Consider the following 144,179-nt stretch of genomic DNA (forward strand, 5'->3'; position numbering starts at 1 on the left):
CTTAGCCAATAGCAAACAGTTTTCATGACTGATGCTTTATAATATAATTTTAGATCAGGTAAGGTTAAGCCACCTTCTTTTGCACTTTTTTTTCATTAAGCTCCTGGCAATTCTTGACTTTTTATTTCTCCATTTGAATTTACTTACAATTTTATCTAACTCATTAAAGTAATTTTTTGGAATTTTGATTGCTAGGGCACTAAACAAATGGTTTAGTTTTGGTAGAATTGTCATTTTTATTATAATAGCTCTACCTATCCATGAGCAGTTGATATTTGCCCAGTTATTTAAATCTGATTTAATTTGTGTGAGAAGTGTTTTATAATTGTTTTCCAAAAGATTCTGAGTCTGTCTTGATAAATAGGCTCCCAAAAATTTTATATCATCTGACATTAATTTGAATTGGATTTCTCTTTCTAGCTCTTCCTGCTGTATCTTGCTAGACATATATAGAAAAGTTGAGGATTTATGAGGGTTTATTTTATAACCTGCAACTTTGCTAAAATTGCTAATTTTTTCCAGTAGTTTATTTGATGATGTCTTGTGATTCTCTAGGTAGACCATCATGTCATCTGCAAAGAGTGAGAGTTTTGTCTCTTCCTTCCCAATTCTAATTCCTTCAATTTCTTTTTCTTCTCTAATTGCTGATGCTAACATTTCTAATACAATATTGAATAGTAGTGGTGTTAATGGGCACCCTTGTTTCACCCCTGAACTTATTGGGAATGACACCACACTCTCCCCATTGAATATAATGCTTGTTGAAGGTTTCAGATAGATACTACTAATTATTTTAAGGAAAAGTCCATTTATTCCTACACTCTCCAGTGTTTTTAATAGGAATGGATGCTGTATTTTGTCAAAAGCTTTTTCAGCATTATTGATATGACCATATGATTTCTGATAGGTTTATTGTTGATGTAATTTAGTATACTAACAGTTTTCCTAATATTGAACCAACTCTGCATTCCTGGAATAAATCCTACTTGATCATAATGTATTATCCTAGTGATAACTTGTAATCATTTTGCTAAGATTTTATTTAGGATTTTTGCATATATATTCATCAGGGAAATAGGTCTATAATTTTCTTTCTCTGTTTTAACTCTTCCTGGTTTAGGTAACAGCACCATATTGGTTTCATAGAAAGAGTTAGGCAGAGTTCCATCTTTCCCTATTTTTCCAAAGAGTTTATATAGAATTGGAACCAATTGTTCCTTAAATGTTTGGTAGAATTCACTTGTGAATCCATCAGGCCCTGGAGTTTTGTTTTTAGGAGTTCAATAATGGCTTGTTGAATTTCTTTTTCTGACATAGGGTTGTTTAGGTATTTTATCTCTTCTTCATTTAACCTGGGAAACTTATATTTTTGTAAATATTCATCCATTTCACTTAGATTATCAAATTTATTGGCATAGATTTGGGCAAAATAATTTCAAATTATTACTTTAATTTCCCCCTCATTAGTGTTGAGTTCTCATTTTTTTCATTTATGATACTAGCAATTTGGTTTTCTTCTTTTTTTTAATCAAATTGACCAGAGATTTATCAGTTTTATTGTTTTTTTCATAATACCAACTTTTTGGTTTATTTATTAATTCAATGGATTTTTGCTTTCAATTTTATTAATTTCTCCTTTAATTTTAAAAATTACTAATTTGGCATTTAATTGGGGATTTTTGATTTGTTCTTTCTCTAATTTTTTTAGTTGCATGTATAGTTCATTGATTTCCTCTTTCTCCAATTTATTCATGTAAGCATTTAGAGCTATAATATATTCCCTGAGAGTTGCTTTGAATGAATCCCATAGGTTTTGGTATGTTGTTTCATTGTTATCATTATCTAGCATAAAATGGTTAATTCTTTCTATAATTTGCTTTTTGGTCCACTCATTTTTTAAAATGAGTTTATTCAGTTACCAATTTGTTCTGGGTCTATATCTCCTCTTATTGCATTGTGACCTGAGAAAGGTGTATTCACTATTTCTACCTATCTGCAGTTGATCAGTAGGTTTTTATGTCCTAGTACATGGTCAATATTTATATAAGTTCCATTTACTGCAGAGAAAAAGGTATATTCCTTTCTATCCCCATTCAGTTTCCTCCATAATTCTACCATATCTAAATTTTCTAACAATCTATTTACCTCCTTAACTTCTTTCTTATTTATTTTATGGTTTGATTTATCAAGATCTGATAGTGGGAGCTTGAGGTCTCCCACTAGTAGAGTTTTCTTGTCTATGTATTCCTGTAATTCTTTCAACTTCTCCTCTAAGAATTTGGGTGCTGTCCCACTGGGTGCATATATATTCAATATTGAAATGACTTTATTGTCTATGGTACCTTTTAGGAGGATAAATTTTCCTTCCTTATTGATTTTAACGGTATCTATTTTTGCAGCTGCTTTGTCTGAGATAAGGATTGCTATCCCTGCTTTTTTTACTGCAGCTGAAGCAAAATATATTTTACTCCAAACTTTTACCTTTACTCTATATGTATCTCTCTGCTTCAAATGAGTTTCTTGTAAGGAGCATATTGTAGGATTCTGATTTCTAATCCACTCTGCTATTCGCTTATGTTTTAAGGGAGAGTTCATCCCATTCACATTCAAGTTTATGATTACTAATTCTTATTTGCCCTCCGTGCTATCTTCCCTCTGTTTGTATTTTCCCTCTTCCCCCCCTTTATTCATATACCCCAGTATTTTGTTACTGAATACCACCCTGTTCAGTGTGTTTGCCCTCCTATATCACCCCCTCCCCTGTCTTTCCCCTTCCCCTTTTCCATTTTCCCTTCCCTTCCTTTTGTTTTTTCCCTTCCCCCCCCACTCCTCTTCCCTTTCTCTGTCCCCCCTCCCCTTTTCCCCTTTTAATACTTGAAAGGTTAGATATTTTATTAGATAACTGAGTATGTGTAGGTTGACTTTAAGCCAAGTCTGATGAGAAGAAGATTCAGGTGTTTCTCATCTGCTCCCTTCTTCCCCTCTATTACCATAGGTATTTTGTACTTCTTAGTGTAATGAGATTTACTCCATTCACTCCCCTCCCTCCTCCAGTCTCTTCCCTTTCCCCCTTTTTAAGGAGGTAGTGTTTTTCAGATCATTCCATCTAAGTCATAGAAAATTCTGAGTGTCTGTCCCTTCTAGTTCAGTATATTCTATTGAATAGAGTCAAAATTCTTGAGATTTATTAGAGTATTTCTCCCAAGTGGGGTTAAAGCCAATTATATCTCTTTAGATAGCCTTCTCAGGGATAGGTGATGAATGTCCATCATTTCTGGCTAGGTATATTCTCTTTGTTAGAGTTACAATTCTCAAGATTTATAAGAATCTTTTTCCCCCATGCTGGGATATAGCCAGTTTCAACTTACTAGATTGCATTTTTTTTTCCTTTTAGCATTTCCCCCTCTTTTTTTACCTTTTCATGTGTCTCTTGAACTTCCCGTTTGATGTACAAGTTTTCTGTTTAGCTCTGGTCTTTTCATCAGAAATTTTTGGAATTCTTCCATTTCGTTAAATGTCCATCTTTTTCCCCTGGAAGAGAAGGATCAGCTTTGTGGGGAAGTAGATTCTTGGCTGCAATCCAAGCTCCCTTGCTCTTCGGAATATCTTTTTCCAGGCCCTTTGATTCCTTAATGTTGACGCAGTCAGGTCCTGCGTGATCCTTACTGTGGCTCCTTGATATTTAAATTATTTCTTTCTGGCTGCTTGTAGGATTTTCTCTTTTATCTGATAGTTCTGGAATTTGGCCACAACATTCCTTGGTGTTTTCATTTTAGGATCTTTTTCTGGTGGGGATCGATGTACTCTTCCAATAACTACTTTGCCCTCCAGTTCCATGATATCAGGGCAGTTTTCCATCACTAGATCCTGTAATATTCAGTCCAGGATTTTTTCCTCTTCAATGTTTTCAGGAAGTCCTATAATTTTCAGGTTGCCCCTCCTCGATCTATTCTCGAGGTCAATGGTTTTGTGGATGAGGTGTTTTACATTTTCTTCTATTTTTTCTAGTTTTTGATTTTGTTTACCTGACTCTTGCTGTCTCATGGAGTCATTAGTTTCTGTAGACTATTCTTTTTTTGGGGGAGGAGTTTTCTTCATTAAACTTTTGCAACTCCTTTTCCAATTGGTCAATTCTACTTTTGAAAGGGCTTTGCATTGGACTAATTTAGGTTTTGAGAGAATTAATTTTTTTTTTGCATTTGCCCATTTGAGGATATGAGAGATTTATTCCCATTTGTATTGGTCCAATTGATGATGTGAGAGATTTATTCTCCTTTTGTATTTGTCCAATTGTACTTTCTAAGGTTTTGTTTTCTTGTTGCAAGGTATTAATTGTCTCTCCCAAATTTTTAAGCTCTTTCCTTATTTCTTCAAGGAAGTCTTTCTGTGCTGAAGACCAGATCGTATTCTCCTCAGAGCTTCCAGGTCTCTCTGAGTTAGGGTCTTTCCCTTCCAAGAATTTTTCTATGGATCCACCTTTCTGCTGACCCTTCTTCATTTTGCTAAGACCTTGAGTTGGGGAGGGGCTCTTTCACAGGGGCTTGGCATCCCTAAAGGCTTTACTCACTAAGGGCAGTTTCTCTGGCTGGCCACTAGGTGGTGTAGCTTGCTTTCTCTGGAGTGTCTGTGACCTTGATTGAGGTCTTCTCCCTTTGCTTGAAGGGAAGAGTTGGAGCTATTGAATTCTTTTACCTTCAATCAATGGTGGGCTTTACCCTGGCCTGATGTCTTTCACTCTCAATTGTGGGCTGGGCTGGTTCTTCTGCTCACACACCTGGGCCTGAGGCAGAAGTAGTTTGCATTTGTTTGCTCTAGGAGGAGGTCTGAGCTGCAATTGGACTGTTGAGTTCCTCAGACCAGAGGAGCCCAGGGATCGTGTGTCCCCAGCTCTCCTGCACCAGAACTCTCCCCCCAGCCCTGTCTGCAAGCTCCCGGTTGACAGTACCAACACCAATGCCTCTGCTCCCTAGTTGACTCAAGCCCCTGCTGTCTAACCCCACCGCTGCTCCAGCAGGTCCCGCTCTCAGGCTCTCAGACTTCTGGTTCCAATTCAGCTACTAATCTTCCTGATTGGGGTTGATCCTCCCTCTGAGCCCAGACTCACCCGCCCAAATTTGGCCAAAGCTGCTGCTGGAGACAAATCCTGAGGTAGATGTTCTTCTTTTAAGAGGTTTGTTTCATGTGATAGATGGGGAAGAGATCAGGAGACTTCAGAACTGTGCCTGTCTTCTCTCCGCCATCTTGGCCAGAAGTCCCCATGTCTTCTTTAAGAACAAACAACAAACAACAGGGGCGGCTAGGTTTGCACAATGGATAGAGTACTAACCTTGGAGTCAGGAGAACCTGAGTTCAAATGTGACCTCAGACACTTAATAATTACCTAGCCGTGTGGCCTTGGGCAAGCCACTTAACCCCATTGCCTTGAAAAATCTAAAAAAAAAACCCAAACAATAACAAAAAAGAATACAAAATAAACTTCATTAAATGCATCTTAATTATTGATAAACGATTATCTTTTTGTCATGCTTTAAAGAATTAATAATTTGGAAAAAATTGAAGGAATTAGCTTGGCTCTTTGGGGAACTCAAAGAAACAAAGAAGTAGTAATGGCAAATTGGGGATGCTACCATGAATTTGTGAAATATAAACCAACTAAAATAATTCAACTTTATGCAAAATTAAGTTTAGTTGTCGCTAGTCACCACAACTCAAAATTGATTGAATCAAAAATGTTGTGATGGTAGTAAATGAAAGAATCCATTCAGTCCTTGTACGTACAAAGGGAATAACAACTACTTAGACCTCTCTCTCAGGATTATTGAGAAAAACTGACCGTTGAGAATTATTTAACACACCATGGCTCTGTAAAGGATGAGTCCTCAAATCTTGAAGGAATACAAGCGCTATCTCATTTACATGTTCTTTTTCTAATTGGCATGGAATTTTTACCAATTTGAAGAAACATAGATTAAATATTTTAAATTATTATTAAAAACAACTCAAGCAACTTTCAAAACAGAAAAGGCTTGGTATATAGTGTCATAAACTGCTATCATTGACATGAAACTGCCAGAAACAATAAGATAAATGACTTTCCATGAATTGATAAGTTTGAAAGTTCATTAACTAAATTATTGTCTCCTGATTGGTGATGTTTTAAATCCAAGAAGGTTAAGAGAATCTGTTAAAGGAATTTTCTCCTTCTTTTGAATCAGAACATTGTTATCTGTCATGTTATTATTAGAACAAATTTTAAAAATTAGAAAATAATAATAATCATAAGAAATGACTTACCATTGGGAGAAGAGTATGATCAGGTCCTTTTAGGATCTCTTTGTCCATGAGGTGAGATAGAGTATTGTGAACCTGCAGCACTGCCATTTGAGGAATAAGGTCTCTTTCACCCCAAACTGAGAAATGAAATGTTTGAATAGTAAAATGAACGTCATTTAGGATCATTTGGAATTGTATCTTGCAAATGCTTTTTTTTTTTTTTTTTTTTAGGTTTTTGCAAGGCAAATGGGGTTAAGTGGCTTGCCCAAGGCCACACGGCTAGGTAATTATTAAGTGTCTGAGGCTGGATTTGAACCCAGGTACTCCTGACTCCAGGGCCAATGCTCTATCCACTGCGCCACCTAGCCACCCCTGCAAATGCTTTTATTTTGAATCAATTATCCACTGTAAAGGAACTTATGGTGTATAAGTGGAAACAGCAATACACAAGTAAATAGGTCTCTTGAGACTGAATGATTGAACAAAGTATGTCATTCCCAGAATTTCTATCAAGAGATATACTTTTTTTAAGATCAAAAGGTGTGGGGGTGGCTAGGTGGCGCAGTGGATAGAGCACCGGCCCTGGAGTCAGGAGTACCTGGGTTCAAATCCAGCCTCAGACACTTAATAATTACCTAGCCGTGTGGCCTTGGGCAAGTCACTTAACCCCATTTGCCTTAAAAAAAATCATAAATAAATAAATAAATAGATACATAGATAGATAGATAGATAGATAGATAGATAGATAGATAAATAGATAAATAAAAGATCAAGAGGTGTTTTAGTAGGATACACAGGGGATAATCAATTTAAATGAAAAGAGTGAGTTGCTCCATATATCTACTTACTGGCAACTTACATCACAACTACTTGTTCAACTTGAGCAATTTTTAATTAACATTCCATTTAAGTTATATTCACCGGCAGACAATTTGCTGTCTTACGCCCCTCTAATACATGAAAATTTTAAGAATGATAATTTTCAAGCCCTAAATTGTATTTACAGAAATTTTCCTATTTGAGGAAGTTGTTCTTGGGAATTTCCTGCTATTCTAAGTGTCTTGATTCTGCTAAGACTGCTGGTTCATCATTCAAAGGAAATGCCATGTATGCATTCTGAAGACCATCACAGTTAGATGACAGTCCCTGGGAAAGTCAAGAGACTAACCCTGCAAAGGGGAAGGCAAGATTTTCCTGACCTAACTCCATCTTGGTAAATAAGAAATTGGTGACTTTTGATTAAATTATACACATTAATATAGTAAGGGATCATTTTGAATTGTCATTTGGATCACAAATAAAAGACACCATGAAGCTTCACAATTTGTGGGATATTTAGTTCATAAGACACTACTCTAAAACATTCTTTCATCATGATAATATGATTAGTGAGAGATTTAAGAATTTTAAGCCTAAAACAGAAATATTTTCAGTGTAGGTTTAAAAAATGCTCCAATATCTAAAGTTCTCAAATTAGGAAAAGCCAATTTTATTTGGTTTCTTTTTTTTTTAGGTTTTTTTTGGTAAGGCAAACGGGGTTAAGTGGCTTGCCTAAGGCCACACGGCTAGGTAATTATTAAGTGTCAGAGAATGGATTTGAACTCAGGTACTCCTGACTCCAGGGCCAGTGCTTTATCCACTTATGCCACTTAGCCACCCTATTTGGTTTCTTTTAATCACCTGAATGTTGAGCATGTCTTAAAAGTCAAATATATTTTATTGTAAATAATTTATTTAATCTCCCCATCCTGAAATCAACTACTCAATGTGTTCATACATCTCATCCCAGGACTTTTTTGACAATTGAAATTATTTTGACAGCTTTTAAATGAAATCAGTTGTGTATCAAGATCATCATCAATATTTTTTTTTAAGGTTTGGGTTTTTTTTGGCAAGGCAATGGGGTTGAGTGGCTTGCCCAAGGCCACACAGCTAGGTAATTATTAAGTGTCTGAGGCTGGATTTGAGCTCAGGTACTCCTGACTCCAGGGCTGGTGCTCTATCCACTGGGCCACCTAGCTGCCCCATCATCATCATATTTTTTTTCAAAAGTGCTTTGATATAGTTCCCTACCAAAATCTCATCCTCCTTAGAGGAGGGAGAGAAGTTAAAAGAAAATAAGGAGAGTGATCATTTTTCAGTTGATTTTTTAAAAAGTTGTAGCATGATTAGGTCATTTTAAATGACAAATATAAAATTTAGATTCAGAATTTTAATAGCATAAAGGAATTAACTAATTGGAAAGATTTGCTGATAGACCATGCAGTATAAATATGATCTAAAATAGCCAAATGGGATGCTCTAGCTGACAGAACACATACTAGCCTCAGAGATCCCTTCCCCACAAGGTCTTTCTAGATATCTCTAACTTCTTCCACCAGCCTCTAGTCTTCTCACTCTTCTCCCCATAACAAAGTTCCAAAGGAAAGAATCTGGAATTAGAATTCCTTTTCCTGTCCAATCTACTGCTGTGGAGAGGATGAAAGGAAATAGAGAGGAAGGAATGAAGGTGGGGGACACCAGAGTGTCAGGAATGAGGAAGAGGAACTGAAAGACTGAGGAAGAAGGAACTGGGAATTAGAAGGGAAAACAGAGAGGGGCTCCGCAGCTGCCTCCCTATCTGTCTCTGAAACTTCCTCTCTGACTTCTGGAGTCCAGAATGAAGCAATCCTTCTTCCCTTTGCAAGGAAGTATACTCCTTGTGGGGGATGTTGGGGGTGGGGTGAGGCATGGGGACAGGCAATTCATTACCCCAAGACCCAGATTCCTACCTTCAAGTGACCTCTGTTTCTCATCTGTTCTGTCTCAGTCTGGCTCCAGAAACTCTTCAAAGTTCCTAAATTAAACTTCAAAACTATCGTAACAGAAATACAGAAGCAGGCAAAGCTAAGCCCCCTCAAAGACGACCAGGCCTTCTCAGTCCGGGAAGGGATCCCAACTGACAGATGTGCTTATGGGAAGGAATGCATAGGACATAGGGCTTGAAGGGGAATTATTATGAGGGAAGAGTAAGAACCAAATTAGCATGTCCCTCTCATATTCACCTCCCAGCAACCAGAAAAACCAGTTTTCCCATTCACCAGTTCAATAATAACAGAAATGAAGAGACAGGGTAAAATGATGTTTTGACCTAAGGGTCCCTGTATATTGATCAGTGAGAAAGGGGAGGGCCATCCCAGAGCAGCAGCAGCCAAGCACCAGCTGTGAGAAAATTAGGGCGTTATTGGTCTTTGCAATAAGGGGCCCCTTTTAAATCCATTGCAAAGGGGGAATGATCCCAGACTTTCACAAAACTGGGAGAGTTCTCCTAATCCCATTCCAAAGATGACAAACTCAAGAATAGAAGAAACCAGTCCTTAACTGGTCAAGTGTAACCCAGAGATCTTGACCTAATGCAACTGAGCTTGAGCAATACCCCCTGTGACGATTGGAGTTCATCAGCATAGGATTGGGGGTGGGGAATCATATTAGGGGCATGTCATGAGATGGGCAGACCTCTTAGGTTGTAACTCAAACTCTGAGAGCCTATGAAAATCCCAGAGGGAGGGGAAAGAGCTTCTGAAGACTATAAATTACCTGATGTGCCTCACATTAGGTGAGGTACCCGGATCCTGCAGGATTTGTGAATAAAATCTATAATTTCCTCTCATTCTAGCAGATTTTTCTTTCATTTATAGATAACCCAGGTCAGTTGGTCAATGAAAGATCCTGATCCTGGGAAACTTGGAGCAGCAGCCACCACACACCATATACAACACACATACACACATACTCACATAATACACCACACACACACACACACAAACACACAAACAAAAACAGATATAGAAATACTTTTTCAGCTCCCCTTTGTGGGTTCTTTTCCCTTATAGAATCTAAGCTTGTTAAGGGCCAACCCAATCTTTATTTTTGCTTGTTTTTGTGGTGTCAGCAGATAGTATGGTGCATGGCTCAGAATAAACCATTAAAAATGCTGTAGACTGACTCATTGACTTATATGATCTGAGTCTTGCTCCCATCTGGTTTTTCTTCTTTCTTTTTCTTTTTTGTTTTTTGCAAGGCAATGGGGTTAAGTGACTTGCCCAAGGTCACACAGCTAATTATTAAGTGTCTAGGCTGAATTTGAATTCAGGTCCTCCTGACTCCAGGGCTAGTGCTCTATCCACTGAACCACCTAATCACTCCCCCCCATCTGGTTTTAATTTCTTCTTCAGAGTTTTTTATGCTTTTGAAGGCTTTTCATTCTATTGAGAGAAATGCTCTTTAATAACCAGTGATTTGGGGCGATCCAGAGTTTCCCCCTTTTTCAAAAATTCTGATTTTAATAAGTTCAATCTCTTGGAGCACATTACTGATGATAATGCACTAACTTTCTTGTTCAACACCCCACCCAGGTACAGTAGCCCTTGTGTTCTGCTCAGGCTTGGAAAGAGGGGATATTCCTTAAAAAGATTTCCCAAGGATTTCCCAAGACAGAGGTAGTCCATCTGAAAAAAGGGTGACATGATGTTATGTTCAGTCCCTCACCCTCTTAGAAGGGTACTTAAACTGTGAAAGCACCTCCATGATAATCTTTGATCTAATAGAAAGGGCCAGATGACCATCCTTTTATTAATAAACATATTGACCTTATTAATAAAATAATTATATCAAAAATAGAATTAAAATAAACTTTCAATTCTATACTCTCCTCCATGAAAATTAAGGTTGTCCATCCCAATGACTTGATGCTATCTTCTATGAACATTCAGGTCACTGTCCCTCCCCCCCCAAAAAAAATTTCAGTATGTAGCTTATAACTTTATTCTGTCCCATTTGTACACCCTGTCCTATTGGTTTCTCAGCCTTCTCGCTGTAAGAAACTGGATTTGCCCCAGATGTTAGAATTTTATATTTATATTTAGAGCTCTTTGTAGCTCTAAATAAAATAACAAGATATTAGAACTGAAAGGAAACATTGCCATTCAGTCCTATTTTACAGGCAAAAGATTAACTCCCTAAAAGAAAAATAACTCATCCATTCATATTATCTAACTTCAGTAAGCCCCCTTGTTGCTGCACAACAATCTGTTTTACTTTCAAGTTAATTCTTTTTGTGTTTTTGAACAGAGAATCTGTTTTATTGAGAAATAGATACAGAACTGCATATTCTACCACATCTGGAAAAGGTTTAGCTTCTGTATGAGAAAGGCCTGTACCTTTCAGGAGACAATTCCCAGGCAGCTTTCTTCTGTCATTGGCATTCTACAGTGAAACACAAGCTTGGGGCTGGTAGGAAAGAGAGGGGAACTGCCACTTGAAACCAGCCCTCCACAAATCCACAGTGATTATAGTTGATAGAAAAAAAAATTGGAGCAAGGCCCACCTGACCACATGTTTGGGCTTGGGGTGAGAGCTACCTATCCAGACAACAGTGTTGCAAAAGACAAGGACTACCTGCCAAGGCTCAAAGGCTGCCCTGAGACTGAGAGAAGTGAGCCACAATGTCTCATTCTTTCCCCAATCACTCTACCAGCATCAAAAAAAGAAGTGAATTATAGGCAAGAAAGAACAGGGGAAGGGGAGCATCTTAGGAGGGCTTCTGTTCTCAGAGGGTATGAGGTGATGCTGGCACAGAAGAGCAAACTAGTCATTCAGTGGAGGAGGCTACTATTTCTTTGGCTCCAAGGCCACAAGGACAACAGTAGACAAATGACTGTTAAGTCATTTTCTCTTCCTCTGTGGGTATTGGGACAACCAGTGTGAAAGTAAGGGTGTTTTGCCTGTGCTCCCACCAGCATTTGCTAATGACCCTACAAAGAAGGGCAAATGACTCACTGGGCCAGAATGGGAGGGAAAGAAGTACAGAATATAAAGAATAAGCTAAGACACAATGTGAAAACTGAACAGTGAAAATGATCTTGGTGACTGCCTGGGGGCAGGGGGTAAGTTCTGGAAAGGCCAATGTTCCAAGCATCCTGACAGCACTTCTCTTAATGCCAACTATCTTTCTTGCTTTCCTCTTAGATACCCTAGAAAGTTACAGCCTGCTGTTGGGCTCTTCATATTGAAATTGTGGCTTTCATAGAAGCAGGTGCTTAGAGTCATGAGACAGATCACTGCCAGAATCCTTCATAGATATGTCCTCGACAATACTTTCATCATGGGACATATTGGGACTGGAGATGTTTCCATCAGACTCAGAGGAGGATATACCACCAGTAAGAGCTCAGGGTGGAGATTCATAGTTATCTGATGTGTTCTTAGCCTCTTTATCTGGAAAATCAACCACTTAGTTTCTGAGTCAGATGAAAGATTGCCAGGGTGAAGATGATTTTTGTTATTACAAGCATAACTAGCTGTTGATTGTGCTTTCTGTTCTAGTGGAATAGACAGACTTGAGAGGCAAAAGACTTCAAGCTCTGTACTGAGCTAGAATCTTGAGAACTCTGCCTCAGCCCGTATATTCAGAATCTTTGGCTCCAGCAGAACTACTGCCTGCATTCCTTAGATCTAGATATTTGACTTTAGTCAAATTATTTAGTCCCACTGGCACTCAGTTTTTCATCTTCCTTCAAGGTATCATCTCTGGCTGTGGCCCAGTGGTTTTCACCTGGGCAGCAGCAGCAGCAGAGTTATCTCCTTTGGGCTCCAAGGTGGCCTTTTAAATCTTAAATCTTAAAAGCTGTTTCTTACCTTCTGTTCTCTCCTCAAGTTTCTAATATCATGGGGCATATTTCCTCTTGGAAAAGACCTTTCTTCCTAGTTTATGGAAAGTTTTATTGAACTCCTTCTGTTTTCCTGCTCCTCTAATCAAACCTTCTCTCTGTCTTCATTTGTCTTCTCCTTCCCTCAGTCCCAGAGAATGAGTGACTTCTCCTGATTCACGTTAATCCCTTCCATTTGATTCTATCCCTTTTCTATTCTTGGGATTTATTTTTTAAATTCATTTTTAGTGTGAATTAGTTGCTAAATTTTGTTTGTGCAGCCCTATAGGAGGAATGTTGTATAGGAGTCAGACCTTTTTATATTTTAGCCCCTTGAGAAGGAGCCCCAGTCACCATGCCCTAGTTGTGACTCAGCCTATGTGAGAACTACCTGACATCAGGAAAACTTTAGTCCCTTTGACCTTGGGAAGTAAGAATAGACAAGAAAAGGGAGGCTGAGGAGGGCCCCCCCTCCCAGGTAATCTGAAGACTACATCTGGGCAAAGTTGAAGAAGAAAAGCTGCTCATGGGTAAGAGTCAGTCCTGAAGTTTGGACTCTCATCTTTCTTCTTCCATCCACTTTATGTTAATGTATGGGATTTTTGTTACTCAGAATGTGTGAGAATCCATTCTGGCAAAAAGATTTTTCAATAGTGAGGCCAACTCAAATTGGCACAGACACAATAAGAATTGCTAACAATTATCTAGCACCATAGAAATATTTATACATAGCGCCTACTGTGTGCTAACTACTATCTTAAACACTTTTATAATTATCATCTCATTAAAATTTTAAAACAACCTGAGAGGCAGGAGTTGTTATGATGTCCATTTTACAGAAAAGAGCAATAATGATAATAATAATAATGACAATAGTTAATATTTATATAGTTCCTACTATGTGCCAGACAATAAACACTTTCCAATTGTTATTTCACTTGATCATCACAATAATTATGTAGGGTAGGAGTTATTCTTAAGCCCATTTTACAGATGAGGACACTGAGGCAGATAAAGATTAAGGGTCTCACTTTAGGTCACTCAGGTAATAAATGTCTGAATCTGGATCTGAAGTAGGATCTTCCTGCCTCTAGACCTGTGCTTTACCCACTGTTCCTTGAGATAGCCTCAGGTATATCTGCTTGGGTTTCAAGCTTTGGACACCTTAGATAAAACCTTGTAAATAGAAGCTCTTCCTAAGTAAATGGGAGGCCCAAGTAAGCAGAAAGCAGCCTGGATCAATAACTGATGAAGAGTCAGAGGGTCTGGGATTAAATCCTTTCTGCTGCTGATTGCTTCTCTGGACATGAGCAAATGCCTGCACTTCTCTGGGCCTCAATTTACCCTTGGCTTCTGGCTCTAGATCTATGATTGTACAAATGCCTTGTCTTGGAAGGGAATGAGCACTGGGTTTAGAATCAAAGGATCTTCATGTGACCCATGATTCTGACCCTTGGACAAATCCTCACACATCTTCCTGCCTCAGTTTCCCTATCTATAAAATGAGTGGATTAAACAAGACAATTTCTGTAATCCATTTCTATTCTAAATCCCAAAATTCTTTTGTCTATCCTCCAATACTTCAAACACGCAGGAAATAATTTCATGCCACAGTGTGGCCTAGGACCCAGGACCCTGTATTGTATACAGTAGGCACTCAATATGTACTGAATGAAGGAATGAAATCCAGCTTACTTTATGAGCTTTTCGTATGCCTCCAGTACCTAATGTTTTCTCTACCATGCCATCCCACTCACTTAAGAGAAAGGGAGGTAGGATTAAGGGAACAAGCTATTCCAACTAATTTCCATCAGCACCATCAGTGTTCCCTGAAATTTGCCTGCTTTGCCCTAAGGGGGACACAAGACTGGAATACTTTCCCTCTGTACCTCCCCCCTCTTACAATCCCTAATTTAATCCAAGGCTCAGTTCAGTTACCACCTCCTATGGGATCCTCATCCCCCACATCATTCCCAATCTTTCCTCCCTCGATGTATCTTCTCCTTTATCTGGTTTTACATGCATGTTAAATAAGTGGAAACTCATCGAATTTCCTTATAATACTACTTTGTATTACTTTAAATTTATTTTGTAAAAATCTGTATCATTATGAGCTGTCTTTCCCATTAAAATGTAACTTCTTAGAGACAGGGACCTTAGATAGTATCTGGCACATGATAGCTACTTTAAAAAATTCTGGTTGGTTGGTTGGCCAATGAATGGCACACCTGGCTAATCCCAATCCAACCCCCTGATCCTCAGGGTTTATTTCCACAAGTTCCTCTAAGACTTGATGCTCTGGTTAGCAAGGAGGTGATTGAACTCAAATCTGAGTCACTCTCATTCACATGCTGGCTGCCAGTCAGGTCCCAAGGAGAGTTGCCATACTGGCACACCATGTGTTTTGTCTGCTCCCTGAAGAGCTGGATGAGAAGTTGTTCCACTAGTCCAACATGTCTCCATCACTGTCAAATTACCTCCTGGGGGAGAGAAGGAAAGGGAATAGCAAGGGGAAGCTAGCACTGGTTCTAGGATTACCAGGCAGCTAACACATTCTTAAAACATAAACCCCATCCTGTTCTGTCCATGATCATTTGACATCACTAATACCATATAAAAAAGGAAAAGCTCCTGCCTCTGCTGGCAGGTGATCATGGCTGTAGAATCCATTTGGGCAGGAAGGTGACATCAGAGTACAAAGAGTGCCAGATTTGGAATCAGGAAGACTCAACTCCCTAAGTTCAAATCTGGCCTCAAATACTTAGTGTTTGTGTAACCTTGGGCAAGTCACTTCACCCTGTTTACCTCACTTTCTTCATCTTTCAAATGAACACTATCTTTCCCAAGAAAACTCCAGATGAGGTCACTGAGGGTCTGACATGACTGAAATCTTCCTTTCACTGATGTATCTCTCTATCCACTATACCATTCTCTCTGTTTATTAATAAGTACTTGGTGAATCATAAGCTTGATTGTGTGTCAGATCAGGATTGACTTTACCTTTCAAGTAGTCCCCTTGAGAGGCTGGACACATCCATGATTCCTGCTTATGGGATCTTGACTATGGAGCTGTTAGGACTTTGAACATTGTCAGAACCCCTCTTTTGGCAGGTGAAAAACATGTCCAGATAGACCACTGTCCCAAAATGGAATGGGCAGGCTGCTTAGCTGGCGGATTCAGGAGGGTCTTCAAGCAGGGTTTGGGTGTATAGTTGTCAGGCATGTTGTAGAGAGAATTTTTGTTTACGTATGGGTTTGACAGAGGTGTCCTCTCAAGACCTCTATGACCCTCAGGTTCTAGGTGACTTGTTCAATGTCACATGACAGCATGTGGCAAAAATAAGATCTGGTTTGAACAAAATTCTCTCCTGATTTCAAGTCCACACATTTTTCTCTATACCACCCTTCCCATCCTGGCATCAGGCAGTGGTACATGCACTTTGTTTATAGGTGTCCCGTTTATTCATCATAGCCTCACCCTGAGGCTAAAACATCATGACCCAGTCTTCTCTGGGTCTCCCATTTTGTCTCCTGGTCTGAATCCTTAGCGCTTAAGATTTGAACATTATGATTGGTCTTCACCCATAGGGACTGGACCCAGGGTATGTGTGTGAGAGGAATGGGGTGGGATGGAGGATTATCCTACTCACCATTTTCCTCAGATCCATGACCAATCACTAACCTGATCCCCATGAAGTTCAAGACCTTTAGCTGCCATTTGCTGAAGAATTGGGGCTGCAAATTCTCAGCAGGAGACATTGCAGAAGAAACAAGAGCTTATCTAGACCTGGAAGAGATCTCAGAGGCCATGTAGTCCAACTTCTTCCTTTGCAGTTGAGGAAACTGAGACCTAGAAAGTAGAAATGAATCACCTAAGGTCACACAAATATGATGTCACAAATGTCTGAATTCAAATCCAGGTTCTCTGACTAGAAAGTTAGGGGTCTTTCCATTATACGGCATGATAGGCTTATTGTCTCATTCTTTTAAAGTGTCCTTGGCATGAGATGACAGGATTAGAGGGTCAGAGGATTTTTTTCAATTAGTTGATTAGTCAGCGAGCATTTATTAATCGCTTACTGTTTGCTAGAAACTGTGTTAAGTTCCAGGAATGCAAAGAAAGGCAAAAGTAGCCACTATTATCAAGAAACACATGGTCAAATGGAAAAGACTATATGAAAATAACCATGTACAAACAAGATACATGGACAACATAGTATTCCCATTTCGGAGAAGAAACTAAAATTCATAGAAAAGTGTCTGAACATATGAACCCCGATTGTTTTGACCCCCAGTTAGTTCAATGACCTACAGAAGAAGAGTTAGACTAAACTGATGTCATTGATCACCTAATCTGGCCCCCAACCCTCCAATGGAGGACCACAGAATCCCTCAAAGGTCGCAGAATGAGGGCTCAGTGATCATCTAGGGGAGTATTTGTTTACTTCCTTTGACCAAGTCTTCCTTTAAACCTTCCAAGTTCAACAGATTTGTCATCATTTGGTTTTTTTTGGTGTCTGTGTGGAGAAGCCTTAATGTCTATTTTCATGGACATATCTTATCCATATTTGCCAAGGCAGTTTCTCATTCTCATTTGAGGTCAACTTTCTAGGATACTTACTTAAAAAGGTAACAATAAGAATGCTGAATTTGTCCCCTTAGTTTCCTCATCTGGTTTTTCCTAAGTTTTGTGTTAGTAAAATATCTCTCTGACTCTCAGAGCTACTCTAAAATAGAAGGGCTGCCATGGGAAGTGATAGATGAACCCTTCTTTGAAGATAGTTAAAGACAGGGCTACCACTTCTATGGAATGTTCTAGTCCCATTTGAGTGGGGTGAGGATAGACTGGATGGCTACTAAAGGCTGTTTGGAACTCTCAGATTCTGGATTCTTTAAGATAGGAGGGAAAAGAGGCAGGAGTTAGAATTGAGAGGTCCCTTCAATTACTAAATCAAAGATTCAAGATCCTCCATCTTTTCATCTACCAAACACAGATTCAATCAAATGATCTTGGACTAAAGTAGGGCCGGAAATGATGCAATATGGACTTAAAGGTCACCCCCTTTGGGATAGGAAAGACAGGATGCCACCCATTCCCAGTGAATGCCATCTTAGCCACTCCTTGGGGACCACCATTCTGGCATAAGCACTGGAGAACACCTAGAGTCAGGTGTCAAATCATTCTCCAAGCACCATCCTTCTCTGACCCACCATGGAAATGCATTTAAGCAAAAATTATCCCGTGTGAGGTCTCCTACTCTTTGGATTTCCAAGAGCTGATACATTTCCTTCTCTCTATGCTAGAACCATGTGCTCTGGCCTATGCCACTGGAGCAACAGAACCCCAGTTCCATGTGGTCAGATTTATGCTGAGCTAAGCTTTTCTTCTCTCCTCTCCAGGTATCCCTGTCATTTCCTTCTCTTTTCTTTCCTCTAAGTTCATTCCTATGCCTGGGTTGTTTCGGGACTTGTAACTAAGTTCTTTCCTAGGTCTAAGTTGCTTCTGGACTTGTAACTAAGTTCTTTTTTTTTTTTAGTTATTTTTTTTTGCAAGGCAATGGGGTTAAGTGGCTTGCCCAAGGCCACACAACTAGGTCATTATTAAGTGTCTGAGGTCGCATTTGAACTCAGGTCCTCCTGACTCCAAGGCCAGTGCTCTATCCACTGTGCCACCCAGCGGCCCCCCTAAGTTCTTTACTAGGTTTATGTTGCTTCTGGGTTGTGATTAAGTTCTTTCCTAGGCTGGTGTTTATCTAAGTTTCACTCTTGCTCTTTTCTCTCTTTCAATGAAACTATTCACCAAAACCCAGTATTTTGCTGTCTCTCCAGATGAAGTGCTTGTGTTTTCAGGTCTATGTTGACCTTTCTAGGGCTGTGAATAAAGATGTTGATTTGGACAGTAGAAGACCTTGATTATGATGATCCAGTTGGAAAAAGAGGACAATGACCAATGATGAGGTTTAGATCCTGTGAATGAACTCTGGAGGACTATGAGCTGTCCTATGTTCAAGGAGTCTGGCTTAACATCAGGGATGAGCTATACGCATTTTGACAAATCACTTAAACTCTTCCCTCTCAGTTTCCTGTCCTGTAAAATGGGGACAATGGTACTGATTCTCAGAATCGTATGGGGGGGGTGCTAAAAGAGACATGAGACTATGAATTTTTATTATTTAGTGTTTAGAATGTCAGATATAAAGTCAATAAAACTCATCTTCCTTAATTCAAATCTGGCTTAAAATTTAAAAGATGTGCAACCTTGGGCACCTTGATTGCCTCAGTTTCCCCATCTGTAAAATTATATGGAAAAGAAAAAGGCAAGCTATTCCAGTATCTCTGCCAAAAAAATGGGGCAGCTAAGTGGTGCAGTAGATAAGAGTACCAGCCCTGGAGTCAGGAGGACCTGAGTTCAGATGTGGCCTCAGACATTTAATAATTTCCTACCTATGTGACCTTGGGCAAGTCACTTAACCTTCATTACTAAAAATAAAATAATAAAAAATAAAACCAAAAAAACTCAAATGGGTTCATGAATAGTTGGACACAACTCAAGTGACATAACAATAAGCACCAAAATTATTATTTTTGGAAAGTTCATGGAAATTGTCTCATCTTAAGCAGGTTGAGTTATTTTCTCTTTTCTCTTAACAGAAATGCTAGGTCATCCTATTTTCATATTAATAATACAAATTCTGCAAAACAAAGAATGTTTAGGTTGAGTTGCATGAATATAGGAATTATTAGTCATTGTCAGTGGTGGAACAAAAGTCAAAACTGAAAGGGAGATCTGAGGTTCCAATAACTACAGTCTCGAGAAGAGGTAGATTAGAAACCACTTGTAAAGGTGATGATGGCAATGATGAAACCATAGATTTTTTTTTTAGGTTTTTGCAAGGCAAACAGGGTTAAGTGGCTTGCCCAAGGCCACACAGCTAGGTAATTATTAAGTGTCTGAGACCGGATTTGAACCCAGGTACTCCTGACTCCAGGGCTGGTGCTTTATCCACTACACCACCTAGCCACCCCTGTGTTTTGCTTCTCATATCTCATACACAGTTTTCCAGTATCTCAAATATTCCCTGATGGTCCTCTGGATATCCCTCCTCTTAAGAATAATGGAATGAAAATAAATAAAATCTTTAAAATGAAAAAAAAATAACGGGATGAATGGGGCTTCATATCAGTTTGTGGTGGATTTGGTTCTTTTGTTCAGGTTACTTGTAGGGATCCCTTCTCTGTTAAAAATCTCTAACAAAATAGATTTTAATACATGTCTAGTTTGCTAAGACAATAATCAGGTCAGGAAGTGAGAACTAGCTCAATTTTTAATAGCACTAATATAAACATCACTAGACCAGAAAATTTGAAAATTTGGGTTGACAAATTCAAATAACAACTGAACATTGTAAAAATTCTGAAAGCAAATTTTCTATACTTTTATAATTGCATAATTTTGTTGTGCTTCTTAGCTGAATAAACCTGAGCAAGTTATTTCAACCTGGTTGCCTCAGTTTCCTCATATATAGAATGAGCTGGGGAAGGAAATAGCAAGCCACACCAGTTTTTTGCCAAAAAAACTTCCTGTGGGGTCATAATGAGTAGGACACAAGTGAAATGACTGAACAATATGATAATAAGAGTTATTGCTGGATGGTCATGACTCTAATGATATGGTTTGGTTGCTGGTCTTTGCTTCTACATTGAATTAGGTTGTTGTTAAAAATAAAAGACATTTTTGGCTTGGCCATATCCACTCCATCTCCATCTCTATATTCATTTGAATCATATTCATCATGAAACTCCTCACCTATATTCTAGGACACTGTTCTGGCTGAGCTGTCCAGTTTAGTGAGTTCTGTGTCCATCTGAATCTGATCTGGAATCTTATATGTGTGTTCTCCAAACACAAGAGTCCCAAAGTAGGGGATTTTTTAATCTGTGAATATCCCAGAAATGACTGCTTCTTTGCCTATCTTATAAGGTCTACCTTTCTCTTATAGCTCTGTCACTGGTCTATGATTGATTTGTTTTAGCCAAGGGGAAAACTGGAATCTTAGAGGTGGACAGGTGGATGTGAGGGGCAGCAGGACTTTCAGGAGCAGGTAAAAGAAAGCTGACACGAGAAGTTGGATGGGTGCCCAGGGCCTGGGGAATGATGGGTGAATGGGTAGGTCAGAAGTCTAGCTTGAACTCAACTCTAGAACAAGAGATTCCTCTGCTCTCTGAGTAAAAAGGAAAGCCAACAATTGCTCTTCTAACTGACATTAGTATGAACTACCAACCCAATCCCTTCCCAGTTTTCAAGTCCTACAATGTACACTGTCATCTGATGATGTAACCCAGGAAGAAATGTGCAGTTATTGGTGATCACACACTTCCAGATACCCAACTTCTAGAAGGGGATGGGGAGGAGGACAGGGGAAGAGGTGCTTCTCAGAAGTCATGTGAACCAGTTAAGCAACACAGAACCACTGGCATCACAGCAAGGTCCTCAGGAGGAGTCAGCTCCAACCCTGCCTCTTATCTCATAAGCTATGGGGATCTCAGAATCACAGATATATCCTCATACTGCTCTATTAGCAGGACATAACCTGAAGTCCTTCCAGAAACTCCAGACTCTGTTGGAGTTATTTCACTCAGTTCCCTCTAACCTGGACAAAAGGAGCCCATGGGCCAGCATTGCTGCAATTGTCTACGAAGCCTAGTATTATTCTTCAGTTCTATTCCAAGGAATATTGGGGACCACAGGGCACACTATAAAAGCCTGTGTTAGAGAGAAGAGCAGGTAAAGAGAGATGTGGGATGTTGGGAATTGAGTTCATCATCTACTATTTTCTTCTTTTAGCACTTTGTTTTGAAAAATAAACACTCAACTTTGTGGGTACACCACTAGGAGAAATGTTGAATAGGAATCAAGACCCTCTATATTTTAGCCACTTGAGAAGCAACTCTACTTGCCCTGCCCTAGTTGTAACTCAGCCTATGTGAGTCATCTATCATCAAGAAAATTTTAATTCCTTTGACCTCAGGTGATGAGGATGAGCAAGACAAGGGAGGTTGAGGAGGTTCCTCCTGTTACAAATGACTCATAGGTATAAAATCTTAAACTAGAATGATTGAATTAACTTTCGTTAACATTTCTGCAGAAAAGGGCTGTCTCCTAGCAGGGAAAAAACCCTAAATTCTGACAAGGTCCAGTTTTATATACAATTTGAAAAACTTTCTCTTCCCCTCTGAGCCAGTCATTGGTCTGAATAATCAGGGGCACAATCTAATCAATATACCTACCCCATACCACTCTCAAATATATTTTCTCTGTCCCAGTCATACAATGCATCTTATGCTGATGAACTTCAATCCTCACAGGAGTTGTGTGAGTTGCTATATGAACCTCATTGTGCAAACACAGTTGTGTAAGGTCAGAAACCCTTGGTCAACCCAGACTAGTTGAGGTTGATTTCATTCCAATCTTGCATCTGGCTTCTTTGGGTTTGATTGAAAGACCTCTCCAGTACATTGATTGGAGGGATCAATTCCTTTGTTTCCCTTTTTTTCTTACTTTCACAAACCTGCATTTAGGTTGGTGACTTTCCTATACAATAGCCATAGACAGATCCCAGTCTTTGTAATGTTTATTTTTAACTAACAGTGTCCTCTTACATTCTGTGGAAGCCAAACACTCTTGTTGAAGAGCCACTTGAGAAGTTTGGAGAATGTCAGCTATGACTAAAAAGGCTTTCCATGGAACTGTGCTATGATAACACAACTGTATCTATGTGTGACTTCACTTGTGTGATAGCCTTGTACCCGAACATTCTGAATAAGGTTACATCCTGTGCAAGTCTGAGAAACATCATTTACTTGTTTTTTCTTGTATGCTAATGTGGTTTTCTGCTATGAAAAACTGATACTATGAATAAACAGTTCTGCTAATTATCCTAGTCTGCTAGTTAATCCTGGCAATCTGGTTTTTCACCTTTTTTGTTCCATCCTCTTTATGTAAGCCTATGGACAGGATGGACAGATAGTGCCTATGCTACCCAGAATATGTGAAAGTCCATTCTGGCAAAATATTTTTCAATAATGGAGCTAAGCCAAGTTGGCATGGGCACAATAGGAATTATTAAGAGTTATATAGCACCATAAAAATTGTTATAAACAGAACCTACTGAGTGCCAGCTACTATGTTAAGTACTTTTACGATTATTATCTCATTTAATTCTCATTACAACCCTAAGAGATAGAGGCTTTGGTGATTCTCATTTAACAGAAAATAATAATTAACTTTTATATAGTGCCAATTATGTTTCAAGTAGTAAACTTTTTATAATTATTATTTCATTTGATCATAACAACAATTATGTGGGTGTTGTTTTTATATACTCATAACTGGATGATGTTGTTATTCTTATTTTACAGATGAGGAAACTGAGGAAGATAGAGGTAAAGGGTCTCACCTAGAATCACATAACTAATAAGTGTCTAAGTGCCTGAATGTGGATTTGAACTCAAGTCATCTTGACTCCCAGTCATGTGCCTTATCCACTGCTTCATGAGATAGCCCTGGTCTCCATGTTTGGATTTCAGGTTTGGAGACACCACAGATAAAACCTTGTAAGTGGAAACTATCTTTAGTTAAATGACAATCCCAAGTAAACAGAGGAAACAACATGGATTAGTAATGGATTATGAGAGAGTCTGAGTTCAAATTCTGGTTTTGCTTCTGTGTGCTATTGTAGACCTCAAATAAGCAGCTTGACTCCCTGGGCCTCAGCTTAGTCACCTGTTAAATGAAACTTCAAAGGTCCTTTCTGATTCTAGATCTATGACCTTACAAATGCATTGTACTATATGGGAATGACCATTGGGTTTGGAGTCAGAGGACCCTCCTGTGATTTATGAATCTGATCCTCATTAACTGAGATCCTTGGATAACTTTCTTATTTTTAGAAAGATTTTATTTATTTTGAGTTTTGCAATTTTCCCCCTATTCTTGCTTCCCTCCCTCCACCCCCCACAGAAGGCAGTCTATTAGTCTTTACTTTAGTTCCATGTTATACATTGATCTCAGTTGAATGTGATGACAGAGAAATCATATCCTTAAGGAAGAAAAATAAAGTATGAGATAATAAAATTACATAATAAGATAATGGGTTTTTTCCTAATTTGAAGGTAATAGTCTTTGGTCTTTATTCAAAGTCCATAATTCTTTCTCTGGATACAGTTAGTATTTTCCATTGCAAATAACCCAAAATTGTCCCTGGTTGATGCACTGAAGGAATGAGCAAGTCCATCAAGGTTGATTATCACCTCTATGTTGCTGTTAGAGTGTACAGTGTTCTTCTGGCTCTGGTCATCTCGCTCAGCATCATTTCATACAAATCCCTCCAGGCTTCCCTGAATTCCCATCCCTCCTGGTTTCTAATAGAATAATAGTGTTCCATGACATACATATACCAGTTTGTTAAGCCATTCCCCAATTTAAGGATATTCACTTAATTTCCAATTTTTTGCCACCACAAACAGGACTGCTATAAATATTTTTGTACAAGGGATGATTTTACTCTCTTTTCATAATCTCTTCAGGGTATAGACCCAGTAGCAGTATTGTTGAATCAAAGGCTATGCACATTTTTGTTGCCCTTTGGGCATAATCCCAAATGGCTCTCCAGAAAGGTTGGCTGAGTTCACAGTTTCACCAACAATGTATTAGTGTCCCAGATTTCCCAAATCCCTTCCAACATTGATCTTTGTCCTTTCTGGACATATTGGCCAATCTAAGAGGTGTGAGGTGGTATCTCAGAGATGCTTTAATTTGCATTTCTCTAATAAGTAATGATTTGGAGCAATTTTTCACATGACTATGGATTGCTTTGATTTCCTCAGCTGTAAAACACCTTTGCATATCCTTTGACCATTTGTCAATTGGGGAATGGCTTGTTTTTTTGAACATTTGACTCAGATCTCTGTATATTTTAGAAATGAGTCTGTCAGAAATACTAGTTGCAAAAATTGTTTCCCAATTTACTACATTTCTTTTGATCTTGGTTACAGTGTGTTTCTTCTCTGTTCCTTCAAATACCCTGGAAATGATTTTATAACAGCCATTACAGGATGAAGGGATGAAATCCAATTTACTGTATTAACTGATCATATGTCTCTATTATCTGCAAGTTTTCTCCTAGCATGCCAATCCCATTCATCTGTGAAAAAGGGAAGTAGGATTATGGGAACAAGCTGTTTCAAATATTTTCCATCAGCACCATCACTATTCCCTAAAATTTCCCTGCTTTGCCCTGGGAATGACATTAGCCTGGAATACTTTCCCTCTGTACCTCCCCCCTTACAATCCCTAACTTGCTGCAAAGCTCAGCTCAGTCATCACCTCCTGTGAGATCCCCCACATCATTCCTGCTCTTCCCTTCCTCATTATATCTTCTACTTTATCTGGATTTAAATGCAGGAGTGTTGAATAAGTGGAAACTCATCAAATTTTCCTCCCACCACTTTGTATCTCTTTAGATTTATCTTGTAAAAATCTATGGCTGCATGCTGTCTCACCCATTAAAATGTAACTTCTTAAAGACAGGGACCTTAGATAGTGTCTGGCACATGATAGATACTTAAAAAAATTCTTGTTGGTTGTTTAGCCAATTGAGTGGCACAGCTGGCCAGTCTCAATCCAACTCCCTGATCCTCGGGGCTTATTTCCACAAGTTCCTCTAAGACTTGATGCTCTGGTTAGCAAGAAGGTGACTGAACTCATCTGAGTCACTCTCATTCACATGCTGGCTGCCAGTCAGGTCCCAAGGAGAGTTGCCATACTGGCACACTTTATGTGCTCCCTAAAGACCTGGATGAGAAGTTGTTCCACCAGTCCAACATGTCTCCATCTTTGTCAAAGTTCCTACTTGGGGGTGGAAAGGAAAGGGATCTAGCCAAGGGAGTACAGCACTGGTTCTAGGATTACCATGAATGCTAACATATTCTTAAAACAATAAACCCCATCTTATTTCTGTCCATGGCCATTTAACATCACCAAAAATGAACAGAAAAGCATAAAAGATATGGCCACTGCTGACAATGACTTTGAGTCATTTGAGAGTCCAGATGGGTAACTAGGTGGTGATACAGTGCAAAGATCATCAGATCTAAAGTCAGGAAATCTCATCTTTCTGAGTTTAAATATGGTCTCAGATACTTACTAATTGGTTAACCTTGGGTAAGTCATTTCATGCTGTTTGCCTCAGTTTCTTCATCTGTCAAATGAGCTGGAGAAGGAAATGGCAAATTACTCCCGTATCTTTGTCAAGAAAGACCCAAATAGGATCACTGAGAGTCCAACATGACTGAAAAATGACATTTAATCAATATTCTAGGGTAAATTCCATCCTAATCTTAGTTTAGTCATTTATTAGTTGTGGGATTTTGGACAAGATATTTCTCCACTTTGGGTCTCATTTCCACTCTCCCCTACCCTAATGCCAGGCCTTCCTAGCATCTGTTCAGAGAAGCAGGTAACTTAGTAACTGGAGGACCTTGGTGGGCAAATAGCCACACACATCTGAGAAAGAATCTTTTTTTAATTATTTAAGGGAAATGTTTTAATTAATCACTACATATAAAACATCATAACAATTTTCCTTCTGCTCCCAAACCCCCAGTAAAATTTTAGCTCACTATAATGGAAGACAGTGGAATGTAAGAAAACACCAAAAAGGATGCAAGTCATCTGTTTGGAGAGATGCTCATGAATCTTTCTATTCAACAGCTCATGTCTTAAAGCTATTATCTGACTACTTTTTAGGACTGGCCCATCTTGAGGCTTCTTGGCCATAATCTTCCTCCAAGTCTACCCTCATTCCTTGAGGTGCTTATGATAAATACCCAAGTATTTATCTCTACTCCAGCTGACTCTGACCTTTTGGAGGCTCACCTGATTCCCCATATAAACATCCATCAGGGATCCCAGGGTTTCTGCCCACTCAGAACTCTTTGAGACAGCCACACTATCCACTGGGAAAAGCAGTAACTCAAAAGTCATGTCTCCTTTTTGTAGAACCTACAGCCCCCAGTCTGCTTGGTGAGCCACATCTTCAGGCTCCTTCTGTCCCCCAGTCACAGTCTGTAGATGAGGTGCTATGATCTCGATGAAATAGGTGACTCTCAAACTTTCCTGATGAAATGACCAAATTTGAACAGAAAATTAGATCTACAAATACAAGACTGAAGTGAACCATAAAAAGATAAACAGTAAAGGCTAATCACAAGGGACTTAATGATGTTGAATTGCTTATATTTCTGCATGGGAAGATGATACTAGCAGTGCAAATGAACTTTCTCATTTATTAGGGCATTTAGAAGGAGTATATATGGATAAGGTACAGATGGGAATTGAATTTGAAGAAGTAATATATCAAAAAAGTGGAGTTAATGGGGGAGAAAGGAATGTACTGGGAGATAAGGAAAGGAGAGGTAGAATGGGTTGTTATTTCATATAAAAGAGAGAAGAAAAAGCTTTTGTAGTGGAGTGGAAGTGGGGGGGGGTTGCGGCGTGAGTCTTACTCTCCTCAGAATTGGCTCAGAGAGAAGATAAGATATATACTCAATAGGGTACAGAAATATATCATACCCTAGAGGAAAGTAGGAAAGAGATGGGAGAAAGGGAGTAGGGGGATAGATGATAGAAGAGATGGAAGATTATAGGAGGGAGTAGCCAGATACAAAAACACTTTTGAGGAGGGAATAAATGAAAGGAGAGAGAGAATAGAATAAATGGGGGTTGGGGAATAGAATAGAGAGAAATACAGTTGGCAATAGCAATAGTGGGAGGGGGGAAAGTTGAAACAAACTTCTCTGATAAAGAATTCATTTCTCAAGCATAGGGAACTAAGTCAATTTTTTTTTTAGGTTTTTGCAAGGCAAATGGGGTTAAGTGGCTTGCCCAAGGGCATACAACTAGGTAATTATTAAGTGTCTGAGACCGGATTTGAACCCATGTACTCCTGACTCCAAGGCCAGTGCTTTATCCACTATGCCACCTAGCAGCCCCTATCAATTTTTTTTTATATCCACAAGTATTTAATTGCTGAATCAACTGGGAGTGACCACAGATGTACTAATGGCACATCTCCATATAGCTGAATCCTCCAAAGGCATTAAGTTTTAAACATGGCTACAGAAGTACCAGTAGTACATCTCCATAGAGCCGAACTCTCCAAGTACTGCCACTGCCATTCACATATTATAGAACAAATCTGCAATCTTTAAATTCAATAGGTCTTTGATGGGAATCCCAAGGTACAAATGATCTTAAAAACAGGTACTTAGCAAGTCAGAAGATCCTATCTCCAAATGAACCCCCACAATGATGGGATGATCTTTACTCAGAACCTTAGACAATACACTGAAATACCTTTCAACAAGTTAAAGGCAATATTTAATCAAATCATTGTAATTAAGCTACTTATGCATGGAAAAGTCAGAGAATTTAAGTTGGAGTCAATAGAACTGGTCTTTGGACAGGTTGGGGCATAACTCCCCCAAACCCAAGAACACCATATAACAGGTAAAAGTCATATAAAATTATTAAGTAGGCTTTCCCCATAGTTTAGTATAAGCAGCCAGATTTAATTAAAACTTTCTAAGAAGTGGGGCACATGGCCCTTGATTTAAAAAAAAAGTTGCCTAAATCTTTTAAAATAAACAATAAAGTGTGATGGCTTGCTTGTGACTGGAATTATGACCAAAACAGAGAAAACAGATCATTTTTTATTTAAACACAAGCCTACCTAATCTACATAATTACTCTATTAGAATTGCTGAACAAAATTTTTAAACAGCCATTCATGATCAAAATTCTCAGGTTGATGAAACCAATTTAAATAGGTTCATTGTGGTACATGTTTCAAAAAGAAAAGAAATCTCAACTTGAGAGATATCTCTTTTTTTTAAATAAATGAGGCAGCAGATAACTATTCCACATTGGTAGCCTTTCTAAAGTATGTTATCAAGTCAACCCTCTCCCCCTTCTTCTTGATGCCCACAAAGATCATTTTTGTCCTAGGGATGCACTTCTTTGGGTTTTCCAAGTATTTCAACAAAGTATCCTCTCCCCAGGTGATACCATTGTTTTTGTTGGCATCTGTGTAAGAGAAACCGGGAGACTGACTGGTCTTATGGCCGAAGAGTCCATTGAGATTAGGTCCAGTCTTGTGCTTGTCATCCTTTTCAACTGTGTGGCACTAGGCACACTTCTGAACAAATAACTTCTTGCCCTTCTCCATGTCTCCCATTGTGAATTCGGCTCAGCCTGCAGCCCCATGTACTCAACAGCTCATCTCCTTCTGTTCACCTCCCCTCTGCCTGGTGTTTCCTCTAACCATTGTACCTGCTACTATGTAACTGGCATCTGTGCAACCCACCTCACTGACCCTGCCCTCAAGAACTGTCATTTTTTAAAAAAGTAAGAGGCATTCCCCAGTTGATAAAATGATCAAAAGATATGAAGAGTTTTCAGATGAGGTTGTCATTGCTATTGAAATCATATTTTTTTTAAAAATGTCCTAACACAATTAACAGGAGAAATTCATGTTGGAATAATTCTGAGGTATTACTTTATACCTAGTGAATAGGTTAATAGAACAGAAAGAGAAAATGATAATTGTTGGAGGAGATTTAGGGGAAATAATAATACATCAATACACTCTTGGACAAGCTATGAAAGGATTCAAGAACTCTATAGAGCAATTCGGAACTATGCTCAATAGGCTGTAAAACCATGTCTCCTCTTTTGACCTAGCAATCGCATTACCAGGTCTATATTCCAGAAGAGATAAAAACAGGAAGGAAAAGGACCTATACATATAAGGATATTTATAGCAGTTCTTTTCTGCTGGCAAGATATTAGAAACTGAGGGGATATCCATCAGATGGGGAATGGCTGAACAAATTTTAGGTTGTGATTAAGATGAATGCTATTCTAAGAAATGAGGAACATTAAAAATACTTGCATCAAATGCAAAGGGGGTGCACTATATACAAAGTAAGAGCAATGTTCTAGGATGATCAACTGTGAATGACTTACTTTTTCTCAGCAGTGCTGTGAACTCTAAAGGATTTATGATTTTTAAAAAATACTATCTGTTCCAAAGTCAGAGTTAATAATTCCATAGTCTGAATACAGATTGAACCATACTTTTGAAAAATTATTTTTCTTGAAGTTTTCTTGAGGTTTCTCTTTATATGGGGGGCTATGTTTACTTTTACAATTTGATTATTGTGGTAATATTTATCATGACTACATATTTTTAACCTATATCAAATAATTTGCTTTCTCAATGGGGGGGAATTGGGGTGGGGAAAAGGGAGAGAATTTGGAACTCAAGGATTTAAAAGTGAATATTGAATTTTTTGCATGTAACCAGGGAAAAATGAAATAAAATAAAACAAAACATACTTTAAAAAAATTCAGATGTGTTGCTTTAAGGAGACAGCAATTTTTTTCATTAATAGAGGTATTCAAAGAAAGAAAGGATGGCCATTAAGTGGGGATGTCAGGTATTGGATTCCTATTTAGATTAGATAGTTCATGAGTTCCCTTTTATCCCTGAGATTCTGTGTTACCTAGAATCACAAGGTTATCTATATAACTTGAAGGGGCTGACACTATCTAGTCTAACCCCCTCATTTTATATGGGAAGCACAGAAAAGTGAAATTACTCTCTCTCAAGATAACCAAATGGATCCGACTGCTTCGTTCTTGAATAACCTTGAACAAATTCACTTACCCTCTCTAGTCCACATATAAATTGAGAAAGTTGAACCAGATGGTCTTTGTGGTGACCTCTAATTCTAACACCTCTGACTTCTGGCATCACTTTCAATTCTGAGATTCTGTGATTTCTTATGTTTTTTCCTCCCAAGTAGATAGTGTGTCCCTTAGGAACAGAAATGATATCCATTTCCTCAAATGATCATAAGAACATATGCAAGGCAGGCAAATGAGTAAAGGAGTGAAAGGATGAATGCATAAATAGACAAATAGATGAATGAATGAGTGACTGTGTAAATCTATGAATTGGGAGAGAAGAAGGGAATACATATTGTATCTTTCCCCTCAGGCTCTGAAAGGGACTTTACTAGAGGATGCCCAGTGGTGGGGACACATGTATTATGTCAATAACAAAATGGAGAGGGTGGTAGGCACTCTCTATATGAATAATCTTTTGCTGATGAGAGTAAGAGGATGGTAGGTAAACCAGGAAGAGCAAAAACAGTCAAAGAAAATTATAGACCAGTCCACCTAATGAGCATTGATACAAAAATCTTAAATAAAATTTTAGCAGAGATTACAAGTTATTCCTAGGATAATACATCATGATAAGGTAGGATTTATACCTTAGGAAGACAATCAACATAATTGAACATATGAATAGCAAAGCCAACAATAATCATATGAATATCTCCATATAGATTTTGCAAAAAATCTTTGATAGAATACAACACTGTTTCCTCTTAGAAAGTAAAGGAATAAATTGAATTTATCTTAGAATACTAAGGAGTATCTCTCTAAAGCTATTAACAAACATTATCTGTAATGGGGATTAACTTGAAGTACTTTCAATAAGATCAGATATGAAACAAGATATCCATTATCATCACTTCTACTTAATATAATATTAGAAATGTTAACTACAGGGGCAGCTAGGTGGCACAGTGGATAGAGCACCGGCCCTGGAGTCAGGAGTACCTGGGTTCAAATCCAGGCTCAGACACTTAATAATTACCTAGCTGTGTGACCTTGGGCAAGCCACTTAACCCCATTGCCTTGCAAAAATCTAAAAAAAAATGTTAGCTTTAGCAATAAGAGAAGAAAAGGAAATTGAAGGAATTAGAATTGGCAATGAGGAAGCAAAACTTTCCTCTTTGCAGACAATATGATGGTATACTTAGAAAATCAACTAACAATTTACTTGATACAATTAAGCAAATTCAGAAAATAGCAGGATATAAAATAAGCCCACATAAGTCATCTACATTTCTATATCTAAACTACAAAGTCCAAGGGCAAGAGATAGAAAGAGAAATTCCATTTAAAGTAATTATAGACATTACAAAATACTTGGGAAACTACCTCTCAAGATAAACCTGAAACTGTATAAACACAATGACAAAATACTTTTGACACAAATAAAGTCAGATCTAAACAATTGGAAAAACATCAATTTCTCATGGTTAAGTGAGCTTAATATAATAAAAATGAAATTCTACCCAAATTGAATTACATATTCAGGAACATACCAATCAAACTACCAAGAAATTATTTTACAGAACTAGAAAAAATAGTAGCAAAAATCATCTGAAGCAACAAAAGATCAAGAATAACAAAGGAAGTGTTGTTAAAAAAAATTGCAAAGGAAGATGATCAAGCTGGATACCAAATCTAAGGTTATACTATAAAGTGGCAGTCATCAAAACTATTTGGCAAAAATGAGGTATAGATCCATATCTGGCATACTATACCAAAATAAGGCACAGAATTTAGACATCTAGGGTGATGACATAGACCAATTAAGAAGAGATCAAAAAATATTCTCTCAAGGGGTTGCTAGGTGGTGCAGTGGATAGAGCACCAGCCCTGCAGTCTGGTGTACCTGAGTTTAAATCTGGCCTCAGACACTTCATAATTACCTAGCTGTGTGGCCTTGGGCAAGTCACTTAACCCCATTGCCTTACCAAAAAAAAAAACCTAAAAAAAATACTCTGTCAGATCCATGAAAAGGGGAGATATTTATGACCGATCAAGAATATAAATTATGAAATGAATAATTTGACTAAATTAAATAAAAAATTTGCACTAATAAAATCAATGCAGTCAGTATTAGGAGGAAAAGAGAAAACTAGAAAACAATTTTTCACAGCTAGTGATTCTGATAAAGGTCTTATTTCTAAAATATATAGAAACTTGAGTCAAATTTATAAGATTAGAATTCATCCCCCAATGGATAAATGGTTAAAGGATATGAACAGGCAGTTTACAAAGGAAGAAATTAAAACTTTATATAGTCATATGGAAAAAATGCTCCAAATCATTATTGACCAAAGAAATGCAAATTAAAACAAATGTGAGATACCACCTCACAGCTCTCAGATTGGCTATAGTCACAACAAAGGAAAATTATCAATGTTGGAGAAGATATGGGAAGACTGGGACATTAATACACTGGTTGTGGAGTTGTGAACTGATCCAATAATTCTGAGATTTTTTTTAGGTTTTTTCAAGGCAAATGGGGTTAAGTGGCTTGCCCAAGGACACACAGCTAGGTATTTATGAAGTGTCTGAGGCCAGATTTGAACTCAGGTACCCCTGACTCCAGGGCTGGTGCTCTATCCACTGCACCACCTAGCCACCCCTGATCCAATCATTCTGGAGAGCAATCTGGAACTATACCTAAAAAGTAATAAAAGTTATAATACCCATTAACCTAGCAATATCAATACTTGGCCAAAACCCAAAAGAAATCACAAAAAAAATGTGAAGAAGTTCCACATGTTCAAAAACATTTACAACAGCTCTTTTTGTAGTGTCAAAAATGGAAACTGAGGAAATGACCAGCAATTGGAGAACAACTGAACAAGTTGGAAGAATTTGAATGTACACTACTATTCTCACTTTTTAAAACTTCTCTTAGGTTTTCCTTCCTATGTCATGGTTTCCTTTCTTTTCTATTAATTCTAAATCCTCTTACATAAAATAACTTATATGTAAATATGTTAAACACATGTACAACATTTTCTAGATTATTCACTGCTGAGAGTAGCGAGAGTGGTAGAAAAAATGTGTAACTTATAAATGGATGACTGCTGAGAAATTACCATAGCATGTAATTGGAAAATTAAGATAAAACATCAATTTAAAATAAAAACTCATCCCAACCCTGCCACTGACTACCTGGGGGCCTTGGACAAATGAGATAATCTCTGTTTCCTCTTCTGAAAAAAAGCCCCTGAGTTCACTGTCACCTCTCAGATCCTGTGACCTGGTTTCAAACTCTCTCTGAGCCACATATTATCTCTGTGACTTCATAAGGAGCTTAAGGCCTCTGGGACTCCATTTGTTCGCCAGAAAAGCAAAAGGGATGGACTAGAGGGTAGCTTCAGGCTCTAAATCTATGTATCTATGAAAGCCTAAACATGCTTTATTTGGTGGTATTTGTATTGTTAATATTAAAATAAAACAACCCAGCACTTCTGGTAAGAGAAAGTCACTGAACTGACTCGGCCTGCCTAAATGAAGCATTTTCCATGAACTTTCTAAAATAATAATTTTTGTGCTTGTTCAATCAGTTCAGTTGTGTTCAAATCCTTATGGCATGATTTGAGATTTTCTTGACAGAGATACTGAAGTGTTTGCATTTCGTTCTTCAGATAATTTTATAGAAGGGGAAACTGAGGCAAGCAGGGTTAATAAACTGACCTGACTAGGAATGCCTAGCTTGTAAGTGTCTTAAGCCAGATTTGAAGTAAGGAAGATGAGTCTCCTTGTCTTCAGAATGAGCACGCTAGTCACTAAATAATAAAAACTCACAAGCCCATGTTTTTTAACCCCCCCACACACACACACATATACACATCCTGAGAATTTGAAACTCTCAGTATTATTTTCCCCATTTTACAGAAGAGGAAACTGAGAGGGAGAATTTTAAGTGATTTGCCAAAATGCCTTTTAGCACATCCCTGATGCTAGCTAGACCAGACTCCTTCTACCTAGGGTAGCTTATGGTCCTCTGCAGCTTGACCACAGGCACCAAACCTCATCACTGATCATTGTCTTCTTTTTCAGGTGTATCATCTTAGACAATACCTTTTACTCTCTCTGCTGAAATTTGTACTTCTCCTTTCCACCCCTCCTCATTTGGGCCAATGTCCTCCCCTCACACACTGAGAATAAGAAGGACGAGGAGCAGAGGTTAGTTAGAGAATCAGGAGGGTCAGATGGGTGGCAGGGAATGGGGCTGCACTACCACAATTGAAGACTCAAATGAAGAATTCATGCTTCTGACCCCAGAGGTCAAAAAAATCTCAAATCTTTATTCACATACCAGTAAAATTCATCACAAACCTGAAAAACACAAGTAGTTCAGAGATGATATTTTTAAATTTATTTTTATTAAAGATATTATTTGAGTTTTACAATATTCACCCCAATCTTGCTTCCCTCCCCCCACCCCACCCCCATGGAAAGCACTCTGTCACTCTTTACTTTGTTTCCATGTTTTACCTTGATCCAAATTGGGTTTGATGAGAGAGAAATCATATCCTTAAAGATGAGAAGTCTAAGAGGTAACAAGATCAGGCAATAGGATATCTGTTTTTTTCTATATTAAAGGGAATAGTCCTTGCACTTTGTTCAAACTCCAAAGCTCCTTATGGGGATACGGATGGCACTCTTCTTTGCAGACAGCCAAAAATTGTTCCCAATTGCTGCACTGATGGAATGAGCGAGTCCTTCAAGGTTGAACATCACTCCCATGTTGCTGTTAGGGTGTACAGTGTATTTCTGGGTCTGCTCATCTCACTCAGCATGAGTTCATGCAAATCCCTCCATGCTTCCCTGAAATCACATCCCTCCAGGTTTCTAATAGAACAATAGTGTTCCATAATATACATACACCACAGTTTGCTAAGCCATTCCCCAATTGAATAACATTTACTTGATTTCCAATTCTTTGCCACCACAAATAGGGCTGCTATAAATATTTTTGTATAAGTAATGTTTTTACCCTTTTTCATCATCTCTTCAGGGTATAGACCCAGTAGCAGTATTGCTGGGTCAAAGGGAATGCACATTTTTGTTTCCCCTCAAGCATAAGTCCAAATAGCTCTCCAGAAGGACTGGATGAGTTCACAGCTCCACCAACAGTGTAATATTGTCCCAGATTTCCCACAACCCTTCCAACAATGATCATTATCCTTCCTGGTTATAATGGCCAATCTGAGAGGTGTGAGGTGGTACCTCACAGAAGTTTTAATTTGTTTTAATTAAGATTTAATTTGCATTTCTATAATAATTAATTATTTAGAGCATTTTTTCATATGGCTATGGATTACTTTGATCTCCTCATCTGTAAATTGCCTTTGTATATCCTTTGACCATTTGTCAATTGGCAAATGGCTTTTTGTTTTAAAAATATAACTCAGTTCTCTGTATATTTGAGAAATGAGTCCTTTGTCAGAATCATGAGTTGTAAAGATTGTTTCCCAATTTACTACATTTCTTTTGATCTTGGTTACATTGGTTTTATCTGTGAAAAAAGCTTTTTAATTTAATGTAATTGAAATCATCTAATTGGTTTTTGGTGATGTTCTCCAACTCTTCCTTAGTCATAAACTGCTCCCCTTTCCATAGATCTCACAAGTAGAGGAGTCCTTGATCTTCTAATCTGATTATAGTATTGTTTTTTATGTCTATGTCCTGTAACCATTTGGATCTTATCTTGGTAAAAGGTGTTAGGTGTTGGTCTAATCTAAGTTTCTTCCATACTAACTTCCAATTATTCCATCAGTTTTTATCAAAGAGGGATTTTTTATTCCAATGGCCAGACTCTGTGGGTTTATCAAACAGCAGATTACTATAATCATCTCCTGCTTTTACACCTAGTCTATCCCATTGATCCACCACTCTATTTCTTAGCCAATACCAAACAGTTTTGATGACTGATGCTTTATAATATAATTTTAGATCAGGTAGGGCTAAGCCACCTTCTTTTGTACTTTTTTCATTAAGCTCCTGGAAATTCTTGACTTTTTATTTCTCCACATGAATTTACTAACAATTTTTTCTAACTCGTTAAAGTAATTTTTTGGAATTTTGATTGGTAAGGCACTAAACAGATAGTTTAGTTTGGGTAGAATTGTCATTTTTATTATATTAGCTCTACCTATCTATGAGCAGTTGATATTTGCCCAGTTATTTAAATCTGATTTAATTTGTGTGAGAACTGTTTTATAAATTGTTTTCAAAAAAATTCTGAGTCTGTCTTGGAAAATAGACTCCCAAATATTTTATATTGTCTTAGGTTACTTTGAATGGGATTTCTCTTTCTAGCTCTTCCTGCTGTTTCTTGCTAGACATATATAGAGAAGTTGAGGATTTATGAGTGTTTATTTTATAACCTGCAACACTGTTAAAATTGCTAATTGTTTCCAGTATTTTTTTGGATGATTTCTTGGGATTCTCTAGGTAGATCACCATGTCATCTACAAAGAGTGAGAGTTTTGTCTCTTCCTTCCCAATTCTAATTCCTTCAATTTCTTTTTCTTCTCTAATTGCTGATGCTAATATTTCTAATACAGTATCAAATAGTAGTGGTGATAATGGGCACCCTTGTTTCACCCCTGATCTTATTGGGAATGCCTCTAGCCTCTCCCCATTGAATATAATGCTTGTTGATGGTTTCAAATAGATACTGCTCATTATTCTAAGGAACAGTCCATTTATTCCTACACTCTATAGTGTTTTTAATAGGAATGGATGCTGTATTTTGTCAAAACCTTTTTCAGCATCTATTGATATGATCATATGATTTCTGATAGGTTTGCTGTTGATATAAATGAGCATACTAACAGTTTTCCTAATATTGAACCAACGCTGCATTCCTGGAATAAATCCTACTTGATCATAATGTATTATCCTAGTGATGATTTGTTGTAATAATTTTGCTAAGATTTTATTTAGGATTTTTGCATCTATATTCATCAGGGAAATAGGTCTATAATTTTCTTTCTCTGTTTTAACTCTTCCTGGTTTAGATAACAGTACCATATTGGTTTCATAGAAAGAGTTAGGCAGAGTTCCACCTTTCCCTATTTTTCCAAAGAGTTTATATAGAATTGGAACCAATTGTTCCTTAAATGTTTGTTAGAATTCATTTGTGAATCCATCAGGCCCTGGAGATTTTTTTTTAGGGAATTCAATAATGACTTGTTGAATTTCTTTTTCTGAGATAGGGTTGTTTAGATATTTAATCTCTTCTTCATTTAACCTGGGCAACTTATATTTTTGTAAATATTCATCCATTTCACTTAGATTATCAAATTTATTGGCATAGAGTTGGGCAAAATAATTTTGAATTATTACTTTAATTTCCTCCTCATTGGTGGTGAGTTTACTTTTTTCATTTATAATACTAGCAATTTGGTTTTCTTGTTTTTTTAATCAAATTGAACAGAGGTTTATCAATTCTATTGTTTTTTTTCATAATAGCAACTTTTGGTTTTATTTATTAATTCAATAGTTTTTTGGCTTTCAATTTTATTAATTTCTCCTTTAATTTTTAGAATTTCTAATTTGTTATTTAATTGGGGGTTTTTGATTTGTTCTTTCTCTAAGTTTTTTTAGTTGCATGTTTAGTTCATTGATTTCCTCTTTCTTCAATTTATTCATATAAGCATTTAGAGCTATAATATATCCCCTGAGAGTCACTTTGAATGAATCCCATAGGTTTTGGTATGTTGTTTCATTATTATCATTATATAGGATAAAATGCTTAATTCTTTCTACAATTTGTTTTTTGGTACACTCATTTTTAAAATGATATTATTCAGTTTCCAATTTGTTCTGGGTCTATATCTCCTTGGCCCAGTATTGCATATGACTTTTATTGCATTGTGATCTGAGAAAGATGTATTCACTATTTCTGCCTTTCTGCAGTTGATCATTAGGTTTTCATGTGCCAATACTTGGTCAATTTTGTATAAGTTCCATGTACTGCAGAGAAAAAGGTTTATTCCTGTCTATCCCCATTCAGTTTCCTCCATAAGTCTACCATATCTAATTTTTCTAATAATATATTTACCTCCTTAACTTCTTTCTTGTTTATTTCATGATTCCATTTATCTTGATCTGAGAGTAGGAGGTTGAGGTCTCCCACTAGTAAAGTTTTGTTGTCTATGTCTTTCTGCACTTCTTTCAACTTCTCCTCTAAGAATTTGAGTGCTATCCCACTGGGTGCATACATATTCAATATTGAAATGACTTTATTGTCTATGGTACCTTTTAGGAGTATAAAATTTCCTTCCGTATATATTTTAACACTATCTATTTTTGCTGCTGCTTTGTCTGAGATAAGGATTGCTACCCCTGCTTTATTTACTTCAGCTGAAGCAAAATATATATTTGCTCCAACCTTTTACCTTTACTCTATATGTATCTCTCTGCTTCAAATGAGTTTCTTGTAAGCAGCATATTGTAGGATTCTGGTTTTTAATCCACTCTGCTATTTGCTTAAGTTTTAAGGGAGAGTTCATCCCATTCACATTCAAGGTTATGATTTCTATTTCTATATTGCCCTCCATGCTATCTTCCCTCCATTTGCATTTTCCCTCTTCCCCCCCTTTATGCATATTCCCCAGTATTTTGTTTCTGAATACCACCCCTTCAGTGTGTTTGCCCTCCTATATAACACGCTCCCCTTTCTTTCCCCTTTCCCTTTTTCCCTTTTGCCTTCCCTTCCTTTTGTTATTTCCCATTTTCCCCCACTCCCCTCCTCTTTCTCCATCCCCCTCCCCCTTTCCCCTTTTAATACTTGAAAGGTTATATGTTTTATAAGTAAACTGAGTATGTGTAGGTTGACTTTAAGGCAACTCTGATGAGAATATTCAGGTGATTCTCCTCTGCTCCCTTAGTCCCCTCTGTTACCATAGGTTTTTTTTGTACCTCTTAGTGTAATGGATTTACCCTATTCACTCCCCTCCCTCCACCAGTCTCTCTCCTGTCCCCCTTTTTAAGGAGGTAGTGTTTTTTTTAGATAAATCTATCTAAGTCATAGAAAATTCTTAGTGTCTTTCCCTTCTAGTTCAGTATATTTTATTGAATAGAGTCAAAATTCCTGAGAGTTATTAGAGTCTTTCTCCCAAGTGGGGTTAAAGCCAGTTACATCCCATTAGGTAGCAGTCTCATGGATAGGTCATGAATGTCCATCATTTCTGGCTAGGTATATTCTCTCTGTTAGAATTACAATTCTCAAGATTTATGAGAATCTTTTTTTCCCCTCATGCTGGGATATAGCCAGTTTCAACTTACCAGATTTCATTTTTTTTCCCTTTTACTGCCCCCCCTTTTTTTCCCTTTTCATGTGTCTCTTGAACCTCCTGTTTGATGTCAAATTTGCTGTTTAGCTCTGGTCTTTGCATCAGAAATTTTGGGAATTCTTCCATTTTGTTAAATGTCCATCTTTTTTCTCTCGAAGAGAAGGTTCAGCTTTGCAGGAAAGTAGATTCTTGGCTGCATTCCAAGCTCCCCTGCTCTTTGAAATATCTCATTACAGGCCCTTTGATCCCTTAATGTTGATGCAGTCAGGTCCTGTGTGATCCTTACTGTGGCTCCTTGATATTTAAATTGTTTCTTTCTGGCTGCTTGCAGGATTTTCTCTTTTATCTGATAGTTGTGGAGTTTGGCCACAACATTCCTTGGTGTTTTCATTTTAGGACCTTTTCCTGGAGGGGATCTATGTACTCTTTCAGTAACTACTTTGGCCTCTGATTCCATGATATCAGGGCAGTTTTCCATCAGTAGATCCTGTAATATTAAGTCCAGGCTTTTTTTCTCTTCAATATTTTTTCTCTTCAATATTTTCAGGAAGTCCTATAATTGCCCCTCCTCGATCTATTCTCGAAGTCAGTGGTTTTGTTGATGAGTTATTTTACAATTGCTTCTATTTTTTTCTATTTTTTGATTTTGTTTAACTGACTCTTGCTGTGTCATGGAGTCATTAGTTTCTGTAGACTCTACTCTTTTGGGGTCGGGGGGAGTTTTCATCATTAACATTTTGCAATTCCGTTTCCAATTGGTCAATTCTACTTTTGAAAGAGCTTTCCATTTAACCAATTGAGGTTTTGAGAGAATTAATTTCTTTTTGCATTAGCTCATTGGAGGATCTGAGAGAATTATATTCATTTTGTATTGGTCCAATTGATGATCTGAGAGATTTATTCTGATTTTGTAATTGTCCAATTGATGATCTGAGAGATTTATTCTCCTTTTGTATTTGTCCAATTGTACTTTCTAAGGTTTTGTTTTCTTGTTGCAAGGTATTAATTGTCTCTCCCAAATTTTTAAGCTCCTTCCATATTTCTTCAAGGATGTCTTTCTGTGCTGGAGTCCAGATTGTTTTCTCCTCAGAGTTTCCAGGTATCTCTGAGTTAGGGTCTTTCTTTTCCAGGAATTTTTCTATGGATCCACCTTTCCACTGACCCTTCTTCATTTTGCTAAGACCTTGAGTTGGGGAGGGGCTGGTTCACAGGGGCTTCGGATCGCTAAAGGCTTTACTCACTGAGTGCAGTTTCTCTGGCTGGCCAGTAGGAGGTGTTGTTGCTTTTTCTGGAGTGTCTGTGACCTTGGTTGAGGCCTTCTCCCTTTGCTTGAAGGGAGGGGTTGGAGCTATTGAATTCTTTTGCCTTCAAACAATGGTGGGCTATGCCCTGGCCTAAGTTCATTCCTCAGCTTGGCTGGTTCTTCTGTTCACACACCTGGGCCTGAGGCAGAATTAGTTTGCATTTGTTTGTTTGGGAAGAGTCCTCAGTTGTAATGGAGGCATGGACTCAAGAGTTCCTCAGATTCGAGGAGCCCAGAGATGGTGTCCGCAGCTCTCCTGCACCAGAACTTTCCCCGCCAGCCCCATTCCCAAGCTCCAGAGGGACAGCACCAACACCAGTGCCTCTGCTCCCCTGCAGACCCAAGCCCCTGTCGTCTAGCCCCACCACTGATCCAGCTGGTCTGGCTCTTGGGCCCTCGGACTCCTGGCTCCAATTCAGCTGTTGATCTGGCTGATCTGGGGCTGATCCTCCCTCTGAGCCCAGACTCACCCGCCCAAATTTGGCCAAAGCTGCTGCCAGAGACAAATCCTGAAGTAGATGTTCTTTCTCCTGGCTTTTCTTTCTGGGTTTTGTGGGTCAGATTTCTTTTAAGAAGTTTGTTTCGGACTGCCGGCCAAGATGGCAGAGAGAAGACAGGCACAGTTCTAAAGTCTCCTGATCTCTTCCCCATCTATCACATGAAACAAACCTCTTAAAATCTTTCAGCTAATGAAGGAGTAAGGTAAGAGCTCAGAGGAGGAATAAGCAGTGGGGTTTGGAAGGAAGTTTACCATCTTCTGATTTCTTTTTTAATGCAATTTTACTGCAAATTTTTCATTAAATTTTGTTGGTGCAACACTATAGGAGTAATATTGTATGGGAATCAGAGCGCTCTATAGGCTTCATGGACTTCTCTGCCACCTTTGTTTGTTTCTTGAACTCTTCCTGACAAAATTTAGACTTTTATCTTATATCCTATAACAATTCATCCTTCCTGAACTCAGGAGAACGCTGGACTGAACAAAGAGCAGAAAGAGAACTATGTATATACATATATATATATATATATATATATATATATATATATATATATATACATATATATATATATATATATATATATATATATATATATATATATATATATATGTGGAGCACAGATAACCTGTGAAAGCACCTGGGAGCCTCTCCTGGAAAACCTAGACATAGATCTTTTCTGATGGGAATAAGCTTGAGCATCAGAGGATTTGGAAAACTTATGACTGCAGGGCCACATCACAGAGGGAAGCAACATGATTAAACAATTGACTTTGGCCAATACAGAGAAGAGTAAACACACCTGGGATGACTCTGCAAAGTCTGTGTCAAAAACATGAGGAGCCAAACAATCCTTCATCAACACATGTCAAAATGTGTATGGAAACACCCACCAGGAGGTGTTATCTATTATAAAGGCTCCATTGCTATTTTTGAAGTTGATGACAAGAACACGAAAGTCACTGCCTGCTAGCCAAACTCTTCCTGAACCATAAAACACTGTATTATGATGTGGAGCTCTTCCTCTTCTATGTCATGACAGAAGCTGACAACACTGGTTATCATCTGGGTACTTCTCTAAGGGGAAAAAATGCATTCTTTAATTACAGTGTTCACTGCATCCTCACCAGACCACAGTACATGACATAAGGTTATGGAAAGATGCTCACTTTAATTATTTCTTTTCCAATGGAGAAGAAAAGGTTGGCTCGCCAGAACCTCCACTGTCTGATTTGGGCCTCATCAGTTTTTGGAGTAACTGGAAAGAAGGACTGTTTTGATAATTTGCATAATTTTCAAGGTAAAGAAATAAGTCAGGAGACTGTTGTGAACCTTGTGGACACTATTAGTACCCTGAAGGCCCTGCAGATGCTCAAGTCTTGGAAAGTGAAGCCCTTGGTTCTACAGAGACAGGACTTGATCCATGAGTGGATAGCTAAAGAGGCAAGGAGATCCAATACCAATAAGATCATGAATCCTAGCTGTTTGAAATGGACCTTCTCAAAATCACTTAAAGTGACTGTGGATCCCTGAGCCAATGAATCCCATTGGTAAGAAACTCCCTTGGGATCCATCTGTCCATTTCTGTTGCTGTTGTCATTGGCATGTACACTATCTTTTGGGAAGGTCATTCCCTCTTGAGACTATAGTGGCTCCCACTTTTTGTGGGAAGGGGGACATGAGCACTGGCTTCCCATATTGGAAACCTATCATGCGGAATAGGAAGTAGTCTTGTTTTTGACTTGATTCAAGTTTATGGAACTTGGTAATAAGGGAATTTGTTGAGAGAACATCTAACCTTGATAAAAATGCAAACTTTCTAACCATTCCAGATGTCTATAGACAGCATGAATGAGTTATCTTAGAATGCAGTGCGTGGTGTTCCCTTTCACTAGGCGTGTTAAAGGTAAACTCCCACTCTTGGTCTCTTCATCCAATAAATTGTTGTGTGTAAACAGGAAACAACTGTAGGCTGCATGTCAGCTGTGAGGAGGGCCTTGGGATACCACACACCAGGAAAGAAGTTCACTTAGTAAGATTCTCTGGATTGCAGTCTAATCTGCATAATTCATTTCCCATTCTCTTGCTTTGACCCACAATCTCTTAAAAGGATCAGCTCTTGTTGGAATCCCCATCTATGAGTCAAAAAGTGAAATGAGAGCCAGAATGGCTCAGGGCCATGCTTAGGTAGGATTTCAACAAGGATGGAACCCAAGACGAAACTCAAGGAGCTGCTCTCCAAGTTGCCCAAGAAAGAAAAAGATAGAGGCAGAAGTCTCAAGCTACTAAGGAAGGGCAGAATAGGGTCTGCTTATATTCTCCCACGTATTACCTATATGACTTTAGGTAAATTATTTTCCCTCAGCTTCCTCATTTGTCTTCATCTCTATTTCCTATAAATCTATATAGATTTTCCTTTCTTTAAAGCCCATCTGTGTTGTTTCTCTGGAAAGAGTACAATTTTCCAGAGAGCAGAGACTTTTAATTTTGTCATTGTGTACCCACAAGCTCAGGCCATGACCAAGACACCAGAGACCCCTATGCTGTGTGTGTGTGTGAGGTGGACATTTAGTAAAGGAGACAGTCTTTATAATGTGATTAAAATATATCACAAAATCCATAGTTTCATGTGAAAAGTATATTGATTTATTGACAATTTAGAATAAGTAACTAAACACATTCACTTTTTTGAAATACAGTAACTGAAAACACGGAGCCCATACTTAGCTGACATGATTGTCTAAATCTGGATGACTGTTGAAGCCCGGTATAAAAAATTATACTTCAATTTGCAGTCCAAATTCATCTGATTTTCTCTTTCCCTGTGTCTCTGTCTCTGTGTCTCTTTCTGTCTTCATCTATGTCTCTATTTCAATCTGTCTCCTCTGTTTCTGTCTCTCTCTCTCTCTCTCTCTCTCTCTCTCTCTCTCTCTCTCTGTCTCTGTCTGTCTGTCTCCTTTATTATCCTGCCTTCAACCTATCTTTTCATCTACCTCTCCCCTAAAAATGATCCTTTATATATTTAGCATGAATTTGAATTTATTTATTGGTGTGGATATTATATTACCCTGGTAAAATATAATTTCCTTAAAAGCAGAAACTCTGCTTTGGTTTTTTGTTTTTTTGTCTTTTTTATCTCCAATGCCAGTCTTACACCTTTAAAATTTATTTTTGTGATTTCTGGCCAAGATGGCAGAGAGAAGACAGGCACACTTCTAAAATCTCCTGATCTTTCCCCATCTTTAACATGAAAAAACCTCTTAACAGAAATCTGACCCAGAAAACCGAGAAAGAAAAGCCAGGAGAAAAAACATCTACCTCAGTATTTGTCTCCTGCAGCAGCATTAGCTGAATTAGGGTCAGTGAGTTTGGGCTCAGAGGGCAGTTCAGCCCCAGATCAGCCAGATTAGCAGCTGAAGTGGAGCCCGGAGTCTGAGGGCCCGAGAGCTGAACCTGTTTGATAAGCGGTGGGGCTAGACAGAAGGGGCTTGAGTCAACTAGGGAGCAGAGGCACTACTGTTAGTGCTGTCCCTCTGGAGGTTGCCGACAGGGTCAGGGGAGAGCTCTTGCGCAGGAAAGGTGTGGATACCATCCCTGGGCTCCTCTGGTCTGAGGAACTCAGAGTCCAGGCCTCCATTGCTGCCAAGGCCTCTTCCCAGAACAAAAATTTACAGAAGAATTCAGCCTCAGGCCCAGGTGTGTGAGCAGAAGAATCAGCCCAGCTGACAATTGAGATTGAATGACCTCAGGCTAGAGTAAAGCCCACATTGATTGAAGGCAAAAGAATTCAATAGCTCCAACTCCTCCCTTCAAGCAAAGGGAGAAGGCCTCAATCAAGGTCATAGAGACTCCAGAGAAATCAACCACCTCCTACTGCCCAGACAGAGAAATTGGATTCAATGAGTAAAGCCATTAGCAAACCCAAGCCACAGTGAACCAGCTACCCCCAACTCAAGGTCTTAGCAAAATGAAGAAGGGTCAGCGAAAACGTGGATGCATAGAAAAATTCCTGGAAGGGAAAGACCCTAACTCAGAGAGACCTGGAACCTCTAAGGAGAATAAGATCTGGTCTTCAGCACAGAAAGACTTCCTTGAAGAAAAAAGGAAGGAGCTTAAAAAAATCAACTGGAAAATTTGGCAGAGACAATTAATACCTTGCAACAAGAAAACAAATCCTTAGAAAATACAATTGGACAAATACAAAAGGAGAATAATTCTCTCAAAACCTCAATTGGTCAAGGAGTTGCAAAATTGGAATTGGAGTTGCAAATTGGAAAAGGAGTTGCAAAAGGTTAATGAAGAAAACTCCTCCCTAAAAAAAAAGAATGGAGTCTGCAGAAACTAATGACTCCATGAGACAGCAAGAGTCAGTTAAACAAAATCAAAAATAGAAGAAATAGAAGATAATGTAAAATACCTCATCAAAAAAACCACTGACCTTAAGAATAGATTGAAGAGGGGCAACCTGAGAATTATAGGACTTCCTGAACACATTGAAGAGGAAAAAAGCCTGGACTTAATATTACAGGATCTAGTAATGGAAAACTGACCTGATATCATGGAACTGGAGGGCAAAGTAGTTATTGAAAGAGTACATCCATGCCCACCAGAAAAAGATCTTAAAATGAAAACACCAAGGAATGTTGTGGCCAAATTCCAGAACCATCAGATAAAAGAGAAAATTCTACAAGCAGCCAGAAAGAAACAATTTAAATATCAATGAGCCACAGTAAGGATTACACGGGACCTGGCTGCATCAACATTAAGGAATCAAAGGGAATGAAACAAGATATTTCAAAGAGCAAGGGAGCTTGGAATGCAGCCAAGAATGTACTATCCCGAAAAGCTGAGCCTTCTCTTCCAGGGAAAAGATGGACATTTAACGAAATGGAAGATTTCCAACAATACCTGATGAAAAGACCAGGACTAAATAGAAAATTTGGACATCAAACAGGAGGTTCAAGAGACACATGAAAAGGTAAAAAAAAGGGTGGTGGTAACAGGAAAAAAAAACTGCTACCCAGTAAGTTAAAACTGGCTATATCCCAGCATGCGGAAAAAGATTCTCATAAATCTTGAGAATTGTAACTCTGAAAGAGAGAATATACCTAGCCAGAAATGATGGACATACATGATCTATCCATGAGACTGCTAACTAATGGGATATAACTGGCTTTAACCCCACTTGGGAGAAAGACTCTAATAACTCTCAAGAATTTTAAATCTATTAGATAGAATATATTCAACTAGAAGTGACAGATATTCAGAATTTTCTATGATTCAAATAGAATGATCTAAAAAAAACACAACCTCCTTATAAAGGGGGACAGGAAAGAGACGGGAGGAGGGAGGTGATTGAATGTGGGTAAAACTCATTCCACTAAGAGATACAAAATACCTATGGTAATAGAGGAGAAGAACGGAGCAGATGAGAAGCACATGAATCTTCTTCTCTTCAGGCTTGGTTTAGTCAACCTACACATATTCAGTTAACTTATAAAACATCTAACCTTTCAGGTATTAAAAGGGGAAAGGGGGAGGGGGACAGAGAAAGAGAAGGGGAGTAGGGAAAAAAGGGAATCAACAAAAGGAAAGGAAGGGAAAAGGGAAATGGAAAAGGGGAAAGAAAGGGGAGCGGGTGATATAGGAGGGCAAACACACAAAGGGGGTGGTATTCAGAAGCAAAATACTGGAGAATATAGATAAAGTGGGGGGAAGGGGGAAAAATACAAACAGAGGGAAGATAGCACGGAGGGCAATAAATAATTAGTAATCATAATTTTGAATGTGAATGAAATGATCTCTCCATTAAAATGTAAGTGAACAGCAGAGAGGATTAAAAACCAGAAGCCTACAATATGCTGGTTACAAGAAACTCATGTGAAGTAGAGAGATACATATAGAGTAAAGGTAAAAGGTTGGAGCAAAATATATTTTGCTTCAGCTGAAGTAAATAAAGCAGGGGGTAGCAATCCTTATCTCAGACAAAGCAGCAGCAAAAATAGATAGCATTAAAAGAGATAAGGAAGGAAACTATCCTCCTAAAAGGTACCATAGACAATAAAGTTATTTCAATACTGAATATATGCACCCAGTGGGATAGCATCCAAAATCTTAGAGGAGAAGGTGAAAGAACTGCAGGAAGACATAGCAAAACTCTACTAGTAGGAGACCTCAACTTCCCACTCTCAGATCTACATAAATCAAATCATAAAATAAACAAAAAAGAAGTTAAGGAAGTAAATAGATTGTTAGAAAAATTAGATATGGTAGACTTATGGAAGAAACTGAATGGGGATAGAAAGGAATATACCTTTTTCTCGGCAGTACATGGAACTTATACACAAATTAGCCATGTACTAGGACATAAAAACCTAATGAACAACTGCAGAAAGGCAGAAATAGTGAATACATCTTTCTCAGATCACAGTGCAATAAAAGTCATGTGCAATATTGGGCCAAGGAGATATAGACCCAGAACAAATTGGAAACTGAATAACTTCATTTTAAAAAATGAGTGGACCAAAAGAGAAATTATAGAAAGAATTAACCATTTTATCCTAGATAATGATAATAATGAAACAATATACCAAAACCGATGCGATTCATTCAAAGTGGCTCTCAGGGGATATATTATACCTTTAAATGCTTACATGAATAAACTGGAGAAAGAGGAAATCAATGAACAAAACTTTCAACTAAAAAAATTAGAGAAAGAACAAATCAAAAATCCCCAATTAAATTCCAAATTAGAAATTCTAAAAATTAAAGGAGAAATTAATAAAAAGCAAAAGCAAAAAAAAACTATTGAATTAATAAATAAAACCAAAAGTTGGTATTATGAAAGAACCAATAAAATTGATGAACTTCTGGTCAATTTGATTAAAAAAAGAAAGAAGAAAACCAAATTGCTAGTATCATAAATGAAAAACGTGAACTCACCACCAATGAGGAGGAAATTAAAGTAATAATTCAAAATCATTTTGCCCAACTCTATGCCAATAAATTTGATACTCTAAATGAAATGAATAAATATTTAAAAAATATAAGTTGCCCAGGTTAAATGACGAGGAGATTAAATACCTAAACAACCCTATCTCAGAAAAAAAATTCAGCAAGCCATCATTTAACTCCCTAAGAAAAAATCTCCAGGGCCTGGTGGATTCACAAGTGAATTCTACCAAACATTTAAGGAACAATTGGTTCCAATTCTATATAAACTCTTTGGAAAAAATAGGGAAAGATGGAACTCTGCCTAACTCTTTTTATGAAACCAATATGGTTCTGTTACCTAAACAAGGAAGAGTTAAAACAGAGAAAGAAAATTGTAGACCTATTTCCCTGATGAATATAGATGCAAAAATCCTAAATAAAATCTTAGCTAAATGAGTACAACACTAGGATAAAACATTATGATCAAGTAGGATTTATTCCAGGAATGCAGGGTTAGCTCAATATTAGGAAAACTGTTAGTATACTCAATTATATCAACAACAAGCCTATCAGACATTATATGATCATATCAATAGATGCTGAAAAAGCTTTTGACAAAATACAGCATCCATTCCTACTAAAAACACTAGAGGGTGTAGGAATAAATGGACTGTTCCTTAGAATAATGAGCAGTATCTATCTGAAACCATCAACTATCATTATATTCAATGGGGAGAGGCTAGAGGCATTCCCAATAAGATCAGGGGTGAAACAAGGGTGCCCATTATCACCACTACTATTCAATATTGTATTAGAAATGTTAGCTTCAGCAATTAGAGAAGAAAAAGAAATTGAAGGGATTAGAATTAGGAAGGAAGAGACAAAACTCTCACTCTTTGCAGATGACATGATGGTTTACCTAGAGAATCCCAAGAAATCATCCAAAAAAACTAATGGAAACAATTAGCAATTTTAGCAAAATTGCAGGTTATAAAATAAACCCTCAGAAATCCTCAACTTTTCTATATATGTCTAGCAAGATACACCAGGAAGAGCTAGAAAGAGAAATCCCGTTCAAAGTAACTTCAGACAACATAAAATACCTGGGAGTCTATTTGCCAAAACAGACTCAGAATATTTTTGAAAACAAATACAAAACACTTCTCACACAAATTAAATCAAATTTAAATAACTTGGCAAATATCAACTGCTCATGGATAGGTAGAGCTAATACAATTTAATATGATATGATAAGATATGATATAATATAATATAATATGATATGATATGATGATATGATATATGATATGATATGATATGATATGATATGATAAAAATGTAAAAAGTGCAAAAGAAGGTGGCTTAGCCCTACCTGTTCTAAAATTACATTATAAAGCATCAATCATCAAAACTGTTTGGTATTGGCTAAGAAATACAGTGGTGGACCAGTGGAATAGACTAGGTGTAAAAGCAGGAGATGATTATAGTAATCTGCTGTTTGATAAACTCAAAGAGTCCAGCTATTGGGATAAAAACTCCCTCTTTGATAAAAACTGCTGGGATAATTGGAAGTTAATATGGAAGAAACTTAGATTAGACCAACACCTCACACCCTTTACCAAGATAAGATCCAAATGGTTACAGGACTTAGACATAAAAAACAATACTTTAAGCAAATTAGGAGATCAAGGACTAGTTTACCTGTCAGATCTATGGAAAGGGGAACAGTTTATGACCAAGGAAGAGTTGGAGAACATCACCAAAAACCAATTAGATGATTTCAATTACATTAAATTACAAGGCTTTTGCACAGATAAAAGCACTGTAACCCAGATCAAAAGAAATGTAGTAAATTGGGAAACAATCTTTACAACTAATGATTCTGACAAAGGACTCATTTCTAAAATATACAGAGAACTGAGTCATATTTTTAAAACAAAAAAGCCATTCCCCAATTGACAAATGGTCAAAGGATATGAAAAGGCAATTTACAGATGAGGAGATCAAAGTAATCCATAGCCATATGAAAAATTTCTCTAAATCATTAATTACTAGAGAAATGCAAATTAAAGCTGCTCTGAAGTAGCACCTCACACCTCTCAGATTGGCCAATATAACCAGGAAGGATAATGATCATTATTGGAAGGGTTGTGGGAAATCTGGGACACTATTACACTGTTGATGGAGCTATGAACTCATCCAACCTTTCTGGAGAGCTATTTGGAACTATACCCAAAGGGCAACAAAAATGTGCATATCCTTTGACCCAGCAATAGCACTACTGGGTCTATACCCTGAAGGGATGATGAAAAATGGTAAAAACATCACATGTACAAAAATATTTATAGCAGGCCTGTTTGTGGTAGCAAAGAATTGGTAATCAAGTAAATGTCCTTCAATTGGGGAATGGCTTAGCAAACTGTGGTATATGTATGTCATGGACCACTATTGTTTGTGGGTACACAGGCTATTCTAACAGCCATGACACAAATCATCTGGCATGCTGCCCTGAGAGATAAGTGTGAGCTGGAGTCTTTGGGAGCCAGAATCCTTGGGAGCTGGACATTCCGCCCCACTGACCAAGAGCACTAGACACAGCTGTGCCTTATCATCTCCTCCCTAATGTATCCCCCATCCTATAATGCAAGATGCTGCATGTACACCCTGTTTTCATCCCTCCAATTACCTCATTATTCCTTCTTCTACCCTGGAAGACCTAACAGTATATATGTAATAACTAAGCAGTAATAAAATTGAGCTGGAGGCATAAGGCAGTAGTGGCTTGACTCCTTATTCTCAGCTCCTCTCCTGGAGGAAGGTTGCCCCTGTGGGCCCCAAGGAAGCAAGCCACAACAATTTTTCTATTAGAAACCAAGAGGAGTGGGATTTCAGGGAAGCCTGGAGGGATTTGCATGAACTGTTCCTAAGTGAGATGAGCAGAACCAGGAAAACACTATATACCCTTACAGCAACCAAGGGGGTGATGATCAACCTTGAAGGACTTGCTCAAGGACTATTCCCTTTAATTTAGGGGGGAAAACTGATATCTTATTGTCTGATCTTGTTATCTCTTCTACTTTATGTTTCTTCTTTGAGGATATGATTTCTCTCTCATCACACTCAATTCAGATCAATGTACAACATGGAAACAATGCAAAGACTGACAAAGTGCTTTCTGGGGGAGGGAAGTAAGATTGGGGGAAAATTATAAAATTCAAAATAAATAAAATCTTTAATTAAAAAAATTATTTTTGTTCAATTGTGTTTGACTCTTCAAAACTTCATCTGAGGTTTCCATGACAAAGATATTCTAGTGATTTGATATTTTCTTCTCTAGCTCATTTGGCAGATGATGTAACTGAGGCAAACAAAGTTGAGTAGCCCAGGGTCATACAACTAGTGTCTGAAATCAGATTTGAACTTGGTTTTTCCTGTCTCCAGTACCAGGCTCTACCCACTGTGCCAGCCCTAGCTACTCAGATAAAGACATGCATATCAAGAATGCTTAATAAGTTTCTGTTGTATTAAATTGACCCTGTGTCGTAGGAATGTAATTCTGAATAAAGTCTAAATCACAAGCTTTGATTGTTCCTCTACCTTCACTCCCCATCAACCCATTCTTCCTGACTTGTGTTTTCCCTGTTCTCCCATGCCAGTGACTAACAAAGTCAGCCTAGATGGAGTCTAAGATTCCGGATCTATTCTGGCCTCAATTTACTGCATGTCAGAGTAGGGTGGAACCTTAGGGACCAGTTTGACTCTTGGTGCACTCACTATCTCTATGAACTCGGACCAGTCGTTATGTTTCCACATCTATACATAAAGAAATAGGACTAGGTGATCTTTAACTTTCTATTTGAAATTGTCCTCCTAGCTTTCAATCCTATACTTTGAGTTCCCTCCTAGCTCTGATATTTTATGTCCCAGAGTTCTTTTTTAATTCTCACATTCTAAGCACTTGTTTTAACAGTTTGGATTCTTTGGTTCTCTGGCTTCTAGTATGGATTACTACCACCCTAATTTTCATGGTAAAACATAGTAAAGCATCCTAAATTTCAAAGATTGCCTTGATAGCTTCCTGAGTCTAATCTAGGGTTTGTATATATGGCAGTATTTGGGTAGTACTAGGGGAAGAGTTGGGCTGGAGTAGAGGGGCTTCTGCAGGGAAGTATCCTGTCCCTTGTTCTTGATGTTGACTCTTTGATAATTTTAGGTTGCAAGGTTAAAGGGACATGCAGTACAATGAGCAGTGCCCTATGTGTTCCTTGAGATTCTAGGACTTACAAGCAAACCAGAGTGGTCTGAAAGAGTGTCTCCTGTGTAGAGTCTGTGATCCTGGTAAGAAACTTTTCAGGGGTCTTGGGGTCAGCCAGGATCCTGGACCTAACTCAAAACCTGCCCTCTCCTGGGCTCTGATCTGACTTTCCTCTAACATATCTAGTCTAATGCCTCTGTGATGAATAAAAAGAATAGAGGGACATGGTTCCTGGGTAATTTAATCATATTATTAATAATACTATCTCAGTTATGAAAAAAGGATGGTCATTTGGTCATTTATTTTAGATCAAAGACTCCTAATAAACTCACAGTTTATATAACCCTTCAAAAGAGTAGTTATTCCTAAGGGGTGCCAATGAACTCTCATTGGTTAACACAATGGAAGATGGGCTATATTAAAATGAGAATTTTTGTCTATGTGACTTGAGTTATTCAAATCTTGCTCAAGGAAACATCAAATTCCATATCACCTTTCATAATAAAAAGGATACCAAGCTAGACTTGTCTGAACAAACCCAATGAGCAAGAACATACCCATTGGCCCAATTAGAATTTCTTTTACCATCTGATTAGATATTGATCTGAATAGATCTTTAAGACAAATTTCCCACACTGGTGGGTTTCTGGATGAGAAAGCAGAAAAGTAGGAAAACCTTGGACCTGATCCAATAATTGGTTATTAAATATAAGAGAGAGATAGTCATTTATCATAGAAAAGAACGATTAACTGTATTGCCTTTCTTGGGTCTCAGAGTGTAGATTGACCTATCTACATTCCTTCACAAGTCCAGACCCTGCTGCCAGTCTCCAGAGCCAAAAGAATTTGTATTAAGCCAACTTCTATCATATTAAAAACCAATATTGAACACAGCAGAACATTTATATCTGACCATGCCCTGGAAGAAGTCAAATGGCAAAAGAACAATGAACTGTGTGCCCACAAGTGAGACTGAATGCCCCATAGATAATTCCTCCTCTGGTGCCTTGTATCTCTGTGTGTGTGTGTATGTGAGGGAGTGAGAGAGAGAGGTAGCACCCTGGATCAAGTGCATTCACTGGGACGTATTGACACAGTGTTATGTAACTGGAAGCCAATCAGTTAACTCAGTTGTGTTCGTACCTTTACAATCACCTTGAACTCTGCAAAAGCTTTACTTCAGTGGTTATGAAACTAAAAGTAGGAAGCCGCCTCATGTCTGATCAATTCTATCTCCACATTTTTCACCTCTAGCTTCTCTTTTTTTTCCAGACCATCCTTTACATAACTGATCAAATAATCTCCTTAATAGTAAATGCTTAATAATGTTCCAACCCTGTTCTACAACCTTCAGTGCCCTACTCCCATTGCTCATTTTAAAATATAGCTTCCATAACTTGGCATTTAAGGACTTCCACCATCATCTACCTGCCTTTCTGGCCTTGACATCACTTCCTTCCACCCAGTTTTTACATATTAATTTTATAATACATGGATTAAGCAGATACAGATTAATAAAACATAAAACAGGAACTTATTTACTTTATACAATGACTTCTAAAATATTTTCCAATATTAAGGGAGTATAATTAAACCATGGTTCTCTTTTAATTCAGCTTTTACACTTAGCATTTGAATTTTGACTTCAGAAACTTTACAAAAAGGAGAAATGTATGGCATTTTTCCTGTTTGTTCTGATTCTTCTCAAAATGATCAATATGATATAATTATACATGTATAACCTATGTTAGATTACTCACTATCACAGGGAGGAGGGAAAGAGAAATTATAAAAGGAAGTTTGGTGAACAGAAAATGACAATGTGAGCTGTCCCAAATTAAGACAGGAGACTTTACAAAACAGTGGGTTCCTCCTCCTTTTAATTTTCAAATGGAAGGTAGAAGACCACACATGGGGCAGTTATATGGCCGCACGGCTAGGTAATCATTAAGTGTCTGAGACTGGATTTGAACCCAGGTACTCCTGACTTCAGGGCCAGTGCTTTATCCACTGCACCACCTAGCCACCCTGTATCCAACTCCTCATGAGTTTAGAAAGTGTTTGAGGCTGGATTTGACCTCATGAAGATGATCTTCCTGATTCCAAACCTGGTGGTCAATGCACCATGGAGGGTACCATCTTGCTCTCCTGACCCAAGACTTGGGTTTTATTTACTAGACTGCAGTGTCCTGATTGATTCTATCCTATGAGGACATCAGATGTCATCTCACGAAAACTTGATCCCCAGAAATTAGGGAGTATGAGCTCAGTGAAAGACATTTTCTTTAGCTAACAAGTTAGCAGAAAGGAGAAAATTAAAGAAAACAATGAAGACTGATACACAGCAACAGAAATCTTCTCAGAAGAACCAGCCCCTTTCTAGAAATTCAAGGAGGAAGCCATATGATTGACTTATTGCCTATCAAGTAACATGAAAACATCTTAACCTTCGAAACCCTCTAGCTCCCACCCCTTCTTTACCCATGTTAACCCCATATCAGACCTTTCATTATTCCCCAGATCCACATTTATGAATTTCAGTCTCAGTGACTAATTTTTTCCCATGCAATTAAATTGCCGGTCCAAGCAGCTAGAGGTCAAAGGGCCAATTCACAATAGAGTCTGCAGAATTGTTGGGTAATCTGTGGGGAGAGATTCCAGGATCCCAAACAGTTAGAGGCCGAAGGGCCAAGCCCAAGGGGTTAGAGGCCAAAGGGCAAAGTAGAAATGTCTTGAAGTGCTAGCTGAGAGCTCTGGGGTATAAACAAAGTAAATAAATCATCCTAGGAGTAATTCCAAGAGACAGCATTAGGCTATAAAAATGGGAGGGTCAAATTCAAAGCGTAGCAGCTGTATTAAATTATTGCGATCCCTCCCTGAAGTGCTGGGAGATAGTCCCTTGGGACTTCAACTTTAGTAATTGGAATAAGGAACTAAAATATCAGGGAAAAGTGCAGAAAATAATAAAATGCTGTTAACTTTTTATCTTCCCTAATTTTTCACTGATTCTGTGTTGCTAGAAAGCTTTCTCCTCCCCTCCCTCCCCCACACTTGCCTGGTCTTTTTTTGTTGTTATCTCTTGACCTTGGGAGAGAAACAGGAGCAAAAAGGGAATTCCCTTCCCTTCAGGAATTACCAGGGGATTTTTGAAATGTCAGCAGGAAAGTGCTACTCCACTAGGGTGAGACTGGAGCACAGTCAGCACAGTGCAGACCCAACAAACAAATCAGGAGTAGACCTCAGGCTTCACTGAAACAGCACCAACAACTGTGTCCAGATCAATCAGTCTATTGACAATAAGGGGGTAGAAGGAGTTTACAGGGGTCTCTTTGCTATCCCTATGTGGCTTTGACCATATTTACATCTGGTTCAGTTTGGAGTCCCAGTCCAAGGAATTGAACAAATGAAAAAGGAAATACAAAAGATCAATGAAGAAAATAATTCCTTAATATATAGAATGGAGTAAAGGAAAGTTGATGACTGTGAAAAATCAAGAAACAATGAAATAGAACCAAAAGAATGGAAAACCAGAAGAAAATGTGAAATATCTCATTGGAAAAAAGCAATTGAACTGGAAAACAGATCCAGGAGATGTAATTTTAAAATTACTGGACTACTTGAAAACTATGACTAAAAAAAAAGTCTAGACATAATTTTTCAAGAAATTATCAAAGAAAACTACCCTGATATTCTAGAAACAGAGGATAAAATAGAAATCAAAAGAATGCACCAATCACTTCCTGAAAGAGGATCCCAAAATGAAAATGCCAGAAATATTATAGTCAATTTCAGAGCTTTCAGGTTAAGGAAAAAGTACTGCAAGAAATCAGATAGACACGATTGAATTATCAGAGTCTAAGTCAAGATAATACAAGATTTAGCAGGAAAGATTTACATTAAGGGATTATAGGACTTGGAATATGATATCCTAGAAGACAAAAGAGTTTGAATTATATCCAAGAAACAACTACCCAGCAAAATTGAACTTACTATTTAGGGGAAAAGATGGATATTCAATGAAACAGGGAAATTTTTAAACTTTTCTGATGAAACGACCAGACCTGAACAGAAAATTTGATTGACAAATATAAGACACAAGTGAACCGTAAAAAGGTAAACAGGAAAGACAAACATAAGGACTTAATGATGTCAAACTGCTTATATTCCTACATAGGAAGATGATACTGACAACTCAAATGAAATTTTTCATTTATAAGGAGAGTTAGAACAAAATATATAAACAAGGCAAGAGTAGAAGTTGAATTTGAAGGATAACATATTTAAAAAGATGGAGTTAATGGATGAAATAAAAATGTTCTGAGGGAAAGGGGGAGGACGAATGGAGTAAGTTATTTTACATAAAAGATGCAAGAAAAAGACTTGCAGTGGAGTGGAAGAGAGGGAAGTAGAGGGAGAGTTAGTAAATCTTACTCTCATCATAATTGATTCATAAAGGCCATAACACACACTCAATTGGGTTTAGAAATATATCTTACCCAAGGAAAGGGAAGTAGAAAAGGAGAGGAATAGGAGAAAGAGGGTGGGGGTAGGTGATAGAAAATACAGAAGATGGTAGGAGGGGGTAACCAGATACAAAACAGTTTTGAGGAGGGAATGAGTGAAAGGAGAGAGAATAGCGGAAATAGAATGGAGGGAAATAGAGTTAGTGATAGCAACTGTGGGGAAAAAAACAATTTGAAATTAGTTTCTCTGATAATGGCCTCATCTTTCAAACATAGAGAAGAAAGTCAAATTTTACAAAAATAAGAACCATTTCTTGATTGATAAATGATCAAAAGATATAAACAGTTTTCACATGAGGCTATCAGTGGTTTCTATTTAAATCATTTTTTTGAAATTGTCCTAACTCACTATTGATAGGAGAAATGTGGGTCAGATTGGCTAATAGGACACAAAGAGAAAAATGACAGCTGTGGGAGGGAATGTAGGAAAAAATGAAAAATTACTGCACTGTTGGAGGAATTATGATTCCACAATTCTGTAGAACAATTTGGAGCTATGCCCAAAGGGCTATAAAACCATGGATACCCTTTGACCTAGCAATACCTCTAACAACTCTATATTCTGGAAGAGATGAAAAACCAGAAGGAAAAGGACCTTTTTTGTATAAGAATATTTATAGAATCTCTTTTCAGATGGCAAGGAACTGGAAGTTGAAGGGATACCCATCAGTTGAGGAATGGCTAAACAAACTGTGATATGTGATTAGGTCAAAATGCTATTCTAAGAAATGATGAATAGGATTCTCTCATTAAAAAAATTTGCATGAACAAATGCAATGGGAAATGTTATATATTAAAAATAACAGCAATGTTGTGGGATGATCCGTTGTAAATGACTTAACTTTTCTCAGCAATGCTGGGATGAAGAGATCTATTAAGGACTTAAGATAAAGAATACAATTCAACCCAAAGGCAGAGCTCATGGTGTCTGAATAGTTTGAAGCATACATTTTGAAAGTTATTTTTTTGAGGTTTCTCTTTTTTGGAGGAGTGGGTTTGTTTACTTTTACAACATCAATATTGTGTTAATGTTTTTCATGACTACATATATAAATCTATATTATATATATATAAAATCTACATTATATATATATATAATCTATATTAAATAACTTGCTTTTTCCAATTTCTCTGATGGACTTATGATAATGAAAGCTATCTATCCCAAAGACAGAGCTGATGGTGTCTGAAGAGATTGAAGCATACATTTTTTTCTTACTTTAGTTTTCTCACGGTCTCTCTTTCTTCATGTAGGGAAATACTTACTTTTACAGCCTGACTAATATAGTATTTTTCATGGTTATACATTTTTTAAGAATTAGAAAATTATTTATTTTGAGTTTTACAAATTTTCCCCCATTCTTGCTTTCCTACCCCCCCCACAGAAGGCATTCTGTTAGTCTTTACATTGGTTCCATGTTATACATTGATCTCAGCTGAATGTGATGACAAAGAAATCATATCCTTAAGGAAGAAAAATAAAGTATGAAATAGTAAAATTACTTAATAATGTAATGGGTTTTTTCCCTAATTTGACAGTATTAGTCTTTGGTCTTTGTTCAAAGTCCATACTTCTTTCTCTGGATACAGATGGTATTCTCCATTGCAGATGGCCCAAAATTGTCCCTGGTTATTGCACTGAAGGGATGAGCAAATCCATCAAGTTTGATCATCACCCCCATGTTGCTGTCAGGGTGTATAATGTTTTGTTTTTAAGGAAAGAAGTCTCCTATTTAATGGAAAGATGAATTTAGAAATCACTGGCCAAGTTGATGCATTAAGGGATTGTCATCACAGATCAAAGGAATATGGAAAGGATATTCTCAAGTTCCCAGGCAGCAACATTAGGAGAAAATTGTCAGATCAATCAAATCAACTGATCAGTCCATAAGTTTGGGAAAAGCCACTAGCCCTTCTTTGTATGACATAAGTTGAAATGCAAAGATGAGTGTCAGGAATCTGAGTAGGTATATTTTCGGACATAAAATGAAAGAATAAATAGAATTACAGAAGCTTCCATCTAGGGTGCAGTGGATGGATCCCTGGACTCAGAGTCAAAATGATCTGGGCTCATTAAACCTCTGTCATTCTAGATGTGTCTTTGGGCAATCCATCAATGAGCATGCACTTATTAAGTATCTACTGTATACCAGGTTCTGTGGGAGATTCTAAAGCTACAAGTACAAAGAATAAACAAACCTCTCCTCTCAAGAATCTCATATTCCAACAGGAGACACAAAGAGTATCTTTTCACCAGTTTGCTGCTCAGTCCTGAAGTTTCCCCTGCTCCCCTCTCCATTCTCTTTTTTTCTTGTAAATGTAGAACTTTTGCTTTTTTCTTTTTTTATATGTTGCTCTTTTTTATTAAAGGTTTTATTTGAGTTTTACAATCCCCCCCCCATCTTACTTCCCTCCTCACCCCCACCCCACCACGGAAAGCAATCTGTCAGTCTTTATTTTGTTTCCATGTTGAACTTTGACCCAAATTGAATGTGATGAGAGAGAAATTATATCCTTAAGGAAGAAACAAAAGGTATAAGAGATAACAAGATGGGTTTTTTTCCCTTAAATTAAAGGGAATAGTCCTTGAACTTTATTCAAACTCCATGGCTCTTTATCTGGATACAGATGGCATTCTCCTTTGCAGACAGCCCATAATTGTCCCTGATTGTTGCACTGATGGAATGAGCAAGGCCATCAAGGTTGATCATCACCCCCATGTTGCTGTTAGGGTGTACACTGTTTTTCTGGTTCTGCTCATCTCACTCAGCATCAGTTCATGCAAATCCTTCCTGACTTCCCTGAATCCGCATCCCTCCTGGTTTCTAATAGAACAATAGTGCTCCATGACATACATATAACACAGTTTGCTAAGCCATTCCCCAATTGAAGGATGTTTACTGGATTTCCAATTCTTTACCACCACAAACAGGCCTGCTATAAATATTTTTGTACATGTGATGTTTTTACCATTTTTCATCATCCCTTCAGAGTATAGACCCAGTAGTGGTATTTCTGGGTCAAAGGGTCACATTTTTGTTGCCCTTTGGGAGTAATTCCAAATTTCTCTCCAGAAAGGTTGGATGAGTTCACAGCTCCACCAACAGGGTAATAATGTCCCAGATTTCCCACAAGGCTTCCAACAATGATCATTATCCTTTCTGGTCATATTGGCCAATCTGAGAGGTGTGAGAGAGGAATCTCTGAGGTACCTCAGAGAAGCTTTAATTTGCATTTCTCTAATAATTAATGATTTAGAGCAATTTTTCATATGGCTATGGATTGCGTTGATCTCCTCATCTGTAAATTGCCTTTGCATATCCTTTGACCATTTGTCAATCGGGGAATGGCTTTTTGTTTTTAAAATATGACTCAGTTCTCTGTATATTTTAGAAATGAGTCCTTTGTCAGAATCATTAGTTGTAAAGATTGCTTCCCAATTTACTACATTTCTTTTGATCTTGGTTACAGTGGTTTTATCTGTGCAAAAGCTTTTTAATTTAATGTAATAGAAATCATCTAGTTTGTTTTTAGTGATGTTCTCCATCTCTTCCTTAGTCATAAACTGCTTCCCTTTCCATAGATCTGACAGGTAAACTAGACCTTGATTTTCTCTCCATTCTTTTAAGATTGCTTAGATTCCAACTTCTTTCCCATTGTAGTCTGTCTGTTGTATTTCCTGTTAGAATGTGAACTGTTTGAGAGCAAGGATTGAGGGATCTTGAATCACTGAATTCAGCTTGTTCTCTGTCAGATTTTATTGTTGTTCAGTCATTTTCAGTTGTGTCTGACTCTTTGCGATCCCATTTGTGATTTTTTTTGGCAAAGATACTGAAGTGATTTGTCAGTTCCTTCTCTAGTACATTTTACAGATAAGAAAACTAAGACAAACAGGATAAAGTGACTTGCTCAGGATCATAATTTAGTTAGTGTCTGAGGTTGGATTTGAACTCAAGTCTTCCTGACTCCAAGTCTGGTACTCTCTCTATTGCTCCCCTAGCTCCCACCTAATGGTCCTAGACCTCAGGTTTTTTCATTGTAAAATGAATAGATCTATAACTGAATAACTTCTCAGCCCCTTCTGGCTTAAAACTTTGAGACTAAATCCACAATGAGATCCCATGAAACTCAGAGACAGAAGTGACTTGTTTAAGGTCCCACAGTTTCTGACCATTTGTATAATATATTCACTATTCAAATTTCCTACCATTTAAGAATATCACTCCACTCTGAGTCATGCTCTGAAGCACAGGTCAAGTAGACTCTCAGTTTACTCAACAGTCATTAGCTGAGCCCAAATCTAGAGATTTGGTCATAGTTCCCCTTATCCAATCCATCCTCCTTTACCATACTCTATTCCTTCTAGTCTCATACTCAGCAGAGAACTTGTGTATTATCAAACTGTGTAACCAACAATGGAAAAATCCAAAGCAATCAGGCCTACCCCTATTTCTAAACTTGACATTACCAAAATAATGACTTTTGATATCTAGGACCTTTTCAAGTTTCTGTGAATTTCATGGGAGCAAAGACTTGTATCAACCAATGAAAAAATTGTTAAACACATACAACGCATCAGAAACTAGACTGAGATATAAAGATGGGGGGGAGAGAGAGAGAGAGTCCTTATCTTTGAGGATCTCTCATTCTGATGTGTTCTCTTTCCTCCCTCCAGAATAGAATCTTGTATTTATCATATATATATATATATGTATATATATATATATAATATATGTATATATATATATATACATATACATACATATACACAGGTTGCTTCTCCATGGTTACAGTGAATTACATCCCCTTCCAGGAGGCTCTTTGAAAACAAGACCTGATTTGCTGTTGTACAGTGTCCATACAGGAAGAACTTATGAATTTTTATTGAAGTGAACTCAACTTTGTATTCACCTTGGCTCCTGAGTACAGAGCTCTGCATAGAGCAGATGATTGATAAATGATTCTGAGAGAAATTCTGTAGCTATATTGAGTGGTTGTATGTATGTATATGAGACTGATTCAGTGCTTGATACATACTAGGTGCTTAATAAATGCTCCTCAAGTTGACTTGATATGAGTAGCAAAGATTTAAGTGAATATTTTTTGGCATATAGTGAATGCTGAATAAATGTTATTTCTATGTACCACCCAATCTATTCTTCTATCTGTGTTCCCAGCTATTATTTATCCTTCCATCTATCTTCTTATTTTATTTTTTTTGTTTAGATTTTTAAGTTCTAAATTATCTCCTTTCTTTCTTCACCCTGCACTAGAGGACTTATAAATATAGATGTAAAACCACACTATGTATATTTCTATTCATGAGTTCTTTCTTTGGTGGTGGATGGCAACTTCCTTCATGAGTCCTTTTTTGATCATTTTTCTTTTTTGTCATCTTAACTAATCTGATACCACCTGCTCTTTTCCAAGGAAATTACTGCCAGAGCAGGAAGAGGAAGTTGGAGCCAGAGGTCATTTTGTTTGTTTCAAAGAGAGATGGGCTACCAGTCTAGCATTATAAATATCTACTCCCTTAAATAGTTTTAGTCTAGGGGATTTGACCAAGTTCAATCTAATTTCTTATTATTTTGTTTTTGGAAGGGAAGGGATACACAAGTTCTCTATCCAAATCCTGACCCCAAATACCAATTCCATAATGAACATACATCATAAAAAGCAAAGAAACCTACTTCTCAAAATTGTAGTGAAAGGGAGTTCAGGAGAATATATACCAGATAATAGAGAGGAAGTGAGATAAACAGTTCAATCAAGAGAGAGTTCTGGATCTCACCCAAAAGAAAACTCCCAAGTCTCTAGTGGAGTGATGGCAGCTACTGTCTTCCAGAGTCTTTTCCTTGATCAACCAAAATTGAGATTTGCCTCTTCCATCTTTCTTCCTGAAGCTGTAAGTCAGATGAAATTTAATGCTAGAAGAGTCCTGCAAGAAGACTTGAGCCTTAAGAAGTCCTGAAAAGGGATGATCAAGGTGGAATTCTCCTGATAACTCTGTCCAGTCAGCTCCTGCAGTGCAGGGCATTCATATCCACCAATAAGATCAACTTAACAATGGGCAATGGATCAGGACCAATACATCACCAATAACTTTCACTGGCATAGTACTTTCTAGGTATTGTCTCATTTAATCCTCATAACCACAGTGGGTGGTTATGGGTGTGGGTGTTATTTTTGTCATCATCTCATAGATGAGGAAATATAGATTAAATTCCTTACTCAAGATCGCACAGCTAAGAGTTATCTGAAGTAAGGTTTGAACTCTCAAGTCCAGACTCTAGGTCCAGGGCTCTGTCCACTGGTGCTTACTGAACCACCAAGTGATCTCTCATTCTGTGATCTTTTCAAACTGATTTTCTGAGCCCATTTGTAAAATATTGATTCCATTAAATTTCCTGGGAGTCAGGCCTTGACTTTTTTTTTAAACCCAACAACTTTTATTTATTTATTTATATTGACTTTTTGGTTTTAAAAAGGCAATGGGTTTAAGTGACTTGCCCAAGGTCACTTAGGTCAGATTTGAACTCAGGTCCTCCTGACTCCCATGCTCAGTGATCGTGCTCTATCCACTGTACCACCTAGCTGCCCTAGCCTTCATTAGTAAACTTTTTCTCACCTTATCAGTGCCCTAGTCAACCACCTAAGGCTTTCAGTTCCTGGCAAGCTGTTAATCTGCATTTTTCACCAGGGAATTTCCCCACCCTGATGAACTTATAGTTCTGGGTTTCTCGAAAACAAAACAAACATTTTCTCATGGCTCCAATTTTTCTAAATCTTTTTTGAATGCTGACCCCGGTCACACTGGCTTTCTAACCAATCCAAGGTAATATGTCCCCCTGCTCATTTTTTTGTTCTATGAGTTTGAGAGGTGTATACCTTTGTCTTTATCTACTTCTCTCCCACTGTTTAGATTCTCTGCCTCCCTGTAAGTGACTTTGGCTGCTGAAGAGCATGACTAATTACAAATGGGAAAAAGTTGGATCACACAGTTTTGCTGGACTGATGGGAATGAATTCATGTTCAATGACATGTCTTCCTAGTTTTACTGCCCAGGGTCAATTTGAAGAAAAGTCAGGCATTGACCCCACTGATAGAGAATTATAAAAAAGAAGTAAAAAAAAGAGAGAGAGAAAGAATGAGAAATTCATTCTTTTTGAAATTTAAGTGAAAGAGAATCTGTTTTCTAAATATCCTAGCAAAGGGAAATATTTAGCAGTCACCCACAATCTAGTATGAATTAATTGTTTAACATAATTCCTCCCAGGAAGACAACTGAAGATAGGGGAATCATCAGAAGAGAACAGAAAGATAGAGAGGTCATTTGAAATCCTAGGGAACTGCAGATGAGGACAAGACTAACTAAGGGTTTTCACAGAGAGGTATAGGGTAGTCAGGAAGAAACACCTGGTTATGAAACTACTCTTACTCCTATGGTTAAGAGTCAGGAAAGTGTAGGAACATTTAAGGAGCTGGCAGGATCCAAAAAAATTGAAAATTTTAAAAAAATTTTTAAAGAAAGAAACAAGTATTTCAGATACCACATTTTAGGAAGGATGTTGGTAAGTAAGGAAGGTGGTTGGGATGGTGATAGGCCTCAAATTCCTGCCAAATGAGAAGTGAATGAAAGATCTGAAAGAATGTTTAAGCTGGAGAAGGGAAGGAGCAAAAGAGATAGCTAACTTCAGGTTGTTCCTTAGAAGATTGGTTTTGTTCTGTTCAATCCCAGAGGATGGAACCTGCATGAAGTCACAAAGAGAGACAACCATTATTAGACTTAAAAGTCTGAAGTTTTCTAAGCATTCAAGCTCTTGTCAGGTAGAAAGGAAGAAGCTGGTTCTGTTTCCTTGCTCCCTAAACCTTGGACAGTCCCCATCCTCTTCTCTACTCCCAAGAGAAGGGATTTAGCTCTCAAGGTCTCATATCTCTCTGAGCTCTGGATTACTCGCTTGAACTCTCTGATTTACTGGTGAGAGTTATTCTCTTCATCAGTGACTGCTTTGGGGAGGAAAGAGGGATTTAGATTATATTAGACCATGGACAGGAAATGGATGCTTCTTTAGGTTGTTTTTTCTCTTTGTGAAAAAACTGGAGATCATTTTCTATTAAAGTACAAGAGAGTATAGTGTAGAGGGTGGGAGACTGTGGTTTGAATGCCTTACAAATGAAGGGGTTGGTCTTTCTGAGAAATAACTGTTGTAGGGACAGCTGGGTGGCACAGTGGATAGAGTATCAGCCCTGGAATCAGGAGGACCTGAGTACAAATTTGACTTCAGATACATAGTACTTACTTAACTGTGTGAACTTGGGCAAGTCACTTAACCCCATTGCCTTGGAAAAGAAAAAAAAAGAATTCATGGTTGCTGGTTTCAGATCAGTTGCATTGTCCAGGATGCATGTGATACCCTTGTCCAGCAGGGATTTAACAGAATGGGTTAGCAGAACCTAACACTAGGGCTGTTGGGGGCATACTGTCTATGTTTGGGTATGTTTGTGCCAGATAATTATGGCTTAACTAAATAAACATGAATGATTTTTCCATCTCTAAATGGAGTCTCTTCTTGTCCTAATACCCAACTGGTGAGACAGGAGTTCACTGGTTATCTATCTGGAGGGAGAGGGGAGACAAGGGGAAGAAAGGGAAGAGAGGGACAGTCTCAGGGTTCTAAAATCCCCAAATCCTGGAAACAGATCTTTCAGGGCTCAATCACTTGACCTGATGGATTAATGATTGTCCATCATGTTTCACCCTAGGGAAGCAGGGCAGAGTTTGAAGACTTCTTTTGTCTCTGGTTTTCCTTCTTATTATCTGAAGAAGCTGAGTTATTTGGGAATGATCTCACCTAGATCACTGATGGCTTTATTTAATCCAATGGGATTTAATCCAATCCAGATTAGGGCTAGTGAGACCACAGTGATACACCATATCATCTCCTGAGCAGAAGGAGGAATAATCATAGAGATCCAGGGCATCTTGCTTTGAAAGCAGCCTCATTAAATAGCATACTGAAATGTAACAGTTTTAACTGTGTTCCTCTAGTGTGGATGGTGAAAGTGAGAGGTCAAGATTTCAATTTAAATTCTGCTTCTGGCATATATTGTGTGATTCTGGGCAAGTCACTTAACGTCTAAAAACTGAGCATCACTTTTGATATGGTAAGTTGCAAAGTAGATACTATTTTATTCACTGGACATGCTCCTATACATCCTAAAGATGTGTCTCTCAAGTAACTTTTTAGACATTTCCCTTTGAATCCTAATAGCTAAGCCTTTTACTTCCATCAGCTTCCCTTGATCCCCTATCACCTTGCTCCCCTGTACCAACAAGGTGGAAATTGGACTTGAAGTCAGGAAGACCTAAGTTTCAATCTGATCTCAGTTTTACTAGATGCAGTGAAGCTGGAAAAAATCATTTAACCTTTGCCTCAGTATCTTCAGTAAAATGAGAAGAAGAATGTCTACATCCCAGGGTTATTATAAGCATCAAATGAGATAATATAAAAAGCTCTCTGTAGTCCATATACATGACATAATAACTTATTTTTATACCAGTCTTTGGTCCTGCCCTGAATAAGTAGAATTGACATTCTTTTACATTGCCTAAGTATAGGAGCATGGGAAAGCACACCCCCACTTCCATTTGCATCACCCCTACCCTTCTCCCAAGCCTAAAAGATCAACATCAGAACTGCCTTCCTTTGCCTTCTCTATGGTTATTGTTTCAAATTCAAATGCCCTGGATGGGTGAACCCATTAATTTCTTAGAATCATGGAATAAAAGATATAGAGCCTGAGGCAATCTCCATGATCATATAGTTGAATTCCTTTATTTTACAGAGACAGAGAGGCTTCCCCATGATCCCACAGCTGGCAAATAGTTGATGGGGTATTTGAACTCAGGTCTCTGATACTAGATTTAATAATAATTTCCCACATGCCCCAGAATGCCTTTCTGCTATTAACTTCTATCCGAGTATGAAATTCCCTCTAGAGTAGATTTGGGAGAGGCACCCCACTTAAAAAACAACCTTTTATAATTGAAGTATTCCTTCAAACTAGGATGCTTTCAATTGGGGGCACCTAAAGTATTAAGGAATGACCAGAAGTAGGGTGGCATAATATGTAGGTGGCTAGACTTGGGGTCAGGAAAATGAGTTGTTGGGGGGCTTTTTTTAGATTTTCTTTGCAAGGCAAATAGGGTTAAGTAGCTTGCCCAAGGACATATAGCTAGGTAATTATTAAGTGTCCGAGGTCTGATTTGAACTCAGATCCTCCTGATTGCAGGGCCAGTACTCTATGCACTGTGCCACCTAGCCACCCAGGAAAATCCAAGTTTTGACACACACATTGACTGCATGACCAATCACATTTTCTCATCTCCTAGAATCAACACACATTCCACAGTCAAATAGTTCTAGCTCTAATAAAGAATTGTCATCTAGTAAAAATGCATCCAGATTTAGAAGCTGACTGGGTGGTGGGGGAAATCCTAGAGACAGCTATGGTTCTTTTAAGTGAGGAAATCACAAAACTCCTGACTCAGAAGGGGAAGAAAAGGCAACAATTTTAATTCACAGATTATTACAACAAATTACAAGTTAATTTGCAGAATTCTTTATCAAAGTAAAGAAAGTGAGTTTCCAAGAAAATAGTAGGTTTAAACAAAGAAAAAACTGGCTCCAAAAGAACATCAAGGACAGTTAAGAATGGGAAAGAGGAGGGAAGAAGAAAAGGAATACAGTTGTAAGTAAACAGCCAGACTGATCAGAGAAGGTGAGAACTCATAAAGGGAGTGTAGTCCACTTCCTATGCAGGGGGGAGTTAGGGAAGGGGTTAGGATGAGGAGTGGTTTAATGATTGAGATAAGGTTGTATTCCTGTGCATGTCTAAGGGAAGCAAGGTATTAATTTTAAATTCTCAAACTAAGGTTAAGACTTAACTGAAGACATCAGTGTGGCAGGGAATTAGGGTCTTGGTTAACACAGGTAGCCTTGAGCATTTGATGAAAATAATTTGGAGAAAGTAGTTTAGACAGGATTATATAGAGAACTAATACAGAGTCAATAGAGGGAAGGTTCATCAGTTTCAGAAGATTAACTATTTTAACAGAATGTCTGTTTGCTAGGTACATTCATTTTTTTAAAGAAGTTTGCTGGTATTACAATATTTGTCTCTTAATACAGGAAAAGGGGGGGATTACATTATTCCTTTCTGCCCAGTGTTCCCCTAATTCAGAAAGAGTCCTGACTCTGGCATTAGAGGAATTAGGTTTGAATCCTGGTTGTGCCATTAAACTATCAATTTGACATTCTTCTCCCTCGACTTCAGTTTCCTCATCTGTTAAACTAAGATAATGTCTAAATTTCTAAATCCTAGAATCTTCAGTTTAGACCCTCTCCCACATAGCAGCTCCTAAGATGGGGATCATCAATTGAAAACTAAAAGAGACCACAGATTGTTTAGTTCAATCCCCTTCATTTATGCACATTTCATAGAAGGGAGAAAGAGGAGAGGGAGATAGATACAGAGAGAGAGACCGACAGAAACAGACAGAAGAAGAAAAAGAGAGACCCATAGACATCTAGAAAGACATAGAGACAAAAGGAGAGAGTCAAAGAGAGAGACAATGAGACCAAGAAATAATAGGGACAAAAAGACAGAAATTGATACAGAGATAAACAGAGAAAGACAATGAGACAGACAGAAAGAGAAAATGTAACTTGTTAAATGCTTACTATGTGTCAAGTTCTGGTAAGTAGTGAAGACAAAAATCCAGGAAAAACCAGTTCTTGCTTTCATGGAGATTCCATTCTGTTCAGGGAAGACAGAACGTAAAAGGTAACTAACTCAATAGATGTCTCCTTTAACCTTCTCTCGACTGAATATGATGAACATGGCAACACTTTTTCATGATTAAGCATGTATAACCTATATCTAATTGTTACTGTCACAAAAAGAGAGGAGGTGGAAACGGACAAATTTTTTAATTTAAAATTTTAAAAAAAAACGAACTTTTAAAATTTTCTCTCCATGTAACTTGGAGGGGGGGGGCAAAATAAGTTTAAGGGGGAAGAAAGGACATTATTGATTGGTCCAAATAGGCAATCTCAAAGAGAAAGGCAGTTTGATATGTAGATCTGTAAGTAAGCCAATATAATTTAAGCAACCCAAAAACTATTATTGGTGGGGTGGTCCCAAAATAGGCACTGGATAGAACTGAAATGTCCTTATTACCATCCTCCTTCCCTGAAGAACCTCTGAGGTAGCCTAGGCTCTATAGTCAACTTTTGTAGCTAGACTTTAATATGTAAATTCAATATTAATCAATCAATATTAATAAAGGGAAAATAATAAACATTTTCTCCAGGCCATACTCCTCCTCCATTCTACTCTCTGTTTTCCCTGATCTTTTGTTCTATTTCATCTCAATCTTTTTCTCTCCCTTTATTATCTCAACTTTTCCAGGGAGCTGGTTCCTTTCTTTCTAGAAAATGTAAACATATATATGAATATATACATATGTATTATATAATACATACATGCATATATACACACATGTTGTTTCTCCTATTACACTGTTAACTCCTTCAAGGTGGGGGCTCTTTTTTTTATCTCAGCACTTAGCAAAATGTCTGCCCCCCTATAGATACTTAATAAATGTCTTTTATTAATGAATATCTTTTTTATTACATAAATATTGTATTTGTTTTCCAATTACATGTATGGTAGCTTCTACCAATCATTTTTTGCAAGGTTTTGAGTTTTACAGTTTTTTTCTCCCTCCTTCCCTTCCTCTCCCCCCCAACAGAAGAGAGTCTTTACATTTGCATCCATAATATGCATAGATCAAAATTGAATGTATTATGAGAGAAAAAAACAGATCCGAAAGGAAAAAAAGAAAGCATTAGGGATAGTAAAATTGCATAATGCATAAGATAACTTTTAGAAATTTAAGATAATAATCTTTGGTCTTCATTTAAACTCCACAGTTCCTTCTCTAGATAGAGATGGCATTGAATGTCTTTTATACCTATCATCTGCCTTAGCCTCCCTTCACTAATGGTGAAGAAATTGGGCTGGAAATGAGAAGACTGAAATGTAGAACACAATTCGAAAAGTTTTGACTAGTATCGGACTTTAGTGATTTCTAGTCTAATCTCTCATTTTACAATGTTATTTTAGTTTCTTTTTTTCAGTTACATGATTGTTTTCAACATTTATCTTTATATAGAGTTTTGACTTCCATATTTATTTCCCTCCCTCCTTTTCCCCCCTCCATCCCCATAACATCAAGCAGTCTGATATGTTATACATGAATAATCATGTTTGACATATTCCCATATTAGTCATGTTGTAAAAGAAAAATCAAAAATAAAGGGGGAAAATGAGAGAAGAAAAAAATACATAAAACAAGATTTAAAAAGTGAAAATAGTATACTTCAACTTGCATTCAGATTCCAAGGATTTTTCCTTTGGATGTGGATGGCATTTTCCATCACAAGTCTTTTAGAATTGTTCTTGATCACTGAACTACTGAGAGATGTTAAGTCCATCACAATGGACAATCCCACAATATTGCTGATGATGTGTACAATGTTCTCCTGGTTCTGCTCATTCATTCAGCAGCAGTTCATGTAAGTCTTTCTAGGTTTTTCTGAAGTCCACCCACTCATGACCTCTTCTTTTTTTAAATTAGCATTTTATTTTCCCCAGTTATATATAAAAGCAATTTTTAACATTTATTTTGAAATTCTCTCACAATTATTCTCTTCCTACTCCCTAAACCCATTGAGAAAGCTAGTAATTCAAAATTATTTATACATGTGTAATCAAGCAAAGCATTTCTATAATAGTCATGTTATGGAAGAAATGATTAATTTAAAGAAATGCAAGATAAATAAAGTAAAAAAAGTATGCTTCAATCTATATGGATAGCATTTTTTTATTCTAATTCCTTTGGAGTTGTCTTGGATGATCGTAGTGCTGAGAACAACTGTCATTCACAGCTGATCATGCTACTGTTGTGGGACTGATCACATCCTACAATACTGGTGTTACTTTCTACACAGTACATCATACTTTATATCAGTTCGTGTAAGTGTTTTTGGATTTTTCTGAGAGCATCCTTCTCATGATTTCCCACAGAAGAAGAATAATCTACCACAGTTACATGCCACAATCATTTCCTCAGCCATTTCCCATTTTTTTTTACTTCAGAATTATTTTAATTTGCTTTTCTCTAGTCAATGGTGAGTTAGAACATTTTTTTAAAATATGGCTATAGATATCATTGATACCTCATTTGAAGATTGCTCATATCTTTTGGTCATTTGTCAATCGAGGTATTACTCTTGTTTATAAATTTGGCTCAGTTCTTTATATTTGGAAAATGAGGTCTTTATCAGAGAAATTGTTTCAATATTTTCCCACAGTTACTATTATTACTCTTACTATTATAGTTACAGAGTATTTCTCTCAACACTATTCCCTGCTGATTCCATTTAGTCTATTGTCTCTCCTTCCACTCTGTCCCTCTTCAAAAGTGCTTTTTTTCTGATTAGGCCCTCCCCAATCAGCTCTCCCTTCTATCACTCTCCCCGCCTTTTTCTTATCCTCTTCCCCTTCTATTTTCCTGTAGGGTACAACAGAATTCTATAGTTACCTAAGTGTGTGTATTATTCCTTCTTTGAGTCAATTCTGTTAAGTGTAAGTTTCACTCACTCCTCATTCATCTCCTTCCACTTTTACTCTATAGTAAAAGTTTTTTCTTGCCTCTTTTATGTGAAAAAATTTACCCCATTCTAACTCCCACTTTCCTTTTCTCCTAATAATGTATTACTCTCTTATCCCTTAATTTTATTTTCATAAATATATTATCCTTTCATATTCAATTCCCCCCTGTGCCCATTCTATATATACTCTTTCTAATTGCCCTAATAAATGAAGAAGTTTATATGAGTAATTTGTATCACTTTCCCATTGAGGAATATAAAAAGCTCATCATCGTTGAGTCTCCCATGATTTTACTTTCTTATTTTTCTTTTTATGTTTCACTTGAGTCTCATATTTGAAGATTAGATTCTCTGATTGCTCTGGTGTTTTCATCAGGTAAGTTTTACTTGATTGTCCATCTTTTCCCCTGAAAGGTTATGCTCAGTTTTCCTGGATGGTTCAGTCTTGGTTGTAATTCAAGTTGTTTTGTCTCCCAGAATATCATATTCTAAGAGTCATGATCCTTAATGTAGATCCTGATACATTTGTGACTCCATGATAATCGAATTATTTCTTTCTGACTGCTTGCAAAACTTTCTCCTTGACCTGGAAATTCTGAAATTTGGCTATAGTATTCCTGGGAGTATTCATTTAGGGATGTGTTGCAAGAGATGTTTGGTGTATTCTTTCCATTTCTATTTTACGCTCTGGTTTCCTTGAAAGTCTTGGGGAAGATTTTGTCTAAACATTTTTGAGAACAATTTAGAACTATGTCCAAATGATTAAAAAACTGTGCATACCCTTTCATGTAGTAATACTACTACTACATCTGTATTCCAAAGAGATCATAAAAGAGGGAAAAGTCCACATGTTCAAAAATATTTATAGCAGCTTTTTTTTTGAGCTGGCAAAAAATTGGAAATTCTTTTAGCAGGTGAGGAAAGTCAAACCCAAATGAAGCAAAGAGACTTGTCCAAGATCAACAATTTAACATGCATGAAGTATCTACTATAGAGGATATCATGCAGATAACTTCATCTGCAACATGGCAGCAGTATTACCATTGGTGTCCCAAGTTCAAATCTCTTTCTCCCTCTTCCACTCAGCTTCCAAAGTGATTTTCTTAAGCTGCAAATCTGAATATGTCATACCCAAACCATAAGCTCCTCTGGTTACCTGTTATCTTCAGGACTAATTATTAAGTCCCTTTTTTACTTTTAAAGCCCTTTATCACTTGACCCCTATATCTTTACTCCCTACCCTGACTACTTCCTTTCATCTACACTGGCCTAATTCTTGTTTCTCCCAGCAAATACTCTAGTTCCTATCTCTGGATCTTTGAACTAGAATACTTTTCTTCTTCATAACTGACTTCCAGCTTCCCTAATTTCCTTCAGAAGGAGGTTCAGTGAAACAGACTACTGGACCTGGAATGAGGAAGACTTTACTAGTAGTGCAAGCTGGGACAAGTCACTAATCCTCTGTCTGCCTCAGTTTCCTCAAATGCAAAATGTGACAATAATATCACCTATCTATCAAAATTGTTGTGAGGATAAAATAAGGTGATATCTTAAAATACTATACAAAATGCTAGTTACTATTACTCAAGTTTCCACTCAGATTTTACCTTCTGCAGGAGGCCTTTCCTAATTTCCCTTTCTACAAGCACCCCAGTTTCTTCTTTCTGAGGTCTTCCCTTTGCTATACTTATTTGAGTTGTTAATCATTTGTTTAAGTTGTATCCAACTGTTCATAATCCCATTTGGTGATTTCTTGGCAAAATTACTGGAGTTGTTTGCAATTTCCTTGAGGTCAACAGAGTTAAGTGTCTTGCCCAGAGTCACACAGCTATGAAGTGTCTGAGGGGCAGATTTGAATTTGGGAAGATGTGTCTTCTTGGCCCCAAACACAGTGTTTCATACATTCTGCCACCTAGCTGCCATATTACTTCTAGCTTTTATGTAATTAGTTACTTCTATTTCCTCTTTTCTGTGATTGATATTTGTGAGGAATGTGTGTGTATGTGTGGGGGGGGGTCCTATTTTCCACAAGAATGTGAAGGGAAGGGGTGGTTAGGTGGTGCAATGAATAGAGCACCAGCCTTGGAGTCAGGAGTACCTGGGTTCAAATCTGCTCTCAGACACTTAATAATTACCTAGCTGTGTGGCCTTGAGCGAGCCACTTAACACCATTGCCTTGAAAATCTTAAAAAAAAAAAAAGAATGTGAAGGGAAGTTGTTATTTTGCATCACAATGACTGGGGTCCTCCTGTATGGATGCCTATGGGCAGGTATGTGAGTGTAAGACAAAAGAATTAGCCCCAACCTGATCAAAACCTGATATTAGATCAGGTCTGCCTTTTCTAGTTCTGAGTTGACTGAGGGTCCCGGTTATTCTCCTTTGGGCCTGCTCACTCTTCTGTGCTCATTAGTATAATAAGCAGGATGAGGAAAAACTATGAAGTGAATGTATCAATTAGATTGTGACGCTGGCCAATGATTGGCACAAAGGGGGAAGAACAAGCCTTGTAAACTGCATAGAACACCCTGTATTGCTATGATTTAGGGGTCCTTTTCCCTACGAGAGGTGGTCTGTCTTTCCAAAGATGTATCAATAAAAAATATTTTAATCACTCTGGACGAAGTATTTATTATGACAAACCACTGATAACATTATTGTTGTTTGTCTTTCAATCTCAAAGATGACTAATACCATTAGGAGGGTGATGTCTTGACTTGCAAGTGAATTGGATTTAAGTGAGGGCAGAGCTATGCCTCACATCAACCTTACTCTCTTCTTGAGGGTTGGTAGATAAGATACAGGTCAAGAGAACTGCCAATGGCCACAGACATAGTAGGAAACCTTGGCCTTTTTAAGCTAAGGTCTTTCCTAGGTCCCAGATTGTCTGAGGTGATGCCTATTCTATTATAATGTGGGTTTAGGGCAGACCTTCTCTTGGTGTTGCTGTTGTTGCATTTCTACTGCTTAAAATATTTATATCTTAACATATAATAAACATATTTATGTGTTATGTTTAACATAACTTATTTTTTCAAAGAAAACCACGATATCAGGAAGGTGATGTCATGACAAGCACATGAATTGTATTTGAGTGAGGGGAATGCTGTGCTAAGTCACCAGTCTTACATTCTCCTCCAGGGCCATCTGGGTCTAGTGGCCAGACATGAACCAGGATGGCACAGTGTATAGAGAGCACTGGCCTTGGAATCAGGAGGATGAGAGTTTAAATCTCAACTTCTGTCACTTGCTAGCTGTGTGACCTTGGGCAAATTACTTAAACCTGATTGTCAAACATCCAGGGTCATTCATCTTGACACATAGTAAGTGCTTAATACATGAATTTTGACTAACTGAATGAGTGAATGAATAGTAGGAAGATAAAAATGAAGAGTTTAAAGTGAGCAGAGAGGAGAGTACATGTAACATTTTCAGAGATAGATAGAATGCCAGGTCAAGAGGGTGAAGGGAGGAAAGAAGGAAATCACTCATTATGACAGGAACATCCTCAGGAAGGGGATCTAAGCTGAGATTAGATCAGCGGGATCTAAGAGGAAGAGAAAGGATTTTGAAGGACCAAAATGAAGACAGAATAGTAAATTCTATCCAGAGGGATGACTTGCACAGCTTCTCCTGAGGAAAGGAGTGATATGACTGGACCTGTGAATTAGGAAGATTTAAACCCAAATCTTCTAATGTCAGTGTTCTTTCCATTTATACCATACCAGGTCTGTGACCCTGTCTCCCAGAACTTCATTAGACCACCTTTATACAAATTGTTATATCCTCAGTTAATATTAACATCCTGGAAAATTGGGAGGAATGGATTTCTGGCATCCCTTACCTCCTGAATCTTTAAGAAATCATCAGAAAATACTCAGTCAGGTGAACTGGACATGGCCAGTCCTTAGTTACACCTATAATGGTTTTGAACTTTTAACTTCCTCAGCCTTAGTCTCCCCTTGTAACTGATTTTCCTCCTGTGGTATACTCTCCCCTCTACTTTTCAAGCACCCAGTGTCCCAGACTTCCAATACCAACATTTCCATCAAAACTGCTCACAAGGGGTGGCTAGATGGTGCAGTGGATAGAGCACCGGCCCTGGAATCAGAAGTCTCTGAGTTCAAATATGGCCTCAGATACTTCCTGGCTGTGTGCCCTTGGGCAAGTCACTTAACTCCATTAGCTTTGCAAAAGAAAAAAGTGCTATATCCAGTATGCCTCCTCATTGTTCCTCAAAGCACTGATTTTCTAGGGTCAGAGAGCAGGGGCCTGAAAGGAGAAATAGCTAGCTTGGTGATTCAGTGGGTGAAGCACTCAGCCTCAAAACCAAAAGGACTGAATTCACATTCAGCCTCAGAAATTTACCAGTGACCAGATAGCCCTGGGCATGTCTATATGCCTCAATATCCTCATCTGTAAAATGGGGATAATAATAGTTGATTTTTTTCAGGGTTGTTTTGAGGACCAAATGAGATAATATTCATAATACACATAGTACCTAACACATTATTGTTCAGTTTTTCACTTGTGGATGACACTTCATGATCCCATTTGGGCCAAGTCATTTCCTTCTGCAAGAAGACAAGTAATTTAAGGCAAACAGGGGGAAGTGACTTGTCCAGGGTCACATAGTCAGTGACTGAGGCCAGATAGGAACTGAAGTCCTTCTGACTTCAGATCCAGAGCTGTATGCACTATGGTACCACCTAGTTACTCCTTTGAAAAGATAATAAGAATTTAATAATTTCCCCCATTCCTCATCTAGGGTAATAAGGAGCTGAGATTCTGAGTCTAATGACTCCAAATTTGAGATCCTTTCTACACAATCATCTGGCCAGAGTCTATATCAGTGTGATTCTGGTGTGTAGATCAGGCATTAGAGTCTGGCATGGTCAGAACAGTGGCAGAATTCAAATAAATTACCAACTGGTTCTCTGCCCTAATGATCGCTTTGAGTTTACAAAAAGAAATAGCAAAAGGTAGTTTAATATTTCATTCATTTAATACTCAAGTAAAAATAATAAAAAGGTACACAAAACTGGACTATATTATATTACACAAAGTAAGTAAATGTATCTTTTGGGGACTAAAGTAGCCACATGACCACAGCAAGCAGTGCTGGAACATATGCAAAACCAAAACTTATTCTACCTATTCTAATTATTTGTTTTCTACTTCCATGGCTTTCAAAATGGGCAATAAGACAAGCCTTGAAACCTCTATTTCTATTGCTTCATTGTGTACCAGATTCCTATTGGTTTCAACATTCAGGGAACACCAGAGTACTCATAATATCTTGGGGGAATTTGGGGTGTAACACTAAGTGGAAACAAATAATAATTTGTCATACCCTGGTTGTTTGACAGTTTTTTTCTTTAGATTATATGTTTCTTTATTGAAGTAACAAAAGGAAGGGAATTAAAATGTAGCATTTTATCAAGGGTATAAGGAGTTTTTAAAAAAATAATTAATAAATATTACAAGCATAGTTCTATCCTTTCTTTTTTTACTACCCATGGACAGAATGAACATTACTAAGGGTGCTTAGAAAAATGCTGTTGCGGGGCGGCTAGGTGGCGTAGTGGATAAAGCACCGGCCTTGGAGTCAGGAGTACCTGAGTTCAAATCCGGTCTCAGACACTTAATAATTACCTAGCTGTGCAGCTTTGGGCAAGCCACTTAACTCCATTGCCTTGCAAAAAACCTAAAAAAAAGAAAAAAGAAAAATGCTGTTGCGGGGCGGCTAGGTGGCGCAGTGGATAAAGCACCGGCCTTGGAGTCAGGAGTACCTGAGTTCAAATCCGGTCTCAGACACTTAATAATTACCTAGCTGTGCAGCTTTGGGCAAGCCACTTAACCCCATTTGCCTTGCAAAAAACCTAAAAAAAAGAAAAAAGAAAAATGCTGTTGCACAGATGAATGTTAAAAAAGAGCAAGAAATGTAAATTTATGATTTCCACATTGGGTGGCAGAACCTTAGAGAGAACCCTGATTACAAGTGTGATTTTAACAACTGGTTCTAAGGCCTATATCCAAAAGACATCCAAAAAGAAGGGAAAATTACCCATTTGTACAAAAATATTTATAGTAGCTCTTTATTTGGTGGCTAAGAATTGGATATTGAAGGACTACCCATCAATTGAGAAATGGCTAAATAAGCTGCAGCATATGATTAAATGGAATATTATTGTATTATACAAATAACAAACAGCAAGATTTCAGAAAAACATGGAAAGACTTACTTGAATTTGTTCATAGCAAAGTGAACAGAACCAGGAGAACGATGTACATAGTAATAGCAATATTTTTTCGATGAGGAATTGTGAATGATTTGCCTATTCTCAGCAGTACAAAGATCTGAGACAATTCCAAGGCCTAATGATGAAGTATGCCATCCACCTCTAAAGAAAGAAGTGATATTGATTGAATATAGCCTGAAATATTCCATTTTTCACTTTCTTTCTTACTTTTTTATTTGTCTTCTTGTACAAAATAACTAACATGAAAATATATTGCATAATTGCCCATGTGTAATTATTTCTGATTGCTTCATAGCTCAGGAAAGGGGCAGAGAAAGGAGAGGTAAAATTTAGAAGTCAAAACTTTAAATAAAAATGCTTTTAAAATTGGGAAGGAAATCACAAAATAAAATAAGAGAGCCTTTAGTTCTAGGAGTAGCCACATCTAGCAGTGACTGATCAAAGCAAAAAAATCCATTAGATTTTATTAACTGTTTGTTAGTTTATCAAAAATTTATATCAGAAGGTTATTCCAGAAACAGCTCTTCTCTTCATGCTCATTGATTTCCTTAAAAAAAAAAAAGAAAGAACAGAAAAAGAACTTCTTTTGGACTAATTGCTTTATATGTTAATATTTCCATATTAATATTTCTTTTCTTTAGCTGAACTTAGAGGATATGTTCTTTGAGAATACATTGTAGAACCTTAAGTTCAATGTACAGAAAGGCCTAAACAAACTGAGAGAGAAAAGAAACATGAATATGGAGGTACAGTACCAACTGGAAGAGGGAGCCCTCTTGAGTAAACATGATTAGCAATAATAAAAACAATATCTTTAGCACAGTAAGGATTGCAACATAACTCACAAATATCTCATAACAACTATGAGAGGTAGGTGCTGTTATCCCCATTTTATCGATAAGAAAACTGATGTCCACAAGTGTTAAGAGATGTGCCCAAGGACACAGAGCTAGTAATATTCTAGACAATAGTTGAACTCAGGTCTTCTTGACTTCAGGCCCAGCACTCTATCCACCGGACCATCTTGCTGTCTAAGCACTCTGATTTACCACATTAAATCATTCAACCATTTCTTCTTTGAGGAAGATGGGGATATGTGACCTGCCCAGGGGTCACAAGGCTAATAATTTGAATTCAGGTTCTACTGATACTAAGGCCAGTGCACTATCTATTCTACCATCTTCATCAAGGATTTGCATCTTTTCCACAAGTCCCTTTTCCTTGCCTTTTAAAAAATAATTTGTCTTTTTTCTTCACTAATCAGGATTATCATGATGAAAGGCAATGTGGAATAGTGGAAAGAACCATGAATTTATATGGTCTGAGGACCTGAGTTCAAATTCTATTCTTCTGTTTTATCTATGTGACCTTCAGAAAATCACTTCTGTCAGGATTCAGTTTCTACACTTTACGTGAATATAAAATATATAATCTACTACTTACTTGACTCTGTGACCTTGAAAAAGTCATATGCCTTTTCTCATCCTCAGTTTCCTCAGATGCAAAGTAGGAAAGGAGGTGAACTAAGTAAACTCTGTGACCTCTTCCATCTCTAAGTCATTGATTCTTTTAAATTCTCAGTCAAAAAAGGCTTCCTTGGCATTTTAACCCAGGTCTTAAAAGATATATAAGTGAGTGGAGATGAAGTTCCTTCCAACATTGAGATTCTTTGGGTGCACTCCAGGTAAGGAGGGTAACTAGTTAGACTATATAGAGCGAGATGAGAGAAGACAAGTCAGTCGTGAGGAATAGCAGTCTAACTTTAATATGGAGCACATTTAGAACAGAAAAATCCTTAGAAGCCATCTTATCAAACCCCTATATTTCATAGATGAGGAAACTGAGACTCAGAGAAAGGTCACAGGTTAATAAATAGCAAAGCTGGGATAAAAACCCCACATTCTTTCCATTGAACTATGCTGTCCTTTCGTATACTTTTTGAATTATCAATATTATTACAAAGATATGAATTTAAAGTCAAGTAAGTTGTATTCAAATCATCCCAACCCTGCCACTGACTAACCATGTGATGTTGGGCAAATTACTTAACCTATGTCTCTTTCCTCTTCTGAAAAAATTACTTCTGAAGTCCTTGCAGGCCCAGATCCTATGTCCTGGATTCAAACTCTGCCTGCCTCAGTCACTTAAAGCCTATTTAACCTCAGATAAGAGACAGACTCTCTGGGTCTCAGTTCTTCCCCAGTAAAATGGCCCAGTTCTTCACCAGTAAAAGGAAAGGTTGAGACTAGTTGGTGTTTTTGAGTTCCAAGTCTATGCCCCTATAATAACCTCAGCATGTCTTATTTTGTAGTGTCCATATTAGTAATATTAAAATAAAATGGCATAGCAGTTGTGGTGAGAGAAAGAACAAAGAAAATGATCAGTCTGACAAGTGAAGGCATTTTCATAAACCTTTCATCGTAATAATTTTTGTTCAGTCATTTCAGTCATATCCAGTTCTCCATGACCACATTTGGAGTTTCATTGACAAAGATCTTAGAGTGGTTTGCCATTTCCTTCTTCAGATCATTATAGAGAGGGGGGACCTGAGGCAAACACAGTGAAGTGACCTGCCCAGGGTCACAGAGCTAGATGGTGTCTGAGGCTGAATTTGAACTCATAAAAATGAATTTTCTTGACTTCAGGTTTGGTGCTTTAAGCACTAAAGTGCCACCTAGTTACTTTAAAATAATCATATTAATATGCAAAGACCCACAGGACCATATCTCTTTTAGCCCCACACCAGAACATGGAGAGTTGGATGCTATAATTATCCCCATTTTACAAAAGAGGAAATTGAGAGGGGAGAGTTTAAGTGATTTCCCAAAGTGCCCCCAGCCCTAGGCCAGACTCTCACTATGTGGGTCAGCTTATAGTCCTCTAGAGCTTGGCCCAGGCATCAAACCTAATCACTGGTCACAGTCTTCTTTTTCAGCAAGATCATTGGGGCACCCAGAATCAAAGTCTTTTACTTTCCAAATCAAAACCAGATTGGTAAGTGCCCTCTCCTGAAATCTGTCCCTCTCATTCCTACTGAAGCCCCTTCAGATGGGGGCCAATACTCTTCCCTCTTACCCTACGAGTGACAAAAAGAGGGCTAGAGGCTTCTAGATGGACAGTTGTCTGGGGTTATTTGATCCAATCTATATTTTCTAGTTGAGGATATGGAGAACCCCAAATCTTTGATTTAGGATTGGAAGGGAACTCAGAGGTGTCACTATAATTCAACCTTTACCCTCCACTAACAGTTGGAGGATCAGAAAAGTTATAATAGATGGTTGAGTTCAGCCTTGAAAGAAGTTAGGGTTCTATCAGGTAGAGGTGAAAGAGGAGTATATTCATTTGGGCAAAGAGAGGGAGTTAGTACATGGAATATCAATTAGCTCCTGGGGCTAAGACTATGCAATTATAGAAGGTGTGGCTATGAAGCCATAAGAGGTATTTGGATTACAAGTTCAAATTGTCAAAGGGCTTTTGGTTAGAGGCCAGTTAGGGCTTACCAAATCTCACTATTGATGTTGATGTGTCATATGAGAATCTTTTATTGCATTTGCAATAAGAGTGAAATCAAAATCCATGTGCGTTGGCACATTCCTCTAGAATGCTTAGTACCTACATTAAATGGCATTTAAATGGAATCTCAGTGGCCCTAAAGGTGGTTTTCTTGGGTAAGATAACTGAAATGGTTTGCCATTTCTTTCTTCAGTTTATTTAACAGATGGGGAAATTGAGGCAAAGAGGATGAAGTGACTTGTCTAGGGTCACACAGGTAGAATACTTATTTGAGGACGGATTTGAATTTAGGAAGATGAATGTTCTTGAATGTAGACCTGGTGCTCTGTACACTGTGGTGCCACCAAACTGCCCATAGGGATTCTCAGATGACCCAGAGTCACAATCACCTGTCAGCAGGGGCAGTAGCTTTTTTGCTTTGCCATTCAGTGTTGGTGATGTTAAATGACCACAGAGACAGAACACAGGTTGTAACTTAGGCATGTGTTGACTTCTCTGGTGATCTCAAAACCAGCTCTGTCTTCCTCTAGCTAGTTCCATTTCCTCCTTGGCATATTGTTATGATAATTCTACTTGGTACCTAGCCAGCAGCCAGCATGTGGGTGTGACTCGGGTCTGATTTTAGTCACCTCTTTAGCTACCCAAAGCATCAGGTTCTAGAGAAACCTGGGTAAATAAAAGCCTGGGCTTCAGGGGGTTGGGATGGGACTGGCCAGCTGCACCATTCAATTGATCAATCAACAAGAATTTTTAAAGCACCTACTATGTGCCAGTCCCTCTCTTAGGTCCTTAAGCAGTTACATTTTATTGGGAGGAGTCAGGATGCATGGATACATAAGATAAATCAAAAGAAATACAAAGGAGTACTAGAGGGAAAAATCAACAAGTTTCTAATTCAACACCAAGTCTGCTCATAAAACTGGATAAAGGAGATGGTACTTTGAAGAAGGAAAAAGCAGGAATGAGGATCCCACAGAAAGTGATGACTTAAGTCGTGGGCCAAGCTAGGAACTGTATGAGGGAAAGGAAAATATACCAAGTATGAGTTACCACCAGGGCAAAGTTGGCAGATTTTCATCTCCTAACCCCCTCTCTTTGCCCAAATGAATACACTCCTCTTTCACTTCTACATGATGGTGCCGATGGGAGTAGTTTAAGACATCTTGTTCCCATAATCCTATTTCCCTTTCTCACACCCAGAGGTGAGGGTGATGGGCATGCTAGGAGTAAACATTGCAGATAATGGAGGCATATACACAGCAAGCTTATAAGATAAACTGGATTTCCTTCCTTTATTCAGAGCCTATTTGAGTACTGCTGTCACAATACAGGGCCCTATATCAGTCCATGCTATGAAATTATTTCTAGGTTGTTTGAAGAACTAGAAGATAGAAAGAAGAATCTTGGGATTTAGAACAGAAATGGAATGCAGAAATTATCTAGTCTAATCCCCTGATTTTACAGATAGGGAAACTGAGGTAAAAAGAGGTACAGTGATTTGTCCAAGATCTCAGCTAATAAGGATCAGAGTCATAAATCAAATTCTAAATTCAGAGCTCATTCCCCTACAGGAAAAAGTATTAAAGGACCTTTGATGTCTCATATAATAATGATTTATTTGGGGGGGGGGGGTTGTTTGTTTTTTAGTTTTTTGCAAGGCATTGGGGTTAAGTGACTTGCCCAAGGCCACACAGCTAGGTAATTATTAAGTGTCTGAGGTTGGATTTGAACTCAGGTCCTCCTGACTCCAGGGCTGGTGCTCTATCCACTGCACCACCTAACCACTCCCGATGATTTACTTTTTAAAAACCTGCAAGCTGAGAAATGTTTCCCTTTGTTTTTGTAAGGTGTCTTTAGGGGCTCATTTGGAGGTAGACATTCTTTCCTTCTTATAGTAATACCAAGAAGCTGCCCCCAGGCTCTGCTGAGCTCTGGTCTGATGAAGGGGGAACAATAAATAGATCCCTGACTTTGAAGACAAGAAGCAGTTGGGTTCATATTCCCCTTCTAGTCATTCCCAACTTTGTGACAGTGGACCAGTCACTTAACCTCTTTGGACCTCAATATCCTCATCTCTAAAAAAGAAAATTGCTTTGGGGGATATCTAATTCTAGAGCTAGGATTTTACCTTGCCTGTAGGTGACATCTCAAAAAGAAAAGTCCCTTTGAATCAACCCAGAATGATATCTGGGTTGATCTGAAACCTCCTTGGAGATTTATATAACATATTTTTTTATCATTGCTGACTGGAGTTTTCAGAATATAATTATTGAGAATCACTGATTCAGAACTAGTGGGAACCTCAGAGACCAACTAGTTCAAAGATCTCAAACATGCCACCCACAATACTCTCAAGTGTAGCCTGAAATAGATAAAAAATATAAATGGGAAATATGTATTAAAATAAGTAAAAAATACAACATCATTGCTCAGTTGCGGCTGAATTTTCTTGACTCCTTGGACTATACTGTCTATGAGTATTCCTAGCAAAGATACTAGAGGGGTTCACCAATTTTTTCCCCCAGTGGGAAAAAAGATACAATAGAATTTAGATAACGTAAATATGTGGTTTTCTAAGACAATAAGCCACCATAGGGATGTAACATTTATATACAATTTAGTAGTTCCATGTCTATTTGTTTGACCCTAGTTATCTAGTCTGACTCCTTTATTTGACAAATGTGGAACTTGAAGCCCCAGGAAGTGAAATGATTTATCCAAAGCCCTGAGATCATAGTTCTATGACTGGGAAGAAATCTCATCCATCCAATTCTCTAATTTTTCAGATGAAGAAAGAGAGGTTTAGAGGCTCACCCAAGATGATAGAGCTAGGAATTATTAGAAACAGGATTTGAACCCAGGACCTCTGACCCAGAAACAGTGCACTTTCCATTTTATTGCACCACCACCCCTATAGGACCAAAATAAAATCATAGGTTATGCCCCAACCTCTATTGAATAAGATGAAGATGTTGAGATATTTTAGGAAAATTCCCTCAGGATTCTTTAAGCTAAGGCAAGATATCTTTGGATTTCCAAAGTGACATCATTCTATGGCAGGCACAGAGGTAGGTGGTAGAAAATACATTTAGAAACGATGGCTCGGGTATGAAAAACAAGGAATTTTGTGGATAACTCAGAAGACTTTGTCCTATGGATAATGAACTTTTTCTCCCAGGAGAGCACTGAAAAGAGCTAAATTCACATTCTAGGAATGGAAAAATTTAAAGAAAATTAAAATGACTATACTGAAATAAGAAATGAGTGGTAATTGAAGTGGGGGGGTCATAAATGTTCAATTAGAATAACTGAACAGTGTCAAAAACAACATTAAATTGGAAAAAATGTAGAATGACTGAACCATGGGGATTATGAAGTGAAGCAATTAAACTAATTGTTATAAATGGCTCATGAATACTTAGTCCAGAATGAGTAAAATGGTTTTTATTAAGGTATCTTAGCAAAATGGCACACCTCCCTCATGGTGGGAGAGAGGGGCAGGGAAATCCCAAAATACAAGGTCTTTTATGAACTTTGAAAGGTTTTGTTCCTGCCCCTTCATGACAACCATAGGTGGGGTCAAAAAGCTAATTTATACATTAGTTCTTACCCATTTCTCCTGCCCTGTTCATTATACTAATGAGCAAGAACAGCTACATCTCCTTGAGCATTCAGAAAGAAGGTCAAAACTAGGTTAATTTAAAAACAGGTGGGGCAGTTTTCCATCAAATGGAGGCTAAATCTTTTATCTTAAATCAATACCTGCCCATAGGCAACAATATAGGCAGACCCTAGTCTTTGTAATGTAAACTTGCAATCCTCCCTTCACATTCTTGTGGAACCCAAACACCCACCTTTTCCCCATATAACATATCAGTATAGGTTGCAAATATTTAGCATTTACAAATTCATCATTATAGAATGAATGATTCCTTGCAAAGGCCCACATATAACTTTAATCAATGAAAGGGATTAAACAACATAATTGTCCCCATAACATATAGTCATCATGATGCCGGGAAAAGATGAAGAAAATTATGAATGCAGAAATTGGGTGGGATTGACTACCACCTACTCTTGAGATGTAAATTGACTTGAAGTAGAGAATTATGATTGTAACAGAAACAATTTGTAATCTTAAAGACTGCTCCAATTAGGTGGCGATCTCCATTACCATTTATTCATTGTTTAATGTAAAATTTGTATCCTAATCTCCTTAGGCTTTACCCAATTCCTGGTCTAGTAAGAGAGAAGGAGTTCACCTTTTACCCTGTGGATGAGAGGCAATATATAAAAACCCAGCAGCGGACTTCCGGCCAAGATGGCGGAGAGAAGACAGGCACAGTTCTAAAGTCTCCTGATCTCTTCCCCATCTATCACATGAAACAAACCTCTTCAAAGAAATCCAAACCAGGAAAACCAGAAAGAAAAGCCAGGAGAGGAAAATCTAGCTCAGGATTTGTCTCCCGCAGCAGCCTTGGCTGAGTACCGGCAGGTGAATCTGACCTCCCAGGGAAGATCAGCCAGACCAACAGCGGAATCGGAACCGGGAGTCTGAGGGCCCGAGAGCCAGACCTGCTGGATCAGTGGTGGGGCTGGATGAAGGGGGCTTGGGTCCGCGGGGAAGCAGAGGCACTGGTGTTGGTGCTGTCCCCCTGGAGCTTGGGGAAGGGGCTGTGGGGAGAGGTCTGGTGCAGGACAGCTGCAGACACCATCCCTGGGCGACTCAGGTCTGAGAAACTCTGAGCCCAGGCCTCCATTGAACTGAGGCCTCCTCCCAAACAAATGCAAATTATTTCTGCCTCAGGCCCAGGTGTGTGAGCAAAAGAACCAGCCCAGCTGAGGAAGCACCTCAGGCCAGGGTAAAGCCCACCATTGATTGAAGGCAAAAGAATTCAATAGCTCCAATTCCCTCCCTCCAGCAAAGGGAGAAGGCCTCACAGCCAAGGTCACAGACACCCCAGAGAGGGCAAGCAGCACCTCCTACTGGACAGCCAGAGAAACTGTACTCAGTAAAGCCTTTAGAGATCCCAAGCCCAGGTGAACCAGCCCCACCCAACTCAAGGTCTTAGCATAATGAAGAAGGGTCAGCAGAAAGGTGTATCCATAGAAAAATTCCTGGAAGGGAAAGACCCCAACTCAGAGAGACCTGGAACATCTGAGGAGAATACAAGCTGGTCTCCAGCACAGAAAGACTTCCTTGAAGAAATAAGGAAGGAGGTTAAAAATCAACTGGAAAATTTGGGGGAGACAATTGATACCTTGCAACAAGAAAACAAAATCTTAGAAAGTACAATTGGACAAACACAAAAGGAGAATAAATCTCTCAGATCATCAATTGGACAATTACAAAATGAGAATAATTCTCTCAGATCCTCAAATGAGCAAATGCAAAAAGAAATTAATTCTCTCAAAACCTCAATTGGTCAAATGGAAAGCTCTTTCAAAAGTAGAATCGACCAATTGGAAAAGGTTAATGAAGAAAACTCCTCCCCCAAAAAAATAATGGAGTCTGCAGAAACTAATGACTCCACGAGACAGCAAGAGTCAGTTAAACAAAATCAAAAAATAGAAAAAATAGAAGCAAATGTGAAATACCTCATCAACAAAACCACTGACCTCAAGAATAGATCGAGGAGGGGAAACCTGAAAATTACAGGACTTCCTGAAAACATCGAAGAGAAAAAAAGCCTGGACTTAATATTACAGGATCTAGTGATGGAAAACTGCCCTGACATCATGGAATCGGGGGGGTGGGGGGGGGGGGGGGGGGGGGGGGGCAAAGTAGTTATTGAAAGAGTACATCGATCCCCACCAGAAAAAGATCCTAAAAGGAAAACACCAAGGAATGTTGTGTCCAAACTCCAGAACTATCAGATAAAAGAGAAAATCCTGCAAGCAGCCAGAAAGAAACAATTTAAATATCAAGGAGCCACAGTAAGGATCACACAGGACCTGGCTGCATCAACTTTAAGGGATCGAAGGGCCTGGAACAAGATATTCCGAAGAGCAAGGGAGCTTGGATTGCAGCCAAGAATCTACTTTCCTGCAAAGCTGAGCCTTCTCTTCCAGGGAAAAAGATGGACATTTAACGAAATGGAAGAATTCTGAAAATTTCTGATGAAAAGACCAGAGCTAAACAGAAAATTTGGATATCAAACAGGAGGTTCAAGAGACACATGAAAAGGTAAAAAAACAAAGGGTGGGGGGTGGTAAAAGGAAAAAAATGCAATCCAGCAAGTTGAAACTGGCTATGTCCCAGCATGGGGGGAGGGGGGTAGAGACTCTCATAAATCCTGAGAATCCTGAGAAATGTAACTCTAACAGAGAGAATATACCTAGCCAAAAATGCTGGACATCCATGACCTATCCATGAGACTGATATCTAATGGGATGTAACTGGCTTTAACTCCATTGGGGAGAAAGACTCTAATAACTCTCAGGAATTTGGACTCTATTCAACATAATATACTGAACTAGAAGGGACAGACACTCAGAATTTTCTATGACTTAGATAGAATGATCTAAAAATAAAATACACTACCTCCCTAAAAAGGGGGACAGGAAAGAGACAGGAGGAGGGAGGGGATTGAATGGGACAAATCTCATTACACTAAGAGGTACAAAAAACCTATGGTAATAGAGGGGAAGAAGGGAGTAGAGGAGAAACACCTGAATCTTCTTCTCATCAGACTTGGCTTAAAGTCAACCTACACATACTCAGTTAACTTATAAAACATCTAACCTTTCAAGAAGTAAAAGGGGAAAAGGGGAGGGGGGACAGAGAAAGGGAGTGGAGGAAATAAGGGGAAATAACAAAAGGAAGGGAAGGGAACAGGGAAAGGGGAAAGAAAGGGGAGGGAGTGATATAGGAGAGCAAACACACTGAAGAGAGTGGTATTCAAAAACAAAATACTGGGGAATATGGATAAAAGGGGGGGAATACAAACAGAGGGAAGATAGCACAGAGGGCAATAAAGAATTAGTAATCATAACCTTGAATGTGAATGGGATGAACTCTCCCTTAAAACGTAAGCAAATAGCCGTGGATTAAAAACCAGAATCCTACAATATACTGCTTACAAGAAACTCATTTGAAGCAGAGAGATACATATAGAGTAAAGGTAAAAGGTTGGAGCAAAATATATTTTGCTTCAGCTGAAGTAAAAAAAGCAGGGGTAGCAATACTTATCTCAGACAAAGCAGCAGCAAAAATAGATAGCATTAAAAGAGATAAGGAAGGAAATTTTATCCTCCTAAAAGGTACCATAGACAACAAAGTCATTTCAATATCGAATATATATGCACCCAGTGGGACAGCACCCAAATTCTTAGAGGAGAAGCTGAAAGAATTACAGGAAGACATAGACAGCAAAACTCTACTAGTAGGAGACCTTAACCTCCTGCTATCAGATCTAGATAAATCAAATAATAAAACAAACAAGAAAGAAATTAGGGAGGTAAATAGATTGTTAGAAAAATTAGATATGGTAGGCTTATGGAGGAAACTGAATGGGGATAGGAAGGAATATACCTTTTTCTCTGCAGTACATGGAACTTATACAAAAATTGACCATGTACTAGGACATAAAAACCTAATGATCAACTGCAGAAAGGCAGAAATAGTGAAGACATCTTTCTCAGATCACAATGCAATAAAAGTCATATGCAATACTGGGCCAAGGAGATATAGACCCAGAGCAAATTGGAAACTGATAACCTTATCTTAAAAAATGAGTGGACCAAAAAACAAATTATAGAAAGAATTAACCATTTTATCCTAGATAATGATAATAATGAAACAACATACCAAAACCTATGGGATTCATTCAAAGCAACTCTCAGGGGATATATTATAGCTCTAAATGCTTATATGAATAAATTGGAGAAAGAGGAAATCAAAAATCCCCAATCAAATACCAAATTAGAAATTTTAAAAATCAAAGGAGAAATTAATAAAATTGAAAGCAAAAAAAACCTGTTGAATTAATAAATAAAACCAAAAGTTGGTATTATGAAAAAACCAATAAAATTGATAAACCTCTGGTCAATTTGATTAAAAAAAGAAAGAAGAAAACCAAATTGCTAGTATTATAAATGAAAAGGATGAACTCACCACCAATGAGGAGGAAATTAAAGTAATAATTCAAAATTATTTTGCCCAACTTTATGCCAATAAATTTGATAATCTAAGTGAAATGGATGAATATTTACAAAAATATAAGTTGCCCAGGTTAAATGAAGAAGAGATTAAATACCTGAACAACCCTATCTCAGAAAAAGAAATTCAACAAGCCATTAGTGAACTCCCTAAAAAAAAATCTCCAGGGCCTGATGGATTCACAAGTGAATTCTACCAAACATTTAAGGAACAATTGGTTCCAATCCTATATAAACTCTTTGGAAAAATAGGGAAAGATGGAACTCTGCCTAACTCTTTCTATGAAACCAATATGGTATTGCTACCTAAACCAGGAAGAGTTAAAACAGAGAAAGAAAATTATAGACCTATTTCGCTCATGAATATAGATGCAAAAATCCTAAATAAAATCTTAGCAAAACGATTACAACAAGTCATCACTAGGATAATACATTATGATCAAGTAGGATTTATTCCAGGAATGCAGGGTTGGTTCAATATTAGGAAAACTGTTAGTATACTCAATTATATCAATAACAAACCTATCAGAAACCATATGATCATATCAATAGATGCTGAAAAAGCTTTTGACAAAATACAGCATCCATTCCTATTAAAAACACTAGAGAGTGTAGGAATAAATGGACTGTTCCTTAAAATAATTAGCAGTATCTATCTGAAACCATCAACAAGCATTATACTCAATGGGGAGAGGCTAGAGGCATTCCCAATAAGATCAGGGGTTAAACAAGGGTGCCCATTATCACCACTACTATTCAATATTGTATTAGAAATGTTAGCATCAGCAATTAGAGAAGAAAAAGAAATTAAAGGAATTAGAATTGGGAAGGAAGAGACAAAACTCTCACTATTCACAGATGACATGATGGTCTACCTAGAGAATCCCAAGAAATCATCTAAAAAACTACTGGAAACAATTAGCAATTTTAGCAAAGTTGCAGGTTATAAAATAAACCCCCATAAATCCTCAACTTTCCTATATATGACTAGCAAGAAACAGCAGGAAGAGCTAGAAAGAGAAATTCCATTCAAAGTAACCTCAGACAGTGTAAAATACTTGGGAGTCTATTTGCCAAGACAGACTCAGAATCTTTTTAAAAACAATTATAAAACACTTCTCACACAAATTAAATCAGATTTAAATAACTGGGCAAATATCAACTGCTCATGTATAGGTAGAGCTAATATAATAAAAATGACAATTCTACCAAAACTAAACTATCTGTTTAGTGCCCTACCAATCAAAATTCCAAAAAATTAATGAGCTAGAAAAAATTGTAAGTAAATTCATATGGAGAAATAAAAAGTCAAGAATTGCTAGGAGCTTAATGAAAAAAATGCAAACAAAGGTGGCTTAGCACCACCTGATCTAAAATTATATTATAAATCATCAGTCATCAAAACTGTTTGGTATTGGCTAAGAAATAGAGTGGTGGACCAGTGGAATAGACTAGGTGTAAAAGCAGGAGAGGATTATAGTGATCTGCCACTGGGATAAAAACTCCCTTTTTGATAAAAAATTGCTGGGATAATTGGAAGTTAGTATGGAAGAAACTTAGATTAGACCAACACCTCACACCCTTTACCAAGATAAGATCCAAATGGTTACAGGACATAGACATAAAAAAAAATACTATAAGCAAATTAGAAGATCAAGGACTTGTCTACCTGTCAGATCTATGGAAAGGGGAACAGTTTATGACTAAGGAAGAGTTGGAGAACATCACTAAAAACCAATTAGATGATTTCAATTACATTAAATTAAAAGGTTTTTGCACAGGTAAAACCAATGTAATCAAAATCAAAAGAAAAGTAGTAAAAAATTGGGAAACAATCTTTACAACTAATAATTCTGACAAAGGACTCATTTCTAAAATATACAGAGAACTGAGTCATATTTTTAAAACAAAAAGCCATTCCCCAATTGACAAATGGTCAAAGGATATGCAAAAGCAATTTACAGATGAGGAGATCAAAGCAATCCATAGCTATATGAAAAAATGCTCTAAATCATTAACTATTAGAGAAATGCAAATTAAAGCTTCACTGAGGTACCACCAGGAAGGATAAAGATCATTGTTGGAAGGGATGTGGGAAATCTGGGACACTATCACACTGTTGGTGGAACTGTGAACTCATCCAACCCTTCTGGAGAGCTATTTGGAACTATGCCCAAAGGGCAACAAAAATGTGCATACCCTTTGACCCAGCAATACCACTACTGGGTCTATACCCTGAAGAGATGAGGAAAAAGGGTAAAAACATTACTTGTACAAAAATATTTATAGCAGCCCTGTTTGTGGTGGCAAAGAATTGGAAATCCAGTAAATGTCCTTCAATTGGGGAATGGTTTAGCAAACTGTGGTATATGTATGACATGGAATACTGTTTTGTTCTAGTAGAAACCAGGAAGGACGGGATTTCAGGGAAACCTGGAGGGATTTGCATGAACTGATGCTGAGTGAGATGAGCAGAACCAGAAAAACACTGTACACACTAACAGCAACATGGGAGTGATGTTCAACCTTGAAAGACTTGCTCATTCCATCAGCACAACAATTGGGAACAATTTTTGGCTGCCTGCAAAGAAGAGTACCATCTGTATCCAGATAAGGAGCTGTGGAGTTTGAACAAAGTACATGGACTTTAATTCGGAAAAAAAAAAAAAAACCCAGATGTCTTATGGTTTGATCTGGTTACCTCTGAGAATTCTGTTCTCTTTAAGGATATGATTTCTCTCTCATCACACCCAATTTGGATCGAGGTACAACATGGAAACAAAGTAAAGACTGACAGAGTGCTACCTGTGGGGTGGGGGTGGGGGGAGGGAAGCAAGATTGGGGGAAACTGTAAAACTCAAATAATATCTTTAATAAAAATTTAAAAAAAATAAAATAAAATAAATAAAAACCCAGCAGCTACAGAAAGTTTTAGATGAAGGGCTGTTAGTGACATCATGTCACCCTAGGATAGAATGACTACTTCTTACCCATACAACCTCCATCTTTAAACAGTCTATTTAAAGAACATATGCTCCACCCAAGCCTGAAGAGAACACAACAGCTACTCCACCTGGGTGGGGTCTTGAACAAGAAAGTTATTCCTGTTTCCTAATCTGCATTGCCTTTCTGGACTCTACCCTTTTTCTGGATTCCCATTACCTCATCCACATTTTGCCCCTTTCCCACCCTACATTAGATTGTAGATACTGTACTTAGAATGGAAAAGTCAGAGTTGACATTTCAGATCATACTTCCCAATGGACAAGGCTATTTCAATGATAAAGGACCTCCTCCATCATGGTGGGTCTAGCCCTCTGACTGGACCCCCTCTCTTCTTCACACTTAGCATAGGGTCTAAATTTAGAGAAATAACAATAAATGTATTGTTTACCTAATATCTTGGTATGTTTGGCCCAAATTAAGATATAATTTGAAAGTTAACATATATTTATTACATTAAACCAAAATTTCAGTGAGGACCCCAACATATTTTCTTTGTCAAAAGGGGATATGAAAATTGGAGATCACCTGGTACTGCCTCTGGATCAAGCGAGGGAAGGATTCCATGCTGTTGCTGATGCTATTCTTGTTTTTGCTGTTGTTGTTTGTCTTAGTTCTAGAGGAGGATATAATGTTTTGACTTACAAATAAATTGGATTTTAGTCAGCTAGAGCTCCCACTCTCTCATTCCCTTCAGAATCATCTGGATCCAGTGATGACCAGAGATAGCAATGAGAGACCTAGATCTAGGTTTTCCCCCAGGTCTCAGTTGTGCGAAACCTGTTCTCTAGTTAAGGTAAGGTAAAAATGAGACAAAGAATCATCTCTTTTACAAAATCAAAAAAAAAAAAAATCAATCTGGGAGGGGAAGACCCTCAAGCCAAAACAGAAAAGGTTGCTATTTATGCTCACTGAGACATCTGGGTCTACACAGTGACTGAATGAAGCTTTGTCTGGGAAGCTTTTTAGCCAATCAAAGAGAACCAGAGTGACTTCTGTTTAAGATGGTTCTTAAGAAAGAAATCTAGCCTGCAAATTTAAAGATATCTTGTGAGGTTTCAGCAATCAAAATTGACATTTTTTTTGATAATGTAACATATTAGGAAAGGATATATTAATCTATATGAACAGAGGAAGAGGAAGGAAGGAAGGAAGGAAGGAAGGAAGGAAGGAAGGAAGGAAGGAAGGAAGGAAGGAAGGAAGGAGGAAGGGAGGGAAGGAAGGAAGGAAGGAAGTGAGTGGAATATTCCTTCCTAAGAGTTGACATTCCTAGTGAAGTCCTCTTAGGGTTAAAAATCATTAAAATAAAGACACACTATTACTCTTAGACTATTCTTAGAAGAGAGAGAGAGACCTTGCATTCTCAGTCAGACACCCTCCCAATTCTGCTAGGGAATGAAACAGTGGACTATTTCCAGAAAAACCTTGCATTGATTCTGTTAGGGAGGGAAATAGTTGAGAACTTCCAGAGAAGAGACCTTGCAGTATTAGTTAGCCACCCATTTGATAACAGACTGTGAGAATAGCAGCCTGCCTTCTCTTATTTGATAAGTACTAAACTGAGAAGATAATACAGTTCCTTAGAATACCTTGCATATTCAGACATTAATTCATTTAACAGAAGGTCATTAGAAATCTTCTGATACCCTCACCACCTGGATGGTCAGGTAATATTTTATGAAAAATTTTTATATTCTCTTTGTTTTTGGGTAGATTTTTCATGTAAAAATTGTAACTCTGAAAACCTTAACAATCAGGTTGGAAGAGAGTGGGGCTGGGGGGGTGGGGAATCATACTAGACCATATAATCTTGCATGACTGTCACCTTGGGGCAACTCCTTGATCTTCTCTACCTTTGTGAGACTTGGAGTGTGCCCTTTTGGGGGGGGGGGGGTTGCAAGGCAAATGGGGTTAAGTGGCTTGCCCAAGGCCACACAACTAGGTAATTATTAAGTGTCTGAGATCGGATTTGAACCCAGGTACTCCTGACTCCAAAGCCGGTGCTTTATCTACTATGCCACCTAGCTGCCCTGTGTGCCCTTTTCTTGAGAAAACCCAAAATAAACTTTCTTTTTTTTTGCTCAGAGGAGTCTCTATATCTTTTTAAGTGGATTCTTATCCCACACAGAAGGAAGAAAAGAAGGCAGGGAGGAAGTGAATCTGGGTCCAGGGATCAGATATGGAAGCAGTGGAAGGCCTGTTAAGTAGTCATAGCTTTTGATATATACACATACATAGATATACAGTATATTACATATATATGCATGCATATTCATACAGACAAATGAAAGAAAAACAGTCCCTACCTCCAAGGAACATGGTGTTTTTAGACTGGGAACAAAGAAATGTCCCTGTTGAAAAAATGAAGCATTTCCATCTTCAAAGTTTTCATCTAGTTAGATGCTCCCCGATTCTCTTCCTATCCCTCCACCTTCTTCTCACCCCCAGCCCTAATAATGGATCTGACAAGACCGCTTCTTGTCTTTATATCCATCTTTTTTGTTGTTGTTGTTTAGTCATGTCTGACCTTTTTGACCTCATTTGGGATTTTCTTGACAGAGATCCTAAGATGGTTTGCCATTTCTTCCTTCTACTCATTTTACAGATGAGGGAACTGAGGCCAACATGGTTAAGTGTCTTGTCCAAGGTCACACAGCTAATAAGAGTCTAAAGCTGAATTTGGACTCATATCTTCCTGACTCCTGATTCTAGCAAGTCCAACTCCTTTTCTCAATTTTCATTAAGTAATTCTTTTCAGTATGGGATAACCTGGCAATCAGTGAGAACCAAAATGATTTGGGTTTAAGGCATGGTCCTTAAAAAGAAATCCAGGTTATGCCCAAAAGGCAATAAAAGCTTGCATATTCTCTGATCCATCAATGCCACTATTGGGTCTGTATCTTGAAGAGGTCATGAAAAAGGGAAAAAATCCCACAGGTACAAAAATATTCATAGTAACTCTGCTTGTATCGCCTCAATTTCCAATTCTTTGCTACTACAAACAGAGCTGCTATGATCAAATGTGGAATGACTTAACAAAATGTAGTATATGCATGTGATAGAATACAATTTTCTATAAGAAATCATGAGGGACAGGACTTCAGAAAAGCCTGGAAAGACTTACATGAACTGATGCTGAGTGAGATGAGCAGAACCAGAAGAACATTATACACAATAACAGCAATATGGAGCAATGATCAACACTGATGGTCTTGCTCACTACATCAGTGCAATTGATGCAGGGGAAAGATGAAGAGAATTGTGAATGTAAGAAAGAAAATTGGGTGAAGATGTAAATTGTATAAGACCTTACTCTTGAGATGTAAATTGAGTAGAAGTAGAGAATTATAATTTTTTTCCTTAGAAAGATTTTATTTATTTTGAGTTTTACAACTTTCTCCTCCTCCCACCCCCCACAGAAGAGAGTCTGCTAGTCCTTAAATTGTTTCCGTGGTATACATTGATCTAAATTGAATGTGATGAGAGAGAAATTATATCCTTAAGGCAAAAAAATAAAGTATAAATGATAGCAAAATTACATAATGAGTTAACGGGGGTTTTTTTTAATTAAAAGTAATAGTCTTTGGTCTTTGGTCAAACCCATAATTCTTTCTCTGGATACAGATTGTAGAGAAATATAATTGTAATAGAAACAACTGTAATCTTAAAAGCTGCTTGGATGGAGACCCCCCCATTCTTGATGTACCATTGATTCATTGTTTAATGTAAAATTTGTATCCTAATCTCCTTAAGCTTGACCCTCTACCTAATTCCAGATCCAGTATAGGGAAAGGGAGTTTACCTATTGCCCTCTGGATGAGAGGCAAGACATAAAAACCTGGGTTGGACCCTGGCTCAGGGTCAGAATCTTCTCTACCAACCTGTGCAACCTGTGACCCAGCCAACACTGCTTGGCTGTTCTTCTCTCTCTTCTCTCTCTCTCTCTCTCTCTCTCTCTCTCTCTCTCTCTCTCTCTCTATATATATATATATATATATATATATATATATATATATATATATCTGTCTCTCTCCCTAGCCCTTCTTATGTCTTATAACCTTTTTAATAAATTTTTGCTTTATTTCCATCCTTGCTTTCCAGAGTCTGAATAATGATTCCTCATAGGCAGAACCAAACTCAAGTAGACAGCGACTACGCAATGATCAGGGGCAATTTTAGGGGATCCGTGATAGAAAATACCATCCATATCCATGAAGGAACAGTAGAGTTTTTAAAAAAGACCAAATCTTATCTTCAGTTTTTAAAAGTTGTCTTATGTATTACATAATTTTGCTATCTCTAATGTTTTCTCTCTTCCTTTTGGATCTCTCTCTCATAACACATTCAATTTTGATCTATGCATATCGTGGGTGCAAATATAAAGACTATATCAGATTGCCTACTGATGGGGGGGGTGGGGGAGGAAGGGAGGGGAAAAAATAATTGTAAAACTCAAAACCTTGTAAAAAATGATTGGTAGAAATTATCATTGTATGTAATTGAAAAACAAATAAGATATTTATATTTTAAAAAAAGAAATCCGGGTTGGAAATCCCAAATTATCTTAAAAAGTTTCAGAAAGGGAAAAGAAGGAAAGGGAGGGAAGTGAAGAGACAGAGAAAGAAAGGAAGGAAAATGAAGAAGCATTTCTAGTGTTCCTCCTCCTACTACAATAAAAGTATGTATGTATATATAGAAGTCTGTATGTGTGTATGTGTGTGTGTCTGTGTGTGTGTGTGTATGTGTGTGTGTGTGTGTGTGTGTGTGTGTGTGTGTGTGTAGGAAAGGAATACAATGGGAAATGAAAGTGATGTAAAATAAACAAGGCTATTAATATATACTCTCTACTTGAAAATATTAAAATTACATATTATTAGATTAAATAGATCTGTTAGTCATAAGGAGAACAAACCTTGTCTGAGTTCACTGCTTCACAAGCTAGATTTGATGCTTGGGGGTAGGGTGAGGCTTGGCTGGCACTGCTAAAAGTGGTAAGGTCTGGCAGCTTAGCCAGTGTTGAACTGGGGTCCTAGTGGTGTTGTCTGAAGTATCCTGACATCCGATGGGGTATTTCTGTAACTGTTTCCCACCTATCCTAAGTCAGGGTTGAGGGCATTGGCCTCAGAATTCATGATCAGGTTGGTTGAGGTGGAACTTACTGCTGCATCTTGGGATACTTCTTGTTCTGGACTTCACTGTCCTTTTTCTACCCCAATGAGCCAGACCTTTCATGAAGATCTTCCAAGTTTCTTGGGTTAAAGGTGCATGTCACCCTGTCTTTATCCTGGTTCTTCTATTCAGGGATTTGTTGTATGGAACTATTTTATGGTTTTTGAGAAATAAATATGGGAGAGATAAAGGGATTTATTTACTACTTATTCTCCCATCTTAGTGCCTGAATGTGCATTCTTTTATACTGATATTTGTCAGTAGTGGCCACCCCCTGGACTGAGAAGGGTTGTTCATTTTTGAGGGTGGTCTTCATTTTACATGCGTATGTATTTGTCTAGTTAACTAATAGTTTTTCCTTATATTTTAGTGTCTTAGAAAATTGGGAACTAGGGACAGCCAGTCTGAGATTCACAGAGATAAGAAACAAAAGTTGCTTAATGGTAGGAATCTGGATCTGGGGGCAACTGGTCAGGGAATACTTAAGTAATATTTAAGAAAATAATTTTATCAAAAATATAATTGGACAAATGTAAAGAAATGAACAGCTCCTTTAAAAATAGAATTGACATAATGGAAAAGGAGATGTAAAAGCAAACTTAACAAATAGACTGGGTCTAGTGGAAGCTAATGACTCCATGAGTTACCAAGAATCTCTTAAACAAAATTAAAAGAATGAAAAAAAAATAGAAGAAAATGTAAAATACCTCATTGGTAAAACAGCTGACCTGTAAAATAAATCCAGGAGAGATAATTTAAGAATTATTAATTACTAAAAGGCATGATCTAAAAAAGAGCATGGATAGCAATTCAGGAAAACATTGAATAGAACTTCTATAATAGACTGGATTAGAAGACAAAATAGTCATTGAAAAAATTCATCAATCATCTCCTGAATGAATGAAAGTACCAAGGAACATTGTAGCCAAAATCCAGAATTATCGGATGAAGGAGAAAATCCTGCAAGCAGATAGAAAGAAGTAATTCAAATATTGAGGAGTCACATTCAGGATTAAACAGGACCTGGTTGTATCAACATTAAAGGATTGAAGGGAGGGCAAGAGAGCTTGGATAACAAACAAAGATCAACTGTCCGGTGAAATTGAACATATTCTTGCAGGTGAAAAGATGGACATTTAAGGAAATAGGTCTTTCAAACTTTCCTGATGAAAAGACCAGAACTGAACAGAAAATTTGATCTTACAACAGAAAATTCAAGAGATACATGAAAAGGTAAACAGGGAAAAAGAAAATGACTGCTTGCTATTGAATAGAATTAAACTAGTTACTTCCCTACATATAAGAAAGATTCTCATAACTTTTGAAAATTTAACTCTTTTAGAGGGAGTATATTTAGGCTGAAGGTATGGACTTGAGATGATTTTGATGGTATGACTAAATTTTTAAGCCATTTTTAAAAAGGGGGAGGATTGTAAGGAGATGGGAGGAAGGGGTTGGCAAAGCTGGATAAATTGTATCACATGAAGATGTTCAGAGGACCTATTACAGTAAAGGGAATGAAGGGAGGTGGTGAGAATTGCTTAAATCTTATTCTCATTGAATTTGGCTCAAAGAGGGAATAACACACACAGTCAGTTGGGTTTAGAAGTTTATCTTATTCCTCAGATATAAATTAAAGAGGAAGTCATATTCCCCACTAAAAGGAAGAGGTCACGTAGGAGCCACCTTCCTCTGGAGTGAAAAACCTTGAGTTAACATCAGTCCATCTATTAGGGCCTCCTCAGAGAACTGCAAGAATTGTGAGGACAGGCTGCTTCCCAGGATCAAGAGCTGAGAAGGAGGGAAACAACCCCTCAGAGGAGTTTGCCAAGGAGCTTTTCTAGCAGTGGCTGCCCACCTTGGTCCAGGTGTCATTTTGCATTTTGTGGAAGGAGAACTGAAAAGCTTCCTCAGACGATGCATAGTCCTCCTTGAAGTTTGTCAGGAGGACTTCCAAGAAAAGCCCCAAATGAGATCACAAAGAATTGAACAGCAACAACAAAAGTGATCCAAGCATTGGGATAAAGACTGGAGACCAAAAAAAAATCAGAGATGGTTGGTCCCTGTTCTCCAAAGGTGTGCAAAGAAGAAAGAATAGAGATTGAGCTCTCTGGAGCTTCTGCTGCCAGATCTTCCTGCTGCCCTGATTCCATTTCTGAGAACCTCAGTGTTGTCCAACAAGGCCCAGGAATCACTTGCTGTCTCTTGGTTTCATCAAGTTAACATGTCCAGGACGATGTGGAGGGGAAGCCAAGAGGCCCCTGACCAGCAGAGATAGGTCAGATAAGCTGGAGCCTGAATAATTCATTGCCTCTTCCTCCATAATTTAAAGGGAGCAGACGTCAATGTAGGTTTTGCTTATGATGATTTACAGGACTGAGAGCATCCTAGCTCTAGAATTACAGGAAACCTCTGAGATCCTCTAGCAAAACTCTCCTGTTTTACAGATGAGGACTTTGAGACCCAGAGAAGTTAGGTAATTGTTCTACTGTCACAGAGCTAGAGGGCATATGTAAAACCAAGGCCTTCTTTCCTTCGAAGCCAGAATTCTACCTTCTGTGCACCCTTCATCAGAACAGAACTCAGCAGAACCTGCGGAAGTCTTTCTTGTACCACTATAAGAAGGAGTGTTCACCTCCAAATGAACCTCTTTCTCAGTGTACATTTTATTTTTTAAGTAAACAATTGTCTCCAGCACCTTATTAGTAAGTTTTTCTTTGACCTTTCTCTTAGAATAATGCACATTTTTTCTGATAAGCCTCAGAGGGTTCCAAAATTTGACAGGACTCAGGACCATAGCTTGGTCTAATCAAACCGAGGGAGAGGAAGACTTGGAGCTGACCAGGAGTAGGCCAAGGAGCCAAGGGACTAGGGGGCCAGAATCTAGCTTGTAAATCAGAAAATAACAGGAGTGGGGCCCTCCTTGTGGCTCAAGTATCTGTTTTATCCAGTATCTTATTTTCATATTTTCAAATATAAACAATATATTCTTGATCTTGTTTCTTTTTTACATTACCTTCATTTTCCATTATATTCCTCTTTCTCACATTCTTTCTGCACACACACACACACACACACACACACACACACACACACACACACACCCATTTGCCTTGCATAAAACCTAAAAAAGATTTAAAAAAGAGGGAATTAGGGAAGAAAATAGGGAAAGGCTCCCAGGTGACTCCTTGATCTTCCTCTGCTTCCTCCTCCCTGACTTCCTGGAGATGAGGCTGCAGCATTCTCTCCTCTCTCTCCTGGAAGGTGTGTCCCCTTTGGGGGGGGGGGGGGGGATTGGTTTTTTTTTTTCTTCAGTAGTTTTTCTTGGTTTTGTCTCCAAAGAATACCATACTCCTTGGAGGCAGTAACTGTCTTTCTTTCATATGGGTATATTTATAGATATATGTATGTGTGTTTTATGTAAGTATGTGTTTTCATATACACATATCTATCTTAAGCAATTAATCAGAAGCTATGACTAATTAACAAAACAAAACTAGCCAGCTTCAATAAAATTAATAGATCCATGCCAAAAAAGACAACAAGCAACTGAACTATATACAACAATTAACAAACATCTCTATAATATGAATAGAACCTAAAACATAATCAAAGGAATATAATCACAAATGAAAAGTAATCTCAATATGTTGCAATTCCCAGGTACAACATTAAAAATATATAATCATGGGCAAGGCCTACTTCATGAAGGAATACCTCACATTATCCACTAGAGACATATGTGGAGTTCCCTATAACATGATTTAGTCTAGTGGTTGGTCGAATTGATCTAGTACTCCTGTCGTTGACTGATCTCTCTGCTCCTAGACTAACACTAGTGGTTGATGGGAGCTAACCATAAAAACCAATCTATCCTTCAATCCACACCTGGGATGGCAATCAGTCCAGCTTGACTGCCAATGTATTCAAGCTCTGTGGGTTGAATCTCTACCCTGTAACTTTCTGAAAGCAGTTTTGGGTATGAAAGGAGTTGGCTTATTTGACAGATGAGGAGACTGAGGGCCAGGAGACAGAATGGTCAAGGAACCTCAGGATCACATGAACAATAGAGGCAAAGTTGTGTTTTGGACCCAGTCCTCTCACACCAGATCCAATCATATTCCCATGTGAAGGGAGAGGCAGCTAGAATTGAGAGAGAATCAGAAATTTCTCATATTTCCATAGTAGTAGCCAGAAGCAATAGTGGTTCTGGGTCTCTAGGTTGTAGGTTCACCTTGAGTTTCCATGTATTGTCCAGGGCTGCAGATTCGATGAGCCACACACATCTCAGTCATCAACTTTCATGTCCACATAGAAAAACCCAAAGGAACAGCTGCACACAGTATTGGAGGTAGATGAACATTCTCATCTGGTCACGAAGCCAAATTCTGAAAGAAAAACCAAGAGGAAGAAGGAGACATAAAGTCAGCTGGTCAATCAACATTTATTTAGGCCCTACTGTATCCGGGGCACATGTTATAAAGAAAGGCAAAAGACCCTGCTTTCAATGAACTCAGTCTAATGAGAGTGACAGTGTAGACAAGTACCTTTGCAAGATAAATTAACGATGACCAGTAGAGCAAAGGGACTAGACTTTAGAGGAAATGGCATTCACTTGTTGTAGCTATAATTTGAAGGAAGTCAGGAGTTGGAGGTGAGGACAGAGAGAATCCTAAGCATGGGATACCCAGGGGAATTGTCTAACTAGGATAAACAAGTCCAGAGTATGTGAGGAATTAGGGTCAGGTGTAAGGGGAGGGTGTCAGGTAAAATAGAACTGGAAAGACAGGAGAGGGCTAAGTTAGGAAAGGTTTAGAAATTTTAATTTTGATCCTAGACTGAATAGGGAACCACTGAAGTTCATTGAGTAAGATGTTGACATGTTCAACTGAATAAGGGATTAATTAGATGGGCGAAATTTGAGAGAGGCAGATTCCTCCCTCCAACATCTGTTGCAATAATTCGAAATGGTGGGGGTGGGGAGGTTGCACCAGGGAGGATGCAGTGTCAGAGGAGAGGAGAAGGCAATTCAAAAGATGCTGCAAAGGTGAACTCACAAGCCTTGTCCATAAGTTGGACACAGAATGTGTCACAGATAGTGAAGACTCCAGGATGAACTCCATGGGCTCTGGTGACAGCCCATTCCACAGGACCATACATCATTTGTATTGGTTTCTCTCCCCACCTGGACTAGAAGATGCTTCAGTACAGCCACAAAAATAGCAGAAACTGATAATTGTGACTCATTGGCAAACACAAATCCCTTCTGTATACTTCCAACCGGTGGTCATTCAGCCTCTACTGGGAAAGCTCTAGTGAGGGGAGCCCCCTGAGTAGCCAAGTTCTGGGCTCTGAGTTCAGATGAAGCCCCAAATCTTTGTGGTTCAGGGTCACTCTAACACTATGAGGGACAGATAAGGTCCCTTCATATCTTGAAAAAAAGGAATATTTTTCTCTACGCAAGGAAAATCCCAGATCTTTTTGCCTCCAAAAAGAAAGAAAAGAAAGAAAGTACAAGACCTATGCTTTGATTGGACTACAAAGACAAAGATGGGACAGTTCCTGCCCTCAGGGAGCCCACCTTCTACCTTTGCAGCCTCATACATCACTTTTCTTTAATGAAGGCAGAGTCATTCTGACCTTTCTGTATATCCCTGGTAGCACAGTGCTAATGATTTTCTACCCCTTCTCCTTCCTTCCTTCCTTCCTTCCTTCCTTCCTTCCTTCCTTCCTTCCTTCCTTCCTTCCTTCCTTCCTCCCTTCCTCCCTTCCTTCTTTTCTTTCTTCTGTCCTTTCTTTCCTTCCTCTCTCTTTTCTTCCTTCCTGTCTCAGCACTTAACCTAGTGTGGGACCTACAGTTGATCCTTAACAAATGCTTGGTGATGGACTTGGTTTTCATTTCCTCTTCAGAAGGAGGCAGTTGACCTAGATCCTAGGATGCAGGACTAGAAAGAGTTTTGTATCTCCCTAAATCCAACCTCTTTCTTTTATTATTAAGGACACTGAAGTTCACAGAAGTAACCTGCCCACAGCCTCAGAAGCAGAAAAAGATCAAAGTAAGATGACCTCTAAATGCCTTCTCAGCAGGATCCTAAGAATTCTACTTTTTTGAGGAAGTAGATTCAAGGGATCCTGGGTTGAGTGTGTGCTGGGGACTAAGGGTAGGAAAAGAAGGTAAGTTGGAGAGGTGGGCTGGACAGAGATGCTCCCCAAGCAGGATTGTCTCTGAGGTGAATAAAATTGAGTTCTGAGAATATATGATAGTAAATGGTTTCCCAAGGCCATTCTCAAAGTTTGAGGAAGCTGTTCTAATAAAGCCAACAGAAGCAAGTGCTCCTGGTACATATACTGTCATACTATTCCTAGGTTACCTGCCCCAGGCAAGAGGAAACACAGTACAGAGACATGTGGCTTCCTGTGAGAGGCAGCAAGGCAGCGAGACTGAATTTCTCTCCCGTCCATCCCTGACCCAGCCCTCAAAAGGCTGAGGACTCCTGGAGGATTTTGATTTCTTCTCCAAAGTCTGAATCACTACAGACTTCCAGAGACTGAGGGCCACGCTGAAGGTCAGGAGAATCTCTTCAGGAAGAATGCAGGTGTAAAGAAAAGGAGTATCACAGGATGAAAGAAGGAAAGGAGCTGCTGTGGTTAGCAACAAGAAGTTGGAGAGGAAGTATGTTGTCTGTTATACTTCTGGGAGTGGGAGACTGACACCACTTTCACAGACTCATATTTCTCTGAGATGGAAGCTAACAGCCTCCTATGCCTACCTATGCCAAAGATTTTGCCTCAACTCTGAGTTCATCACAATCCCAGGTAAGTCTAACAGCCCCTCCAGGAGAGAAAGAGCCGTTATCTGTACCCACTTTATAGATATAACCCCTGGGGAACAGATTTGGGGAAAGGATTTTCCTAAGGTCACACAGAGTTAAGGAGAGATGGCAAGAAGAAAGAGGAAGGGGAAAGAGAAGAAGTCTTCATTATTGTCTCCCCACCTTGTGTTGAGCAGTATGGTCAGTGCTGTACAAATATTGTTTCATTTGATCCTTCCAGAAACCTTGAGAAAATGATGTTATTGTCCCCATTTTGCAGTTGAGGCAGACTGAGGGTGAGTGATGTCCCAGCTCATAACTTTAGAAGTGCATGAAGTCACACGTGAATTCAGGATTTCCTGACTCCAGACCCTGTACTCTGTTTACTGGACTACTAAGTTCCTGGGGTCCAAATCTCTTAGTCAAATGCACAGAGAATAGATTTAGACCTCAAAGAATCTGATATATTATTGCCTCTAATCCTCCTCCTTCTGTGGCTACAGGTCAGGAAGGTGTAGATAGGCACATTCAAGAATCTGGTAGGGGTCTAGAGACTAGTTCAATCTCTTTCTCTGAGGACCAACTCTGCTGACAAATGCTTTCAGAATCCAAGACATTTTATGTTCTTTGTTCTGAGCTCCCTTCCAGCTTGGATAGTCTTGGATGGCGTGAATCAACCTGTTTTTTTCTGGTGGGAAATACCATATTCTAGAAGCTTGGGAACTGGTCCCAGTCCCTCAAGCTATAAATAGGCAAACTGAATTCCAAATGTTTAACATGACTTGTCCAAAGTCACATGCAAAAAAAAGCCTGGGTCTCCCAGCTGCCAGTACAGCACTCTTCCTGAACTATTCAAAGTTTTTATCTAATCCAACCCCACAAAGGGAGAAAATCAGATCATTTCTAGAATACAATGAGATAAGAAGGAGATGTGATTCTCCCACAAGAGTCCAGGAGAGGGCCAAGATGGTGGCATAGAAGCAGAAATTACCAGAAACTCTTCTCCAGAACACTCCAAATGGCTTAAAATTAAGACTCCAATCTAATTCTACAGTGGCAGAACCCACAGAAAGACTTGAGTGAAATGCTTTTCCAACTCAAGACAACTTGGAAAATCCATGGGCAGAATTTGTTCCATTGGGACTGGAAGGGGCTACAATACAACCAGGCCTCTCAGTGCCATAATGTATGAGCTCCAGTCTTCCAGGAATAGCTCACCAAGAGCCCGAGTAACTGGGAGTACCTGCCTCCATGGCAGCAGGAACTGTTTCTAGACCTAGGGAGTAGTCAACCTTGATTAAGGACTAACTTGCACATAATACTATATTTTTATATTAGTACTCAGAGTATCAAATAATTTGCAAGTTCTGCTTTTCCCTCAAATTTTCAATATTTTATCTTTATAAGGTGAGTGGAATAAAGTCTGAGATTTCTTTAGTAGAATATTATAGATTAGAGAATAGTTAACTATGTGTCCCTCCTCCTTTGACAAAGCAACTTCTGGGATATTGCTGAAGAGTCAAATGACCCCACCTTATCTGTTGAAGTCCTGGGTCTGAAGAGATAATCTGGTTTTGGTTTGAATTTTATGCTCTTTTCCCTGGATTAGTTTGCTAGTCTAGATTGTAAGACCACATTCCTCATTAATGAGGGTGGGGGGAGTGGGAATCCAGTTAGGATAAATGTGATTCTTGGGCCTTTTGCTTTTGCCTCAATCTCTGTAATTGATTGTGGCCCATTCCTGGAGAAGCAAATAAAGCTTTCTTTTCATACCCTGAGAGATCTCTGAAATTTATTTAAGTGGCAATTGTCCCACACATAAGGTAAATTTTATTTTAATTTTATCTTTTCTTTAATCTAAGCACTCTTCCTCATTTAGGGATTTTTTTTGGCTTTCCAAAGTTATAGGGAAAATGTCAAAATAAGAAAAACTTAGGAAATATTATAGGTGAATTTAGAATAAAAATTCTTGTGAGAAATAATTTCACAACTCAAAATTTAAAGAAGAAACACATTTGCTAAATCTGAAGAAGTTTCATCTAGCTGAAGTCTGGAGTATCAGTTACTTTCAAAAGCTATTGTTCAAAACCACCTTGGTATGGCTACCATCACCCTTAATATCATGAAAGCAATTAAGAATATTTCTCTCCTAGGGGCAGCTAGGTGACGTAGGTGGCATAGTGGATAAAGCACTGGTCTTGGAGTCAGGAGTACCTGGGTTCAAATCTGGTCTCAGACACTTAATAATTACCTAGCTGTGTGGCCTTGGGCAAGCCACTTAACCCCATTTGCCTTGCAAAAAAAAAAACAAATAAAGAAAAAAAAGACTATTTCTGTCCTATTAAAGAGTTACAGAGTTCTACCACTAGCTTGTTGCATGCCTGCCGGCTACTCATAACTAATACCTGTCTCACATGAATGTTGAAGAGGGGAGGCCGGAGACAAAGATGACACATTTTCCATTTATTTTACAGAATGGAAAAGTTTAAATATCTTGTTAGTCGCTGGTTTACTCCCAATTCACAATTCTCCAAGGAGCAAATTAAACAAATGCCTTCAGGCTTGAAAATAGCAGATGTTCTAACACAATGCTCCAGGAAGTGCCAACACATAACAAAACATAAGGAACATAAGAAGATCGAGAGAGCCAACCCAGAAAATTAGGCCAAGGGTGTACCTGGGCAAGAGGAATGCTAGGCCATTCCCAGTCATGCAATGACATCTCTGTGACCCTCAACAATCTCTCTTTCATTAGCCCCCCACTCTCTACAATTGAAATCACAGTGTCCTGCTCCTTTAGCCATAATGCTACCAGCCATATTACCCTTTTCCCTTTTTTCCTTCTTATGTAAACTAAACTATTCCCTATGTTTTCAGAGTTTAGGAAATAAGGGTCCCTGTCCTAAAGAGTCGCATGATTCACTCTCCTTCAACCTTTATGAGAAGCTTCTGGAGATCTAGTTGCAAACTTGTTGTATAGGCTCAGAAGTCTAAGAGATCCCCTCTCTGAAGATCCCCTCCTAAGAGATCCCCTCTCTGAAGCCTTCAATTAGATGCACACATACATAAATTCCCTGGAAGCAGGTTCCCTCCCTAGCTCACTGCTTCTTTGGAGGACATTGGGTACCAAGTAAAAATGGCATCCTGACAGTGTGCCCTGGGCAAACCTCCTAAATTCCTAGAATTCTTGGCAGTTCTAAGATTAGAGATTGTAGAGGGATCTCTCTCTCTACTACCGACTACTTTTTTTTTGTCACCTTCTTTATTTGTAGATTCAAATGGAAGACCAAACAATTTTTGACAATTTCCTGACTCAAAAATCAAACCAAACAAGAAAAAAAAATGCTTCCATGAGAATTTCTTTATGCAAAAAAGAGAAAAGAAATTTACTAAAGAAAAAGCCATACATAGTATTTAGAGTATTAATAATATAATCTTAACATTAGAAGTATATTGGGCAACTAGGTGGTGCAGTGGATAGAGCACTTCCCTGGAATCAGGAGTACCTGAGTTCAAATCTGACCTCAGACACTTAATAATTACCTAGCTGTGTGGCCTTGGGCAAGCCACTTAACCCCATTGCCTTGCAAAAAAAAACTAAAGAAAAAATTAGAAAAATATATATACATACACAAATGTGTATAATCTATACATACATATGTTTATATGAATAATCTGGGAACCCCAATAAATATCAAGTACATTTTAGGCACACATGGAAAAAAATACATCTGCCCAAACTTTAAGAGTCCTGACTGACTCATTTTTGCCTTTCCATGCTGAAAAAAGCAAATTTTTATACAAAAGATATGTCACCAGTGACATATGAACCTAGCTTATATTACTGCTGCCTAGTTTTCCTGATGCTACTGCTCTATTACCCCTATCTCTCACATAAGAAAAGAATTTGGGGGTGGCTAGGTGGCACAGTGGATAGAGCAACAGCCCAGGGGTACCTGAGTTCAAATCCGACCTCAGACACTTAATAATTACCTTAACTGTGTGGCCTTGGGCAAGCCACTCAACCCCATTGCCTTGCAAATAAAAAAAAAAATGATAATATGAGACAAAAGACCTTTTTTAACTAAAAACTGTATAAACAGACAGAATAAGAAACACAACTAGAATTTATGAAGATTTATCTATACAAAATAGTCACTTTTTCTTATAAAGATACCATTTATTATCTCACAAAATATTTTCTTCATGAATAATTGTTTTAAAATTGCAATATTTTAAAACTGATAAACCCCACATTCGATTTTGATTAGGGGAAAAAAAAAACCTCTTAAAAAAATACCTTGGTATGTATTGAGCTGATTTTTAAAAATCCTCTAAAAATAATTTCAGGAGCTTGTAAACATTTCTTTCTATTAAAGCACAGTAGAACAAGTAATGCATATCAGCTGCATAATGAATCAGCACATGATTCACTAAGATCCATTTAGGGGGACCGCCCCGTGTCCGCGGCCTGGCGCTGGGAGCCTTTGGCCGCCTGCCTCCCGGCCCGCGCCCCTGGGATTCTGCCCCTTCCTCCTCCTCCCGCTCCGGGCCGGCCGCGGGGCGCCGCTGTCCGGCGACTCTGTCCAGCTCTCCTCCCGGGCCGCTCCCCAGTGCCGGAGCCGGCGCCGTGAGGAAGCACCTGCCCTACATCTGCCGGGGAGAGGTAGTGAGGGGCTTGGGCAGGGGCTCCAAGCAGCTGGGCATCCCCGCAGCTAACTTCCCTGAGCAAGTGGTGGCTAATATTCCATGTGATTTATCTCCTGGAATTTACTACGGTCGGGCCTCTGTAGGAAATGGAGATGTCCATAAAATGGTTTTAAGCATAGGATGGAACCCACACTACAAGAATACTAAAAAATCTATGGAAACTCACATGATACATACCTTCAAAGACGATTTCTATGGGGAAATGCATAGTATAGTCATCACTGGCTACATCAGACCAGAGAAAAACTTTTAGTTCACTTGATGCCTTTATTTCAGCAATTCAGAATGATATTGAAGAAGCTAAGAGACAATTGGATTTCCCAGAACATTTGAAACTCAAAGAAGATAATTTCTTCCATGTGCCAGAAAGCAAAAGTCATTTTATTTACATGCATTTTTCCCTTGTATTCCACTACTGTTTTATCATTGCTGCAGCCTTGTATTTGGTTACCATAAGAAAATTTTCTTAATAGCTGTGAATTAATTTATACAATACAAAGTAGTTGCGATTTTATGCTTAAATTAATGATGTTACATTAAACCCATCATGAAGTAATACCAAAAAGGTTCATTTAAAAATTAAGATTTTTTAATATATAGAACTATACAGAAGCTTCATGAAACACCACAATTAAAGCCGAAAGCATAATAGGATCTTCGAGTTTTTTTATGATGAAAATATATGTATATAAGTAAACACTAATTGTAAGTCATTTGCTGACAATAAGAGATTGTTCTAGTGGCTAGGGATACGGTATAATGTTTCTGATTTCCAGCTGATGCTTCTAGACCTAGATGCCACGGAGAAGTAAAATGTGTATTGTGTAAAGCCTTGGCAATCTAATACTCTGAAAGGAAGAAATGGTAGAATTTGTGTTTGAATGTGTAGTAAATATTTTGGTAAACTTGTGATTTTTTTTGAAACTTCATTTTATTTGAAATTATTTATTAAAAAAGAAATTTCTTATTAGGGTCAAATTAATGCATTGTTTTCCATTTTATATTTATTTTCATGCCCTGAATTTTTAGGGGTTTTGAATTTGGAAAAAAATTTCAGAACCATCCAGATCTTTCAAATTTCCACTTTTTTCCTGTTCTTTCATCATAAATGATAGTTTGTATTCGAAACTTTCAACCTTCTCTTGCTCCTTATAAACTTGTTTCTTTCTATTCATAATATTCTTTCGCATTTATGATTTTTATGTATAATTTGTGTAGTATACAGTCCTTTCTACTACCATTAACTCTGAATGAAAATAGATGTGCAAAGGTCATTGGATTCCACTTTAGAAAAGCAAAAATTTAAACCTCAAACCTCAGTTTTTAAAGTAACTCATTAAATGGGGAGATGGGGAAAAAGTCAGAAAAGCAGTTGGATAGAAAAAGTCAAAGTTAAGTTAATTTTTCCCAGAGGGAAACATTTGAAGGGCCAATTAAATTACAGAATATATTTTTAAAGTTATTTAATTTATTTTATTTGTAATTGTGTATGTTAAACGTGTAAGTCCTGCTGTAGTTGTGTAAATGCCAGTCTGACTGATACTTATAACTTGAAAAAAATTTTAGATGGTTTACAGGTTTAAAACTTAAGAAAAATATTATTACAAGTATTTTCTTTTAGGAAAATGTACTTGGAAATAGTTTGCTTTTGGCCCTCAAATAACAGATTAGTTCTAGTTTATAGATCAAAATAGAAAAGAGTTTAGAAGAGTTCTTAGCCATCCCTAAATCTCTTCCATTAACTTGTTTTAAAGGGAACTTCATTGTGTAGTGCCTTAAAAGATCAAACTGTTCAGGAGTAGACATTCTAAGAGTGTTAAAAAAAAAAAAAAGAAAAATTTCAGGCTGACTAAACAATGATATTCCTTGAGGAAAATTTGCTGTTTTGAAAAAGGGCAAAAACCTAAAGACTGGATGACTCACTTAAATTGTTTGTTTACTTTGTAAAGGACTTGTTTTGACCAAGCAGTTCATGGGATTGCTTTTTTCCCCATTTTAACATTTAACAACATTTAATCAGCAACCTCATAATTTGTCTAATGACAAAATATTAGTGACTTTGCAAATTAAAGATTAAAAGCAAATATTAAAAAACATGAATGCATGTTGTGCTTTTTATTATTGGAATAACTTGGAATGAACAGTACTCAAATCACTTCTTTTGCTGTTAAAGCATTTTGTCAACTAGTGTTTTGTTAGGTGTCAGCCATTTGATGTTTGAACTTTTAGGCATTATAAAACATTGACAATTTAATGTAGTATGAAAAATTGTTACTTGGAGGAGGGTTGATTTTGGATAATTTAATGTTTTTAGAAATTAAAATAAAACTTAATTCATTGTTAAAAAAAAAAAAAGATCCGTTTAGGGAAAGTTGCCATACCCAAAAAAGCAAAATCAATAGCCTTTTTTAAAAACCCTCAAATATTTATACTGTTCTGTACAGTTTACTAAAAGGTTTTCATATGAAATGATTGGAATACTTCTTTGAAAATGTCATTTTTAGGGCGGAGCCAAGATGCCCACAAGAAGGGATCCAGTCTTAGGAGCTCTCTAATAAAATTCATCAGCTAAGGACTCTAACTAAACTTTTGAGAGACAGAACCCACAAAGGGACCCAGTGAGGCAGTTCTCCTACTCAAGGTAACCTGGAAAAGAGCAGAAAGGCTCTGCTCCCCGGGGTCGGAGAGGCGGCCCGCCGGAGGGGTGGCCCACCAGAGCCAAAGAACCTCAGCCTCCCAGAGGCAGCCCCAGGGCACTGGGGGTCTCAGCTCACAGCAGCGGGGGAGTCTCCTGAGCTGCACCCCGAGGAACACCGGGCACAAAGTGGGGGAGCAGCAGGGGACCTCTGCCCGAGGGAGCACGTGGAGCCCAGCCCTCAGGGCACACAGCAAGCAGCAGCACCTTTCCCCAGCCCTGATCCAGGAAACAGAAGCAGACAGAGCTGGTAAGCAGGAGCCCCCAGGGCATGAGCCCATGTAGCTGAGGGAGGGGAGTGAAGAGAGACTGCCTAGCTCTGTCCTCTGCCCCTGAAACAGGACTCTGGAGCTCTGACCACATTCAGATCCTGACCACAGTCTAAGCCCCCCCATAGAACAGCAGCCCCCCCCCCACATCAGCCCCTTGGCAGAGGGGGGCGCTTATGGTCATTCACAGACCAGGAGGGAGGACAGAACCTCACACACTGAGACCCTTGTGGGAGTGTCCCAAAAGCTCAAGAAACACCCCAAACCAGGCCCAGGCTGGGAAAATGAGCAAGCAGAGAAACAAAAAGAAGACTATTGAGAAATATTTTGCAAATGAGCCCAAGAAGGACCAAAATACTCAGTCTGAAGATGACAAAGCACAAGCTCCTGCATCTAAAGACTCCAAGAAAAACAGAAATTGGGCTCAGGCTATGATAGAGCTCAAAAAAGCCTTTGAAAATCAAATGAGGGAGTTGGAAGAAAAACTGGGAAAAGAAAGGAGAGAGATGCAGGAAAAACATGAAAATGAAGTTCAGCAGCTTAGTCAAGGAAATCCAAAAAAATGCTGAAGAAAATAGCATGCTAAAAACCAGCTTAGGTCAAATGGATAAAACAGTTCAAAAAGTTATTGAGGAGAAGAATGCTTTAAAAAGCAAAATTGGCCAGATGGAAAAAGAGATAAGAAAACTCTCTGAGGAGAAGAAATCCTTCAGACAAAGAATAAAATTCAGGGAGATTGATGAATTTAACAGAAATCAGGAATCAATACTTCAAAACCAAAAAAATGAAAAATTAGAAGAAAATGTGAAATATCTCATTGAAAAAACAACTGATATGGAAAACAGACTTAGGAAAGATAATTTAAAAATTATTGGAATACTTGAAAGTCATGATCAGGAAAAGAGCCTTGACATCATTTTCAAAGAATTACTACAGGAAAATTGCCCTGATATTCTAGAAGCAGAGGGCAAAATAGAAATGGAGAGAATCCACCGATCCCCCCAAGAAAGAGATCCCAAAAAACCAACCCCTAGGAATATTATAGCCAAGTTCCAGAACTCCCAAGTCAAAGAGAAAATATTACAAGCAGCCAGAAGGACACAGTTCAAATATTGTGGAGCTGCAGTCAGAATCACACAGAACTTAGCAGCAGGTACATTGGAAGCTCGTAGGGCTTGGAATACAATATAACGGAAGGCAAGAGAGCTTAGAATGCAGCCAAGAATGAACTACCCAGCAAGGCTGAATGTCCTCTTCCAGGGAAAAAGATGGACTTTCAATGAACCAGGGGAATTTCAAAGGTTCCTTTTGGAATGGCCAGAGCTGAACAGAAGGTTTGATCTTCAGATACAGGACTCAAGTGAAGCATGGAGATTGGAGGAGAGGGGGGAAATATGAAGGACTTAATGAGGATGAACTGCATGTATTCCTGCATAGAAAAATGACACTGATAATACTCATATGAACCTTCTCAGTTAATAGAGCAGGTAGAGAGAGCTTTTATAGTTGAAGCACAGGAGAAAGCTGAATTCAAAGATAAAATATGGTGTAAAAATAGAGTCAATAGAAAAAAAGGGAAATGGAATGGGAGAAAGAAAAAGGAGAGGGGGAATAGTCCAAGATATTTCACATAAGATTTTTTTTTTATTACAATGAGCTATTGCAATGATATGGAAGGGGGGAGGCAAGGGGGAATGAGGGAAACTTTGCTCTCATCAGAGATGGCTAGGAGAGGAAACAGCAAATATACTCAATGGGGTATAGACATCTGGAGTAAGAAGGAGGGGGGAGCAGGGGGAAGGGGTGGGGATGTGAATAAAGGAGGAGAGGATGGACCATGGGGAGAGAGTGGCCAGATATAACACTTTTTCTTTCTTACTTCTTGCAAGGGGCTGGGAATGGAAGGCCTGCCCAGGACCACAGGGCCAGGTGGATTCTGGGCCTAAGGGGTGGTATGGGTGCTCAGGGCTTCTTGGCCCTGGGACCAGGGATCTGTCTGCTGCGCCACTCAGCTACCTTACAGCAGAGTCATAGTGAAAGGAGAGAGAAAATAGAGTACATGGTAGTGGAGAAATAAGAAAGGAGGGAGTTGCGATCAGCAATGGCAACAGTGGAAAAATATGGAAATAACTTTTGTGATGGACTTATCATGAAGAATGAGATCCACCCACGACAGAGTTGTTGGTGTTGGAACAAAGACTCAAGCACATTTTTTGTTATGATTATTTGGGGGAGGGTGCAGGGCAAGTAGGGCTGGATGGCCTGCCTGGGGCCACATAGCAGGGTGATCTTTGGGTGTCTGGGGCCGGATTTGGACCCAGGTGCTCCTGGCTCAAGGGCCAATGCTCTGTCTGTCACCCAGCCACCCCTACTATTATTACTATTTTATTTTATTTGGGGTCTTTTTTTTTCTTTCTTTTTTTTTTTTTGGTTTTTGCAGGGCAGTGGGGATCGGGTGGCTTGCATGTCACACGACTGGGTGATTGTTGGGTTTACGAGGCTGGATGTGGACTTGGGTGCTCGTGGCTCCAGGGCTGTTGCTTCATCCATTGCGCCACCTGGCCATACCTACAATTATTACTATTATTATTTTTTTATTTTAATTTTTTTCCTCTCCCCTTTACTTTTTTTTTTTTGCGCAAACAAGTCTATCTATATTCATGGGGGAGGAGGGGTATTTTGTTTACTTGTAAAGAATATTTTATTAATGTAAAAAAAAAATTTGTAAAAAATGAGATTAAAAAAATAAATTAAAAAGTTGCTAAAAAATGTTATTTTCAGTTCATGTGGCTTGGACATCTTGAAAGATTTATACATAAATGTATTAAAAACATTTGGGCGTTTTTTGCTAACCTCTTACAAATAAATTTTTTTTAAAAATATCATTTTAGAGACTTCACAGTTTAGCAAAGTACACATAATTTATACATTTTACAAAGCATTTTAGTTTAGAATATTGCCAAACAAAAATATTTACATAATTGAAAAGGACATAACTTGGTAAGTAATGAAAATGTATCTCATTAAAATGTTGTTTAGCACCCTCCCCCCATCAAACTTCCATTAATGAATTGTCTCAGTAGCAAACTTTGTTGATAACTGCTATATAGGAAGTTCAAACTGTCAAAAATTCATGTTCTGTTCAGGTACCAATGTTATATTAATTCCAATAGAGATTCCAGTTGGGCCAGGAGTTTGCTTGAAGTCTTATTTTCATTAGTTACTATCACCAGCATTTTGTAAATAAAATCTTTAGTCTTTATGTTGCAACTCCTAGTTTTAAGTTTCATTTTTGACCTTTTGAGTTTATAAAATTCTATAAAAAAAGAAAATACATTTAATTTTCAAGTAAGTCCATAAAATTTATCTTCTTTTTGGAAACTTTTGGGGAGTAGAGATCTTTTAAAGTTTTTAATTCTTCTATTAAAGTTTTATTTTGATTTTCCAGACATGTAACATATTCTTTTTTTCTTTCTATGGCATCTTTGAGCAGCTTCTCTAATTTTCATCAATGTTATTTCTCTTTTTTATCTGTGGATCATTTCTTTTGGTTGTCTGAGATATTATAGGGACTGGAGATGTCATCATTACAGTCTGTGGAAGGTTAGTATTTGCTGGTGCAGCACGCATCTGATAAGTCTGATGCAGTCTGTCCAACCACTTGTTTCTGGGGACAAGTATCTGCTGTCCATCAGATGTCTGTGCATACTAAAGAACTGGTTTTTGTTGAGTATTGCCTGCATTTGTCATTGTAATGCTTGCAGAAGCCTGTACTCCATCTGTGTTTGGACTGGCTAGCTGTCATGTTCCATGTGAGGCAATAGCAATGTGTTGTCCAATGCTAGTGTGGTAGATAGGAGTTGGGACAGACATAGATGTAACTACTGAAACTCCAGGGTTTTTCCTCCATCTCCCTTCCTATCTCTGGTTGTCTTCTGAAGAAAGATCATTCCCTTTTTTTTTTTTTTTTTTTTGGTAAGCTGGGTGTCCTGCTAAAATCCCCTAGCTTTCTGTGAAAAGCCTATGTCATCCAATGGATCCTGAGAATCTTCACTATGACCAGGATGATACCTGCACTTTCTGTACTTGTGGGGGATGGATTACTGAAGATGAAAGGGCAGTCTGGAGGACCCCCTGACTCTGTCCTCGTTCCCCAGAAAGATGTACAACTGTCATTGGTGCAGCAACTCTTAGTGACATCCATGCTTTACCTATTGAGTAATAGGAGAGATAGGAACACCCTGTACTGTTGTACCTGGTTGTGATGCTGTCTCTGAGCTGTTACTTTTGTAGGAAACTTCCATGATCCACTGAGGCCACTTGGGTTCCCTGGGTGGGAACGTCCCTACCCCAGAGAATCAAGTTCCAAGCTGCAGGCCCGGGCTGGCCGGCTCCTCCTCCTCACCCTTGCCTCCCTGGCAGCCTCCCTCTAGACAAGACCAGGCGGCATGGATGCTAGGGACCACTCCCCACAGCAGCATAGTCTACTCAGGCCTGAGGCTGGGGGAGCCAGGGGATTTCAGGCCTCTTCAAGAAATGATCTAAGACTTCAGCATCTACAAAATAAGTCCACTCTCATCTACATGATATAGCTATACCATAACCTTATTGAATGGCTTAGAGATCATTTGATTACTGGGGATTGACCCTGAAAGCAAAAGGAAGTTTGGGGGTTTTTTTTAAGGCAAATTATTTGTGAATTGTCAGTCATATTAAAACCAGTTATTATTTCAAACCGAAATGATACTTTTTTTTAAAGACAAAAAATATAATTGAGAGAACAAAAAAAAAACCCAGTTTTCAGTATCATAAATGAATTAGGGCTTTGTAAAGATCTGTTGATCATCCTGTAAGTGTAAATCTAAACTAAAGAACCCAAAGGGTTTGCTCCAGGTGACTGTACCATGTACTGCTGGTCAGATTCACTAGCCTCAGCGATCCCTTCTTTTGTTTTTTTGTTTTTGTTTTTGTTTTTACAGCTAGGTAATAATAAGTGTCTGAGATCAGATTTGATCTCAGGTCCCCCTGACTCCAGGGCCAGTGCTCTATCCACTGCACCACCTAGCAGCCCCCAGGAATCCCTTCTTGTTCTTTCCCTACCACATAGTCTCTTACATATGTTTCTAATTTCCTCTAGTTTTCTCTCCCTCTAGCCACCACTAAATCCCAGAGGAACGAGTTGGATAAGACCCAAGATTTCTTCAGTAGAATATTACAGACTAGAAATAGTTGAACTATGTGTTATGTCTCTTCTGCCCCTCCTCCCCTGACAAGCAACTTCTGGGGTATCATGACCAAAATGTAGAGTCAACTGACCCCTGTCTTATTTGTTAAAGTCTGGATTCCAGGGTAATCCTGTCTCTGTTTGAATTATATGCTTTTTTCCTTTAGATTAGTTTATGTGTTTAGACAACATTCCTCACTAATGAGGATGGGTTAGTGACAGGGGATTGCATTGGGATATGTGACCCTTAGGGTCTTTTGTCTCTTTGCCTCATTCTCCATCTTTAAGTCTGAGTGCCCTACTTCTAGAGAATCAAATAAAGCTTTTTCCTCTTCATACCTTGAGAAATCTCCAGAATTTATGTAAGTGATTACATTCATCCCACACAGGAAGGAATTTGTACTTCAGATTTCTTTTGTGTCCACTCTAGGGGTGTGGAAAGGGTGAGAAGCATCTGGGAGGGAGAAATGAGGGAGGGAGGCACAGGTTATCAGGGAACAAGGAAGAGGAGAATGGAAGGGAAAGACTGGGCAAGGGGATGAGGAGGAAGGGAGTGAGAAAAGAGTCTATGGGAATTAGGGAATGGAGGTTACAGCAGTCCCTCCTCCGTCTCCTAGAATGTGTGCTCCTTTTTGGGGGGAGGGGATGAGGGTAGGGAGACAGAGGGCAGGCAGTCTCTGTCTAACTTTCCCAGGACCAGATTCCTGCTGGATACAGAGGCTACTCTTTCCATCTCTATGGAACTCCATCTGGCCTTCACTTGCTCCAGAATGCCATCCCTTTCTGCTCTTTGAGCAAGATATTTAAAGATTCCAAAGGGCAACTAATTGCCAGTTAACTAGGCAAATATGTAGGCAGGCAAAATGAAGTCCTCTCAAGAATGAATAATTCTTCCCAGCACAGAAAGTAGTGAAAACTGTAAAATATGCATGTGATAAGAATGAATTTGTGAAGGAGTACACAAGCTGTTGATAATTGAAAACTTTAAAATATGCCCAACTTCTTTAGTCCAGTGAGAGGATGAGTGAAAGGGTATCAAGGTGGTACCAAGTCTGGAGTCAGGAAGCAGTCTCTGATGCCATGGTGTTATTTGAGAATGAAGGACAAACATCAGGCTCAGATATTCACTCACTATGAGACCCTGGAGAAATCATTTTACATTGCTTGCCTCAGTTCTAATACCTGTACCTACAGTGTATAGGATTATATGAACATATGTTTGCATATTTATCTGTGTCTGTATTTGTGCATATGTCTGTGTTAGCTTTATATGTATAAAGCTAACATGCTGTTATCAGTGGCTCATCATTATAAATACTTAGTCCAAACTGATTAAAATGGCTTTTATTAATAATCCTTACAAAGGACCACCTCTCTTAAAAAAAAAGGAAGCCCCAAATTACAACAATGCTGGGTCTTATATGCAGTTTGAAAGGTTTGTTCCTCCCCCTTGTGCCAATCATTGACCAGAGTCATAATCTAATTAATACATTCATCCTCATGTTTCCTCACCCTGCTCATGATACTAATTATCACAGAGGAGTGAACAGTGATATGCATGAACCTCTCTGGAGCAGAAGAGAATTCCTCCTTGAGGAGAAGAACTCAGACCCTTTGTCAACTCCTAACTCCTTGCAAAGTTATTTCATTAATCACCTTTCTTTTTGTTTAACTCTCCCCTCCCAGTAAACAGACTGGCATCTTTTGGCTTACACAAAGACCAGACATCCTGGCTTTTGTGATGTATTGTCCTCACAGATATCTGTGAGATTCTGGCAATATCTTCTTTCAGTCTTGAAAACAAAACCAACTGAACCAAACCAACCAACCAACCAACACTATTCATTCTCACACAATCCAAAGTTATAACTAAATAACAAAGAAAACTTAGCTGGCTACAATGATATCTATAGGCCAAGTATAAAGCACAATGGAGCTATAATGCACAACCCTTGCTATAGAACAAATATAATCAAAAGATCAAATAATATACATAAGTTGCAAGGAAATTAAGGTTAAGTGAATTGGCCATGGTCACACAGCTGGTGTCAGTTGTCTGATTCAAACTTTGGTCCTCCTGACTCCAAGGCCAGTGCTCCATCCATTATGCCACCTGTTATAGGCACTGCGCTAATTCCTGGGACTCAGAGACAATGAAATGATCCCTGACCTATAGGAGCAATTTGAACCCTTATCTATTCTTTTTTCTTCTTGTTGTTGTTTTGTCACTTAGTCACATCTGTCTCTTTGTGATCCCATTTGAGATTTGCTTTGTAAATATATTGAAGTGGTTTGTCATTTCCTTATCCAGTTCCTTTTACAGATGAGGAAACTGGGGCAATCAGGGTTAAGTGACTAGCCCAGGATCACACAATTTGTATGTATCTGAGACTACATTTGAACTCAGGTCTTTTGACTTTAGGGCAGACACTCTATTTACTATGCCACCTCACTGCCATAGGCATGTACTAATCTTTCAAGATAAAGGCCCACTTCCTCAAGGCAAAGTGATTAACAGATAGTGGAAATCTTATTACCTCCTATTGGATAATTATCCTCCTTCATCTCAATGTCATAACATATATATTTGGCATATATCATTTTTCTCTGCCTGTCTTATCACTCCTTTTAGACTATAAACTCCAGGAAGGCAGGAATCCCATCTTAGTAATCAATGACTAGTTAATCCTTGTGTTCTTCCTCTTTCCCTTCCTCTTTCCTTCCCTCCCTCCTTTTCCTTCCTTATATCCTTCCCTCCTTTCCTTTTTGATTCATTAAGGAGAATTTCTAGTGCTTTCTAGAAAAACATATGTCTAAGCAAGTGAGTGGGAAATTAAATGTGCAGTTTAATAAGGGTGTGGCTATCCCAGGTCTGACAAACAGTCTGCCAACTGTTCATTCAGATGCTGGAGGGAATTCAGGAGGAACTGCTGACTCTAAGTCCATTCCAAAGACTTTCCTGATGTCGTCTTTCCTTTTATCTCAAACTCTTCTCCCTGTGGAAGTCAGACTAGGAGAAGAGAAAATGAGAAAGTCCAGCAGGGTACCTATGCTGAGGTCTCCTCTCTTCAAGAAAAGATACTTAAGTTAATTGATAGTAATGGGTAAGAAAGCATTCAAGGATCATAGGATCACAGACCTAGGGATGGATCACAGATACTCCAAATCCCTCTATTGACAGATTAAGAAGCCAAGTCCCATGCAATTTTGGTGAATTATTCAAGGTCACAATGCTTATAGCCCCAGAGGTGGGGCTTGAATCCAGAATCTTTGACTCCAGAGTCAAGACTCTTTCTCCTATATGACACTATCCTGTGGGGAGAAAGAAGCCTTGATCTATTATAATTGAGTAGATTGAATATGTCCACTTGACCTTTGGTAAGCTCTCATGTGCAAGGAAAATCAAAACAGCATGGTATCATGGGAAGATTGGCTGGGTTTGTACCCAAACAAACTGGATTTGAATCCCAGCTCTGCTACTGACTTTGGTTCTCAGTTTGCTCATCTGTAAAAGGAGGGGATTGGAGTAGATGATCTCTGAGTTCCCTTACAACTTGAGAATTATAATCTTGTCACATTAGTAATTTTTTTTATCAGGATCGGAAGCTCATTGTTATTTGTTCTTCATTCTCAACAAAGACCATGACATCAGGGAGGTGATGACTGGAAATGCAAGTGATTTGGATTTGAGTGAGGTGGGTGCTGTGCTAAGTCACCAAGCTTCACTTTCTCCTCGGGATCCATCTGGATCCATTGGTCAAATATACATCAGGATGACTAGGGATGGCCCTGGATATGAGACAATCCGGGTTAACTTACTTGCCCAAGGTGACACAGCTAATAAGTGATAAGTGTCTGAAAGTACATTTGAACTCATGTCCTCCTAACTCCAGGGTTTGTACTGTATCACCGAGCTGCATCTTGCATCATAAGCACTTGATCAGCCTCATCTACTCAGTTGGTGCTTCCCTTAGCTCCCTCTTCACCTTCACCTTCATCTCCTTGAAGCAAACTTCTATGCTATGGTCTAGCACCATCCTGCCAGATCTTCTGGCTGCAAGTTCAGTGATCTCTCTAATCATGAAAGCCTTCCCCAAAGCACAAAATCACAAAATACAACATCCCAACCAACTCATACCTTCCTGAGGATTCTTGCCATTTACAAGTAGAGGGATGGGTCAAAGTAGGTCAGGGTCGGGGCAGGGTGGGTCAGGGTTGGGGCATGTGGGTACACAGGCTATTGTAACAGCCATGACACAAATCATCTCCAAGTAAACCGCCACCTGGACAGTCTCAGGAGCTGGCAAGCCGCCCTTAGAGATAAAGGTGTGCTGGAGTCTTTGGGAGCTGGACATTCTGCCCCACTGACCAAGGGCACTAGACACAGCTGTGCCTTATCATCTCCTCCCTAACTTACCCCCCCTATCCTGTAATGCAAGACACTGCAAGTACACACCGCTTGTAACCCCCCAATTACCTCATTATTCTTTGTTCTACCCCGGAAGACATAACAGTATATATGTCATAGCTAAGCAATAATAAAATTGAGCTGGAGGCAGTGGCTTGACTCCTTATTCTCAGCTCACCTCCTGGAGGGAGGTCACCACTGTGGGCCCCAAGGAAGCAAGCCCCAACAGGGGCAGGATGGGATAAGGGTGGGGCAGAGCAGGGGAGTAAAGAAGAATCTGGGCTGTCCTTTTCCAGTTCCATCAGCTCCTCAGTAGGCAGGTGCTACTACTACAATAAGAACAAGCATGTAGAAAAATAGAAAATGTGTGTGGGAAGTCTTGAAGGGGAGTTACTATGGGAACCAAAAGTGATGAAATAATAAACAGATCAAAAATATGCCTTTTTGTTTGAAAATATGAAAATTCGTGTATTAAATTAAACATCATTGAGCTACAAGGAGAGTACCCCTTGTCTGAGTTCACAAGCTAGATGCTCTGCTTAGGGCATGGAGGAGGCTAGGGTTGTTGGCCAAGGGAATGAGTAGTTTTGGAAAAAAAAATCAGGGTGCTTGGAATTCTGAGCTTTCATATCTCCAGGGTTGCTAACCCTGTATATATACATATATATATATATATATATATATATATATATATATATATATGTAATATTTGTTTCATAAGCCTGCAAAGGTCATAGGTTAAGATTTTATTTTTCTGAGGGAAAGAGAGAAAGGAAAACAGCCATAAGACATGGCTGGGTTTAAACTCTAATGAATGAGTCTGGCTTGGAGGATATTATAGGCCAAACTTTTAGTACCTTGCCCACTTCCTGTGAGGTAGAGTCAGGGAAAAGGGGCTAAAAGGGCACCTTACCCCCCTCTATGAGACTGGAGTCAAGTACCCACTGTGGAAGACTGACATGCAGGAAACTGGAGGAGGGATGAGGAGGCAAATTTACATTTAACAACCAAGTTACATTGAACAACTAGGCCCATGCTGCTGTGTGAGCTCCCAGAAAACATCAGACAGGCATAGCCTATATTTTCCTAATATCAAAAACAACACAAATATTTCTCCTTCAATAGGGTGGCCAGAGTGGGCTGGAAGCTTGCCCCAATTGAGCTGGAAGCTTGCCCCAATTGAGCTGGGGCCCTACCAGTGTGTGGTGTGGCTGTGGTTTCTGTGATTTCCTCTGACTGCTCTGAAGCACCGCCACCCTCTCCATGCCCCCAGGGTCCTTCCCCTTGAATTTTGTGATGGTGGAGAGGGAGAAGACCAGAGACTGGTGGAGGAAGGTAGAGACCTTTCAGAAGAGTTAGCTATTGTGTACAAGGGAGTGAAGGAGAAGTGAGACTATGGAGTCTGGTCACCAGATACAAAGGAAGCATTCCCTTCGCAGTTTTGACTTCACTCTTCACTAAAGAGTTTATCAACAAATCTTTCCAAAGTCCTAGTTCCTTCATGCTTTCTATGTTTGCGTTGTGCTTTTTAAAAATTTTCTCATTTGTATTTTAAGATATTTCTGTCTTTAAAGAACAAGTCATATTTCCGTTTGCAATAATAACTGATTTAGGGGCGGAGCCAAGATGACTACATGAAGGCATCAAGTCTTAGGAGCTCTCTGATAAAAACTCATAAACTAAGGACTCTAACTAAACTTTCGAGAGACAGAACCCACAAAGGGACCAGTGAGGCAGTTCTCCTACTCAAGGTAACCTGGAAAAGAGCAGAAAGGATCTGCTCCCCAGGCCGGAGGGGTGGCCCACCAGAGGGGTGGCCCACCAGAGCCAAAGAACTTCAGCCTCCCGGAGGCAGCCCCAGGACACTGGGAGCCTCAGCTCACAGCAGCAGGGGAGTCTCCTAAGCTGCACCCCGGGGAGCACCAGCACAAAGTGGGGGAACAGCAGGGTACCTCTGCCAGAGCAAGCACATGGAGCCCAGCCCTCAGGACACATAGCCAGCAGCCTGGTCTTTTGGCAGCCTAGACCCAGAAACAGAAGCAGGTGGAGCCAGTAAGCAGGAGCCCCCAGGGCATGAGCCCATTGAGCTGAGGGAGGGGAGTGAAGAGAGAGAGAGAGACTGCAGAGCTCTGTCCTCTGCCCCTGGAACAGGACTCTGGAGCTCTGACCACATTCAGATCCTGATCCCAGTCTAGGCCCCCCCATAGAACAGCAAGCCCCCCCCCACCTCAGCCCCATGGCAGAGGGGGGGCGCTTATGGTCATTCACAGACTGGAGGGAGGACAGAACCTCACACACTGAGACCCTTGTGGGAGTGTCCCAAAAGCTCAGGAAGCACCCCAAAAAAACAGGCTTAGGCTGGGACAATGAACAAACAAAGAAACAAGAGGAAGACCATTGAGAAATATTTTGCAAATGAGCCCAAGAAGGATCAAAATACTCAATCTGAAGATGACGAAGCACAAGCTCCTGCATCTAAAGACTCCAAGAAAAACAGAAATTGGGCTCAGGCTATGATAGAGCTCAAAAAAGACTGAAAATCAAATGAGGGAGTTAGAAGAAAAACTGGGAAAAGAAAGAAGAGAGATGCAGGAAAAACATGAAAATGAAGTCAGCAGCTTAGTCAAGGAAATCCAAAAAAATGCTGAAGAAAATAGCATGCTAAAAACCAGCTTAGGTCAAATGGATAAAACAGTTCAAAAAGTTATTGAGGAGAAGAATGCTTTAAAAAGCAAAATTGACCAGATGGAAAAAGAGATAAGAAAACTCTCTGAGGAGAATAAATCCTTCAGACAAAGAATAGAATTCAGGGAGATTGATGAATTTAACAGAAATCAGGAATCAATACTTCAAAACCAAAAACAAATGAAAAATTAGAAGAAAATGTGAAATATCTCATTGAAAAAACAACTGATATGGAAAACAGACTTAGGAAAGATAATTTAAAAATTATTGGAATACCTGAAAGTCATGATCAGAAAAAGAGCCTTGACATCATTTTCAAAGAATTACTACAGGAAAATTGCCCTGATATTCTAGAAGTATAGGGCAAAATAGAAATGGAGAGAATCCACCGATCCCCCTGAGAAAGAGATCCCAAAAACCAACATCCAGGAATATTATAGCCAAGTTCCAGAACTCCCAAGTCAAACAGAAACTATTACAAGCATCCATAAGGACACAGTTCAAATATTGTGGAGCTGTAGTCAGAATCACACAGAACTTAGCAGCAGGTACATTGGAAGCTCGTAGGGCTTGGAATACAATATACCGGAAGGCAAAAGAGCTTAGAATGCAGCCAAGAATGAACTACCCAGCAAGACTGAATGTCCTCTTCCAGGGAAAAAGATGGACTTTCAATGAACCAGGGGAATTTCAAAGGTTCCTTTTGGAATGGCCAGAGCTGAACAGAAGGTTTGATCTTCAGATACAGGACTCAGGTGAAGCATGGAGATTGGAGGAGAGGGGGGAAATATGAGGGACTTAATGAGGATGAACTGCATGTATAGAAAAATGATACTGATAATATTCATAGGAACCATCTCAGTTAATAGAGCAGGTAGAGGGAGCTTTTATAGTTGAAGCACAGGAGAAAGCTGAATTTGAAGATAAAATATGGTGTAAAAATGGAGTCAATAAGAAAAAAAGGGAAATGGAATGGGAGAAAGAAAAAGGAGAGGGGGAATGGTCCAAGCTATTTCACATAATAAGATTTTTTTTTTATTACAATGAGCTATTGCAATGATATGGAAGGGGGGAGGCAAGGGGGAATAAGGGAACCTTTGCTCTCATCAGAGATGGCTAGGAGAGGAAACAGCAAATATACTCAATGGGGTATAGACAACTGGAGTAAGAAGGAGGGGGGAGCAGGGGGAAGAGGTGGGGATGTGAATAAAGGAGGAGAGGATGGACCATGGGGGGACAGTGGTCAGATATAACACATTTTCTTTTTTTACTTCTTGCAAGGGGCTGGGATTGGATGGCCTGCTCAGGACCATAGGGCCAGGTGGATTCTGGGCCTAAGGGGTGGTATGGGGGCTCAGGGCTTCTTGGCCCCAGGACCAGGGATCTGTCTGCTGCGCCACTCAGCAACCCTACATCAGAATCATAGTGAAAGCAGAGAGAAAATATAGTACATGGTAGCGGAGAAATAAGAAAGGAGGGAGTTGCGATCAGCAATAGCAACGTTGGAAAAATATGGAAGTAACTTTTGTGATGGACTTATCATAAAGAATGTGATCCACTCACGACAGAGTTGATGGTGTTGGAACAACGACTGAAACACATTTTTTGTTATTATTACTTGGGGGAGGGTGCAGGGCAAGTGGGGCTGGGTAGCCTGCCTGGGGCCACATAGCAGGGTGATCATTGGGTGTCTGGGGCCAGATTTGGACCCAGGTGCTCCTGGCTCAAGGGCCAATGCTCTGTCTGCCACCCAGCCACCCTTACTATTATTACTATTTTATTTTATTTTGGGTCTTTTTTTTTCTTCTTTTAGGTTTTTTCAGGGCAGTGGGGATCAGGTGGCTTACATGTCACATGGCTGGGTGATTATTGGGTTTACGAGGCTGGATATGGACTCGGGTGCTCGTGGCTCCAGGGCTGTTGCTTCATCCATTGCACCACCTGGCCATACCTACAATTATTACTATTATTTTTTTAATTTTAATTTTTTTTCTCCCCCCTTTACTTTTTTGCCCAAGCAAGTCTATCTATATTCATGGGGGGAGGGGTATTTTGTTTACTTGTAAACAAGTATATTTTATTAATGTACACATTTGTTTAAAACATTAAAAAACATTTGTACAAAATGAGTATAAAAAATAAATTTAAAAAAATAACTGATTTAAATATATCAACAATTCACAAATAATGTATCTTAGAAAACATCATTCTTTTGCCTTCAGGATCAATCCTTTGTATTCAAAGGCACTCCTAAACTGTTAATGAGTGTGAATCTCTGCACAGCTGTTTGGTAAATTGTGTAGGTAGAGGTGTGCCTTATTTTGTTAGATGATGAGAATGTAGGCAAATTGGCTTGAAGAAAGCTGCACAATATTTTCTTATGTGAGAAATAGATATATAGAGAGTAATAGCTTCAGAAAAATAAGTGTCATCAATGACTCATCATAAATATTTTGTCTAAATATGTGGCTTTTATTGATACATCTCTTAAGGAAAGAAGGCCCCGAATCATGGCAATACTGAGTCATATATGCAGTTTGAAAGGCTTGTTCCTCCCCTGTCATACCAGTCAATGGCCAGGGTCACAATCTGATGAGCACAGAGGAGTGAACAGTAACCTCCTTGAGCAAGTGCAAAGTATATTTGTCAACCCCTAACTCCTTGCAAAGTTATTCCATTAATCACCTTTCTTTTTATCTACCTCTCCCCTCCCAGTGAAAAAACTGGCATCTTTGGCTTACACAAAGACTAGACATCCTGGTTTTTGTGATGGGTTATCCTAACAGACATCTGTGAGATTCTGGCAATATCCTCTTTCAGTCTTGTGGAAACAAAACACTTGATGCTTTCCCCACGCAAGGAAGCACTAAAACAATCTAGATTGCTAAGTTACTGCGGTATGACTGGTAATTGCTTTTTTCAGGGTGAAAAATGATAGAACAAGTAATTCAAGATTCTTAAGGGTTTTGCATTTTTTTCTATGTGTGCCTAAATATTTACTTAATATTGATTGTTGTTCCAAGATTATTCATAGTTTATGTTAATATATTTTATTATATTTATATATTATTAGTGCTTGTTAACTATAATTTTCTTTAGGTTAAAAGTAAAATAACATAAAGTTAGTTTTATTCATGAAGTTTCATTCTTTAGGATCTTATGGAACACATGGGTAGATGGTATCATTAAAAATACCAACCAAGAGCTTAATGAGGAAACAATATTTATAGAAATCTCACAAAGTATGACTAAAGCTACATAAAGGTGTTATTGATTGCTTTATGATTCTCTTAACCTATCCATCAGATCTGTTTGTTCTATGTCAGAACTGACAAAAATTCAATTAACACAAGGGCTACTGTAACCTCTTCTGACTTGATATTGCATGTTGTTATCAGATATAATATGGACATATAATACTGTAGGATTTCTCTCCAAAATATCATAAGTAGAGGCAGCTAGGTGGTGCAGTGGATAGAGCACGGGCCCTGCAGTCAGGAGTACCTGAGTTCAAATCCAGCCTCAGACACTTAATTACCTAGCTGTGTGGCCTTGGGCAAGCCACTTAACCCCATTGCTTTGCAAAAACTAAATATTAATATTAATAATAATAGTAAACAAAATATTATAAGTATAAGAATTTATTCAGTCTGTTATAGAGATAACCAGACCAGTTTCCTGATTGTTCACACAACTTTGAAAGCCCTAACTTGCAGATGCAATTAGAGGGGGACTAGGGTCTTTCACACAGACAGAGCCAGTCTTCAGTTTTATGACTAAAGAAACATATATAACTTGAGGAGGTCAGAGGCTAACATTCAGACTTGTAAATCCCTAGTAGGGGCTGACAAAATTAATTTTTGATCAAAAGTATAGAATTACATAGTATCAGACTTAGACATTTCCCCATTTTGATCAAAGAAATTCTAACCATAGCAATAAAATAAAGATTTAGGGAGATTGGATAGAGAATGACGCATCCTTGGGAACTTGTTTGGTCAAGAGATATGAGTAGGCATTGTCAGGTCCATAACAGTACATAAGGTAGGTAATACAATTACAATGTCAAAAGAAAAATTACAGTGAACAAAAGGGGGCTTCATCTCACTCAGTTTAAGCCATACTGTGGTCCTATCAAATTTTGGAGGCATTTGAGACATATCAGAAAAATGTCATTGAAAAATTCAGCAAAAAAGACAGAAATATGTGTATATGCTAGAGGTAATTGTTTACTTAAAAATTATGTAAACTGAGACATGTAGAGTTTTTCCCCCTCTGTATTTGTAGCATATTTAAGAGGCTCATTTGGAGATGAACAATCTTTCTTCTTTATACTGGTACCAAGGAGCCACCCCAGGTTCTGCTGAGCTCTGGTCTCATGAACTGGCACAGTAGTCAGATACTTGGTTTGAATGCAAAGGGCATCTAGGTTCAGGTTCTGATTCTGGCCCTTCCCATCAGTGTGACAATGGACAATTTATTATGAAAATTTCATTCTATCTGACTCCAGGCCTCTCTCTCCTACACCCTACCCTAGCTTTCCCAGGTTCCTGCTTTTTAAAATTACAGACTGATCAGGCTATCTCTTTTAGAGATTAAATCACAGGATCTGAGGTCTAGAGATCAAAGAGGATCTTAGAGGCCTTCAGGTCCAATCTCCTCATTTTACAGATGGAGAAAATGAAACCAAGAAAGTTAAGTGACTTGTCCAAGGTCACCCAGTTAGTAAATTCCTGAGACAGGATTCTATCTTGAATCTTGTAGTTCTTATTCCTATATTTTGTCCAGTATAGCATGTTGTTGTACAACCCCTGCATTTTACAGAGGGAAACTGAGGCCCCAAGAGAAGAAATGGCTAAACCAAGTTTATTTAGCCAGTGAGTGATAAGGTCAAGATTAGGATCCAGTTTTTCCTGATAATCTGGACCATGCTCTCTCCTTTGTTCTTATTATCTCCTTTTCTTCCCCAAGATATTCAGCTTCATCATTTCTTCTCTTACTTTATGCTCAGATGAACTGAAATGAATGAAGGGATAGTATGAGGTGGATGATGACTGCTGCCACCCTTGCGATCCAGGAAAAATCATCACGCATTTATTATATCCCAACTGAGTGTCAAGTGGACAGTGAGGTGGTATATATGGTAAATAAACCCGGGTCTGGAATAAAGTCTGAGAATTTCTTCCTACAGAACAGATCACTCTCTTACTCTGGTAAGTGTTTGTTTGTTCCAGTTTCTCTTTCTTCCTTCATGTTCCCAATTGGCTTCCAAAACCCACAGAATCTCAGAGTTTAGAGTGAGCATGGGGGGGGGGGGCAGGTAGCCCAGTCTCTTTAACAACATAGAAATTTCTTGTTGAATACTAACTGCCTTATATTCTTGTTCTTGGACAGGATGAATTTATTCAGCCTGTAGCATTTTATGGTGTTTCTTTTGCTTGCAGATTCTAGAATTAAACTTCAATGGGTTTGATGCAGGACTATATGAATAGGAAGGAGACAATTGGGTGATCTTGGAGGTAAAAGAGGGAAAAGGCAAAAGTACCCCCACATATACACACATCTAAAATTTCTTCTGTCTTCTCCAATGTTTTCAGAATCAAGTGGGGCACAGGACACAGTCAGCAAATATTGATGTTGGAGGTACTTGTCAACTTTTTCTAGAACACATTCAACTCATCATAATCCCCTATTCCTGTCATGTGCTTTTACCATCACTTGGCACTTGAAGTCATCCTCAATTCTTCTTTCTCCCACATCCTCTCAGCCCCATAGCCAACAAATCAGTTGCCAGATCCTGCCTATTTTATCTCTACATTGTTTCACCTTCATATTGATCACAAATTGATGACTTTCATCTTCTCATTGATGACAAAGTGATCTCACACAGTCTTTCCTAGTTCAGTCCATTCTTAGTTTTCAACTAGCCAAGAATCTCTGAATTGGTCTCCCTATTTCCAGTTTCTCTTTACTCCAATCTCCTCATAGTTGTCAATTTTATTTATTTTTAATTTAAAAAAAGATTTTAATATTTTATTTTTCTTCAATTAAACAAATTTTTAACATTCATTTTTATAGTTTTGAGTTTCAGATTCTCTTCCCACTCATATCAATAAGGAAGTCATTTGATTTATACATATGTAGTTATACAGAGCATATTTCCATGTTGTAAAAAACTAGCCCCCCCAATTTTTTTTGGCAAGGCAATGGGGTTAAGTGGCTTGCCCAAGGCCACACAGTTAGGAAATTAAGTGTCTGAGGCTGGATTTGAACTCAGGTACTCCTGACTCCAAGGCCAGTACTCTATCCACTGTGCCACCTAGCCGCCCCACCAAAAAAATTTTTTAAAAGGAAAAGAAAAGAAAGTAGAGTTGTCTTGGATCATTGTAGAGCCAAATATGTCATTATACTCTTAACTGATCACCTTACAATATCACTGTTACTGTGTACAATGTTCTCCTGGTTCTGCTCATTTCATTTGCATCAGTTCATTTAAGTCTTTCTAATTATTTCTGATGGTATTATGTACACAATTTGTTATAATAATATCACAACTTGTTCAAGCATTTTCCAATCAATGAATATCCCCCCATTTTCTGATTCTTATCCACAAGAGAAGAGCTACTATAAATATTTCTGTACATACAGACCCCTTTTCTTTTTTAGTAGTTGCATTTAGCCATTTGCACACAGTTTCAGATTCATGTACCATATGATTGAATCAGTTCACAATTCTACCAACAATGCACTAGTGTCTCAATTTCCCCACATCCTCTCCAAGATTTGTCATTTTCCTTTTCTGTCCCATTAGCCAGTCTAATAGGTGGAGGGCAGTACCTCAAAACTGTTTTAATTTGCATTCAAACAACAGTGATTTAAAGTATTTTTATACCATTATAGATAGTTTTAATTACTTCATCTATTGTGAAGTTCATATCTTTTATTCATTTAACAACTGGGGGACAGTTCATATTTCTAATAATTGGACTCAGTTTTCAATGTATTTGAGAAATAAGGCCTTTTTCAGAGAAACTTGTATTAAAAATATTTTTATAGCTACAACTACTATTTTTCCTTCATCCTATTTTCCCTCTGTTTATTCTCATCCTGCCCCTTCTCAAAAGTGTTTTGTTTCAATCACCTTTCTCAATCCACCTTCTATTGTATCAGCATCATGCTTCTCCTATTTTTTCCTTCCCCTCCTACTTTCCTGTAGGGTATGATAGATGTTTATATCCAATTCTGTATATGCATCTGTATGGGTGTGTGTGTGTGTGTGTGTTTATATATATTATTCTCTCTCTTAGCCAATTCCCATGAGAGTAATGTTCAAGCATTCTCTAACTACCCCTCCTTCCTCTCCACTATAAAAACTCTTTTTTGTCTCTTTTATGTGAGACAATTCACACCTACCTCTTTCTTCCTAGCTCTCCCAGATTATTCCTCTTTCTCATCCCTTAATTTTATTTTTTTAATCATCCTATTGTATTCAACTCAGACCTGTGCACTCTGCCTATTTATATACATGTTCTGAATGCCCTAATATAGAGAAAGTTCATCTAAGTTACAAGTATCATCTTCCTATGTAGGAATGTAAACAGTTTAACTTTATTTAATCCCTTATCACTTTCCTTTCCTGTTTGCCTTTTTATATTTCTCTTGACTCTTGTATTAGAAAGATAATTTTTCTATTCAGTTCTGATTTTTTTCATCAGGAATGCTGGAAAACCCCATATTTCATATTTTCCATCTGAATAATTATATTCAGGTTTTTTGGGAGGAGGGGGTAATTATTTTTGGTTGTAATCCTAGCTCCTTTGCCCTCCATAATATTCTATCCCAAACCTCCTGATCCTTTAATGTAAAAACTGCTAAATCTTGTGTTATCCTGACTGTGCCTCCATGTTCCTTCAATTGTTTCTTTCTGAGGGCTTGTAATATTTTCTCCTTGATCTGGGAAGTCTGGAATTTAACTATAATATTCTTAGGTGTTTTCATTTTGGGATTGCTTTCAAGAGATAATTGATGGGTTCTTTAATTTCTATTTTGTCCTCTGAGAGCAATTTTCCTTGAAAATTTATTCAAAGATGACCTTTAGGGTCTTTTTTTGTTCATGTGTTCATTATCCAATCATTTTTGAATTATCTCTCCTGTATCTATTTTCCAGATCAGTTGTTTTTCAGGTAAGATATTTCACATTGTCTTCTATTTTTTTGGTTTTGTTTTATTGTTCCTTTAATTCTCATAAAGCTATTAGTTTCTGCTTGCTCAATTCTAATTTTTAAGGAATTATTTCTTTCAATGAGCTTTTGTACATCTTTTTTTCCATTTGGCCAATTCTTAATTTGTAAAGAGTTCTTCTCTTCAGTGAATTTTTATATTTCATTTTTTCATTAGGTCAATTCTCCTTTTCAAAGCATAACTGCTATGGGAATCTCTTGACCTTACTTGATTTCACTTCTTCCCATATCAACAAAGCACCAAAGAACATCAACACCAGGCAAGCACAACAGAATTTGATTTCTGGCAACAGAATTCAACAGCATGATATATTTAAACTTCTTTCTCAATGTACTAATCATCAGTATGATATTTCTTTTCAGACCTTACAGTTTTGGCTTGTAAGCTAGTCATCGGTCAGATACTGTTATAGCATTAATACTAGATTATACCATCTTGCTACTTCTGGTCTATTCTGCTCCACTGTTAAAGCTAGATCAGCCTCACTCCTATCATTCACTAGCTGCCTCAGCAGTGTACATTTACTATGTGAACAAGAAGCAGCTTGGAAAAGTGAATAGAGAGCTGGTCTTAGAACCAGGAACCTGTGGGTTCAATTATCCTATATCTGGCACACACACACCTTCTGATTCCCTGGAGTTAGACTTCAGTGGACCCCAGAACCACAAAGCTTTCCAAGGTACAGGTCCTGACAGTTTAATAAAAGCAGAGGTCCTGGCAGCTAGATAGCAAGCCAGCATGTAGGACTCCAACCCCAAACAAAGTCTGAATCCTGAAAACACTGGGGTAAAAGACGGGACACAAACCACTGTTAAATCAGAACCTGGACATAAAGGAAGGAAAAAAAATCCTCTGCAAAGGCAAGTCCTGTATTTTATAGGGCATATCTTGGCCAATAATAAGCAAGGGATCAGACCCAAGACCCAGCATACTAAAAACTTGGATCTATATTCCCTCTATCCCAGGAGCAGAACTAAAACAACAAAGAACAAAAAAAGCTAAAAGAGTGCTCACTATAGAAAACTACTTTATAGACAAAGATGACAGCAATGCCATGCCTGAAGAAGAAAGCAGTGAAAAATCATTCACAGGGAAAGTATCAAAACAGTCTATAAATTGAACCCAAATACAAAAAAGCATCAAAGAGCTTAAGAAAGAATTTCAAAATCAAAGAAGAGAGGAAGAAGAAAAATGAAAAAAATAAATGAAAGTCATGCAGGAAAATTATAAAAAGTTGACCAAAGGAATCCACTCCATTAAAAGTAAAAATAACCAACTGGAAAAGGAAACACAGAAGATAATTGAAGAAAATAAAACCCTAAAAAGTAGAATTGAACAAATAGAAACCAATGAATCTACAAGACTACAAGATTCCATCAAACAAAAGGAAAAGATTGAGAAAATTGAAGAAAATGTAAAGTACCTTTTAGGGAAAATGAATGACCTGGAAAATAGATCCAAGAGAGACAATATACAAATCATCAGACTACCAGAAAACCTGGACCAAGAAAACAACCTGGAAAATATCATGCAGGAAATTATAAGGGAAAACTGTCCAAAACTACTAGAACACAATAACAATATAACCATTGAAAGAATCCACATAACTCCTCCAGAAAGAAACTCCAGGATAAAAACTCCAAAGGCTGTAATAGCTAAATTCCAGAAGCCTCAAAAAAAAGGAGAGAATATTGCAAGAAGCTAAAAGAAAGCAATTCAGTTATAAAGGAAACACAATCAGACTCTACAGAAGCTATCAGCCTCAATACTGAAGGGTTGGAAGAACTGGAATAGCATATTTCACAGAGCAAAGGACCTGGGATTACGATCTAGAATGCACTACCCTGCAAAATTCAGCATCCCCTGTCAGGGAAAAAGATGGATGTTCAACAAAAATAGGACTTCTAGAATTTCCTGACACAAAGACTAGAATTGAACAGACAATTCAATCACCAAATACATAACTGAAGAATTACATAAAAAATGCTAAATAAAAAGGGAAATAAGAAATAAAACAAAATAAACCAAACAAATGTTGGTCAAGACCATCAAATTGTATACAACCCTAAAAGGGCAGATATAATGATTCTAATTCTTTAGAACTTTACTTCTCTTAGGATAATTAAAGGGTAGACTATAGCTGAAGAGAATGAACCTAAAGGATATGGGTATAATTGGATCTTATCTCTCAGTTGAAGAGTTCCAAGATAATACCACCATGTTTGAGACAAAAATCCCTGAAGAAAACCAGGGATGTTAACTGTAAACTTAACTGTCTCATTATCCTTTAACTAAATTAATCACAAGGTGCTTAGCACCTTGTCTAATGAGGGTATCATAAACTGCAAGGATCTGAGTCACTGACTCTGTACCCTACATCATTTGTAAAGTTCTCAGGTGAGACCTCCCCAGAGCCTCTCAGTACTTAGAGCTCTTTAAGATTCTGACAAGTAATTAGATTAGGGTTTGATTTAACTGGGGTTCACTTAACAAGGTGTTAAATGCCCTGAGTGAGGAGGGAAAGAAGTAAAATGTAAAGAAAATAGGCCTAGGGAGGAGGGGCATAAATACTTCAAGAGATGATATGGTTTTAGATGATACTTTGGTTCCTGAGGAGGACTGTGTGTGTACTTGAACAATACTTGAAAAGGGGGTAAGGTAAAAAATTATTATAATTTGATGCAATTTGATTCAATGCTGCTTATCAAGCAATCAGGTAAACAATATGTGATGATATCTTGATAACAATAGGAGCTTATCAAGCAATTAAATATTCAAATTGTAATTGATAATACCTGATTAATAATTTTAGAGCAATAAATAACACCTCAGGAAGAGACACAGAGATTTCTAATTTTAGAGGAAAAGAAGGGAGAATGTGAATGATGAGTAAATTCTATTCAATAGATTTAGCCCAGAGAGGGAATAAAATACATTCCCACTTGGGTTTAGAAATTGAACAATCTATAGGGAAGGCAGGGACTGAGAAAGGGAAAAATGGGGGGGGGAAGGACTGAAAAAAGGGAAGGAAATGTATAAGTGAAAATAAACTGAAATTTAAATTTTTAAAAGAAAAATCAAGGGGGAAAGGTAGTAAAATTTTGGTGAGGAGGAATAAGAGAAGGAAAGACAAAAATATGAATGGAGAAAGATAGCATGGAGGGAAATACAGAATTAGTAATCTTAACTGTAAGTGTGAATGGGATGAACTATCTCATAAAATGGAAATGGATAGCAGAATGGATTAAAAAACCAAAATCCTACAATATGTTATTTACAAGAAACACATTTGAAGCACAAAGATACACACAGGAAAAAGGGAAAAGGTTGAGCAAAATATATTATGCCTCAGCTGAAGTAAAAAATCTGGGATAGTGATCCTAATCTCAAAGAAAAAAACAAAAATCAATCTCATTTAAAAGGGATAAGGTGGGGGGCGGGGACGGCTAGGTGGCGAAGTGGATAAAGCACTAGCCCTAGAGTCAGGAGTACCTGGGTTCAAATCCATTCTCAGACACTGCATTACCTAGTTGTGTAGCCTTGGGCAAGCCACTTAACCCCATTTGCCTTGCAAAAATCTAAAAAAAAAGGGATAAGGAAGGAAATAACATCTTCTTAAAAGGCACCATTCGTAATAAATACATAACATTACTAAACATGAATGTATCTAGTGATATAGCATCCAAATTCCTAGATGAAAAGCTGAGTGAATTACAAGGAGACATACCCAGTAAAACTTTAAAATGGGAGACCTCAATCTGCCTCTTTCAGAACAAGATAAATCTAAACAAAATAAACAAGAAGGAAGTCAAGAAGGTGAATGAAATCTTAGAAAACTTAGATATAACAGACCTCTGGAGAAAACTTAATGGGGATAGAAAAGAATATATCTTTTTCTTGGCAGTGCATGGAACCTTCACCAAAATTAACCATGTTCAAGAACACAAAAACCTCATAATCAAATGCAGAAAGGCAGAAATAATAAATACACACCTCTCAGGACAGGATGCAATAAAAATTAAATGTCTTAAAGGGTGAGGGAAAGATAAACCAAGAACTAATTGGAAATTAAAAACTTTGTCTTAAATAATGGGTGGATCAAACAGAAAATAATAGAAATAATCAATAATTATATCCAAGAAAATGATAATAATGAGATATCATACCCAAATTTAGGGGATGTAGCTAACCCACTTTTGAAGGGAAACTTTATATCTCAAAATGCCTATATGAATAAAATAGAGAAAGAACAGATCAATGAATTGGGTATTCAGCTAAAAAGGCTAGAAAAAGAACAAATTAAACAGCCCCAATTAAACACCAGATTAGAAATTCTGAAAATCAAAGGAGAATAAAATTGAAAGGAAGAGAACCATTGATCTCATAAATAAAACTCAGTTAGTTTTAGGAAAAAGCCAATAAAATAGACAAACCTTTGGTTAATCTGATTTAAAAAAAAAAGAAAAAACTAACCAAATTACCAGCATCAAAAGCGAAAGGAGTGAACTAACCGCCAATGAGAAGGAAATCAAAGAAATAATTTGAAGCTACTTTACTAAACTGTATGTCAATAAATTGGACAATTTGAGTAAAATGGATGAATATTTACAAAAATGCAAACTGCCCAGATTAACAGAAGAGAAAATAAATTACTTATACAGCCCCATTTCATTAAAAGAAATGGAAGAAACCATTAATAAACTCCCTAAGAAAATGTCTCCAGGACCAGATGGATTTACAAGTGAATTCTACCAAATGTTTAAGGAAAAATTAATTCTTATTCTACATAAACTATTTTTACAAATAAGAGAGGAAGGAGTTCTGCTAAACTCCTTTTATGACATCAACATGGTGCCCATACCTAAACCAAGAAGAACTAAAATAGACAAAGAAAATTATAGACCAATCTCCCTAATGTTTATTGATGCAAAAATCTTAAATAAAATTTTAGCAATTATACTACATCAAGTTATTACCAGGAAAATCCACCCCGATCAGGTTGAATTTATACCTGGCAGGTAAGGATGGTTCAACATTAGAAAAACACACAACATAATTAAACATATCAATAGTAAAACCTATAGAAATCATATGATTATCTCAATAGATGCCAAAAAAGCCTTTGATAAAGTATAACATTCATTCCTAATAAAAACACTTGATACTTTAGGAATAAAGGGAGCTTTCCTTAAAATAATAAAGAGTATCTATCTAAAATCGTCAACAAATACTATATGTAATGGGAATAAACAGAGCATTTCCAATATAATCAGTGGTGCAACAAGGATGCTCATTATCACCATTACTATTCAATATAGTATTAGAAATGCTAGCAGTAGCAATAAGAGAAGAAAAAGAAACTGAAGGAATCAGAATTGGCAATGAGGAAGCAAAACTTTCACTCTTTGGAGATGATATGATGGTATACCTAGAGAACCCAAGAAAATAATTTTTAAAACTCCTTAAACAATTAACATATTTAGCAAAGTAGCAGGATATAAAATAAACCCATATAAATCATCAGCATTTCTACATATTTGAACAGCAAAACCCAAGAACAAGAGATAGAAAGAGAAATTCCATTTAATATAACTGTAGACAACAATAAATACTTGAGAATCTACCTCTCAAGACAAACCCAGAAACTGTATGAGCAAAATTATAAAGTACTCCTCACTGAAATAAAGTCATATCTAAGTAATTGGAAAAAATGTCAAATGCTCATAATTAGGTTAAGCTAATATAATAAAAATGACAATTCTATCCAAATTAAATTACTTACTCAGTGCCATACCAATCAAACTACCAAATAACTACTCTACTGAGCTAGAAAAAATAGTAACAAAATTCATCTGGAGCAACAGAAGGGCAAGAATTGCAAGGGTACTGATGGGGGAAAAAATGTAAAAGAAGGTGGTCTAGCACTTTCAGATCTAAAACTATACTATAAAGCAACAGTAATCAAAACTTCCTGGTACTATTTAAGAAGATAGAGTAATGGATCAGTGGATTGGGATAGGTTCAAAAGAAACTGCAGTAAATGACTACAGTGACAAATCCAAAGACATCCTCTGGAATAAGAACTCACTATTGGACAAAAATTGCAGGCAAAACTGGAAAATAGTATGGCAAAAACTAGGCATAGATCCACATTTCATATCCTATACCTAAATAAGGTCAAAATGGCTACAGAATTTAGATAAAATTTAGATAAAAAGAGCACCACCACCAGATGGTGCTTACTTTGTCACTGATTTTCCCCACATGCACTTCATGGTACATCTTGAGCACAGACCCAAATGGTCTGCCAACCAATTTGTGCCCAGGCTGTATGGCTTCAAGATCCACCCTATGGCCCATCAATTGCAGCTTGAGGCAGCCACTAATTTCAAGAGCCTTATCAAGACCATTTGCAGACCTGTCTCCTCCCCTCCTCCCCAACACCTCAGGCTTCTTCAGTTCCCCTTAGAAAAGTTGAGATTATTTCCCCCCTACCACCCCCTACTCCCACATACACACACACCTTTCCAGAACCTGTAATAGTTTTTAATTTAAATTAAGAAGAAGTCACTATTGTGGTGCTGTAGTGGGAGTGTATAATAAAGTGAAGGAAAAGGCACACACAAAAAAAGAATGTAGTAGAGGAAATGTGAGGTAGAAGAAAAATGTCCTATGTTGACAATGTTAACTAATTAACCAATTTCTGTATTGGCCTTACACAAACACTGATCTCTCATCCCATGATTTAAAGTTATCTGATAGAAATTACTTAAAGCTTACCAACACTTCCAATCTGTATCTACAAATAAACACCAAGATGACTGTCCCTATACTGGACTAGGAATTAGTTAGAGGGTAAAGCCTAAGGAGATCAGGATACAAATTTTACATTAAACAATGTCATTGGACAGAATATTTATCCTTTTTTCATTTAGATGTTAGTTTCTAAGTAAGGTTAGGTGGGTGAGCAAATAAATGCCTTGAGCCAAGAAAGACCTGTGGGAGGGGAGAGGACAGAGGAAAAAGGAGGCTAGGGAGATGATGTTTAAGTCTTCCAGGTGAGACATTTCCAAATACCATATTTGAGAAATGAGTTAGGAAAGGCCAATCTCAGAACTTGTTGAGCAATCAATTCCCCAACCTCTTCAGTGAGGATGTCACCCACAAATATCAATGAACCCCATAGGACTGCTGGTCTCAAAGTCACTGATCCAATCTAGATTTCCTTTATGCCTGGATTTCAAACTCAGGTCAAATTTTCAGTTTAATGAGGTCCTTAATAGTAATTTATTAAAACTATCAGAGATTTAACTATAAACTTTATATTCTAAAGTATCAAAATATGCCACATGATGAGGATCATGTTTCAGTGGCAAAAATTTATTATTACAGAAGAAGCTAACAACTCAATTCCATTGTTGCACATTAGAACCATGGTTAAAAATAATAAAAAAGGTAAAAAAATATCATTAATCTCAAGCCCCTTGAAACAAGCTTTATAAGAAAAATATAAGAGAATGTTTAGTTGTTTTGGGGCTTTATAATTAGTGCTTTTAGTATCTTTTTTAAAAAATTAGAAATTAATTTCAAATAACCATAAAAACAACCAGATTTGCAAGTAGGGTAACATTGTGTTTAAACTAACCATGTTTTCATATTCAAATCTTAAAAACAGTCAAAATTGAATAGAGATTTAACTTTATGACTTTACATATAAATTTACTTCTACCCAAATATATTCATTCTCCAAAGAAAATGAGATTCTTTAATCTTCTACATGATAATGACTTTTGTTTAGAACATGGAAGGTAATAACTTTAGATCAAAACAGTAACATAATGAAAAGTATATAAAGTTCCCCGTCCCTGATTTCATTAATCAAAGTTGGACACAGGTGTTACTCAATCACTTACAATGAATTAACTTCCAATTAAATTGTCTTAGGGAGAGTCAGAAGATGCCAAGTTAGATACTAAACAATGAGGTCCTTTCTTCAGCTAAACTGCCTAGCATTGCAACATTATTAGAGAATGCAACACAATCAACTGGAGATGTCAAGATGCCAGATGCATGCTTGCCCAATAAAAACTATTTTATGCAGAACTCACCCAGGAGAAGCACACACAAGAGGATTAGAAGAAATGATACCCTGAAGGTCCCAGAATGGTGTACCCTCATTTGTGAGCAAGTCAGAATGGAAACAGTTCAAAGGGACCATGACATCTTTAAGTTTAAAGTACCCACCACAGGAGTTCACTTGGATTATTTGTTCCCAAAGTGTGGCAGAGCATTCTGATCTTACATTGGTCTGATCAACCATAGTCAAACACACTGTAATCTATCTCAGACATAATGATGTAATTTTGGTCTTCTTCAATAACAAAGGATAAGAACCACGAACCAACTAAATAAATTAGCTTACAGGTAAAAAGGGTTTTTACAAATTTTATTACAATGTTAAATCATCCTCCATGGATGGCTCATTAATATACTTGAACCTTAATTTATGCAAACAGATGTTAAACTTGACCATTATAATTGTACAAGTACACCTCTATTTTGCCAGGTCAGAGCCAAGATGGCAGGCTGAAGGAAGGAATTCCTAGAAACTAGTTCTCCCCCAAACCCCAATGCCATCAAATTATGACTCTAACCAAAATTTAGAGGGGCAGAACCCACAGAAAGACTGAGTGATACAATTTCCCAGCCCACGACAACTTAGAAGTTCCGAGGGAAAGGTCCATTTCACCAGGACCAGAGATTGGAAAAAGCCATGCAGCACAGCTGGGCCAGGCACCTGGGTCCATGGCAGAGGGGGTGGTTTCCAGACCTCTTGGTCCAGGAACCGAGAACAGCCAGAAGGAGAGGTGAAAGAACCTGCCCCACCAGAGTGAGGGTGGTGCAAAGCTCTGACCTCAGAGTAGTCCTGTAGCAGGAATGGGATCATGGAGGATCAAAATACATACTCAGATGATGACAAAATCAAAGCTTCTATATCCAAAACCTCCAAGAGAAATAGAAAATGGGCTCAGGCTATGGATGAGCTCAAAAAACACTCTGAAAAACAATTAAGGGAGGTAGAGGAACAATTGGGAGGAGAAATAAGAGCAATGCAGATAAATCATGAAAACCAAGTCAGCAACTTGGTGAAAGAAATACAAAAAAAAATGCTGAAGAAAATAACATATTAAAAACCAGTTTAGGGCAAATGGAAAAAAGCAACACAGAAGGCAAATGTGGAGAATAATCCCTTAAAAAGCAGAATTGGCCAACTGGAAAAGGAGATAAAAAAGCTCTCTGAAGAAAATAACTCCTTCAAATGTAGAATGGAACTAAAGGAAGATGATGACTTTGCAAGAACTCAGGAAGAAATAAAACTATACCAAAACAACAAAACAAAATTAGAAGAAAATGTGAAATTTCTCATTGGAAAACAACTGAACTTGAAAGCAGATCCAGAAGAGATAACTTTAAAATATTAGGCTACCTGAAAGTCATGACCAGGAAAAGAGCTTGGACTTCATTTTTCAAGAAATGATACAGCAAAATTGCCCTGAGATTCTAGAAGCAGAATATAAAATAGAAACTGAGGGAATTCACTGAACTTCCTGAAAGAGATCCCTTAAGAAAAATTTCCAGGAATAATATAAGCCAAACTCCAGAATACCCAAGTCAAACAGAAAATTCTAAAAACTTCCAGAAACAAACAATTCAACTACCATGACTCTATAGTCCGGATCACAGAGGATTTGGCAGCATCTACATTAAGGGTTTATAAGGCTTGGAATGTGATATTCTGGAAGGCAAAAGATTTTGGTTTATAACCCAGAATCAACTATCCAACAAAATTGAACATCCTCTTTCAAAGGAAAAGATGAACTTTCAGTGAAACAGGGGATGTTCAAACTTTCCTATCAAAACAATCAGAGCTGAACAGAAAGACTGATCTCCAAGTATAGGACTCAGGTGAACTGTAGAAGGGATGGATAAGAAGAACTAATTATTAGGAACTTAATGATGTTGGACTGTTTGTATTCCTGCATGAGAAGAAGATACTGATAACTCATATGAACTTGCTCTTTTATAAGAGAAGTTAGAAGGAGCATATATGGACAGGACATAGGAATATAATGGTATAATATAGTAAAAAGATGGAGTCAATGGGTGAAAAAGGAAAGTACTGGGAGGAAGGAAAAGGAGAGGAAGAAGGGGCTAAGATATTTCATATAAGGGTCAAGAAAGGACTTTTTCAATTTAGTGGAGTTGGGGAGGACAAGGGGAATCAATGAGCCTTCATTCTCATCAGAAATGGCTCAGAGCTGAAATAATATACACACTTAATAATAGGGCATAGAAATCTATCTTACCCTAGAGAAAAATAAGAAGAAAGGGATGAGATTAGGGAGAATGGGGGGAAGGGGGGAGTAGGTGATAGAAGAGAGGGAAGATGGTGGGAGAGGGTACTCAGATACAACACACTTCAGGTGAAAGGAGAGAGAGAGAGAGAATGGAATAGATGACAGTGGGGAGGAATAGAATGGAGGGAAATATAGCTAGTGATAGCAACTGTGGGAAAAATATTGAAGTAACTTCTCTGATGGCTATGATGGGGAAGGTAACTCATCCCAGAGTCACAGCCATTGGAATCTGAACACAGACTGAAGTACACTTTGTTTTTCTCTCTCACTATTCTTGAGGCTTCTCATCTTTGTTGGGGGGGAGGGG

General features: G+C 38.1%; 3 protein-coding genes and 2 pseudogenes across 3 annotated transcripts in view; 3 read left to right on the plus strand and 2 right to left on the minus strand.

Annotated features, from left to right (window-relative positions):
• Positions 1-6,381, minus strand: part of LOC141510256 (uncharacterized) — a 28,445-nt gene extending 22,064 nt beyond the window's left edge. Inside the window, exon 1 of the mRNA XM_074220241.1 lies at positions 6,295-6,381. Coding sequence (XP_074076342.1) covers positions 6,295-6,381 — 87 coding nt within the window. The remainder of the gene's footprint in view (positions 1-6,294) is intronic.
• Positions 1-23,735, plus strand: part of LOC141509270 (tumor necrosis factor receptor superfamily member 5-like) — a 95,445-nt gene extending 71,710 nt beyond the window's left edge. Inside the window, exon 5 of the mRNA XM_074218674.1 lies at positions 23,379-23,735. Coding sequence (XP_074074775.1) covers positions 23,379-23,434 — 56 coding nt within the window. The 3' untranslated portion in view covers positions 23,435-23,735. The remainder of the gene's footprint in view (positions 1-23,378) is intronic.
• A 17,820-nt stretch (positions 23,736-41,555) lies between these two features.
• LOC141508458 (histone acetyltransferase KAT7 pseudogene) lies at positions 41,556-43,817 on the plus strand (annotated as a pseudogene).
• Positions 43,531-110,402, plus strand: LOC141508464 (uncharacterized). Its single transcript, XM_074217119.1, is given in 4 exon segments — positions 43,531-43,577; positions 45,403-45,548; positions 109,671-110,179; positions 110,181-110,402. Coding segments are annotated over 4 exon segments (924 nt in total).
• A 5,831-nt stretch (positions 110,403-116,233) lies between these two features.
• On the minus strand, positions 116,234-117,200 carry LOC141508470 (cyclic AMP-dependent transcription factor ATF-1 pseudogene; annotated as a pseudogene).
• Positions 117,201-144,179: the final 26,979 nt, after the last annotated feature.

This window comes from Macrotis lagotis, chromosome 1 (assembly GCF_037893015.1).
Source record: "Macrotis lagotis isolate mMagLag1 chromosome 1, bilby.v1.9.chrom.fasta, whole genome shotgun sequence".
Lineage (NCBI taxonomy): Eukaryota > Metazoa > Chordata > Mammalia > Peramelemorphia > Peramelidae > Macrotis > Macrotis lagotis.